This window comes from Ambystoma mexicanum, chromosome 7q (genome assembly GCF_040938575.1).
Source record: "Ambystoma mexicanum isolate Mex_15411 chromosome 7q, UKY_AmexF1_1, whole genome shotgun sequence".
NCBI classification, from domain to species: domain Eukaryota; kingdom Metazoa; phylum Chordata; class Amphibia; order Caudata; family Ambystomatidae; genus Ambystoma; species Ambystoma mexicanum.
This window is the reverse complement of record NC_090941.1, coordinates 793,008,710-793,152,888: the sequence shown is the minus strand read 5'-3', so window position 1 is coordinate 793,152,888 and position 144,179 is coordinate 793,008,710. Positions and strand designations below refer to the sequence as shown.

The 144,179-nt window shown below is 46.3% G+C and overlaps 1 protein-coding gene across 1 annotated transcript; it reads right to left on the bottom strand.

Moving 5' to 3' along the window:
• Positions 1 to 83,071: 83,071 nt before the first annotated feature.
• On the bottom strand, positions 83,072 to 122,787 carry LOC138527749 (matrix metalloproteinase-18-like). The gene is made up of 10 exons (XM_069639035.1): positions 122,589 to 122,787; positions 116,488 to 116,738; positions 116,254 to 116,402; positions 115,550 to 115,675; positions 112,161 to 112,322; positions 100,364 to 100,481; positions 93,753 to 93,886; positions 87,486 to 87,645; positions 86,106 to 86,209; positions 83,072 to 83,390 (listed from the first exon to the last, which is right to left on the bottom strand). The coding sequence occupies exons 1-10, from the start codon at positions 122,694 to 122,696 to the stop codon at positions 83,281 to 83,283; spliced, it is 1,422 nt and encodes a 473-aa protein (XP_069495136.1). The 5' UTR covers positions 122,697 to 122,787; the 3' UTR covers positions 83,072 to 83,280.
• Positions 122,788 to 144,179: the final 21,392 nt, after the last annotated feature.

Below are 144,179 nucleotides of genomic sequence, written 5' to 3'. Positions count from 1 at the left end.
GTATTAGGAGGGATAGAATTATACACATCTAAATGCTGTTGTTCCCACAACCCTAGGGATACTAAAGATACACTAGCTGAGACTCTGATGGGGTCTTCAGCTAGTAGTTGAAAGTTTCCACTGGCCATATGTACTTCCTCGTCTGGAGCGAAGGCTAAGGAAACAGTGTGGACCTCTGAAGGTTTACCCTTACATCTGGGATCCCCTGTCACATGATCAGCAGAGCCACAAACATAACATTTCCCAAATGTCTTTATGAATGGTGGCTTGTACTGACCTCCTTCTGTTCTGGGACTAGTAGGTACACTAGCCTGATTAGGTTTCCCTTGGGGTTTACCCTTAGAATTGTGTTTGGGGGCCTCTTTGGAATTGGAATTATTGGAATTCTCTTTGTTGTCTTTCTTAGGCTACTTTCCCTCGTCCTTTTTCTGAGTCGCCCCTGAATCCTTGTGAGTAGCCCTGTTGGCAACCCACAAGTCAGCAGCCTTAGCTAGGTTCTTGGAATCTAGTTCTTTTGAATCAGCCAAGTGGTGTCTGAGCTCAGGAGAGCAGGCATCATAGATAGACTCCAACATTACAAGATTTCTCATTCCTTCATAAGTGTTAACTCTGTAACCCTTAATCCACCCCTCTAAGTTCTTCAAACACTCATTCACCCAAGTAGCCCAAGGGGTACTAGCATGCTTTTTGAGGTTCCCAAACCTCTTAAGGTACTGGGAAGGAGTCTTCCCAAATCTAGCTATTAAAGCTTGCTTTACACATACATCCATAATCCATTCTATCCACCTCCCCCAACTCCATTACCACATCAGATGCAACAGGGGGAGCATAGAGAATAACTAGGGGATCAACTGATTCCCTGTGATATCCTGGAGCCCATGATTGTATTCAAACATAGCTAACCAATCTAATACATCCAACTTAGGTACATACATACCCACAATCTCTTTAGGCATCCAGGGTCTTTTTGGACTGGAAGATCCAGAGGATGGGGGAAGAGAAGCATTTTCCAAAGACAATTTCTTCATCTCATGCTCATGATTGAGCTCCAATTCTTTGAGCCTTAGTTATTGATGTCTCTGTTCAGTGTGGGCACTAATTCTTTTGAATTCTTGTTCAAGTCTCATTTTCTCTAGAGGGATAAATTCAGGACTTAATGTGGGACCTGACAATGGTCCAGTAGCCACAGGTTGAGGCCTTTGAGCAGGTAGAGGGCCAGAGGGGGTGACACTGTTATCCTCCTCTTCTTCATCTGCTTCAACATTATCATCCTCAATGTTAGCAACATTTGCTGGAGTAGTAGACGCTACAGCACCACTATCCAGACGCTGTTTCTCTAACAGTCTATCAATCATTTCTGATTTCTTGCCTTTGACAGGAAGACCTTTCTGTCTACACAGATCCCTTACATAATCAGCAGTATTAGTAAGGAGGGTCTCCTGGCTGAAACTTTCCATACTTTGACTTTGTTTAAAATACACTTTTTGTGATTGATATCCTTGTGGTTAATTGAACCACGGTACTAGCAGCACACTAAAATGTAAATCCAATACTTTTATCCTCACCGCTGTACACCAGTGTTAAGCAGAATCATGTGCAGTTCCCTTAGGGAGCACTACTGAAGATTAAGACTACAGGTATGAGCAATAAATCCCCTTTGGTATCAGTCCATACCACAAAGATTTAGTTGGTAGCTGTGGCTGAGCAGTCAGACTTATCTCAAGAAGGAGATGAGCAGTATTCAGGGTTTACACAATAGGGCTATAATACTATGGCACAAGGAAACACTGACCAAAGCTTTGTATTAAAAAGAATATTTATATCTATTATACACACTTCTAAGTTAACACATTAATGACAGTTATAAAAGCAAGTTAAAATCAGTCAAGAAAAGTATACACAACTCCCTAGTTAAATTGTAGCAAGTTTGAGCAATAGTGAAAACTGAGCAAAACGGCACAGTGAAAACCAAACACAAATAGCACTCTAGCAATTTCTCACAAGGGAGGGAAAGCACAAGTTATACATGAAAATCGTCTTAAGCACCCTAGCAACACTTCCCATAAGTTTGTGAACAAGTTTAGGCAAGGCAGTATTTTAGCATGTATAATACTTAAATGAAAACCAAGCAAAATGGCACTTCACAAGTTTCAAAAGTGGGAAGGAAAAGGTGGTTGTAAGAATTAGGTGCACCACACAGTTCTAGTTGAGAAGCAATCTAGAGAAGGCAGTTCTAACAAATTCAGCCAGAGTCACTAGGCCTGTGCCAAAGTCAGTGGTACAGGGAAAAGGACCCTGGAGTAAAGATGTTCTTGTAGCTGCAGTCATGCCTTTGTTAAATGATTCGAAAAGGTGGATGCACAAGGTGAAAGACAATGTTAGAAGATAGGGGCGGCCAACCCAATGCGTAGGTAAAGGATTTAAAACACCTTTAGTACTACCAACGAAAAAAGGCGGCCTGGCGTAACAAAGTACCTTAAAATGGAGAAGAGGCTCCTGCAGTGGCGGTTGTTCCTGGTAGTTCCTGCAGTTTGGGAGATCCAGCAGAGGAAGAGAGGCTCTCGTCGTGGAGGAAGGTTCGAGTCACTGCACTACCCAGGGATGAAACCAGCTGCAGTGCTGCCAAACAAAATAAAAGGTACACTCCTTTAAATCGCGTTCCGGGTGGATGAGTGCCTGGCTATCCGGTCTCCGGATGCAGGACACTGACCATTTTGACCAAGGCAGGTCCAGGAAGGTGATTGGCAAACTGGTTGGCCCCACCAGTTCAAGGGAAGGAGGCTCTTGCAGATGAATATCTTCTCTCGTTGTGTGGAGAAAAGTGGTGAGACGCTGCAGCAGGGCTTCACCAGTGGTTCAGTCGTTGCAGATGTCTTTGGCTTCTCTCCTCTTCGGTTTCTTAGTTCCAGGGGCGACGTCTTGCTCTTCCAGTCCTCAGGACCCTGCTTTTATGCAAAAAGATCCCCATTCATACAGCCTAGCTGTCACTCACACAGTGGAGTGGTCATCCTGGCGGGAGACCCTCCAGCCTATCAGGGCAGAGTGCGACAGGGGTTGCTGAGGCATCCCTGTCCAGGGGTCCTACTCCCCCTCCCACACAATGGAACCACCCCAGACTCAGTGGTGCCGAAAGGAGGGCTTTTTGGCAGAAGCCTGCCAAAAGGACAAACAAAGGATCCCCAACCTGGGTTAGGAGTATAGAGAAAGACACGAGAAAGAAGTTATATCAAAGTTCTGGCAAATGAAACCTACCGCAGTAAAGTTAGTATAAAAATAAACCGGCGGTATGTTAGAGGCTGTCAGTAAATGTGATAGCCTCGAACAATGGGAAAATCCCATAGGGAAATATTTGCGGTCGAATATTTTTGGTAGTAACCACTGCCACCAGCCAGAAACTTTTGAGAGAGGGACTGTAGGGTACCCTCTCGAAAATGAACATAAGGGAAAAACTATTAACCCTTCCAGTACCTCCATAGTAAGATGGGTTGTATTGGTTTTTTTCACAGAGATTGACTAGTAAAGTCAATGGGGACCTTACATGCCCTGGGAGACAGTAGTCAGTCCCAGGGTATAGAGTCTATGTTTGGGAGTCGCTATGACACCCACTGCGCGGAGGGTGCTGTTAACACATGTGGATAAAGATGGTTCCTATGGAGGTCAGAAAAACCCCATAGACATTAAACACAAAAAATAGCCTAGAACACACATAGCAAATATGGCTAAGAGTGAGAAAAAAGCAAACCCTTAAAATCCAGCAAAGCTGCTGGGGGACTCTATAGGTAAGGGAAATTAGCCATAGAATAAGAATTCTCCCTAACAGTCAGACAGCTGACTTCTCTCTAAGTGTAAAAAAATGAAAAACATAAGGCTCAACAAAGATTGGGATGCACACAATAGCCACCAAAATGTAACGTATGACAGCATGAACATATTAATCAATAATGTATTGGGTATTTATAATGAGACTATACAGCAAATGGTGTATCAAGGCACATATATTTATGATAGTAATGTGAAATTCAAAATTACAATGTACAATTCCAGCCCTTTAAGATGAGATAGCAATACCCTTGAGATAGATGGGGGATGCAGAATAAAGATTGCCCATGCGACTAGCGCAGGAAGTCTTGATTCTATTAAAGACACGGAGGCGAGCATTATGCTTTATCTTCTTTAATAACTGCTAACCACAGCTTTTTAAATCTTTCTTTGTTTTCATGTATAACACTTTTTTTTTTTTTTTATAACTCGTATAAACAGAGAAAAGAAAAAATGAAAACATCATCGTCTTAACATGACAAAACTACATTTCCCATGAGGCTTCTCTGCCTGGTAGTCCCACAGCCTCTCTTTCACTGTCCAATCCGGGAATCCTTCCTGCTATAAGTCCCCGTTTCCCTGGGTCCCTTCCTCTTCTTTTGCAGCGCACCGATTAACTGAACAAAGTCTAAAATCCAACTGAATTATCGTAACTCCAAACAGAAATTGTCTTTTCTATCCTCGATAGCTTTGCCGTGCTCTAAATTCGCAGGACTGCTGCCTTCCATACACTAATCTCTGTTACTCTTTTGATCCTCTCCTACGCAAAAAGAGAAATGCGCATGTTAGGGAAGGGGAATACAGTTCGTCACATATCATAACCAAGTCTTTATGTACACAACTTTGAAACCATTACAGATCATAACATAACACCCATCGCTGTATTCCATAGGGTGGGATAATGCTCGCCTCCGTGTCTTTAATAGAATCAAGACTTCCTGCACTAGTCGCATGGGAAATCTTTATTCTATGACAAGACCGGAGGCGAGCATTATGCTTGTTCAAAGCTTTCTACCACAGCAGCTGCTATATTGGATACTGGTTTGAAATAAAAAGTCTTAAAGACTGAGTCGCTCGACCAGTCTGCTGCTTTCATGATCTCTTTCAGCGGAACTCCTACTGCAAAAGCCTGTGAAGCCATTGCTCCCCTGGTAGAATGAGCCCCAAATTTAGACGTGTCTATACCTGCCAATTCCATTATTTCCTTCACCCATCTAGCTATAGTAGCTGATGTGACTGCTTTGTATGGTTTTATACGCGCTATAAGCAATTGTTTTACTCCTTGTGGCCTAACCGCTGCTGTCGCTGCTTCATAACACTTTATGCAATTTGCCACACACAATTTCTCATTATTCGGCCAATATGGGTATGAGATCACTTTAGAATTGGTCTTTGTACGCTGCGCTATGGTAAAGGCTATCCCTTCTGGGTAATACATCTTTCTGTCTATCTCGATTGCTTTAACGTCTGAAACTCTTCTACAAGACACTAAGCAAAGGAGTGTAGCTAATTTGCCTGAAAGTTGCTTTCCTGATAGAAAGTTGTTACTAGGCCATTGCTCGAACAGATGTATGATTTTTTGGACATCCCACAGTGATGAGTACTTGGGTCCGGGAGGTTTGCTCATCTTCACCTTTTCAGCAATCGGGACACCGCCGGGTGTTCCCCTATTGGTGCCCCGTCCACTAACTTGTGCCCCGCGGAGATTGCTGACCTATATACCCCTACGGTCCTGAAAGCTCTACCTGCTGAAGGGAGGCTGGCTAGGAAATTCACTACTTGCACTACAGGTGCTGAAATGGGAGATATACTCCTCCTCCTGCACCATAGGTCCCAGGCTTGCCATGCGGAATTATAGCTCCTGATCGTAGATGGGGCCCATGATAGATTGATAAGTCTTGTAGCGTCTTCTGAAAGGCCTGGCAATCGCCATCTATGCCTGAAATTCTGCACGCTATCAGTGACAAGGATTGATTCTCTATCAGAGGATGAGGAACTCCTGCTGGATCGACCAGCAAGTCTGGTCTGTATACAATCTTCTGTGGAAAATCCGTAGAAAGTTCCATCAGAACTGGAAACCAAGCTTGCAACTTCCACTCCGGCCTCACTATCACTATTTGCGCCTTGTCTCTGCGCACTTTTGCTAGTACCCTCGCCAGCATCGCAAAGGGGGGAAAAGCGTAGTGCTTCTGCGACCCCCAATGATGCATGAATGCGTCGGTGCCTTGGGCTTCCAGGTCTAGCCTCCAGCTGAAGTAGTTCGCCCATTGAGTGTTCAGTCTCGAGGCGAACAGGTCTGTGTGCAGGGGACCCCATTTCGCTTCCAATCTCTCGAATATGTCCCTGTGTAGTTTCCAGTCGCTGTAATCCACTAGGTGTCGGGAGTTCCAGTCCGCCACTGAATTCAGGGCCCCTGGGAGATACTCTGCCTTCACTGTGATCTGTCTCTGTAGGCAGTCGTGCCAGAAATAATCTTTCGCTAATTCTGCTAACATCTTGGACCTGGTACCTCCCAGTTTGTTAATATATCTTACTGCAGATATATTGTCCATCCTGAGAAGTATGCTGCAGTGTGCTTTGTCCCTGGTAAATGCTTTCACTGCGAAAGATCCCGCTAGCAACTCTAGACAATTGATATGAAGTTCTAATTCTTCTTTTGACCATCTTCCTCCTGTCTCTATCTCGCCACATCGTGCCCCCCAGCCGGACCTGCTGGCGTCTGACTCTATAACCAACTCTGGTACGTCGCCGAAAATGGCGCGGCCGTTCCAGGCATCCATATTGTGGAGCCACCAGATGAGCTCGGACTTGCTTTCTTCGTCTAAGGGCACTAGTCGATGGTATCTCCAGCCTTTCCTTAGGTATTTGATCTTCAGCCTCTCAAGAGCTCGATAATGTAACGGCCCGGGTAATACTGCTTGTATGGATGCTGCCAAAAGCCCTACTATCCTGGCTAGATAACGAAGAGAGATCAGCGGCTTCTTGAGCGCTGTCCTCAGATCTTTCTTGATAGCCTTCATTTTCTGATTTGGCAACTCCAATGTAGCTTTCTTTGTATCTATGGTGAAGCCTAAGAATTCTAGTCGCCTGGTTGGCGCTAATCTGATTTGTCTCTGTTCACCAGGAATCCCAGATTGGAGATCAGCTCTATGGCCCAGTGGACCTGTTTTTGTAAGCGGTCTTTGTCTTCGGCCATGAAAAGTATGTCGTCTAAGTAGACGATCATCCGACATCCTTGTTCTCGAAGTGCTGTCACAACGGGCCTCATGAGCTTGGTGAACGCCCATGGTGCGGATGCTAGACCGAACGGCAGGCATTTGAATTGCCAGAGCTCGCTTCCCCATCTGAATCTTAGGAAGTGTCGGAAAGGCACTGCTATGGGCACGGTGAGATATGCGTCTTTCAGGTCCAGGCGCGCTAGCCAATCTCCCTTCCTGAGCAAGTCTCCTAGTAGATGGATCCCTTCCATCTTGAAGTGTTTGTACACTAACCAGCTGTTGAGCTCCTTCAGATTGATCACTGGACGAACTTTGTCCTTGCGATGTACTAGGAAAATATTGCTCAGGAAGGAATGGGCGCTCTCGGTCGCTCTCTCTATCGCGTTTTTCTGCGCTAAAGCTTGGATCTCTGCTCCTAATAGCGATTCTTCTGTTTGCGTCATTTGAATTCTGTGAGGAGGCCGATTCTGCACTGGATGATCTATGAACTCTAGCATAAAGCCTTGTACGGTCTGAAGGACCCACGCATCTGACGATAACTCGCGCCAGTTGTGCAAATAGAGCGTTGTCCTGCCCCCCACAGGAAGATAGGTCGCTGCGCATTCTCTCACCTGTATTGTTGTTCTGGTGTCGGTAATATCCGCGTCCCCGACGTCCCCGCGAGCCTCGTCCTCTGTTCGGGAAGAAGGCATCTTGTTGTCGGGTCTCCTCAATATCGACCGGCCCCTGAAAAAACTCTTCCCGGAAACACCTTCCTGATGGAGGCCTGCGCCTTCTCCAGCGCCGTATATGTACCGACGAACCTGTTCATCTCCTTAACGAATGTATCACCGAACAGGAGACCTTGGGCGCTTTCCCCGGCTTCATAGGACGCTAAATCCCCAAGTTTGTTATCGATTTTCAATAGGGCTGATCTGCGTTGTTCCGAAGATATGGCGCAGTTTGCATTGCCTAGCATGCAGACTGCTCTCTGTGCCCAGCTTGCTAGGATGGATGGGTCGACTGGCTCCCCTGTATCTCTGGCCCTTTCGGCCATTATCCATTATCCATTATCTTTGCTATAGGGCCGGCTATGTCTAGCAGCTTGTCTTGGCATGTTTTCCATGCCCTATCCATACCTTTTCTGGTGTCTTTCCCTGCCTTCGTAATGAAGGTTAGCATCTTTGCGTCGAGTTCGGGTGTATCTGCAACTTTCCCAGTCAGCTCTGGCCTCGGACACTGAAGGCAAGCGTCCCCAAACAGCACGATCCTCCCCGCAATGAGAGACAATGAAGGACTCTCCCAAGATGGGAATAAGGCCAAGACAGAGTGCGGGTGAGCGTAAATGGGAGTTTATCAATCAAAATAGGGCATGCAAAGGACTCTGCAAACTCCGAGAGCGCTCTGTCCGACAATAGCAAAGACAGGCGTATATATTTACAAAAAACGTCATAAGAACCTACACACTATAGGGGGCACAAGTTCATGGGGATTGGGTGGCGACGACTAACTATAGGTGCTGCTGGGATGTGGTTGGCTTTGGCTGGAAGACGTCACTGGGCAGCCTCGTGGGTTGGGCTGGGCCTGGCCGGGTGGCGGAGTTCATCCAGGCGGTGTTGTGGGGCCATCGTGGCCAGTGGCAGAGATGAATGTCTCTTCCTGACTTATTAGCCCTATGCCATGCACACCGCAGTCATTCGAGCATTTCTAGCGTTATCTTCTTCAGTAAATCGTACAATAGGTTATACAACAGGTTAATGCAACACAGGAGGAATGCACCTTGTGAGGGGACTGGAGGCAATCCGTCAGGGCATGGTTACCAGTGTCCTGTTGACCGGGGCCATAGGTCGAGGGGCTAAGCTTCAGGGCCTGGCACGGGCGGTACATGTCTTTCTGTCTTGTTAGAAGTTGTTATGGATGTTCCGCTGTGTGTTGTCAAAGTGTTGGGTGTCTTGATTGCACAGGGCCATAAGTCTGAGATGGTCCGGTGGGTTGTGAGGTTTACGAGGGGGCGCGTGTGTTCAGGCAGAGGTTTACTGCTGTGCTGTAAATAATGCAGGTGGCGGGTGGTGGCCTTGGGTGCTACAGAGGGGGTTACAAATCTTTGAAGCGGCTCCAGTTTGGTTGGGGGAGGCAAAGCAGCGCGGCGCGGCCTCTGCTCTCATGCCTTGGCAGCCTTCGCAGGGTGGGAGGGGGAATGGCCTTGCACGTATTTCACAAAGGTATCTCCCTCGTGTGTTGCTGAGTTAGGTAAAAACATCAAACATTTGAACATTCTATAATACTTATTCAAATCATTTTAAAACATGCATTTCAACTTTGCTGGATGTGTCTCGATTATACCCAGTCTGAACACCGTATTCGTACACTATGTTTTAACAACTACAGTATTTAATTATATGCATATACATTTGCAGTAAGTGAGGTAGTAGTCGGGTTGGTGGAATACATAGGAAATGACTCGCCACTGTACGTGACGGTGGTGGCACATAAGAAGCTTAGACATACACATATAACAAGTGCATTTCTTGCGCATCCTTCACATGAGTTCCACAGTCTGGTTACATTCGTTTTCTCGGGTATTCTAGCAGCATTAGTTCAGTTATGGCGCGAGCCCATGGGGTGTAAGTTTCTCAGTAATAGCATCCAACTGCAATGGTGTATGCTCACCATCGCTTAGATCATGGGGGCGTGATCTCTTGTAATTATACATCTTACAGGCTTTTGTAATATAAGGGATTTTATGAGAGGAAAGCATCCTTTGCAAGTAGCCTCAACATTAATATACGAGGATTGTCGGGCCTGTGACGACCATTTTACTTGTTCATTTCATTTGCCTAGGCCTGCTGGCCGGGTCATGCTGGGAGCGATGATACGATACACTGCGGGAGGTGAACTGATACAATGTTAGTGTATTACACTAGCTCATGTCCGTCGTGTTCGTGGGAACGGGCTCGCAGCGGATCTACCACGGTGCTGCGGCAATAAGGATGACTGAAACCCTCCAAGGGTGGGGGCCGCGCTACAGTGCACTGAGCTCACACCATTTTTACCAGACAAAATGGTTTCTAGGCCTAGCTAAATTTTAATACGTGTGGGCAATTAATACGTGTGGGCAATGTCTCCAGTGGGTGAGACCTCCACCACCTGGGCCCGGGTGGCATGAGGGGACGCCCAAGAGAGCCATAGTCCTTACCTGGGGAGAAAGTGCAGGCGAGGGGGGTCGTCTTGGACCAGTCCTCCCCTACATTTCCCCCCTTTCGTTACTAAAGTAACGAATTCTTTAAATCTTCTATCCTCCTACATTCTGCCTCGTCCATCACCGCCTCATCCCAAGCCGGAGTTCCTTTGATGGGCATCCATGCTCTGCACACTGCTCTTAAGCTCTCACCTCTCCGGGCATATTCATCTGGAGTACACGTTAGATATATGCACCCACCATCTGCTTCTAAATCTACCCAAACTTCCTCATACCATTCTAGTATACGGGGCTCTTTGATGGTGGTGTGCCACAACTTATCTACAATATCTTTATCGTGGTATATGGGCACTAGTTGGTACCTGGGCGAATTATCTATCCCTGTTTGTACTTGTGCTTCTTGCGTTGTTTTTATTGTGCTGTGTGAGTTGCCCATTGTCACCATCATCATTGCACCATTCGGTACTGCGTTAGCACAGACTCGAAGACCCACCTGGCACAGGCAAAAAAGTAGAAGGAGGAACACAACAACTGGTATTAAAAATTTTACAGTTGTTCCAAGCCATGAGGGAACCCAGGAGAAGATGTTGTTGAACCAGGTACTCGCTTCTGCTCCACCTTCCATTTTCATTTTTTCTCCTAGGTTGTGGACTGCTTCGATCACATGGGACAGGGAGCCATTCTCTGCGTCTTCAGAAGGTACAAAAGTGCAGCAGGCACTTCCTATTTTTCGGCAAACACCACCGTCCATCGCCGTCAACAGGTCCAGGACATACCTGTTTTGCATCGTCATTAGTCGTAAAGCTCTGAGTTCCACCTTGATTATATTGAATCCTTCTTCAGTGTCGTTTGCCAGCTGAATCAATTCCCAGCGTGTTATCTGGAGCCACTTTGCGTTTGCCCTTGCTTGGACACTTGAGACGAGTGAGGCAAAAAATGTTTCTGCTGAGCTGAATAATCGATATTTGTCTGGGATCTGAGCCAATAGTTCTGATGATGCCTTTGATATGTAATTTGATGCTCGTCTGTTACGGGTCAGCACTTCTCCCTTGCTTCCAGAAGACAGGACATATATTTGTGACTCTGCAGTTGGTTGAGCCACATTCTGCATGCGTTCCTGTGTACCATCGACGTGGCTTTCTGGTATCACCATCAGGGCTGAGTGCAGAGTGGCCATTGAGCAGCTGCCACTCCATGACTGGGGGAGGTGTAGGTATGCCTGTTTGCCGCACACCCAGTACGTGTCCATCAGGGCCGCTGTCCCTTTCTTTAGGTCTGGGATGGTGAGGGTCTTGTTGCAGTTCTTGTTTGTTCCCATGGGGGTTCTCCCTTCTCCTTTAAAGCACAGCTTATAGTCCATTTCGCTCTGTAGTTTGAACGGCTTTTCAATGGCAGTTACCCAAGTTAACTTTGAAATGTGTTCTCTCCATACTGGTGTACATGTTTCCTCTATCCACTGTAATTTGTCCAGCGCCACACCTCTTAGTGCTTCCGCTTTGCACAGTACTTCTTCATCCTTCCGCTTGTTGTCAGAAAAAAGTGTCCCTCCTATCACAAAAAATGGTTCTTTCAAACATACTACTCCTGCCATTTTTGGGTAACATGTTTTCTCGTTCTGCAGCATTTGAAAAGTCACTTCGTGTGCCTGGAAGGTGTTCTTAATCCTGCACAACGTGAGATGAAGGAGACATTGGGCATCCACAATAGGCAACTCTTTGGGTAACAACACTTTGGGTGTACCTGATGCATGGGGGATGAGGGAACAGACATAACAGCTCTCGTTTGTCGTCTGTTTAGCTGTGGCACTCATGTCTGCATACCACTTATTTGTTTGATGGGGATGTCGTGGGTCTTCCATCTTATCTAGACCTAGCCCATAGTACTCATCATACTTCTTCCTCCCTGTTTCTCTCTTTCGTCTGGTGTTCTTGTTACTTATGTACTTCCCAACCCCCTGAGCAGGGGGCCAACTAGACCCCCTGTTCTCATTCCCGCCCCCCTTGGCCCACTCATCATATAATATTTCGTGCATTGCTAGTAGCTTGTCGTTTTCTTTCCTGACGCTATCTGGCAGATTGTTGTTTGGGATGGGGGCAAGCTTGCTGGTAGGGGTGTTATACAACCATGATATGGCAGACGGGTTTCGATCATTGAGACTATGGGCATTGTAATTGGATACCCCTGGTGGAGACACTGTGTTGCTTTGCATTTCACCATGTGGTTTTTCTCCTTGTGCGGTCACAATACTTGATGGTGTGGTATGATACCCCCAGACAAGTTTAGTTCCGTCCCATACCAAAAAATCACCTTCCCTGGTATTGACACCTGCAGTTCCATTGGGCCCGGTGGTACTGTTAATTGGTCCAGTGGTGTTGTTACTCCCTCCCCCCTCGTACATCTCGATAGAGATGAACGCTATAAACCAATATGTGACCAAACCAAACATTATCATAAAAAACAATGTGATGCATACTGATAATCCACACTCATACGAATATCTACATCTCTCATATACTAAATCTCTCATTCTACTAATTCTATCCGTTGCAGGCTGCCCGTTAGATGCCATGGAAGCTCCTGTTTGAGATATAAAAGTGCATTAAGTGCATGCATGTAAACGTTTTGCTGGCACCATCTGTGCCAATACATTTGACTGGGAATGGAAGCGGGTGGGGATGCGGGGGAGGGGTATTCACAGACAAGGGTGTATACAAGTTACAATACTTTAACTTCATTAATTACATACCACTCATCAAAAAGAAAGAAAACACACATATACACATTTTTTTTTTTTTTTTTTTGAGATATCCTTGTCCGTCATTATTTCGTTCAAGTCCAGTGCTGACACACACGCACACACACACAAGTCGATATGTAGACATCCTACTCAGTTGTATCGTTTGCTGTTGTCTGTGCCTCCTCATCTAACTCCTCTTGTACATTGCTGTATGCTTTTCGCACGTCGGTCAAGTGTACCCAGTACCTCAAGCCCTTCACCTTTACTGCCGTGGGCGTGCAAAATATTACTTCGTATGGGCCATGGAATCGTGGTGCATTCCACCGACGCACAAAGCTTCTGACATAAATTGAGTCGCCTGGCATTAGCTGTAGCTGTTGCTCTGGCTCCGTGACAGATCCTGTTACATTTCCCTCTTCTCTAGTGAAGGGTGGGGAGAGTTGCTTCGATATTGCGCGCGCTGCCCTTGTTAATTTTCTTAGGTAATCAGTGAACTCATCTCCCAATATAGCGGCGCTTCTGTGAGCATCTGTGTGTTCACGCAGTGGAGAGTGTGCTGTGTTCATTCGTCTCCCAGTCACAATCTCGTGTGGGGACAAGTGGTGGTCTTTACTTGGTTGATTTCTCAACTCAAATAGTGCCAGGGGTAGACAGTAAATCCAATTTTTCTTTAATGAGAAGCATAATTTTGATAATCTGCCCTTTAACAGGCCGTTCATCTTTTCCACTACGCCATTGCTTTGTGGATGATAAATCGAACACAATTTATGTTTTATACCCAATAACGTGGTAACTTCCTTGAAAAGTTCATTCACAAAGTGAGAGCCGTTGTCTGAGCGTATTACGTCACAAATTCCCCAGCGCGGGAACACTTCCCTTACTAGGAACTTTGCGGCACTTTTGGCATCAGGTCGCGCACATGGTCCCGCTTCTACCCACCTTGAAAATGGGCACACAACTACGATCATGTACCGTGCGCCATTACACCTTTCCCCCATGTCTGCATAATCTATATGCAGTTCTCTGAATGGGCCAATGGGTTTGGGAATTGTTCCCCGGAGCGTGCGTAATGTCATTCCTGAGTTGTATATTTGGCATGTTGTACATTCCATTGCCAATCGAGACACATGCTCCTGGAGACAGGGCACAAACCATTCTTCCTGTATCTCCGCCGCGATGTGCTGCTTAGTGTTGTGTGCGGGGAAGTGTAACTGTTGAAATGCAACTTCTAGTAACTGCAGTGGCATTACCACTTTCCCTGAGTTATTTTGCCGCCATAGTAGGTCTGTTCCTGATTGGCTACATCCCCGTTTTGTCCACGTTAGTTTTTCTTCTGCACTAGCTCCTTCCTGCAATTCTAGTATTTGTGATAAGGACATCATGTTATATCCTTCTGACAGTTCTTCGGTTGTTGTGTGCTTGATCATGAACTCACCTGTGTCGTATTTCTGAAAATAGGAAGCCTCCTTGGCGGCAGCGTCCGCTGCCGCGTTCCCTAAAGACACAACGTCTGAGTTGGAGGTATGGGCCTGGCACTTCACTATTGCTATAGCAGTAGGGTTTTGTAGGGCCTCAATTAATTCTTTTAACAATTCTGCATGCTGCACTGGTGTTCCATCTGCCCTTCTGAATCCCCTACGGCCCCATCTTGCTAGACCTCCATGTACTGTCGTCGTCATGTAAGCTGACTCTTTGTATATTGTAACTGCACAGCCCTTTGCTGCGTGTAGTGCTTCTATGAGCGCATCCAGTTCTGCTGCCTGTGCAGAGTAATGCGACGGGAGGCGGTACTGTACTAGTGTTTCAAACTCACCTTCCTCTAATCTCACTACCGCCATGCCAACGTGTTTTTCTCCCGTGTCCATATCAATTGATGCGGACCCATCCACAAAGTACACTTCCCCCTCGCTGAGAGCGTTTTCACACACCACTGTGCCCTCCCCTCCTTCTCCTGTGTGGGTTGCGCAATCGTGATTTTGCATGTCTTCTACTGTGCACGCTTCTGTAATGAATGTGGCGGGGTTCACTGTTTTACATCTCACTATGTGGATGTTGGCGCTGGACAATATAATCTCGTATGCTGTTGCCCGCTGTGTGGTCAGTGTGCTTTTTGATCTTTCAAGTATTGCAAATAATGAGTGTTCCACAAACAGTGTCACAGGGCATCCCATTACTATTGTGGCACTTTTTTCAATCGCAAATGCGGCTGCTGCGAGCGATTGTTCGCACGCGAAATGACCCTGCATCACGGCATCCAAAGTACCACTATAGTAAGCCAGGGGCTTGTGTCCTAAGGATGTCTTTTGTGTCAGTACCGCTGTCATAAGTGTTCCTTTGCAATGGGAGAATAGGTAAAATTCGTGTCCATAATCAGGGTTTGCTAGTACTGGAGCGCTTGAAATTAGCTCTTTCAGTGATTTGAACGATATGCTCATTTCTTCTGACCATTTTATTTTTACATTCTCCTGTTGTGCTTCTTTGAGTGCTTGTAGGAGGGGCCTGGTGTATGCTGCATAGTCTATTATCCATGCTCGGCAATAATTGCACATCCCCAAAAATTTCTGCATATCTTTCACTGTTGTGGGTTCTCCTACTGATCTTATTGCCTCTACCCTGTCGGGAATTATTCTTTTTCCATCTCTCGATATGAGCTGTCCCAGGTAATGGACCTCAGGCAGGCAATACTGTAGCTTCTCCTTGTCTACCTTGTATCCTTTGTTGGCCAGTAAAGTCAGGAGCGTTGTTGAATCTTTTCTACACGTTGCTTTGTCTTGTGCACACACCAATAAATCGTCCACGTACTGAATAATCGTACTCTCTACTGATAGGTTCCCCAAGTCTTCATGCAATATGCGGTTGAATATGCTCGGGCTCTCACAGTATCCCTGTGGTAGTCTGCAGTGTTCATATCTTTTTCCCCCCAGTGTGAACGCTGTAAGGTATCTACTCTCTTCAGCCAGGGGTATTGAAAAAAATGCGTTTTTCAAGTCCACTACTGTAAAATGTGATGCTGTTTTTGGGATACTGCATAATATTGATGCAGGGTTCGGGACTAGAGGGAACTCTTTCTGTATTACATCATTGAGGGGGCGTAAATCCTGTATCATCCGCCAAGATCCCCCCTTTGCTTTTTTGATTGGATAAATACATGTGTAACATGGGGAGTTTGAAGGCACTATTATTCCTTGTACTAGTAGTGCATTTATCGTTTCTTTTATCCCTTCTTCAGCCTCACGGGACAATGGATACTGTTTAACTCTGGGTAAGATAGCTCCTTGTTTTAGGTTTATTCTCACAGGTTGTACTCCATGCAACAGCCCTACATCATGTGGGCCTGTTGTCCATAAATTGTTTGGTACTAGCCTCATGTCGTCATCAAAAAATGACGGTGGTGTTCCTACCACTGCCATCAATTGGACGGGGATCTCTCTGGCTTGGATCAAAATGTCACAGGGCATCGCTATTTCCATTACTATCTCACCATCTAATTCTGTGTCTGAAAAGAGATCCTCATCTGTTACCTCGCGTAGGGCAAGGTTTGCGTTTGTACACAGTACGGTGCGCCACTCACACCCTTCTCTGTCTATTCCAATCACAGCGATCCGTTTCGTTGATACCTGCACGGCGTGCAAATCCAACGACACCACTGATCCTGGTGCTGCATTTGGACACACTATGGGGCGGAAGAGGAATTCTGCTGGAATCCTCCAATCCATGTTTGTTAGCTCTGGGACTATAAGGGCCAAAGTCTTTAGCCCTGCAATAAACATCTCTTCCTTTTGTGGCAGCCCTCGTATTTCCTGTGTGGTTGTGTAGGCTTGCACTACCAACATTGCACGCAAGGGGCATATCCCGGGTGTAGAACACACTATTCCTCCTTCAGTAAATGATATGGTCATGTTAAGTTTGCTCATAAGGTCCCTCCCCAGCAAATTTATTGGGGACTGTTCATAATACAGTAAGGGTGCTTTTACAGTCTTGCCCCCTACGGTTACATCCAAAACTTCTGTGTAAGGAACTTCAATTACAGCCCCAGAGAACCCCTGCGTCTCTAACTTCCTGTTAGATAACGGGAACCGGCCCTCCCTGACACATGATTTCTCCGCTCCCGAATCAACCATGAATACAAATTGCCTGTCTCCTATCTGTGCCCCTACCAATGGTTCCTCTGCTGCACTGTGGGTGGTAGATAGAACTGGACACGCAAGTGTTCTCTGTGGGCTGTCCTATGCGGGGTGTCTCATCGCCCCCCCTTCATTGAATACGTTACCGGAGACCACTGACATGCCGTTGTAAGGTGCTGGTGCGGGGGCCCCGTTGGCTGCTGTCGCGAAAGGGTTGCCTGGTGTATATTGCATGCTGTCGTTGTTAGGCATGTTTTGTGGGTGGTTCTGTGTTCTATACTGGGGTCCCTGTTGCTGGCCCGTGTTACCCTGGCTTGGGTCTCTCAGTTGCTGTTGTCCCATTGGAAGGCCATATGGGCTTCCCGGGTGGGGATGGCCATACTGTTCCACCTCCTGGAACCCGTTGTTTTGTCTACTTCTGCACTCCCTGGAGTAATGCCCCCATCGTCCACAGTTCCAGCAACTCCCCTGAGGGCCCCTGGGACCCTGCCATCCACTTCCTCCCATTCCCCCGTACCCCTGTGGTCCACCTCCTCTTCGGCCCCTGTACCCACCTCGTCCCCCTCGAGGGGTCCACTCTTGCCACTGCGGACCTCCACCCTGCTCCTGCTCGTTCCACTGCCGCTGTCCTGTTCCCGCCCAATTAGTTGCCATCCTTCCTTGTATTGCTATCAGCCCCTCCTCCTCATCTTCTCCCTCCCTGCTGTGTGGGAGCGCGGCTACTGCTGCTGCAACCTTCACTAACTTTGTCTGCACCAACTTCGCCTCGTCTGCCAATCTTTTCTGCGCCACCTCCTTCTCCCTTTCCTTGATTCGTTTACAATGGTGTACTATTATGCTCTGAATTTCCGGCCATCCCTTTGCTTCTATACCTGCTATTTTGTCAAGTGCCTTCTGCACTTCCTTTGGGAGCCCTCTTTTTATAATGAAGTAAAATAAAGATGTCGATTGATACCAGGGCGTGCCCGTTTCCGCTCTCCACATCTCTTGGACCCGAAAAATGTAATCCATAGCCTCCTCCCCGTCATTCATTGCACACTGCATGACGGACTGTAAGTCAGGTGTGTCTGGAAATGTTTCGCGTAAGGCGTCCCACACCCTAGCCCGTACTGTATTAAAGGAGGCCCCATCATGGCGGTCGCAGTCTAATGTTACTCCCGGGAAACCGGCTTTTACCCATACTCTTTCAGCCTGGTCGCCCACCGCTGATACGAGCAGACTTTTCACATCTCCTACAGCTAGGGGTACCCCAGCTGTATGTTTTTCGAAGGCGTATATCCACTTACTTGCCCCTCCTGATAACGGGGGCAATAGCTTTAATAAATTAGCTTTATCCATCTGTGCCCACGGGATATAGTTAGGCCTCCCTCCTCCCCTATGTATCAACGGGAGCTGTAGCTTTCCTTTCGTGGTTGCATCCGGACCCGTTTTGACTGCTGATGTTCCCAGTGATGCCATTTTCCCCACTCTGTTCCTTAGTCGTCCCGACCACTCATCATCTAGGGTTCTCATAGAACATGCACCTTCCTCCCCCTCGCTTCCCCCTCCTATTGCCATGCTCAACCTGTCGCTTTCGTCTAGCTCTTCTCTAATATCACATAGTAATTCCTCTCTTAGTCCCCCAAGCCTTTCTTCGTTACCACCATCTTCCTCTCGGGTCCCAACTTCTATTATTCGCGTTGGTTCTTCCTCAATCCTAAACAGGATCTCGCCCTTTTTCCACCCCTCTTCGGGCCTTCTGCTTTCATCCGATGCTCTAGACGTACGTCCAGCTCTAGTTGTATCCAGTGCTGTTCGTTCGCATATGTTTTTTATCCTCGAGAGCTCATCTTTTGCTATCGACAATCTTGATTCTAGATCATCTGTGAGTTTCTCTATGTCCACCCTTTGTGTACCCGTCTGGCCTCGCTCCCTTGTACTTTCATATGGTGGGGGTGCAGTGGGCCGGTGGGGTGTAGTAGTTGTCGGGGGAGGTACATACGTTGGATCACTGTATCCTTCCGCGGGTACAGGTTTCTTTAATATCGGGTATAAACTTATTACCTCTACTGGTGGAGCTACACCTGGCAATTCTTTGATATCTCTCTGTAACACCAATGGATTGTCTGTATTAGATGGGAGATCAGGATTTTGTGCTGGCGCTTTAGGCGGTGGTACCTCTTCAAATAACCGCCAAAGATCTAATATTTCCCTTCTATTCTGTAGCTGCTTCCCTCGGTACTTCAAGAAAATGCATGTCATCACCATATCTAGAACGCTTTTGTCAAATGACCCTCCCTCTGGCCATATCTTGGGTAGCCCCTCTCCTTTCAACTCGGTTACCCATTGGTCGTGATATTTCTTAATCCGCTCCGCGTGCCCTGGAAGGCTTTTACAAATATGTGATAATGGTGTTTCAGGCCCCATCTCTGTGTGCCCTCCTAGTGCTTATGTGTCTCTGTATGTCTGCAACTCCAATGTTACTGTAGTATCGATATTATTTTTTCGTATTCTACTTCACATCCAGTGTTATGCTCGGTTGGGCTCTCCCTCCCTTGATTGCCCAATACAAAAACTGTCTGTACACAATTTCTACTTTGTTCTCTTTGGGGGACACATACAAGAGCAATCCATCATTTATTTTGACACTATCAACCCGGAAATCAAAAGGTACCCACTCACGTCACTGTCTCAACGTTGCCTTCAAAAAAGTTTTATCCGGTCACACTTACCATGACCATTTGACAATTATACATTTATAGCCGTTTTATACATTCGCAACATCAAAGTCGTCCCTTGACACATACGAGGTGCACACACCTCTTGGTAACACTCAGTACACCATTCACGCTGCCCTCCCTTTCCTCCCTAGCTGGCTGTCCCTGTCTATTTTACTTAGATGGATGAATGCGCATATGCATATATTTATAGGTTTTAACCTGCTCTCCCCCCCCTCTAGTAGGACCCTTGTTCTCTTACTTTTCTCCCAAGTTCGTGCTAATTCCGTTTTTATTCTCCCCCTACCCCTAAAGAAAAAGAAAAGAAAGAAGTAGTAGCGATCACTAATGTATTCTCAGTGCCCCCTTTTGCTGAGCACTTTTATCTTGTATTTCACTTCGTCATATATTCCCAGTACTAGTCAATATAGCACTATGCGGCGCCGCCTTCCACCCCCTTTCGGAGCTAGGTTCCCGTCACTTCTATCTCTTTATTCACCTCGTAATCCTAATGGCCATATGCAAAGAAAAAGAAAGGAAATTTTAGAATAATCTTTAGTCTATCTTCGTACCCCCTTCTCGTTCCCTGTCGTACGCTTCTCTCCCCGCTCCCTTTACAATCGCTCACACTCAGTACTTACGTGCCCGTCTTGAACCGATAGTCTCCGAAACTGGGTCCGTCCAGGCAGTGTCGCCGTCAGCTCAACAGTCAGCCCCGGCTCCGGCGTGCGGTACTCAAAGGGGATTTTGCAACAGGGATCCCATACCCTTTCTCTATTGAGTGCGCACTTCTTAGTGTACCGGTCGCCGTTGGCGGGCAGCCTCCTGGAGCCGGCTCACCGTGCGTATCCCTTCTCGACCGGAGATTCTCGTGCCAAAAGGGGACGGTTATAATGGGTTTAGGAAGAAATAAAATCACGCTATCGGGGTCACCACTGAAGGCTAGCGTCCCCAAACAGCACGATCCTCCCCGCAATGAGAGACAATGAAGGACTCTCCCAAGATGGGAATAAGGCCAAGACAGAGTGCGGGTGAGCGTAAATGGGAGTTTATCAATCAATATAGGGCATGCAAAGGACTCTGCAAACTCCGAGAGCGCTCTGTCCGACAATAGCAAAGACAGGCGTATATATTTACAAAAAACGTCATAAGAACCTACACACTATAGGGGGCACAAGTTCATGGGGATTGGGTGGCGACGACTAACTATAGGTGCTGCTGGGATGTGGTTGGCTTTGGCTGGAAGACGTCACTGGGCAGCCTCGTGGGTTGGGCTGGGCCTGGCCGGGTGGCGGAGTTCATCCAGGCGGTGTTGTGGGGCCATCGTGGCCAGTGGCAGAGATGAATGTCTCTTCCTGACTTATTAGCCCTATGCCATGCACACCGCAGTCATTCGAGCATTTCTAGCGTTATCTTCTTCAGTAAATCGTACAATAGGTTATACAACAGGTTAATGCAACACAGGAGGAATGCACCTTGTGAGGGGACTGGAGGCAATCCGTCAGGGCATGGTTACCAGTGTCCTGTTGACCGGGGCCATAGGTCGAGGGGCTAAGCTTCAGGGCCTGGCACGGGCGGTACATGTCTTTCTGTCTTGTTAGAAGTTGTTATGGATGTTCCGCTGTGTGTTGTCAAAGTGTTGGGTGTCTTGATTGCACAGGGCCATAAGTCTGAGATGGTCCGGTGGGTTGTGAGGTTTACGAGGGGGCGCGTGTGTTCAGGCAGAGGTTTACTGCTGTGCTGTAAATAATGCAGGTGGCGGGTGGTGGCCTTGGGTGCTACAGAGGGGGTTACAAATCTTTGAAGCGGCTCCAGTTTGGTTGGGGGAGGCAAAGCAGCGCGGCGCGGCCTCTGCTCTCATGCCTTGGCAGCCTTCGCAGGGTGGGAGGGGGAATGGCCTTGCACGTATTTCACAAAGGTATCTCCCTCGTGTGTTGCTGAGTTAGGTAAAAACATCAAACATTTGAACATTCTATAATACTTATTCAAATCATTTTAAAACATGCATTTCAACTTTGCTGGATGTGTCTCGATTATACCCAGTCTGAACACCGTATTCGTACACTATGTTTTAACAACTACAGTATTTAATTATATGCATATACATTTGCAGTAAGTGAGGTAGTAGTCGGGTTGGTGGAATACATAGGAAATGACTCGCCACTGTACGTGACGGTGGTGGCACATAAGAAGCTTAGACATACACATATAACAAGTGCATTTCTTGCGCATCCTTCACATGAGTTCCACAGTCTGGTTACATTCGTTTTCTCGGGTATTCTAGCAGCATTAGTTCAGTTATGGCGCGAGCCCATGGGGTGTAAGTTTCTCAGTAATAGCATCCAACTGCAATGGTGTATGCTCACCATCGCTTAGATCATGGGGGCGGGATCTCTTGTAATTATACATCTTACAGGCTTTTGTAATATAAGGGATTTTATGAGAGGAAAGCATCCTTTGCAAGTAGCCTCAACATTAATATACGAGGATTGTCGGGCCTCTGACGACCATTTTACTTGTTCATTTCATTTGCCTAGGCCTGCTGGCCGGGTCATGCTGGGAGCGATGATACGATACACTGCGGGAGGTGAACTGATACAATGTTAGTGTATTACACTAGCTCATGTCCGTCGTGTTCGTGGGAACGGGCTCGCAGCGGATCTACCACGGTGCTGCGGCAATAAGGATGACTGAAACCCTCCAAGGGTGGGGGCCGCGCTACAGTGCACTGAGCTCACACCATTTTTACCAGACAAAATGGTTTCTAGGCCTAGCTAAATGTTAATACGTGTGGGCAATTAATACGTGTGGGCAATGTCTCCAGTGGGTGAGCCCTCCACCACCTGGGCCCGGGTGGCATGAGGGGACGCCCAAGAGAGCCATAGTCCTTACCTGGGGAGAAAGTGCAGGCGAGGGGGGTCGTCTTGGACCAGTCCTCCCCTACAACACTCAGCTTTGAGTCTGAATCTAATGTCTTTTTCCATAGGCTTCCTCATTTTTTGGGCCATGTAAAGGGCTACTCTTGGAGAAGGCGTCCAGTCTGTCGATCTGGGGTGCCTTCTGGTGTCGGGTCGAACATGTCTGATATGTCCTCTTCATCCAGAAGGGCCTCCACACTGCTGGCTTTAGGCTCGCCTGCACTCTTTTGTGAGACAACGCTTATTTTGCTTATGCTTTGAACATCCTCCTCTGGCTGTTCTTGATCTGAGTGCTCCGAGGATGATGAATAGGCATCCCCTATATTTTTCACCCCTGGGGTAAGGGGTACGAGGTTGGGCAGGGCTGGCTTCGTCAGGAAGGCACTTTTAAGCCTGTTGAATTTATCAGCCACCTCTAGGGATTTATCCTTCCCTGTACTTTCGCCCGGGGCAGTAGAAGAGTGTTTCCTCTTCCGGGCCACTTTCTTCTCCTTCTCACCTTTTTGCAGAGGATTTTGTGTGGAGGTTCCTTCTCCGGGATCATCAAGCGTGCCAGCTTTTCTGCCCAGCATCTCTTCCAGGACTAATAGCCTGTCTTGTAGAGGCTTAACTCCTAGTGCTACGGCTTGAACTAATGTGTCGCCTACCACTCTCTTGAAGCTTTGGGAGAGGTCTATATCTTCCTCCATGCATTCTGCTTCCTGGTCCAGTCCTCCTTCGCTCCCTTCACTCCAAGCCTCATTTCACATGCTGTATGCCATGGTAATTGTATGTGCCGTACAGAGGAAACTAGTGGGTTAAAGACGTAGCTCCTCTACAATGGCCACTGAAATTATTTATTATTATTATTTTTTTGTATATTTTTTAAATCTGGGATACCTCTGCTGTGCTAGGGCGAACCGCTAAGAAAATAGCGAAATTCGTGTTCCTGGGAACGAAATAAGGGCGAAGAACTGGCCGTACGTTTTCTCCGAGTAAGAAAACGTTCCACTGAGGAGATTATGCGCGCTTCACCTTGTTTCTAAGGTCAGTTGGGCTTACTCCGCATAGTAAGCGAGCTCCATCAACTTTAAATGCATTGCTGTGCGGCCGGCTGCCTGAGCCCTAAAGCGAGTGTCAGATCACTCACGGGCTCGGCAGGCGGCCGCTCTGAAATACGCTATGCTACTCGCGAGGTCAGCGCATATAAAGCTTCGCGCGAACGCTCTGCCGCTTGTTAGTTACACGCGCGCACAATTAATAATAAGTAAAGTCCATTCTTGAAACGTTTCAACAGACAAAGATAGTATAATCAAGCACTATCCATAATAAACGTCACTTATCTGTGGCTGCAGCAAAAAAGAAGAGGAAGGGACCCAGGGAAACGGGGACTTATAGCAGAATGGATTGCCGGATTGGACAGTGAAAGAGAGGCTGTGGGACTTCCAGGCAGAGAAGCCTCATGGGAAATGTAGTTTTGTCATGTTAAAACGACGATGTTTTCATTTTTTCTTTTCTCTGTTTATATGAGTTATAAAAAAAATTTTTTAAAAAGTGTTATACATGAAAACAAAGTTTCGGCAAAGTAGATGGAAGCCTTCTTCTGGGGCCAAAGGGAGCCAGGGAACTCACTGTTTGTGCTGTGAGTGGGGGCGGATGAATCAAGAGAGTTTCATCGCAGAGCCGGAATGGTAACAGGAGTCGCTAAAGTGGGCAATTGGTGTGGAGGCTGCCGCAGTGTGGGCGGTGCACTCGTTGGGAGCAGGCAGTGGACTCCTGGTGAAGGAAGCAGGGTCCAGCTTGGTCCAGGGTGAGAATAACCTGGGGGTAATGTGTGAGCTGAGCCCAATGCAGGAGGAGGGCTGGATCACGGAAGGTTAGGAAATGGAGTCATCAAGGTTGGATGGCAAAATGCCGTCGAGTTCGCCCTCCGAGAGTCAGGGCAAGCAAAAGCAGGACAGGCGTCAGGAAATGGCTGTCAATTAGGGCTTTGAACTCGTGCTTGGAAATGTTGCTTGCTATTGAAGAATTCAGGGGATTCAAGGCCCACTCTGGCCTTGTGCGTAGGTGTGACCATCATGCTCTTCTGACTTCTTCTCCCCACGTGACTAAAGACCACGAAATTGAGCTTTCATTGTATTAAAATGCTATTTTCTAATAGACTTCTGACGTCTTCTTGTTTCCTTCCATGCCTTCTGAACAGAAGCTTTGTTCTTTGCGCATGCCGCAATCTATTCACTATAAAGCTAGCCTCAAGGATACTTCATCTGCTTGCGTTTCTTTGCATATTTAGACATGTGAAATTGCTTGGTATCATCATTACTTCTGTAGCATAAGCTTCTTCATCTTGATCCCAAGAGGTTATTCATCTCGATACTCTCTTGATGCGTTATAAATTTGTCTACAGCCTCTGGTTTCTGCATTTCTTCTCTATATATGTCAGCTTTGCATTTGTATGACATCACCATTTCTCTTTGTTTCTTCAATTTGTCCTTCCTTCTTCTGGACTACCACTCGGTCAGTCATCATACTGTCTCATATGATGGTATGGTTGTCTCAAAGGGAACTTTGCTTCCAGGATTCTCCTTGGTATTCACAGTTCAAAGGGCTTTGTACATGTGTCATAATCTGGTGTCCAGCAGATAGGCAACATGGGCAAAGGGATTAAGGTGGGGGTACTTAGCTCATTCTCTACAACAGTAAGCACAATCGTCTGCAGGTTCAGGCCCAGATATCCTGCAGAGAATCATACAATAAATTGTGAGCCCAATCTCACAGTTCTTGGGGTCTGTTTGCCTGAGGTGCTCCAGCATCCTGTTTCCCACAGTTCTGAGGTTGTTTTCTCCTTTGTTCTCTGTCCCAGGTGCTCGTACAATAATTGGAGCCTGTGAGTGCATTCAAGGTTTATGGAATATTGTTATTCCTGTCTCATTAACTAAGTAAACTTCCACAAACCTCCCCAAACTAGAAACTGTTGAGCCACAGCTGCCGAGAGTATAGAGAACGGGATGCCGAGATGCTTACCAACTGCAGAGTGAGGCATTTAAAGGAAGTGTGGCAAGGAAGCCGTGTCTCCAGGTGTCAAGGGTCCTCTCTCTGTTACGCATGGGCAGCACAAACTCATGCATCCCTGTAGGGTTATGGCACCTGCACTATAGTAGTACACAGGCCACTCTAACCCCTCAGAGATAGAGGGTTAGGGTGCATTGGATTGGATAGGCACAGGGAGGTAGGGTAACTGGAAAGAGAGTTAGGTAGAGGGTATGGAAAGCAAGGGGGAAGTAGGGTAAGGAACAAGTTACTTACCTGTAACTGTTCTTCTCCAGCATGCGTCTGGCATGGATTCACATGCTCATGAAGATTACCTGTCGTCGGGCTGGGAATTCTCGGTATAAGAAAAAACAGTTTCACTTTTGTTTATAAACTGTCTTTCTCCTATAAACCAATGACTGCGCTCTGGGTCATACTGCCTCCAGCCAATGACTGCTCTCTCCCTAAGCCCCTCCTCTGTCAGCCATTTCAGATTTAGTAGCACGTAAAGTGACAGTATGACCAAGAAGAGCCGCAGAGGGCCAGAAGGGAGGGTTTGCATGTGAATCCATGCCAGACCCATGTAAGTAAATAGTTCCTTCCCCAGCATGGGCTCTGGCATGTATTCACATGCTCATAAATACAGAATACATACACGACGACAGGAGGTGGCAATGCTCAACAGAAAAAATTACTCTTAGCTCCTCACTTTCAAGCAACCAGGTTGTGTAGCACTGCTTGGCCGACTCCAGAGTCCTCTCTGAAATCCCTGTCAACGCAGTCGAATTTCGTGAAGGTGTGGCTAGACCTCCACGTAGCAGCCCTGCAGATATCCGACAGGGGCACACCAGACAGGAATGCAGTCGTTGCAGCGATCGCTCTGGCGGAGTGGGCTCTCAGACGGACAGCCAGCGGTTGGTTTGCTAACCAGTGACAATAAGTGATGCAGCCGGAGAGCCACCTGGAGATGGAAGCCTTGTACAAGGCCTTCCCATGGTTCATAGGGGCAAAGTTAACAAAAAGCTGAGAAGTCTTCTTGAAACTCTTTGTGCGGGCCACATAAAACTGCAGCCCTCGAGCCACATACAGCGAGTGCAAAGTCTTTTAAGCTGGCGATGATGGCGTCTGAAAAAACACAGGCAACACCAAGGGTTTGTTGAGATGAAATTCGGATGGTAACTTGTTTATGAAGGAGAGGTGCGTCCACAGCACCACCTGCATCTCTTGGAAAGTGAAATAAGGCTGCTTGCAGGACAGGGCCTGGATCTTACCTACTCTCCTGGCAGAGGTGATGGCCACAAGGAAACCTGTCTTCCATAGGCTCAAAAGGGGCCCCTGTGAGCCTAGTCTACACCACGTTGTGTTCCCAAACCGAGGCAGTGTCTTCACCAGTGGGAATGATCGGAACAGTCCCTTGATGATCTCCTTGACTAGACGGTCGAAGACTGTCCTGGAGCCCTGGTGTAGCGGGAGATAGCCTCCAGATGCACCAGGATTGCGGCGTGCGCCAGCCCCGATGTAGCCAATGACAACAAGTTGGAAGGACTTGTGGAGCCGTGTCCCTCAGAGGGTAAATCTTCTGCGATCAGCACAAAGTCATGAAACGCTTCCATCTGGAGTCTGTAAGACTTCAGAGTCTACAACGCCCTGGCCTTGGTGAGGACCACCCTGCATTCTGCAGGCAGCTCCTAACCACCGAACTCGAATGCTGCATGAGCCAGGGCTTCAGGTTCAGCGATCCTGGGCTGTGGTGCAGGATTGCGCCTCCTTCCCTGGTGAGAAGATCTGCGACCACTGGTAGCTTGACTGGAGGGGAGGCTGACATACTGAGAAGGTCCGGGTACCAGATTTGCCTCGACCACACTGGCGCGACGAGGATCATCCTGCACCGGCACCGTCTGAATTGACTGATGACTTGCAGTAGCAGCAGCAACGGAGGGAACACATACAGGAACAGGCTTTCCCAAAGGGAAGGTAAATGCGTTCCCCATGCTCCCTGGCTGGGGGAAGCTGATGGTGACCCTAAGGCACTTGGTGTTCATCGCCGTTGCAAACAGATTGATTGGGGACTGCCCCACCTGAGAAAGAGGTTGTCCACTTCACCCTGCTGATGCTCCCACTCGTGGCAAGAGCACAGCTCCCTGCTAAGAGAGTTGTCAATGTTTTTGACTCCCGCCAAGTGAAAAGGAATGAGAAACATCCCCTTGGCGATGGCACAGTGACAAAATTCCTGCGCCTCTCTGGAGAGTGCCGGGGATCTTGTGTCCTCCTGCTTCCGGAAGTAAAGCATTGTGGTGGTATTGTCTGTGAAGACCCTCACCACTTGCCCTTGAGGGACAGAAGAAATGACTTGAGGACCCAAAACACTGCTCGTATTTCCAGGACGTTGATGTATAGTATCTTCTCCGGTAGCCACAGGCCTCTTGCGTGGAGACGTCAGTTGTGGGCTCCCCAGCCCTCCAGTGAAGCATCCGATGTGAACCTCTCCTGGTCCGACGGCTCTGAAGTCTGTGACCCTGGCAATGTTGGAGCGCACGCCCCTCCACCTTATCGCTCAACAGAACTTCTCATCAAGAACAATCCTGTCCTTGAAGCTTCCGGATACCTGGATCCAACAGGATTCCAGTAATTCCTCGCGTGGTTGCATGGTTACACATGAATTCCCTGTATTTGCAGATGGGCTGCCAGCCAAGCCAGGTGCTTCGTAAAGACTCTGGGCGCCGACTTCAGTCTGAAAGGGATAGCCGAAAAACGGATCCCTGTTAATCTGATGAAGAAACAATGGAGCACAGGGCTCGATTGAACAAAAATAGAGTTTTGAGAGTCAAAAAATGCAGAGGGCTCTAAGAGTGAAACACGAGGACTCCCGACACGTGAATGTGTGGTAAAAATCTGAAGATGGCTGCCAGAGGAGGTGCCTAGGGACAGGGCAGTCATTGGCTGCAGGCAGTATGACCCAGAGCTCAGTGAATGGTTTATAGGAGAAAGACTGTTTATAAATGAAAGTGAAACTGTTTTTTCTTATACCGAGGATTCCCAGCCTGACGACGGGGAATATTCACAAGCCTCCGAATCCATGGCAGACTGTAAGATCAGAAAGGACAAACATTTTTCTATTTTTTGGATTGGTGGAGAGAAGAACCGTGTGGCATGAAGACAGAAAAAGATCATTCTAGGACCATCACCAGGTGTCAACCTGTCAAATGGGAAATTATATCGTGCCTCCTATTGCAACGAATATGTGTATATTGGCCTACGCCAAGCTGCTTATAAGCCACTTGAGAAGAAATCCTTGTTGCAAGGTCCTTACCTTAGAATCAATGTAAGCCACCATTTTAGGTCAATCCGCCATTTTAGGTTCGCTTTGTAAAGTCAACCTGTGAGTTGAGGGCGCTAGCGACCCACCAAGATGGCGGCTCTTCCTTGAGCTCTGTGGCGAGCTCCCATTAATCCTGAAAAACTTGTCATCCTGACGCCTTGAGGAGGAGGCTGGCCACGGGAAAAGCTGTTTGCTATCCTGCAGGTTCCCACGGTGCCTGTGGATCGCGGCGCTGTGAGAGTATTGGCGTGTGGAGCGAGGGGCCGGGACCAGGCCGCTCTGTGAGAGCTCGCAAGCGCTGCGGGTGAGGTGGCGGGAGGTGAGCCCTGACTGTTCGGGATCGCGGAGAGGGCAGCCGCAGAGCTGTGTCATCAAGGAGTGGAAATCCTGTGCACCCGAGGAGGAGGCAGGTTGTTGGGGTGAGGCTGCCCCCAAGATGGGGCGTTCGCGGCACAGTCCGCGGCCACGGGCTGTGAAGATCTCCCCCCCCGGCGTGATAGAGTCAGCATTGCTGGGGAGAGCCGTTGGGTCCAGCTGTAGACCGACGGGCCGTGTGGGTGAGTGGCTCCCGCTAGCGTTGCGCTGGGCTCTCGTTAGAGCAGCGTACTTCCCCTGCTGGAGGGGAGCTTCGGGTCTGCGGGCATTCCCTGGCGTCCACTGGGCCGGGGAGTGAGCGGCATTAGACGCTTACAGTGGAGGGGTGGCCCGCTGCCCCCTCCCCTTGGGACCTTCCTGTGGCCTGTGGCTCGAGACTGAGGAGGCAGTGTGTTAAGGACATAATAAGGGGCTGGGGGGACTCACTGGCCTGTCGTCTTCCTAAGCCCGTGATATCCTCCTGCATTTGCCAGTCAAATGGAGTAGCCTGGACTGTGACTGGAGTGAGGGGTGGCAGGCAATGATACCCGGGGCCCAGTCCGATACGGTCTGCGGGGGGACACCTACCACAGTGTCGGTGGAGCCCTTCCAGGATATTGTACGCCGGCGGGGGTCTGATTGGGGGCCATCCGCCCAAACAAATACCCAATATAATCCCGCCCGGACCACTCCATTGCAGACTGCGCTGTTCCATTCTCCCATAGTCACAGTGAAGCGATCTGCGCTGCCGGTGACCAAGAATGGGTAAGGCTGATAAGGCCCATCGGAAGCTAATGTTTTAACCCAGATCTGGGGTTAGACCCCCTAAACAGATTACACGACAGGAGTCCCCCGTAGAAGAGATGTCTCACGCTGTTGAAGCCACCCAGGCTCCAGCCCCCGATATCAAAGAAATCCTCCTGGAACTCAAGGCGGGCATTGGTGGTCTTGATTGCAAATTAGGCTCTCTCTCATCGAAGATTGACATGTTGCAACACTGTCTTGTTAAGCATCGTGACAGGCTGGATGCGGTGGAGCAGCATGTCTCGGATCTGGATGACAGTAGCGCGTCATTGGGTGTTAGAGTCGCGGCATTGGAGAGACAGATGAAAGTGGTGACCACCAAGAATGAGGAGCTAGAGGGCAGGGCCTGCCGCAGCAATATTAGATTGACCGGGATAAGAGAACGGCAGATCCCTGGTAAAATGGAGGATTTTATTGAGAATCTGTGTAAGGAACTATCTGGCGCTGCCGCACTCTCCCCTCTTTTTGTGGTGGAGCGGGCCCATAGAGTACCGTCCGTTCACCCTGCACCTGGCTCAGCACCGCGCCCAATAATCGCCAAGATTCTTAACTTTAAGGACCGGGATCAAATCCTGGAGTTGGCGAGAGACATAGGAGAATTATAGTTTGATGGTGACACTATTCACATCTACCCTGATTTCTCTCAAGCAGTCCAGACATCGCGAAGATCCTTTTGTTGAATCAGAAAAATACAATATTAAGGCTTTTACACCATGCAAAAGGAAAATACACCAATACGGGCTTGTAAAGATTCCCAGAATCTTTATTACAAAACTGAACAGTTATAAAACAAAGTACACAAATAGCTATTTGGCCATCAATACATCACAGAGACCACCAGCAGGGTTCAATGTGAGCAGCGAGCAGGATTGGCTAGCTGGACATCGGCGTATTTATACATTTTCGTTATAACGATGTCCAGCCTCTTTCAAGTTAATCATGTACTGGGCTAGGGTCACGCCAGGTGCAATCCTAATTTACATATCTCGTGTATGCGGTTTACTTTTTTTATACATTCACTAACAAACATTATTATTCTCTAGTTTAACGTTACACTCTTTATACATTGCTTTAATACAGATCAAACAAATGTTTCACATGTCGTATTTGGATAGCGTTATTGTTCTTGTATACTTGTAGGTTAACATCGCTGATTCAAGTAATCCCCTGATCCCGAGGTCAACAAAGGACAAGGTCTACAAGACCCTAACATGTAGCCTGAAGGCAGGTTGGACATTAACTCTCCTACAGAGGTTGAAGAGGTTAAGGCAAGAACAAGAGCACACGAGACGACCATTTTAGACTACAGGGTGACTTTGTACAATAAACTAAAATGGCGGCTCGAACCTATAATGGAGGCTCGATTCACTTGAGGTTACGATCTTGTAATACGAATTTCCTCACAAAGCGACTGGGCATGGGCCAACATATACAATGAGGACGAAACAATATTATATCAGTTCTAACAAACCCTCCTTTTGGCCTATGTCAAGCGCTAAACTACCTTCAATCGTTTTGCGATTAACTCCACATTTCAATGTCTATACATCCCGAATCATTGTCGGACATATCTATTGCCATTAGATCAGACACTAGAGTTTCTTTCAACACATACTCTTTGGAAGCCTTATCTGGGGCGTATATTTTATGCCCTAATACACTTGTTGCTTGCGCGCAACATCCCCCTAATACTGAACATATACCAGGGAGACACTGGCCCTCATTACGACCCTGGCGGAAATCGAAAAACGATGGCGGAAATGCAAGACCGCCATCGAATAGCGCTCGGTGCGATTATGACCCGTCACCGCAAAGTACGAAGCCATTAGCGACACCGTAGTGAACGCCAACGCTAACTGCACCAAGTACGCGCGCGCGCGCCATGCCAAACCGCAAAAACCACCATGGCGCAAGGGTACGCCAATTCCGACCATAGCGGACATGTACCTAACGCCATCAAGCATGGCGGAATGTACCATACCGCCATGGTGAGAAGTACGGCATCGCGAATCAACCGTAAACAGCCCCACTGAGTGCCTGTACACCGCTCCCTGCCCACAAAGTACAACTCCCCGTAGGTGCAATGAAGTCACAATGCAACCAGTGAAATGCACAAGACACCCATGCATGCCAACGAACAAAAGAAACACAACAGGGGCCAATGGGAGCTGCAGGGCACAGATGGCACGAATACAGAAGCCATCCCAATGGACATGACCACAGTCCCCCACCAAGAAACGCACGCAAACACAGGCACCTGTGACCAGCAACATTCCGAGAATCACATCATTCCACCAGTCCACCTGGCTGACCGGCATCTGTTACACAAAACCCAATCCCCCGCCCCTGAGCATGACAACATTCAAACAGTCACATTGGCAGCCCCCATCCCTGACCTCACGGGCTTCGTAGGCAAACGCGTCCAGTACAGTACCACGCAACTATACTCCGAAGCTGGAACCCAATGCAGATCTCCTCACAATACACCGCTCCCCAAATAGGAATATGCCACATCACTTGCAAAGAAGAACGCTACACGGGCCAAATCAGAATAGAAATTTAATGCACATCAAATTCACCAAGCCCATACAGCCATCAGGCCATGAACTCCAAAACACTCTTCACCATTGTGGGCTGCATCCGCAAGAAATGACCAGCCACTACTTGTGTGACGCCCTGTTCCCTCATGGTACACAGAGCCACATTCACGTACGAAAAGGCAACATGGAAGCGCACAGAACCGCAGGGCCGTCCCAATGGGGAGGCACTAGTCCAGCTGAAAGGCCGAAATGTTGCTCCGAGCCACCAGTACTGCGTAAGGGCATGTGGCCCATTGGCGATCGTCCCATAAGATCGTAATGCTGCTCCACTCATTAACACGAAGCAGCAGGTGTCGGGAGTAAAACCCATCGGCAGGAGTGGCATATAGATGGCAGTGGCAAAAGGGGAGGAGATACCTGTCAACCATAAGAAAAGAAAAAGAACAGAATGGCCATCAGAACTACATTCGAACAACTCACTTCAATGATCACACTAAATCCACAGCCATATGCATGCTAGCCCACTCCAAAGGATCATCACCACCCCAAAACCACTTGCGACTCATAACCATCTATATCGAGGTGCAAACACCATCACAAACGAGTGTACCTGTGCATGCGTCTGTGAAAACACAATCCATCAGATGGGAATGTTAACGTGCATGGACACAAGTGTCTGAGGGCGCGTCGAGACAGGGAGGGCTCAACAAGGCCAGATAGACGATGGTCCCACTATGGCAGCCCTGCATCACATAGCGTAGGGGAGGCGGATAGATCCCAAGAAGCCCTGTACATGGCAAAGTCTGTATCAAATCACCTGCCCATGCATCCATTCATCATTCCCTCATCCCGGTATGAAAACGCCTGAATATTTACTCACATGACATTAGAAATATCCATTGAGTCTGTGCGTCATGCAGCCTGCAAAATCCACTGTGCCCCAGCCCGTAATTCCAGTGTAGTGAAGTAACATGTATTTGGGAACGTCCGGCCTCATCGCCCACTTCGCTATTGCGCATCCCAAACTATTCATGTCAATCATTGCATCCTCGCCATGGCCCCTGTCCCAAGGACATTGAACAATAGAACGTTATATTTGCAGTCAGACCTGTGGGCATCTCCTCGACGCTAGCTGATAACCGAAAGCCCCGGCCTTCGAATTCCTCATTTGCAACATCACGTCGAAGAGGCATCTGTGGCCGCTTGAAATCACAAATCAAACCATCTAGTGCGGCTGTGTGTGAAAATGGCAACTGCCTTCACCCACAAATGGGACGCCCCGCCCGTCGGTGCAACTCGGTACAGTGATGCATGAGGGCCCACCGTTACCCGAGTACCACGTTCCACTGACCCTTCACAAGTCTGTTCGCGACTGCACAGATAGTATGTGAAACAATGGGACCACAGCAGAATGAACATGTCAACCAATGTTACACGGCCATCGGGTACAAATACATGATTGCAATAGCAAGATGCCATTCCCCGAATTGCAGCGTTGTGCGCGGGACGTGCTCGGCCAAAGGGGAGAGCAGTCTGCACAGGTGGAATGAATCACCACAGGTGGAGGCCATACAGCCTGAAAACACATATATTGCACAGCCAGTCTCCTCCCACAACCACACCGAAATGCTACCGGCAGGACTCGCGATGTTGGCCCTGGGGGACCTGATAGCACTGCAAGTACTCCAACTCCAAGAAGAAGACGAACACCAACTACAACCGGCCGCACGGAGGAGACGCAGGAGGAGGAGGAGGCCAAGGCAGGGCCAGCAAGGGCCGCCAGCACAGCCACTACCACCACGCAGGCAGCCCGCAATCCCACGCCTCCGAGCACATCCGTTCAACCTCACTGATGAGCAGATCCACACCCTCTACCGTCTGGACCGGGACACCATAGCCGCCATTGTGGCCATGACACAGGCTGACCTTGTCAGCATGATAGATAGTCCAACCGCCATCCCACCCCTACTGAAGGTGGTGTCTGTACTCCACTTCCTGGCCACAGGCACCTACCAGCACACAGTCGGACAGTTGCATGGCATTTCTCAGCCACTGTTCTCACGGACACTATTGCAAGTGCTCGATGCCCTCCTGCAGCACGCAGACGACTACATCTCCCTACCACGCTCGGAGCAGGAAATTACCAACACAAAAGTGGGATTCCATGCACTTGCCGGCATACCGGGTTGCATTGGTGCCATCGACTGCACCCATGTGGAATTGGTCGTCCCACATGCCATGGAGGCCCAGTACCGCAACCGAAAACAATTTCATTCTCTGAATGTACAAATGGTGTGTGACTCCAACAGGATCATTACACATTGTTGTGCCCGATTCCCTGGATCAACCCATGATTCTATGGTCCTGAGGAACTCTAGAATACCACGCTACATGGAGCGACACGCAGGGAACAGATCCTGGCTACTCGGTGAGTCTCATTTCATGCATGATGATGTGGGGTATGTGATTCGGCAATGACCTGGCAGGAAGGGCGGGGGGGGTGTGTGCTTACGTAGCAATGGCATTCCACATCATACGTTTCTCGTCCACATACAGGTGATGCTGGATATCCACTGAAGAGATGGCTCCTCACACCAGTCCGGAACCCACGGGACCAGCATGAGGAGGACTACAACCATGCCCACTCACGTACCCGTGTAGTCATAGAACAGGCATTCGGCCTACTGAAGGCTCGTTTCCGCTGCCTCAGCAGGTCTGGCGGGGCACTCCTGTACCGCCATGAGAAGGTTGCAAAGATGGTGATGGCATGTGTCATGCTCCACAACATGTGCGTACGTAGAAATGTGCCCATGCCCCCTGACGCAGAACTGCATGCACCTGAAGATGGTCAGGATGAGGGTGGGGATGTGGCAGCACCTCAAGGAGTCGGCGAGGCACAGGAGGCCCGTGAAATTCGTCAGCATCTCATTGATGTATGCTTCTAGCACTCACGCCTGGTGGCTGATACATGGACACGGGACTCGTGGCACTGTGTGTGTCTGGGACATGCACAATATGGACTGTACGCCTATGATGGCCTAGTACACAAAGATCAATGTCCACACATCTCATTGGTTGATCGTGCATAGTTTATGGCATATGTGATATCATGTTAAACACCCTATCGACCCGCCACCTAAGTGAGCCCAACACACCCCCTCCACCCTCCTACCTCCCCCCCGAACACCAGTGTCCAAAGATGCTCATTGTCAGTGGGCAGTCCCTATTGCAAGCCCCCTCTGCGGGTATCAGGGGCACCCCTGCCTGTGGAGCGCAGGTTCCTCCCAGATCTATGTTGGGGGCTGCCCTGGACGGAACTTGCAACGGATGATGTCTCTGCCTGCTCACGTCCATGCATGTCCCTAAGGGTTTGTGAGAGCTCAGTGAGCACACGGCGCACTGCGGCAAGTTCGGCAAATACGTCTTTGGACGTCGCATGCAGTTCCCCCCTCAGGCTCTCGGTGCTTCTCTCCATTTGGACTCTCAGGCTCTCGGTGCTACTCTCCATTTGTGCCCTTAGTGTCTCTGTACTTCTCTCCATTTCTGCCCTAAGTGTCTCAGTTGATGTTTCTATGTCTGCCTTAGTGCCCCCACATTCATCGGCATGGTCCTTGAGGAGCGTGGCCAGTTGCTGCTGTTGCACGATTAACTGGTCGAGGGACTGTTGCCTCTGCTGGGCCATGGCCATTTGCGGGGGTGTCACAGAGGGGCTGTTGTCCTCATGTTGCCTTGCCACAGGGCTTGTGGGGGATGGCCGGTCGTCGTCTTGTGGGTGCCCCTGCGTGGTATCCTCATGTTGTACGGGATGGGACAGACAGGGGGATTGGGACAGGTCATGGATGGATCTGACTTCGACATCCCCGTCTTCTGTGTCGGAGCATGCTGCCATCAATGGGGTGTCACCTATGGTGCTGCTGCCACCGGAGCCAGTGCCTTCTGTGGCATCTGTTGGGGGGACCTGTGGTGGTGGTGGTGTGGGCATGCTGGCTGCTGGGGTGCCTGTTGATGTTCCCTCCTCTGTGCTGCCACCCGATTTGTGCTGCTGCCGTGTCTTGATGCGTGCAGCTGAGGTGGAGGGTCTTTGGCCGTTGGTCTTGGCCCTCTTTGCAGGTGTGCTGGTAGGGGTGTCCTGGAGCTCGTCGTTTAGATCGGACCCTGTGGTGGAGTAAAGGAGGGCGAGGGTTATTGATGGGTCTGTGGGAATTGGAATGGCACTGGCATTGGGGTGGTACCTGAGGGTGATTTGGGTCGGGGCCTTGGAGGTGCTTTCATTTGTGTGTGGAGTGAGGGTGCAGTTGTGTGGCAGCCTGCAGTTAGGGTGTGCCTGCTGCACGTGTAGTGCGTGTTTTAGGGGTTTTTAATTATTTATGTATTTATTGTGGGTTTTAACGTGCGCTATCAGGCCGATATGTGTGGACGTTCTCCTGGACATGTGTTTCTGTTGCACTATGTCGACGCATGGTACTTCACATGATTGGACATTGTGGATTTGGCATTGTTTTGTTTGGGCCACCTACCTGAATCTTCGGATGTCTGCACTCCTTTCTCCATCCCTCCGACTCCCTCTATGCTCTCCATTCCGATGGTGGAGGCACAGATTTCTTCCCAGGGGGTCAACTTGATGGGTGATTCAGGACCGCCCCCGGTGGCTGTGGCAATGTTGCGGTTGGCAGAGAGTATGCTGCGGACGCGTATCCGCAGGTCGTCCCATCGCTTACGGCATTGCTGTGAGGTGCGGGGTGCGGTCCCCACCGCACTTACCCGCTGTGCCACCAGAGCCCATATGGCCTTCTTGTTCGCAAGTGCCGTCCTGGTCATTTGCGTGGAGAAGACGGCGGCGGCATTCTCCTGGAGGGTCTCTGTTAGCACGGTGAGTTCCTCACGGGAGAAGTGGACCTGCCGCTTGCGGTCGCACGCTTTCTTCGCTACTTTTCCCATTTTTCTTGGTTTCGCTAGGGTGGATGACGGGTTGGGGTGTGTCTCAGGGTAGTGTTTATAGTGGTTGTGTGGATTTCGTGGTTTTATGGGTGTACGGCGGGATGTTTCCCGTTCCGGGCCCATGTTTTTACTTCCGTTTCCGTATATTTCCGGTCACCGTACTTTCCGGTAGGCGCACACTGCGGTGTCCGCTGTGATGGGTGGCGGTATTGCTCCTAGGGCGCCGTACGGCGGCGGTGTGGGCCGTTTTGGGGTCATTTCCGCCATCGCGGACTTTGCACTTCCGCCATGCCGTGGTGCTCGTGCCCGATGGGTCGGAATGGGCCGCACTTTGCTCCTTCGTGCAATGGCGGAAACGCTAGTTACGCTGTGGCGGTCCGGTCAGTCACTTTCCGCCAGGGTCGTAATGAGGGCCACTGTATACAACAACAAAGGAATAGAAAACTTCCCAAGATAATCAGCAGGGCCGAAAACAACTTCCATCCCCACGACCGTAGGAGGTCCCAAAACCATGCACTAAGTTCCGAGTTTCCCTCAGGAACATGCACTTCTGAACTAAGAACATGTAGATTTTGGATAGTCCTAACGATCGTTTGAGAGGAGTCTGGTACATAAACGCAGCAAGCGGACCCCACTAATTTACATACTCCTCCACACTCTGCCAGAATGACATCTAATGCCATCCGGTTCTGAAGAGCCACTAATCTTATCGCTTTCTGTTCCAACGTCATATTATAGAGTATGTCAGTGGTCTGGTTGATGGTTCTCTCCAATACTCTCGCTAGTCCCCTGATATCTTCTGGATTCGTAATTTGCCCAAAAAATGGCACAAAGGATTTCATGATGTCCCCTAGAGTTTGCGCTGGAGTATCCCCTTTCACACCTCGTCGTGGACGAGTCTTCGAAATTTCTGCAGTACTGGCAATAAATACCCCAGGTAATAGAATCCCTAAATAACAGGTTCCTTGCCAATCCCTCGGCAACCATGAAAATGCCACATTACCGCAAACAAAATAGACAGGTTCACCTACGTACAGAGGTCGATTCTCACTAGTCAAATTTGCAACGTTGGCGCACTTTCTAAAATCACCCATTGACCGTGTTCCAATCCTCTGTATGCAGAAGGATACTGAATCGGGGCTATGATTAACAGAATAAGATGGAGGCGTGGCATCCTTATTGCCTATAGGAGCCATTTTGAAAGAAATCAAAGACTGAAAAGGACGAGACAATCTATCAGAGGGTTTGACAGAAGCAACGTTCGGGTTTACTCCTATTTGCAAACAGCGAGCATCCCAAGGGCACCAAAACACGTTTTTCAAAACTATTCAAATTTGTACCATCAAAGTTCCCTGAGATGCTGTCATTCCATTGGCCAAAGAATAGTGCTCTAAGAGAAGCGTAACATGCAGTTGTAAAAGGTAAAGGATGAATATACCAACCTAGACCCTTATCCCCATGTTGCGGTAGATGTGAACAGATCCACCAATTGGTTCTTTTTAAAATTGCATGAGTGGCATTCATGATTAACAAAAGGGTATTATTCTGATAGTTCCGTCTATGCGAAGAATCTCTAGGTGATAAAGTATGCAATTGCACGGAAGGAGTGGGGATAACAGATACATTTTCAATAGGTAAAAAGTCCTCTAACGGATATGCTTCCTCCAGATACCATAACCCAAAACCAACAGTTACTAAAAATCCAGTTATTATCACAAAAAGTCAACAATACACTTTGGGGGTCCCATTGCATATTTGATCATTGTCTCTGCTAGTCACATATTGATCCAAAAGTTTGGTACGAGCGGTAGCGGGTGCCAGCATTGTAGTCTTCAATTGAAAAAACACCAATTGTTTGTTTGCTGGCGACTCCAGTCGCGCGTCTTCTTAATGTCTTTCCCACAACCCTTAGCCAACAGAATCCTCCCGTACAGTCAGGCCAAAAGACAAGCCCTCAAATGATTTTCTCAATCGCACAGTCAGACAGTGCTGTACGTTTATTTCCTTGGACGTAAGTTATATTTCATAGTTTCTGGTGAAAACAAAGTATCGTCACTTCCTTCTGGAGGTGGCGAGTGAACGGAAATGGGATCAGAAAAGGATTGATCCGGAAGTTCCACTGTTGGAGAGTGCGGAGACAAGATGGCCGTTTTGTCTGGCCTTGCGACTTCTGGAACGGTCTTCAATACTCTCTTGTCGGTTGTTGCTGTTTCAGGCACGTTAGTTACAGCAGTGGGAAGGGATTCTGTGTCTTCTGTATCGTATGGCACGGGCTGCGGGATCCGTTTGGTGTGCGTCGCATGGATCCAGTTCTTTCGACCCGCTACCCGCACAGCAGTCTGAGTGACTAGCAGGACTTGGTAGGGACCCTTCCGCCGAGGTGCAAGGCAAGACGACCTCTCAAAAACCTTCATGAGGATCCAGTCCCCCGGTCGTAGACTGTGACCAGGACCCTCGTAACATACAGGTAATGCCTCTCGCACCTGGTGATAAATTGAGAACAGATTTTAGTCAACTGGTTACAGTAATCTGAAAGAAGCACATTTTCTATATCCCGCAACAAACTGCTTTATGGCAAAACCCAAATATTAGCAGGTCTCCCCATTACCACCTCAAAGGGAGAGCCCATCATCATCCAGTCTCCCTGCACCCTCGATCCATCTCTTAGTTTCCTCTATGGTAGCATCTGCTTGAATGTCTTTTGCAGAATCGATACTTTCACCCAAAGTGCAAATATTTACAGTTTCTCTTACAGTATACATTTCTGAACTAAAATCAGTGGCAGTTTGTTTAGCTATCTGATCAGCGAAAGCATTCCCTTTTCCTACATCATCTGTAACCTTTTGATGTGCAGCACATTTTATAATAGCTAGCTGAACAGGGAGTGCGAGTGCCGAAAGTAATCGTACTATTAAAGTGCCATGCTGAATTTTCGTGCCATGCGAGGTCAAGAACCCTCGTTCTTTCCAAAGTCTACCGAAGTTGTGGATCACCCCAAAAGCATACTGACTATTGGTATATATATTTACTGTAAGCCCTTCAGAAAGTTCACAAGCTCGGGTTAACGCTATAATTTCTGCGTCCTGCGTGGAATTATGCATAATTATTTTGGTTTCCACAATCGTGCTTAACGTGGTAACGGCATAAGCAGCCGTGGATGTACCATTCGGAAGTTTAAAACAAGAGCCATTACAAAATAGCTCTCCTTGTGGGCTATTCAAAGGCGTGTCTTTCAGATCGATTCTACCTTTAGTCTCTTGTTCTGTCGCATAAAGGCAATCGTGTGACGTTTCGTCACTTTCAACAGTGTCTTGCGGGACAGGTAAAAGTTCAGCCGGATTTAATACACAACACCTCTGAATTTGAATGTGGGGGCAAACAAGATTAGTTCATATCTTGTCAATCGTGCGGAAGTGAGGTGTTGCGTTTGAGTTCTATTCAATAAAATATCTACAGAGTGAGGTACCATTAGGGTTAACGCATGACCCAGGACCATTCCCTCACTCTGTTTTACAGATGCAGCAGCAGCAGCAACAGCTCTCAAACATCTCGGCAAAGCGCATGCAACAGGATCAAGGGCGGATGAAAAATAGCCGCATGGCCTATTCTTCCCTTCATGTTCCTGCGTTAACACAGCCAAAGCACATCCATCACGTTCATGCACATACAACACAAAGGCCTTGTCCTAATTCGGAGTTCCTAAAACCGGCGCTGAACACAGCGCGGATTTGAGCAAATCAAATGCTGTCTGGTGTTCCGAAGTCCATGGCAATGGCAAAGAAATGCCCTTCTTTGTCAAAGCCAGCATTGGTTTAATCGTTAACGAAAAGTTAGGGATCCACGATCTACAGTAAGAAGCCATACCTATCAGGGCTCTAACTTCCTTCTGCGTATTTGGGACAGGCATGCCAGAAATAGTCTTTATTCGTTCAGGTGTCAACCGTCTTCCCTCCTTTGACAGGAGATAGCCTAAATAGGCGACCTCCTGACAACAATATTGGATTTTTTGAGTGAAGCTTTGTGGCCATGTTTCGCTAGATGACAAAGCAACAACATGGTGCCTTCTTTACAGGCGCTCTCAGAATCAGCAGCCAAGAGGAGATCATCTACATACTGTAGTAACGTGCAAGTAGTAGGCAACTCGAGAGTATCGAGCTGCTCTTTCAATGCCCTACTATAAATACTTGGACTCTCAGTGTACTCTCTCAGACCTCTCTGCATTCCCACGGGTGTCCTCTTTTGGGAAATGCATGGGGTTCCCTGGTTTCCTTGCTGGCTTCGACACCCTAGGCCCAAATCTGTACGTTGCCCATATGAACAAAATGTGATGTGGCGAAAGGCTTGGGGTTACCAGGGAGTTACCCTTTTCCTTTTGCGCCCCCGGTAGGTGCTCCCACACATGTGAGGTACCGTTTTTGTCAGGACACCTGTGGGAATGCGAGAAGGTATGACATCTGTTGCTCGCAACGTTTTACGGTGAGTGGACACAGGAAAAAGTCTCTGATATTGGCTGGAAATTAAGACAATTCTCAGACATTTCGCTCGTGCGTGCAGTGAAGGGGGACCTACACCTCACATAGCCCCGGGGGTTGGATTACAGTTTTGTGCGATCCCTGCTTTGCAACAGAGTGCCAAAATGGACGAGGTATCTCTTCCTTGGCAAAAGGGAGGGAATCCCAAGGACGAGATACCTCGCCCTTGGCACTAATAAGGTTAAAAAGTTCAAAGTCCCACAGTTTAGCAAAAGAGCTGGAGGGCTCTAAGGTAGAGGGAATTAGCATATGTATGAGGATTCTCCCTAGCACTCGTCCCCCCCCAGACTAAGGGACATGAGGATCTAATCCCCACCAGGATGGATCTCCTGTTGCAAGTCGGTTAAATGGCCTGCTGAGTTCACCAGCAACCTTTGTAAATCTTTTGTAAACCTTGCTATGACACCTTTTATTAGGTGTTTTCATTTGCAAGCTATATGACCTACAAACCTTGTTTGGTACATCTTTCTTATTTAAGGTATAGGGGATCTGGTCTAACAGTCCCTCAGGAGTTGTAACAACCTCTGAACCTAAAATAAGCCTTTTCATGGGGTCCTTAGAAAGGAATCCCTTAGACCTAGTGGGGCCCCCAAGGTGCCTCACCACCTGTCTCAGAAGACCAGGTTGGGTCTCAGGTGTCTTGGTTGGAGGGGCTGTGGTTAGGCAAGGTACATGATTCCACCTCCTCTGAGATCTGGTTTTACCTGGCTTAGAAGTTTCCCTCCTAACACTAGGATTTACACTGGAGTCTTCAGTAGAAGATTCAATAGTCTTAAGGTGTTTGGCCTTAGACATATCTTTCCTGGTTTTCCAGCAGCTTTGAGAATTACCAGTTTTCACAGGCCTAGAGAGGGGTCCAATGTGTCTATCCACCTCTTCCTCAGAAGCAGGGGGTGTCAAAGACTTTACAATTGGATTGGCAATGATGGAGCTTGTTTGGGGCTCCCATTTCCCTACTATTCTAGCCTCAGATTTGCCTTGGTTAGAGGTCAATTTTCTTACACAAGGGCTTACAATGGGGGTCTCTGTAGAGGTTCCCACAGGCTCAGAGTGGTCTCTTAAGGTTGCCTCTCTAGCCAATTTGGTTTTGTTCTGTTTCCTCTCACTGGGAGGCCTGGGGCACTGGACACTACTCCTAAAGTGTTTAAGTAATTCCCCAACAGGACTCTCCCAGGCACCTCACTCTGAATACTGACAGGAATGTTCACTGTCATATTGTTACACTGAATGAGAGCTGGTAGAATTGGAACCAATTGTACAGGACCTCCAGCAAATCTAGTGGGACCTTTGGGTGCCTTAGCAACATCCTCAGGCTTGAAAAAGCTTTCATCCACAACTGTTCTGCTGGCCCCAGTGTCTCTCCTGGCAGGAGTATCCTGACCATTGACAAGAACACTGTCCATATAATACCCTCTAGAGTTCTCTGGAATGGAGTTGTACACATCCATATTCTGTTTCTTATCCAGACCCAGGGGCTCTAAGGATACATTGCCTTGAACACCCAAGGGTTCTTCAGCCAATAGGTGAAAGTGAACACTAGCCATTTGTACTTTTTCCTAAGGGATGAAGGCTAAGGAGGCAGTGCTGCCCCCTGCAAGTTTACCCTGGCATCTGGGAACTCCTTTCAGATGATCTACAGACCCACAGACATAGCATTTACCAAATGCTCACTGGAATGGGGGTTTCTGCTGACCTCCCTCAGGTTGGACACCAGAGGATTCACTAGACCTACCAGGTTTCCCATGGGATCTACCCTTATGTGGTTTGGGGGCCTCTTCTGGTTGGTTGGAATTAGAATTATCTATATTCTCATTTGTGTGCTGCTTCCCCTCATCTTTTTTGTAAGTGGCCCCAGAATCCTTGTGAGGTGCCCTGTTGGCTACCCATGAGTCAGCTGCTCTTGCCAACTTATTGGGATCACGTTCATTAGAGTCAGCCACGTGCTGTCTCAGCTCAGGAGAGCAGGCATCAAAAATAGTTTCCAATAAAACATATTTCTCATTCCTTCAAAAATGTTAACTCTGTAACCCTTTACCCAACCATCTACGTTTTTCAAACATTCAAACACCCAGGTAGCCCAAGGGGTGCCATCATGCTTTTTGAGGGTCCAAAACCTCTTAAGGTACTGGGAAGGAGTTTTCCCAAATCAAGCTATCAAAGCTAGCTTCACATTTTCATACTCCAATCTTTCAAGTTCCCCCACCTCCATTACAGCATGAGTTGCAACCTGGGGGAGCCTAGACACAAGCCAAGGAATCAACTGATTCCCTGTGAAACCCTGAATCCCCTAGTTATATTCAAAAGCAGCCAACCAATCTAAAATATCAAGTCTCACCTCATACATACTCACAGCTTCTTCAGGCGTGTGAGGTCTCTTAGGACTGGAAGACCTAGAAGACTCTGGGAGAGAACCATTTTCAAGAGACAATTTCTTCATTTCAAGTTCATAATTCAATTCCATTTCTCTGAGCCTGAGTTCTTGATGTTTGCTATCAGTTTGCATGTGAATTATTTTGAACTCTAACTCAAATCTCATTCTTTCAAGAGAGATACATTCTGGACTCAGTACTGGACCTGGTAGGGTACCTTTGGTTATAGCTTGAGCACCTAAAGCTGGTAAAGGTGCAGTGGGGCTCACATCCTGAGACTCCTCTGACTCCTCTAACTCATCAATAACATTAGAGCTTGACTCTGAATCATTATCACCCTCATCAACATTATCCACATTTGATGAGGGGGTAGGAGTTATAGTTCTACCTCCCAGTCTTTGATGATTCAACAATTTCTCAATCAATTCATTATTCTTTCCTTTAACAGAGAGAGAGCTGACTTTACACATATCCCTCAGTTGATCTACTGTAAGAATGATCATGGCTTCCTGTTTGAGGTTATCCATATCTGGCATTATAAAACCATTGCTTCACTAGTGGTGCTTATCCTTGTGAAGGTTATTTGAACAAAGGTAAGAGCAGCACTTTCAATGTAACAACTATACTTTATCCTCACCGCTGTACACCTGTGTTAGGCAGAATTGCATGCAGTACCCCCTGGGACCACTACACACAATTAGGACTACAGGTATTAGCCAAACTAACCTTTGGTATATAGGTCTGTACCACACAGTTTTTGGTAGCGAGCTGAGCTGCCAGGCTTATCTCAAGAATGAATGTGAGGCGTACAAGTAGTTACACAGAGGACTTTCAATCACAGTGGTTCAAGTAAACACTTATACTCAAGGTTTCTTAGTAAAACACTTATTAATTTATTACACCATAATTTAGAAAACATTTCACTAGCAGAAGACAACTTAATATTATATACCAATACACTTCAATACAAAACACTCAGATTTTGAGACAGTTTGAGGTCCCCTGAAATAGGAGCCAAATGGCAGTTCAGTTACTTAGAAGTGAGCAAAAAGGGCAAAGTAAGTAGAATAGATCACATATACTTGTTAGACAGTGCAAATAATTTCAGTTCACTAGAGGAGTTCAATTCAAGTCAATAGGCCAGGCCAAAGTCAATGGGCTAGTGCGCTAGATAGGAAAGAGCAGCTCTGGTATCAAACGGTAAAGTCTTTGCAAAAGTTCTCAGAAGTAGTTGAGGCAAAAAAGAATCATATGTCGGGTCACAAGCTGAGTAGGCCTGTAAATTTGGAAAGTTTCACAAACTTTCACCGTGAGCGTTGCGTCCTCTCAATCGGGTTGGCAAACTACATTAATATGAAGAACAAAATGCAGCTGAAGACGTTGGTTCCTGGAAGGTCCTGCAGATTTCACTGTTCCTGAGCCTCAGTCGTGGGGACAAGAGGGAAGATGCCGGGGGACTCCTACACTGCATGGCATCATCGAAAAACCAAACAAGATGGAGTCACTTCAGTTCCAGTAGCTGTAGCTTCAAGCACGCAAGCTGGTATCCCTCTCCCTGGTTAATCCTAACCTGCCTTGAGAATGGTATCCAGGTGGCTTACGAGTTGGTTGGTCCTGCCAACTCAAAGGAAGAAGTCATCCTTGAAGGGGCCTCTCTGTCGAGATGGACTTGGCAATTCGGACCTGCAGCAGGGCTTCACCGGGCAAACCAACGGTCGAGGAGTTGCAGCAGCCATCATCTTCCAGCTCTTCTTCGGTTCTTTCATTCCAGTAGTCGCCTCTGCTTTCCAGTCCAAGAGACTCATCTTTTAAACAATTTTTTCCCTTTCATTCCAGCCTAGCTGTTGCTCACCCAGCAGGGTGGCTGTCCTTGCCGACAGTCAGCCAGCCAATCACGCCAGAGTGCATTTGGGTCTCCTAGGAAACTAAGCACAGGGAGTTTCAGGCACCTCCCTCACTCCCTGCCCACCCCAGACACTCAGACACCAGAGCCCACCCCAGACACTCAGTCCTGAAGCCCGTCAAAGGCACACAAAGGCAAACACTAGGGACCAAACCTGGTTTGGCGCGCAGAGACAAACACTAGAAGGACCTTTCCAAAAAGAAACGGCGAAAAAAGAAGATCGGGACCTGTTTAAACAAAGGGGCTTAAGGCGCCATCTTGAAAAACATGGCCCCTGTGATTTTTAGCTACCGGTGTTCGCGGTCGGGAAAAATCATGGTAGTTCGTTGTAAAGCCACTGCCATCAGCCTTTTCAATAGGAAAGTGTAGCATTTGACAGCTACATGAGTATTTAGAGATGGGATACTCTGTAACCCCTCCAGCACTATTAATTAAAAGTTAAAATCCCCAAAGTTTAGCAAAAGAGCTGGAGGGCTCTAAGGTAGAGGGAAATAGCACATTTATGAAAATTCTCCCTAACAACGCCAGTTAACATTTTGGGAAGAGATTTCGATGACAAAACTTTATATGACGTTTTCTTTTACTGACAGGGGGATCGTGGGTTCCACTCCCGGAATATACTACATAAACCTGGGTGAATTTATATTGCCGTTCACAGGACAAGTGGCTCTGCAAGGCATACCAATGGAACCAGAGGTTTTTCATTGGGGGGCGAGCATTCTATTCACATGGCTACATGGCTTAGTGGGAAGAATTATGAGGATACCTGACTAATTCTTGTTTAGACAACAGATACCCATGGACGAAGAGGGGGGACAGACTATCACTCTAGAATTAGATGCAGCCATTGTACGAGGGGAAATGGTAATGCATGAAGGAACGCATGATGAGGGTAGACAATGGAGAACAGTGATAACTATTGAAGAAGGGTGCAGGTTGACTGACATTTCTGATGATGACATGTTTAGAGATGACCCAGGAGATGATGAAGTAGTGTTCTCTATGAGTATTACATACTGGATTAGAATACAGAAAAGGGTGATCCCACATCGAATGGCAATAATGCAGCAGCGTCCAGCATTTTTTGACAAAGGCTTGGAGAAGGTGCAACGTCTCTCATGGACTACAGGCCCTTATGACTTAGGCCTATTTAAGGGAATAGGGGAATTAAAAATAAAGCTGAGGCAAGGGGCAATTTTACCTCAAGCAAAACAGTACCCCATGTCTCGAGAGGCTGATGAGGGTATTTTTAAGACTATTTCAGCACTGATGGAACACGGTATTCTGGTACCTTCAGAATCATCGTGCAACACGACGGTGTAGGCTGTGAATAAAATCAAAGATTAGTGTCATGGAGATTCATACAAGACATGAGACTGATTAACCAGTTGTAGAAGCAGAGTTTCCTTTAGTTCCTAACCCGGTGACAATATTATGCACTATATTTCACAGTGATCAATTTGAAAAATGCAATTTTTCTCAATGCTGTTGCATAAAGACTCACAAGACATGACTTCATTTACGTTCCGCCAGACTCGTCTGAAACATACTAAGCTGCCCCAAGGGTACTGTGAGTCCCCATCGATCTTCAACAGAGTCCTACAAATGGACTCAGGCAATATTGATGTGAAAAGTGCTGTGATACAGTAAGTAGATGACATTTTAATTTGTAGCACTACAAAAGATGAGTGGAGACAGGACTCGATTCAGTTGATGACTATTTTAGCAGACAAAGGATATAAGCTAGACAAAGAGAAGTTACAGTATTGTGAAGAAGAGGTGTTATACATAGCACAGTTGATTTCACATGAGAGAAAGAAGGTAACACCTGAGAGAGCTGAGGCGAACATGAAAACTACAAAGCTGCACACGGTAAAACAGATGCAACCGTTTGTGGAACTATGTAATTATGTTAGAGCCTGGGTGTTTGACTACAGTTCCTACACAAGACTCCTTTTACAGGCTTTAAAGAAAGCATGGGTAGACAAGGAGAAAATAGAATGGACTGAGGAGATGGAGAAGCTCCTGTTTTAGGAATTCCCAATTATGCTGGAGAGTTTTTCTTATTTTCACACACAAATGCGGCAGTTATGACTGCAGTGCTTACAGAGAGGACTTACCTTAGGGTACAAACCTCTGCCACATTATAGTGGGATGTTAGACCCAGTTAGGAAGGGACACTTTCTGTGAAAACAGTCATTGGCTGCCGCCGCGTTTGCAATAGAGGAATCTACAAGTATTGTTATGGGCTGCTTTATGACTCTTTTTGTAGAACATGCTTTATTTGGCATTTTAGAGAAACCCAAAGGTACATTGATGTCCCAGAGAGCGTCTGCTTATAAAGTGAAGATTTTGAACCCTGCGATCAAAATTGTCAGATGTAAAATAGTGAATCCTGCCACATTTGTAGCTGAGCCAGTAACTGAGGGCAAGCATGTGCATGATTGTGCAAACTATGTAGAATTTTATGACGATACACCCTGCATTAAAGAAAATGCCCTGGCAGGAGGGGAAACTCTCTTTATTGATGGTTCTTTGAAATTAATCAAATTAGTGAAGAAAGGCATTCAGGCACTGCAGTAGGGAAGCATAGAGCAAATGGCAAGTTTGAAATTGTAGCAAGTGCAAAACTACCGTCTCACATTTCAGGGCAAGTGGCGGAATAAGTAGCACTTATTGTCACGCTCGAGAATCATGAAGGGCAAGAAGTGACGGTGTACAGTGACTCTGCCTACATGACGTCAACCGTACATGCAGGGCTAGCATGTTGGAAAAGGAGGGGCTACCTCTGAGTGGACAACACTCCAGTGCAACACGCATCTTTATTGGACAGACTTATTAAGGCACTACATCTCCCAGTAGCCATAGCGGTCTATGGACGTATGGACTTTATTTCTTGCGGGAACTAAGCTGCAGACCCAGAAGCCAAAAGGATTGCGTATTCACCAGATATCTTAAATTTTGATACTCCAGGTGTAAAGAGAAAGCGGTTATGCTAACGATAGTAAAGGAAGGATATAATCATTTACCAAGAGCTTAATTAATGGAGATTCAAAGAAGTGCACCGTAGGAAGAGTAGGAATTATGGAAACAGAGGGGGTATTCTCTATCCCCAACTGAAGCATTATGGCAACAGGGCAGCACTGAAAAACTGGTGATGCCAGTATCATTGTTAAAGGTAGCGCCTGAACAGCTGCACTACCCCACGCATGTAACTAGGGAAAGTCTTGCTGCAACTCTTGCGGAAGACTGGTATGTTCCAAATTTATTAGAACACGTTGCATTGTATGCAGTAAACTTCATCGTATGTCAAAAGTTTACCCCTGGGCATACACTGCAAATGATTAGAGGAGTAATTCCTCCACCGAATGGTCCTTTTCAGCATTTACGTTTTGACTATGTTGATATGCTGCATTTGTGTAATGGAATGAGGTATTTGATAGTGGTGGTGTGTCCCTTCTCCAGGTGGATCAAAGCAGGTCTGTGTACACACCGCGACACCACTAGCGCAGCCAAATATTTAGTATGTGAAGTCTTTCCAAGATGGGGAGTGTGTGAAGTGCTGAGATCCCATAATGGAGCACATTTTGTCAATTAAGTGTTCAAACAGATAGGACTATTGCTGAGTATTAAGCACAAGTTTTCTTCTGCTTATCACCCACAAGCGAACGGAATATGTGAGAGACTCAACGGCCTCCTTATAGAAAGGATTGCCAAACTTAAACTGATGTTGAAAATGGGATGGCTACATTGCCTGCCCTTAGCTTTATATGAGAACGCCTTTGACTTCTCCTTCAAGGAGCAGAAGTGATTCCCAGGGTACAGCAAAAATGTTAAGAAATTAGTTATGTGAATATTGATATGTATGACCTCTAGCATCTCTCTCATTTCAGATCAGCTCAATCGCCAGAGGGGTCGGTCTCAGAACATAGATGAAAATAATTCAGCAATCAGATCAAATTAACTACTATCAGCACCCAGATTATTTCTTGGCGACACTGTACTGATTAGAAACTACACTAGTAAGTGGCTTGAGCCAAGGTTTGACAGTCCATACATTGTTGAAAATGTTACTCCTTCAGCAGTAAAGGTCCAAGCTAGACCAGCATGGATCCACCTGAATTACGTTAAGCTATAGTCCAGTGACAGCATTGCATCCCCTACTGTCAATCCAGAAGCTAGACAAGAAGAATTTCAGCATGTGCAGACTTGATCGATGACAAAGAAGGACGACAAAGCTATCAGTTGATTAAAAATCCAAAGTGCAATTGGACAATGACTCACCTGGACACTGCTTATAGATACTATAGCAGGCGTGCAGCCCATGCCAAGAGTCATAGCAATCTTTTGAATTTGGACTTTAAAAAGCATTGATGTATTGGAAAAATGCCTAACTTAGATTTCGAGTTCGATAACTGGAAACGTAAGCAGTTCCCAGGCTCGCTTCTCACCGAGTTCTTCTTTGGGTAAAATCTCAGAATGCATGGGGTTGTCAGATGGAGATGCACACAGACTCCTACTTGCTGTGTTTGTTTTTATTCTGTAAGCTTATCCTGCTGTTGACAGAAGACACACTGTTGTACGCACTTGTTTGCAGGATCCTAAAAATGGCCCAGTGATTAGAAGGCTACTTATAGCAATAGTAGAAGAAATATTATTGTTACCAGACTCATTGTAGTTACATGACTGATTGTGTTTTTCTTCCTTAAACAATTGTAGTAAAAATGAGAAATATTGAAAGTGGCATGATTTCAGAGAATGAGCAAGCCTAACCAATTCCAGAGTGGCCTAAGTGGTGGGGACTAATATGTTGGTTTGTGATATACATATGTACAGTTATGCTTTGTGCTTTTTTGTTTCTTCTGATTTATTACTTCATTAATCCAAAGAGGGTAGATATCCCTCTTATCCTCCCCACTCTAGTAACTCTTGTAGATTTGTCTGTTACCAATGAGCCAAAGCCTCTTGTATTGTCTCCACAGAGTAGAGCTGCTTTAGAGTTGTTTCTATGGGCTGCAACCATTGTGTTGGGAAGACACAACAGAAATGTAGAGGAACATAATAACAGGATAAACATATAGCTCGATAGTACAGCACACTTGGGTAATAATATGTGGTACCAGCACATGAAAAAGGTGGGAGAGAGGACGTCTAAGGAGACCTGCTATGTCTGTGCTCTTATACCCTATGCCATGAGTGCTGGTTGAGCTTTCATTTCTAAAGAAATTCCTAAACACGATGCCAGATGTCTCGTTCATCTTCAGCATTTATGGCCAGAGGACAGTTTCAGGGAAGTTGGGCCACTCTGCAAAAGAGATCAAAATGGTTATTTCTGTTTCAGGATGATTATATTAAAACTATGCAGATGGAAAAGGTGCCTGCTTGGAAGAGCAAGTTGCACATGTATACCATGGGAGGACAGGATTAAGTGGTCATAAAAGAAATTAAGAGAATGGACTGTCCTGATAGAATAGAAACAGCTTGGCCACCTGGATACTTCGATCGATCTCAGCTGCTAGTTTTTGGATGAGTGAAAACCAAGAAGCAATGGGAAGAAGGATTGTGGTCCTGTACAGCTCATCTATTGAAGTCAGATTATGCGCGAAAAGTACACAAAGTGAATGATTAATGTTTAAAGTCATGGGCCGAACATGCCAAGTTGCTGACATGGGTAGAATATGAATTAAGCCCAATTATGGTGATTCCATTGGTGAATGCAACATTGTGCTTTCGAAGAGAGGGAAGAATTTGTGTGGGAAATAACAGAGGTTGCAAGACTATAGTTGATGTCTCAAAAATGGGAGCAGGAACAGCCTTCCTGTTGGATCGATATTGGGCTTGTGGGTCCAGAGCCTACATGAGCTGCCCAAGGATTGGGGAGGGATGTGCTTATCCAAGTTCCAGCATTAGTGATTCCTAAGAGTGACCTATATATTGGAGTGTTTCCAAAATCTGATGCCCATTTGAGGAGAAGATCACTCAAACTCCTCAATCGAACAAAAAAGGAGGATTACTTTCAGCTAAATCGATAGAAGCCAGGTTGTTCATCCAGACTTCAGCAATATTTACGACTATCTTTATGCCAGGGATCCAGACGATGGTGAATGCAAAGTGGTTGGAAATCACTGGGAGCTCCTGCAGACGATCAACATTACCATAAAAGGATATAATGCTATCAAGGAAGAATTAAGAGCCATGAGGCTGATCACTCTCCAGAACAGATATCTCCTTGATATAATCTAAGCAATGGATGGAAGAGTTTGCAACAAAATCAGGCCATCATGTTGCACGTTCACACCTTCTCATGATGACGATAATGGGACCTTCACAGAGGCCATAACGTTGCTGACAAAACTGCACAGAAGGCTGTAGGAATGAAGATCATGATTGATGTTGAATCAGGGTTTGGACCCTAGGAGTTGACAGATGAAGAAATCAGGAAATATATAGACTAGTATGTTAGCACCTGAGGGAACAAAATTCCTGCATCCAAGGAACTTTCATGTGCGAAGTAAACATTGCACATGTGAAAAACACTGCAGAAGATGAAAGCCGTTTTATAACTGTACAGATGCAGCAATGCAAGTAAACTAAGTAATCATAAAGGCTGGCTATATGGAGTGATCAGACTGCAGGCAGTGCCACCACTATTTAGAATTTGAACATTCAATGTCACAATTTTAGTAAGCTCAGACCGACAGAAAGAAGCATCGGAAGCTGTGCCGTAGAAAGAAAGCAGCTGAAGATCATGGAAAGACCAAGAAGGCTGTCTGGCTTGGTGTCAAAGGCTGGGGCGGCCAACAATTGGTTATCTATCTTTGAAGAGCAGTGAAGGTGAGAATCTGAGAAATCCTTTGTTAAGGTGTGAGGAAGAGACACCATGAGTGGCAAGTTGTATTCCTTTAATACAATTAAATGCAAGAAAAGGAGCCCAAGCACGGTTTCCTGTCACATGGGTTAGATGGAAATAGAAACTGGGCATGCAGCACTAGACTTGAGATAAGAACGTGCTCACACTCCTGTATATTCTCAGGAGCACGGATACTTTGCAAGGCCAAGTACAAAGACAAGCGGCATGACAGAAGGCATGAATGATGATGGATGTGGGCTAATTAGGTAGGGAGATATGGTCAAGTCCACCCACTGACACCTGGGATACCAGCTTAGGCGCTGCTAGTGTGTCGAATGTTCTAGAAGGGCACGAGCATGCCAGCCAATTATAGAGGGCCATATAACAAAGGGCCTTATAGTTTGAGGACCAATAAGATACCATGTATCTAATAAGTGTCAAAGATGACTTGCACTAGGGGTGGGCATAAGTTGTCCACCTGATCGTAGAGATCCAATCACAACCCATCCCAGTATAGAAAGTATACTTAGATGTTCCCCTTTAGAGTGTCACAACCCCCGTAGGTTTTTCTAGTTTGCCACATAGTATGACGTCACATATGATGAATTTCTACTATAAAAGTGTTGTTTTTTATAAAAATGCTTTGAGCGCAAGCTTGTGCAACGTCCGTTGATGTCCGTTGTAACTTCCTGTTTTAGACAATTGATAATAAAACAGTTGGAATGAGACTTTTGCCAACTTCCTAAGTTGGTCTTCTCATTTAGGGTAATAGTTATGTGCACTCCCATCCATGCATGACGCGTTACTGAATTTAAGGACCTGAGAGGGTTCACGTACCTCAGGATAGCTTCAGTGATCAGGATTTGACCATGGGCTGGACCTCGGTTCTTCACTCTGTCAGTATCCTCGGGTCGTCTTTGTTGGCTTTGGGTGGCGGGAAACCAACCAGCAGATTTCCTTCGGTAGCCAGTGACCTCAAATTTGTCCATCGGTACAAATTGGTTGACGGTGATGGCAGGAGATCCCTCGTTCAAATGTTCTTAGGCAAAGGTGGAACTTTCATGGCTCCGGTTGCCAAGCAGCATGGCATCAAGGTGTCCCCATTTCTGGGTGACATGCTTCGACTGGCTTCCAGCCGTTACGTAAATCTTCCAAACCCCGGTCAACGGCAATGGACCTCAATGGCCTCGATGTCCCGGAGCTTCTCTTCAGGATTCTCGGCTGACCCCTTCTCTGGTCGATAGCCTTTCAGGACTGGCTTCCAGGGTGCCTCGATGAAGAGCAGCAGATTTTGCATGAACGTCTCTCGTAGCTCGGGGAGAGGTCTCCTAGCCAGGTCCTCTCTCTGATCAGTCCTCGACAGTCTCATCAGCTTTTAGATTTCATCAAAGGAAATGCAGCAGCAATTCTTATTCTTCCAGCTGGGCTTCAAGGATGAGCTTCAAGTTTCAACTTCAGCTTCTGAACACATTGGTAAGTGAGAGGTCCCCAGATATACACATCTGTGCCTCGTTCACTCTGGCTGAGCCAGGTTCAGTCAGCCAATCACACAAAAGGGCATTCATGCGGGCAGGGAGCCAATCAGGCTCACAGGCATTCAGGCCATTCACCAATCAGGCTCACAGGCATTCAGGCCATTCACTTCCACCCAGACACCCATAACAAGGAATGTGGATTACGGCAAGCACCCAGCCTTTCAGCCTTTCAGCACACCACACTGCATTCCTGTCAGTTTCAGGCAGGGTTGTCTCATTGATTGGGTCACACACACAGAAACCAACCCCCACAATAGAGAATGTGAGATGACTCTCAACTCCATTCACACCCACCCCTAGGGTGTACCCACAACACACAACACCTGGGAAGGCTACAGTCAGTCTGACAGGAAGTGGCCACAGAGCTATATTTGCTATTTCCACCCAACAGCCAGTCAGGGGGAGGGGAACCAGAGAGACATGTATGGTGTTTCCACCCCACAGCCATTCAAGAAGAAGGGAGGGAGTCAGGGCTTCCCAGGACTTTGGGAAACAAGGTAAAAGACAATAGAAACCAAGAGACCACGGCAGCCATCTTTCCTTCTATCATTAATCCATGGATTCCTCTGGCAGGGACAAGGTGTCACAGAAATGGACTACCCTCAAAGCCACTGCCAAGTCACCATCTAACTGGACCTCAGTGGCAGAAAACACAGCGAAAAACACACTCAGAGAAGTGGTAGGACGAGGACAGGAAGCCCTGTCCCTCCATAAGCATTTCCAGCATCACAGTCCTCCACATCATGCTTGAGTGAAATTGTGAAGAAACAAACATGTGCATTTAGTAGCGTTTTTGGTTCATGTACCCAGTGCTGTGAATCTACTGCTTTATTGTCTCATTTCATGTTCTTCTGCTGCTACCAAAACGAAAGTCGTATAATGTAACAAAGCAACAGTACTGAACAGACCATAGATCAGTGATACTGTACACATTGTACGCAATGCTTTAAATGGGATCAGACATTAGGGGGAACTTAACGAGTCATGAACAATTTTTGATTTGGGGGTCAGACCTAAAGAAAGCCATGAATGGCCTAAGAAGTATAACAATACAATGTTATAATGTTTTATTTCTTCAGTTTTTACCAGGGAGCGGGCCATGGTTCACTAGAGGTGCTGGTAAATTAGTGGGAGGGTGGGACTATGGGTGGAATGAGTGTGGTTTGCTGGTGTTGGAGGTGCAAAACTGACACTGTGGGTACTAATGATAGAGAACCAGGTGTGGGTGAGGCAATAGGTGCCAAGGCATGGAGGACTGAGATGGTGTTAAATAATCATGTTAGGGTTTAAGTGGACAAGCCATGGGTGCAGTGAATGTGGGAACCACTGAGACTGAAGCGGGGGACAACTGAGGCAGGGGATTTGGGCAGAGAAGAGGAAAGGAATGTCACCATTTCATAAACATAACCCTGCTGATTGTATTCATAAACAACTGTGAATTATCACCTATGAATCTTGTGTGTACAAAAGAAAGGATAGTCACTCTGAGAGAAACTGGCATGCCATACTTGTTATCAGGCCCATCAAAGTTGACCCACTTGTTCTACTGCTGATACCGCTCAAAGGTCACCAGATTCTTGAACAGAATCAGTGCCATATTGCCTGGGCAGTGGTTGTACTTAAGCAAAGGCCCTGAGCAGCAGGGGCATTACCACTTCAGGTAATGCCACAGGGCCCATAGTTTTGCTTTGGCCTTAATGAAGGTCCGGGCATTACCTGAAGTGGTAATGCCCCACATACGAGGGGTATATTGCTATTAGTTACCCGGCCCATAAGACTGCGGTACTAAAACCTTTTTTTTCTGTTACGAAACGCTCTGGCTAAGGTATCAGTGCTGCCCCCCCCCAAATTAAAAGTCCACCATCACTTACGTGGTGACCTATTACCACTACTTTTCCAAGATGAAGGCCTTAGCAGTGGGAGGAAAACGAATTGGGAAGGTACGCAAAGCTTTCATTCATGTGGCATACAATTGACATGGCATTGCTAATTTTCTACCTTGAATCTTTTGTAGAGGCCAATCACATTACATACATGTCGGTGAAGACATTTGCCGAAGGTATCACCCCTAGATAGAATCCAAGAGTTATTCCAATATCACTGGAAATGCAATGCCAGGTACTGGTTATTGCACACATGCCCGTTTATGTGAAGCAGTGAGGTGCATGAAGTACTGTACTGGATTGTCGTGAATAAGGATGTTTCTTCACAGCGTTTGAACTGTACTGATTAAGCCACTTTTATTTTGGCACAACGGTTAGTCCTTGTTTTTTTTTACTGCTATTGAGAAATCTGGCTTGATGCTTGCATTATTGCACATTAGGGCATCAATATTGCACATCAGTATTTTTAGATTGCTTTTATGTTTCATCTTATGTGGGGTGGAGGGGTTTCCACAGCCCTTTGGTGAGTGGTGTGAAACAGTCTATCCTGAGTGTAAGACAGAGTTCCAGTGACATGTTAGACCAAAATCACACTAACAGGTATCAATGGCAGATTAGTCTTGGCTTCACTCGGGGAAAGCAGAAAGATGGTGGATAGGTACAGTTAATCCCAATAAATAACCCAATAATTACACTACATAGATTTGCTGAGTTGCAGAATTACACATCAAGCAACTAAAAGTTAAAATAAGTACTACTCAGTAGGGCACCAGATGATCAAAACAATTTAAATGTAAACACAGTTAAAGGGCCTTAGTTAGAACCTTCCAACTAAATATAAGACCAATACCTAGTGGCAAACTCTATACATTACAATGCTAAATGGTAGGGGAACGGGATCCCTAGACTTCAATAATATACATTGCATAGTGGTGTTCCGAATCCCCAATACATGAACTGACACAGTAACCCTCAATCTCTACTAAACAGCAAGATATATAACCCCCAGGTACGTACTATGCATAGGTTTAGTACCTGGAGAGAGTGAAGGGGTTAAAAATATTAAAAATGCCCAGAGGGCTCCAAATGTCGGATACAAATTAGTCCAAACAGTACTGGGCCTGAACATGACCTCCAATTCACCTCTAAAATCAAATAGACACACTGTAACCACAAGTGGTTACTGTTGTGCCATTACTAGCCTATACTGCACTGAGATAGAACTGTGAATATTAGCCTATGCCACACAGAGACAGAACTGTGAATATTAGCTTGCGTCGCACTCGGAAAGAACTGTGAATATTAGCCTATACCGCACTGAGATAGAACTGTGAATACTAGCCTATGTCACATTGAGATAGAACTGTTGACTGCAGAACATTGAAATAGAACTGTGAACATTAGCCTGCGCCACATTGGAGAGAACTGTGAATATTAGCCTATGCCACACTGAGATAGAACTGTGAATACAAGCCTGCATCGCACTCGGAGAGAACTGTGAATATTAGCCTATGCCACACTGAGATAGAACTGCGAATACTAGCCTATGCCACACTGTGATGCTCCGTGCACTTGCTTGATCCATACACACCCGCCGAAGATTGCATGTCTGTCTCCCTTGTCTTCACCCCTTAATTGCACTGTCTAAAACTGCAGAATCGTCTATATGCCTATTTGCTGTCCCGCATTCTCTTAAATGTACTTTTTATACACCTATTCTGCCTGGGCATACTATTATCGTCTCAGAATTTCTAGGGCTCTGAGCAACTGTTTTTTTCCCATGCTCCCACCCTCGTTGAGCGCTTTGAAACACTTGCCTGTGTATAGGAGCTATACTATATAAATAAACAATACCATACCACAATACCTCTCCTACCATACAGGGTTCTCAAATCTAGGTGTGTCTAGCTTACCAGCTTTCATAATGTGTAACCTACTGTATTGTGAAACCTAGGCCTCTCTCCCACTATACAGGACTCCCAAATCTAGGTGTGTCTCTTATACCGGCATTGTACTGTGTAACATAGGCCTCTCGCGTACTATACAGGGTTCTCAAAACTAGGTGTATCCACCTACTCTGCCTTTGTTATTGGATAACCTATTGTATTGTGAAATCTAGGCCTCTCTCCCACTATACAGGACTCTCAATTCTAGGTGTTTTACCCCTGTACCCAAATTGCATTGTGAAACCTAGGCCTCTCTCCTACTATACAGGGTTCTCAAATCTAGGTGTACCCACCTTATCTGCCTATTATTCTGGGTAACCGACTGTATTGTGAAACCTAGGCCATATCTGCCCTCACTCATATCTGGCCATATCACTCACCCTCACCGCTCAGACTCTCGCACCAGGGTGACCACGAATAATGAGACTATGCCGTCCGCACTGGACAAACATCGCTGCAGCTGAACAACATCGAAGCCTACGGTACGTATACCTCACACCACGTCTGTGGAGACGGCGCAGGCACGGCCAAGCATCCGTGCACCGTAGAATGCAGCTATGGCTATGCTCATCCAGTCTAGCAGCGCATATAGCAGTCCACACTGAAACACCTGACATACCTCAACAGCTTTGCCACTAACATAAAGCAACTACAAACAAAAAGAAATGTTGGTATAGCTGGCTACACATCGACACTTTTTCAACAATAGTACTCTATCGCAAACCACCAACAGCGCCCACCCACGTGCCTGACCTATTTGGGCTGCTTAGTAAAGCCTAGCCAGCCACCTAAATCCAAGACCGGCGAAAATGCACATAAGTACGTCCTGATCTAAAACTCTTAGAACCTCCAGCACATTGACTACGGTCAATGAGGGCGTTCCAAGCACAAAGCGCATTGAGGCTATATAAATGGGGAAAGAGTGCTATATAAATAACCAAACACAATACAATACATAAGCCCTTTTACCTTCTCAAAAACAGTGGTATGGTGGGTTCCACAGAGCAACGCCAGTGATTTAGTTGTATTCAAAACCTTACAGCCATCACTCTTCTGTATTACACTAGCACAAGGTATTGCACTTATGAATATGCCCTCTGGTGCATTGGAAGAGTGCTTGGTCAATTCCTAGCCATGTGGTTCCATGGGGCTGCCACTCGCCTTGATCTAAAATGTGAAGCACAGTCCACCTGGTGCATTAACTGCTCCCCTGTCTGTTGCTGTGGAGGCAGATCGCTTGTTGAATCGACTTTTCATGCTTGTGTGCTGCACCGCCAGGTCTTTGTCACACATATGGTCTTTAATAATGATGTGTTATTTATATAGTGCCTTAATCCAAAGCGCTTTACAGAGCACATATTTACATACAATATCACCCAACTGAAATTGGTACTCATTTATCGACCTCGGAAGGATGGAAGGCTGAATTATCCTTGCCGAGATTCGAACCTGCGACCTGCAGACCACGCTCAGATCGCAGCAGCGAGCACTCAACCTGCTGAGCTATCTTACCGGCTCTTTGTGTACCTAGCATAAGACACTACTTTAGCAGATTACTCTCTTACAGTTTTGAGTGCATGAGAGGTCACTCAGAAAGCCCTTTAACATTCCCATGCAGTCTAATAAAGGTCTATTGAGATGTGGAGCCAGCAGAGGTTAGATGTGGCAGGGCTGTATCTATAGTGGAACTCACAGTATGTCACTGAACTTCATAAGAGGGTGCACAGGTCAATATCCGTGTTTTTGTGTGTAAATGATGCTGAGTGTTGATATCCCAGAGGTATGCAGGCACATTAGAAATGAGAAATGTCTCATTTAGGGAGTTCCTCTTCCCAACTGCAGCTTTGGCATCACTCCAAGTAATATTTAAAAAAAATGGGCTAACAAGAAAAGCAATAGATAAATAGTGTGTCTGTACATATCTTCCGCGAGCAGAAGTAGCTTCAGCTGCATAGCATAGGGCTCCCACATCTTCATGGGGCCACCAGACATCAGATTACAAAGACCTCACTGTTTAGCAAAGAGTGAAGGTTGCCACACCGTCAGCAGTCATGCAAAGCATTCAATGTTCCCTCTGACCTTGACAAATGGTGCAGTACTCTGCCGGTGCCCCAAGGAGAAGCAAGGCTGGGGGATGAAGATGAATGGTGATGATGTCATCAACAGCTGCAACTGCTTTGGTTTTCTTCCCCTGGCAGCAGGGTGACTCAATATATTTCTGCTTCAACTGCTCACAACTAGCTCAATTGCTTCATGAAGGGTGCTGGTATAGAGTGAGAGTGGATGTGCTTTTCAGGAGTGGTGGATTCAAGGCAGTTGCCCCCTTCCACAGCAGTCTTTTACCTCATTGTGAATGTTAGGGTACACTTGTGCACACAGAAGTCATACTGGAGCTAGGGCTCCAGCTTTAGTCTTCTCCCATAATGATTAGGTAATCAGGTCACATGTAGTGAGTGATAAGGTCTCTGCATCTATCGGTCATTCATCCGTCCTCTCACTCCCTCTGATTGTCATTTCTGAACTCTCAGAGAGGTCTCAGATCCAAGGCTCCATGGATCCCTCCATTTCATATCAAGGTCTCATGACTTACACACTTCACACATTCAAGTTAAAACAGTTGACTATTGAGATCTTGCTGAATTCATTTGTCAGAAACCACATTTTTCATGTATTCATTATGTCCACCACCCCTGGAAAGTTTTGTCAATTCTACATTTCATGCAATGCTGTACCAGAGTCATTTGAGGAGGTAATTTTTCACAAGGACGGGGACTAGATCAGTTGGATGACCAAAGAGTCAACTTCCCAATGGAAATGTGGACTGTTGACAGAGCATTGATGATGCAGCTTGATGGTCCACTGGATGAGCCTCCCTTCTCTAGCCTGCCAAGGGAAGTTTGGAACTCTAAGTAATCCTAGTGTGCAGCAAGAAGATCCAGTCCAGCATCGGGTCAATTTGAGTATGCAAGGATATGAAGGCAGAGATCACAAGTGAGGGGACTGCCAACTGGAAGAAAGGGAGGTGAAGGTGACACATTGGGTAAGACCGTGACACCTACACCTGGGCTTTTTTTGCTGCTGACAATAGGTCAGATAGCCTTCCTTCGCGAGAAATATCTGAGATCCTGCATGCACCCCTTATAGTGACACATTTCATGAGAAATAACCAGCCGGCAAAGAACTTGATTGCCAGGTCCCAGCAGATCAGATCACTCATTGCCTAGTCCTACGGTTTATGACATGTGTTGCACTAATTGCAGAAGTGCCACAAATTCACAAAGCACCATCTAAAGTCCATATTTACCACCTACTGCATGGCAGGAATTAGACCGGCTATGTGAATAATCACTGATCATTTCAACAATCATGGTTACCCTTTAGATTGCACAGCAAAAACAAAGAGGTGATGGCTGGAAGGTTTAGAATTAATCTTAACCACTGGCGTTGCTCTGGGCAACCCTCCAGACCACCGTTCTTCACCTGCCAAGCCATTACAGAAGGGGAAAGACCATATGCAAATCAGGCTTGGCCCCACCCCAAAAGAGGCAGTCCAGCCCGAACTGCTAGGTCACATCCCTTCTGCACGAGACCACAAGCATCCCCAAACATGTTTCGCCCTTGTTGGGGCTCATCAGTGAGGAGTAGCTTGGGTCTCTAGGCCCAGCAGGCACGGGACCCACGTCTGGGCATACCCGTCCCACTCGGGGTGACAAAGCAAAAACAAAGAGGTGATGGCTGGAAGGTTTAGAATTAATCTTAACCACTGGCGTTGCTCTGGGCAACCCTCCAGACCACCGTTCTTCACCTGCCAAGCCATTACAGAAGGGGAAAGACCATATGCAAATCAGGCTTGGCCCCACCCCAAAAGAGGCAGTCCAGCCCGAACTGCTAGGTCACATCCCTTCTGCACGAGACCACAAGCATCCCCAAACATGTTTCGCCCTTGTTGGGGCTCATCAGTGAGGAGTAGCTTGGGTCTCTAGGCCCAGCAGGCACGGGACCCACGTCTGGGCATACCCGTCCCACTCGGGGTGACAAAGCAAAAACAAAGAGGTGATGGCTGGAAGGTTTAGAATTAATCTTAACCACTGGCGTTGCTCTGGGCAACCCTCCAGACCACCGTTCTTCACCTGCCAAGCCATTACAGAAGGGGAAAGACCATATGCAAATCAGACTTGGCCCCACCCCAAAAGAGGCAGTCCAGCCCGAACTGCTAGGTCACATCCCTTCTGCACGAGACCACAAGCATCCCCAAACATGTTTCGCCCTTGTTGGGGCTCATCAGTGAGGAGTAGCTTGGGTCTCTAGGCCAAGCAGGCACGGGACCCACGTCTGGGCATACCCGTCCCACTCGGTTTCAGCTTCCGATTCTACCACTGGTGTAATACCCTTCTTTCTCTCTTCTACCTCCTCACCTGTGGAGTCGAAATCCTCTTCAGCTGGACTGAGTGCTCGATGCGCCGTATAATCCTTTTCCTTTTTTCTAGGTTGAGAGTGTCTCCCACAAGAGGAAGCCACAGTGAGAGCGTGTAACTGTGCCCTGACCGTGTCCCCCTCCCGGGAGGGACAGGAAGGGGGAAAAAAGCCAGAGCAGGCAAAAAACCCCTTGGACCGGTAAGTATCCTGATGGCTGCTGGACGTGATGCAGATGAATGATGGGAGAAGGCAGCAACCGGAACCAGGTGGAAATATGATGCAGCGTAAAATGCCAAAAGGTAATGAAAACAAGGAAAAGGCAGAGAGTTTGGAACTAAGGAAACGGAGGTAGAGAGGAAACGAAAAACTGGGACCGGAGTAGGACCGGTAATAAGGACGGAAAGAGTAAGAGAAATAATGCTCGAGGAGCAACAGGTGAAAACAGCGTGTAGCAAGACCGCGGCAGCGAGGAAAAGCAGCTGACCGTGGAAGGTTGCAACGCGCTGTGCTCAGGGAGAGGAGTGGTTAAATAGCGCTACGGCGGCAAAGACTAGACCGCATAGAGAGAACGTAGCGTCAGCGTGACGGAAATCAGGAAGTGCCTAAGCGGCAGCGGGGCCAAAGACGCCAGGTGCGGAGGCGGCGCATGACAGTATGCCCCCTGCCAAGGCCCAGGCCACCCGGTTTGCCGGGATGCAAACGGTGAAACTTCCGGAGAAGGACAGGAGCATGGATGTGTGTCATCGGCTCCCAAGAGTCCTCAGCATGTGAATAACCTTTCCAATGCACCAGGTATTCCAGGTGCCCTTTGCGGTATCTGGAGTCCGTCAACCCGGACACTTCATAATCAGGAGCATCAGGTGAGTAAGAAAGAGTGGGGAAAGGACGAGCCCTTAATGACTGTTCGGCACTCTTCAAAAGAGATGCGTGGAACACTGGGTGAATCCGCCTAAGAGAATGAGGCAGCTTAAGACGGAAGGCCACTGGATTGATCTTGGCAGTAATGGGATAGGGACCGATAAACCTGGGGGACAGTTTAGATGGGCGAGACCATCTAGGAAGGTATTTAGTAGATAACCATACCTTAGAACCAACCTCCCAATCAGGTACAACCTGCCGGTGCCGGTCAGCTTGCCTTTTGTAAGCCTGGAGGCTATCTCTGAGATTCGACTTGGCTTTGTCTTGGATATCCTTTATTCGGGTAAGTGACTCTTCTACCGCCGGAAGTGCAGGTTTGCATACAAATTGTGGAATGATGGCTCGGGGATGAAAGCCATATGAACAATAGAATGGAGACGTTTTGCTTGCGGAATGACTGGCGTTATTATATGCGAACTCCGCTGTCGGCAGCATATCCACCCAGTTGTCTTGTTCCATATTGGTGTAGCTGCGCAAATATTGTTCCAATGTGGCGTTTAACCGCTCTGTCTGCCCATTGGTATGGGGATGATATCCTGATGACAAAGCGCGCTGAATATTAAGAGCGGCGCATAAGGACTTCCAGAATCTGGAGACGTATTGGCTTCCTCGATCTGATACAATCTTGTCGGGGAGACCATGGAGTCGAAACACGTCTTTGATGAATACTGATGCCATACCATCGGCAGTCGGTATACCAGGGAGTGGAGAAAAATGAGCCATCTTGGTGAGAGAGTCGATGGACACCATTATGCATGTACATCCGTGGGACAAAGGTAAGTCTACAATAAAATCTGTAGATATATGACTCCACGGACGTTCCGGGATAGCATCTTGTTGTAGTAGACCTATGGGTTTCTTTGTGTTGTTTTTACTCTGACAGCAGACTCTGCAGGACTTGACATATTGTTTAACATCTTTAGACATATTAGGCCAATAAAAAGCTCTACTAATCAAGTCCAAGGTGCTGGTTTGTCCCCTATGGCCTGCTGTCTTGTGATCATGGCACCAGGACAATATGTCCTTTTTAAGAGGTTTGGATGGTATCCAGATCCTCTGTTTCTTCAGGAACAAACCGTCCTTTTGGATCATGCCGCGAGGTACTGGATGTAAGGAGACAGCTTCTTTTATCCGTTGAAACAGGGAAGAGATAGAGGCAACAATGCGGTTCCTGGGAAACAACTTTTCCGGGCAGGATGAGGCAACATGGGAGGAGAAAGCCTTTCTGGAAAGAGCATCTGCCAAAGTGTTTTGGCTTCCATGAATATATGTGATGGTAAAGTCATATTGTGAGAAGAAATGCGCCCACCGGGCTTGTCTGGAATTGATGCAATCCATTGACTGTAAAACTTGTAAGTTCTTATGGTCGGTCCGGATTACAAAAGGGTGGTTGCACCCCTGTAAGAGGTGTCTCCAGACTTCACAGGCTTTTTTCATGGCTAGTAGTTCACGTTCTATTACTGAATAATTCCGTTGACTCGGAGTGAGTGTTTTTGATAGATATGCTATTGGGTGTTCCGCGTTGTCATGCTCTTGTAGTAGAACTGCACCTATTGCTGCGGCAGAGGCATCTGTCTCAACAATAAAAGGTTTGCTTTGGTCTGGCTGGCACAGGATGGGAGCGCTGCAGAAGCTCTTCTTCAAGAGTTGAAAGCTTTCTTCAGCCTGTGGGCTCCAAATGAAAGGCACAGATGTCTTCTTTAACAAATTGGTAATTGGTAGGACAGTGTTGGAAAAACCTGGTACGAAACGCCTATAAAAGTTAGCCAGGCCCAGGAATCTCTGAACTTCTTTGACTGAGGAAGGAGCCTGCCAATGGAGAATGGCCTCAACCTTCTTTTGATCCATTTGTACTCCTTGTGGTGAGAGGATAAACCCTAAGTACGGGATCGAGGATACCCCAAAAACACACTTCTCACGTTTGGCCAATAAATGATGTTTTTTAAGGCGCTCCAGGACCTCAGTGAGATGTAGCAGATGTTCTGACATAGAGTGTGAAAAAACAAGTATGTCGTCAAGGTAAACCACAACTGAAATAAATAATAAGTCAGAGAATATTCGGTCTATGAACCTTTGAAATATAGCAGGAGCGTTGACCAGTCCGAAAGGCATAACGTAGTATTCGTATAGGCCGAATGGTGTCCTGAAGGCCGTCTTCCATTCATCTCCTGGACTCACTCTGAGTAAATGATATGCATTGCGCAGATCCAATTTAGAGAAGACTGTTGCTCCCTGTACAGATTCCAAAATATCAGGAATGAGGGGCATGGGATATCTATCCTTACGAGTGACTTTATTGAGTCCCCTGTAATCGATGCATGGTCTGAGGTCCTTAGAATCCCTCTTTGGAATAAAAAACAAGGGAGCACCCGCCGGGGATTTAGAGGGTCTGATGAGACCGTTGCACAAGTTTTCATCCAGATATTTCCGTAAAGCGTCCTTTTCAGTCTTGGATAAAGTAAACATTCGTCCAAATGGGACCAGGGCATTAGGTATTAGCTCGATAGAGCAGTCCTCCGGTCTGTGAGGTGGTAATGCCATAGGAGCGGATTCAGCAAACACCATATGGTATTCTTCCAATACCGAGTCAATGGAAAGCACCCCTATGCTCGTGGGGAGAACAGTGGGAGATATCTTTGCCTCTAGGTAATGTGCTTCTTTAAGGCAGTGTGTCTGGCAATAGCTGGAATTAAACTGCAAAGTGTTAGACTTCCAGTCGACCTGGGGATTATGTTGTCGCAACCAGGTAATCCCCAAGATAAGAGGAAAATGGGCTGCTCGAATGATGTCAAAAGTAATGACTTCTGAATGTTTGAACATAGACAGAGGAAGGGGTTCGGTTGTCTGGACAATGAGTCCTGAGCTCAAAGGTGTGCCGTCTACTCCTTCTACTTTCTGACCGTGGCTGCGGTCTATCCGTGAAGCACCCACTTTGTCTACCCAAAGGGTGTCAGCAAAGTTTCCTGCGGCACCACAATCCAAGAGAGCCAGCGTCTCTACGGGGCTGCCATTGATAGTGACCTGGACCGTTATAACCATCAGGCGGGAATCTTCAGAAGGGTTCGAGGAATCAATAGACATAGTAACATAGGGACTGGAAGATTGCCCTCGATAACCCGTCCCCACTAGGTTCGAGGGTTTGCGTTTTCCGCCGGTTTCTTGGTTAGTTCAGTGCAATTATGTACCGTGTGGCGATCAGAGGCACAGTAGGCACATAGGCCCTGTTCCCTTCTCCTCCTTCTTTCCTCAGGTGTTAAAGAACGGCGAGTAGTGCCGATTTGCATGGGCTCATCTTGAGGTTTGGGCACTGCCGAAGGAGGTGAGGAGGTCCTTGAAAAGGGGGTACGGGCTTTTCTTCTTTCTTGACGCCTTTCTTGCATCCTGAACTCCATCTGAAGGGCGGCCGTCATAAGATCCTGCAGGGAAGTAGGCCGAGGAAAGTGAGCCATTTCATCTTTTAATTCTTCTCGAAGTCCTCTGCGGAACAAAATAAATTGGGACTGTTCAGACCAACCCGTCTCCATGGCCAATCTCTTAAATAAGGATATATAAGACAGCACATCGACTTGTCCTTGACGAATGTCCATCAATTCTTCACCAGCTGCCATTGAGACTTCAGGTCTCTCAAAGGCTTGTTTAACGAAAGCAATGAATGCATCGTAATTCTGAAGTACAGGGTCATTACCGGTGACTAGAGGGGTGGCCCAAGCTAGAGCGTTCCCTGTCATATTAGACACCAGGAATCCAACCTTGGCATGATCTGAGGCGTAGGTGCGGGTTCTGAAGGAAAAATATACCCGGCAAGCGTCAAGAAATTCTTTTAGGGCCTTGGGGGAACCGTCATACTTCCCTGAAGATAAAGGCATAGGGGGCAGGTCTGTGCTGGGGGGCTCCCTTACTGCCACCATTTGTTTTAACAGGTTATTTTCAGTCTTTATATTCTGCATTTCTAGAGAAAGGTTTTGTACCGCAGCGATTAGTTCCTGCACTTGCTCCGGAGTCGCCATGATTGGTGTTTGTGGGCGTTGCAAACTGTCAGCTTCCGATTCTACCACTGGTGTAATACCCTTCTTTCTCTCTTCTACCTCCTCACCTGTGGAGTCGAAATCCTCTTCAGCTGGACTGAGTGCTCGATGCGCCGTATAATCCTTTTCCTTTTTTCTAGGTTGAGAGTGTCACCCACAAGAGGAAGCCACAGTGAGAGCGTGTAACTGTGCCCTGACCGTGTCCCCCTCCCGGGAGGGACAGGAAGGGGGAAAAAAGCCAGAGCAGGCAAAAAACCCCTTGGACCGGTAAGTATCCTGATGGCTGCTGGACGTGATGCAGATGAATGATGGGAGAAGGCAGCAACCGGAACCAGGTGGAAATATGATGCAGCGTAAAATGCCAAAAGGTAATGAAAACAAGGAAAAGGCAGAGAGTTTGGAACTAAGGAAACGGAGGTAGAGAGGAAACGAAAAACTGGGACTGGAGTAGGACCGGTAATAAGGACGGAAAGAGTAAGAGAAATAATGCTCGAGGAGCAACAGGTGAAAACAGCGTGTAGCAAGACCGCGGCAGCGAGGAAAAGCAGCTGACCGTGGAAGGTTGCAACGCGCTGTGCTCAGGGAGAGGAGTGGTTAAATAGCGCTACGGCGGCGAAGACTAGACCGCATAGAGAGAACGTAGCGTCAGCGTGACGGAAATCAGGAAGTGCCTAAGCGGCAGCGGGGCCAAAGACGCCAGGTGCGGAGGCGGCGCATGACACTCGGGGGTGACAAAGCAAAAACAAAGAGGTGATGGCTGGAAGGTTTAGAATTAATCTTAACCACTGGCGTTGCTCTGGGCAACCCTCCAGACCACCGTTCTTCACCTGCCAAGCCATTACAGAAGGGGAAAGACCATATGCAAATCAGGCTTGGCCCCACCCCAAAAGAGGCAGTCCAGCCCGAACTGCTAGGTCACATCCCTTCTGCACGAGACCACAAGCATCCCCAAACATGTTTCGCCCTTGTTGGGGCTCATCAGTGAGGAGTAGCTTGGGTCTCTAGGCCCAGCAGGCACGGGACCCACGTCTGGGCATACCCGTCCCACTCGGGGTGACAAAGCAAAAACAAAGAGGTGATGGCTGGAAGGTTTAGAATTAATCTTAACCACTGGCGTTGCTCTGGGCAACCCTCCAGACCACCGTTCTTCACCTGCCAAGCCATTACAGAAGGGGAAAGACCATATGCAAATCAGGCTTGGCCCCACCCCAAAAGAGGCAGTCCAGCCCGAACTGCTAGGTCACATCCCTTCTGCACGAGACCACAAGCATCCCCAAACATGTTTCGCCCTTGTTGGGGCTCATCAGTGAGGAGTAGCTTGGGTCTCTAGGCCCAGCAGGCACGGGACCCACGTCTGGGCATACCCGTCCCACTCGGGGTGACAAAGCAAAAACAAAGAGGTGATGGCTGGAAGGTTTAGAATTAATCTTAACCACTGGCGTTGCTCTGGGCAACCCTCCAGACCACCGTTCTTCACCTGCCAAGCCATTACAGAAGGGGAAAGACCATATGCAAATCAGGCTTGGCCCCACCCCAAAAGAGGCAGTCCAGCCCGAACTGCTAGGTCACATCCCTTCTGCACGAGACCACAAGCATCCCCAAACATGTTTCGCCCTTGTTGGGGCTCATCAGTGAGGAGTAGCTTGGGTCTCTAGGCCCAGCAGGCACGGGACCCACGTCTGGGCATACCCGTCCCACTCGGGGTGACAAAGCAAAAACAAAGAGGTGATGGCTGGAAGGTTTAGAATTAATCTTAACCACTGGCGTTGCTCTGGGCAACCCTCCAGACCACCGTTCTTCACCTGCCAAGCCATTACAGAAGGGGAAAGACCATATGCAAATCAGGCTTGGCCCCACCCCAAAAGAGGCAGTCCAGCCCGAACTGCTAGGTCACATCCCTTCTGCACGAGACCACAAGCATCCCCAAACATGTTTCGCCCTTGTTGGGGCTCATCAGTGAGGAGTAGCTTGGGTCTCTAGGCCCAGCAGGCACGGGACCCACGTCTGGGCATACCCGTCCCACTCGGGGTGACAAAGCAAAAACAAAGAGGTGATGGCTGGAAGGTTTAGAATTAATCTTAACCACTGGCGTTGCTCTGGGCAACCCTCCAGACCACCGTTCTTCACCTGCCAAGCCATTACAGAAGGGGAAAGACCATATGCAAATCAGGCTTGGCCCCACCCCAAAAGAGGCAGTCCAGCCCGAACTGCTAGGTCACATCCCTTCTGCACGAGACCACAAGCATCCCCAAACATGTTTCGCCCTTGTTGGGGCTCATCAGTGAGGAGTAGCTTGGGTCTCTAGGCCCAGCAGGCACGGGACCCACGTCTGGGCATACCCGTCCCACTCGGGGTGACAAAGCAAAAACCAAGAGGTGATGGCTGGAAGGTTTAGAATTAATCTTAACCACTGGCGTTGCTCTGGGCAACCCTCCAGACCACCGTTCTTCACCTGCCAAGCCATTACAGAAGGGGAAAGACCATATGCAAATCAGGCTTGGCCCCACCCCAAAAGAGGCAGTCCAGCCCGAACTGCTAGGTCACATCCCTTCTGCACGAGACCACAAGCATCCCCAAACATGTTTCGCCCTTGTTGGGGCTCATCAGTGAGGAGTAGCTTGGGTCTCTAGGCCCAGCAGGCACGGGACCCACGTCTGGGCATACCCGTCCCACTCGGGGTGACAAAGCAAAAACAAAGAGGTGATGGCTGGAAGGTTTAGAATTAATCTTAACCACTGGCGTTGCTCTGGGCAACCCTCCAGACCACCGTTCTTCACCTGCCAAGCCATTACAGAAGGGGAAAGACCATATGCAAATCAGGCTTGGCCCCACCCCAAAAGAGGCAGTCCAGCCCGAACTGCTAGGTCACATCCCTTCTGCACGAGACCACAAGCATCCCCAAACATGTTTCGCCCTTGTTGGGGCTCATCAGTGAGGAGTAGCTTGGGTCTCTAGGCCCAGCAGGCACGGGACCCACGTCTGGGCATACCCGTCCCACTCGGGGTGACAAAGCAAAAACAAAGAGGTGATGGCTGGAAGGTTTAGAATTAATCTTAACCACTGGCGTTGCTCTGGGCAACCCTCCAGACCACCGTTCTTCACCTGCCAAGCCATTACAGAAGGGGAAAGACCATATGCAAATCAGGCTTGGCCCCACCCCAAAAGAGGCAGTCCAGCCCGAACTGCTAGGTCACATCCCTTCTGCACGAGACCACAAGCATCCCCAAACATGTTTCGCCCTTGTTGGGGCTCATCAGTGAGGAGTAGCTTGGGTCTCTAGGCCCAGCAGGCACGGGACTCACGTCTGGGCATACCCGTCCCACTCGGGGTGACAAAGCAAAAACAAAGAGGTGATGGCTGGAAGGTTTAGAATTAATCTTAACCACTGGCGTTGCTCTGGGCAACCCTCCAGACCACCGTTCTTCACCTGCCAAGCCATTACAGAAGGGGAAAGACCATATGCAAATCAGGCTTGGCCCCACCCCAAAAGAGGCAGTCCAGCCCGAACTGCTAGGTCACATCCCTTCTGCACGAGACCACAAGCATCCCCAAACATGTTTCGCCCTTGTTGGGGCTCATCAGTGAGGAGTAGCTTGGGTCTCTAGGCCCAGCAGGCACGGGACCCACGTCTGGGCATACCCGTCCCACTCGGGGTGACAAATCAAAAACAAAGAGGTGATGGCTGGAAGGTTTAGAATTAATCTTAACCACTGGCGTTGCTCTGGGCAACCCTCCAGACCACCGTTCTTCACCTGCCAAGCCATTACAGAAGGGGAAAGACCATATGCAAATCAGGCTTGGCCCCACCCCAAAAGAGGCAGTCCAGCCCGAACTGCTAGGTCACATCCCTTCTGCACGAGACCACAAGCATCCCCAAACATGTTTCGCCCTTGTTGGGGCTCATCAGTGAGGAGTAGCTTGGGTCTCTAGGCCCAGCAGGCACGGGACCCACGTCTGGGCATACCCGTCCCACTCGGGGTGACAAAGCAAAAACAAAGAGGTGATGGCTGGAAGGTTTAGAATTAATCTTAACCACTGGCGTTGCTCTGGGCAACCCTCCAGACCACCGTTCTTCACCTGCCAAGCCATTACAGAAGGGGAAAGACCATATGCAAATCAGGCTTGGCCCCACCCCAAAAGAGGCAGTCCAGCCCGAACTGCTAGGTCACATCCCTTCTGCACGAGACCACAAGCATCCCCAAACATGTTTCGCCCTTGTTGGGGCTCATCAGTGAGGAGTAGCTTGGGTCTCTAGGCCCAGCAGGCACGGGACCCACGTCTGGGCATACCCGTCCCCAGAAGGGATGTGGCCTAGCAGTTCGGGCTGGACTGCCCCTTTTGGGGTGGGGCCAAGCCTGATTTGCATATGGTCTTTCCCTTCTGTAATGGCTTGGCAGGCGAAGAACGGTGGTCTGGAGGGTTGCCCAGAGCATTGCCAGTGGTTAAGATTAATTCTAAACCTTCCAGCCATCACCTCTTTGTTTTTGCTATGTCACCCCGAGTGGGACGGGTATGCCCAGACGTGGGTCCCGTGCCTGCTGGGCCTAGAGACCCAAGCTACTCCTCACTGATGAGCCCCAACAAGGGCGAAACATGTTTGGGGATGCTTGTGGTCTCGTGCAGAAGGGATGTGGCCTAGCAGTTCGGGCTGGACTGCCCCTTTTGGGGTGGGGCCAAGCCTGATTTGCATATGGTCTTTCCCTTCTGTAATGGCTTGGCAGGCGAAGAACGGTGGTCTGGAGGGTTGCCCAGAGCATTGCCAGTGGTTAAGATTAATTCTAAACCTTCCAGCCATCACCTCTTTGTTTTTGCTACCCTTTAGATTGGACATTCAAAAACAGTTGCACAAGACAAAATATGGTTGTCTTATGTCTGTTGTGTGTTCTGTCCTTCTTTTGATGAGGCAAATAGTCATGTTAGTCTGCCCAGTGCATCACTCAATTAGGTACTGCTACTGGTGTACCTGCTAGAACTCCACCTAACCTACATGATAGGGGCTAACCATTGGGTTGGTGGATACAGGGAAGCTAGTAAGAGACACACTCTGAATATTGTGTGCAAATACACACATAGCCTCAATGAAAGATAAGACTGAATACCTCCTGGCCTCCTATCCTGCTCCACATTTCAAGATGCAAGTGGCTGTTTTTCAGATGCATGAGAAATCTGAAAATGCAACAGCCCTAGACACAGTTCAGAAGTGCAAAGTTGTATCAATGCACTGGGTGGGAATACAAGTGTGTGAATAACAGAGTAAGAAAGAAAATGCAATGACCCCTGTGTTCAACAATCCACCACTAGAAATAGCAAGAACATTGCTCTTGTTGCCTACACCACCTGACCCATCTTCTGTGAACACTACTGGCAGAGATTGGCTGGAGATGGAGTGCATGTGAAATGCATTCTTCATTCAATTGTGGGTCTTCAAAGTGGATGGATCTAAATGAATATAAAGCAGACCTTCAGCAGCTCAGATGGCAGACATATATCTACTAGATGCATCTCACGTAAACAGGAATGATGTTCCACTACAATACAAGTTCAGCAATTGATCCATTTGGCCCACACCAATTGTGGGAGTTACCAGGGAATCCCTAGGCTGCCACCAGAAGTGTACTCTGTGTGTGAGTATTTAGTGGTGGTGGGATGGTTAAATCTGACCACAGGAGGAGCCCCGCAGGGCCCCATGCTGAATAAATATAAATATATTTATAAATATAAATATAAATCAAATTAACCAGCACTACATTGATGAAGACTATGGTAATACTAGCCAAATCCAATACACCATTTCTGATGATGAGGACTGAAAAGGGGAGCAAGTTGGTTAGTGGGGCTTTAGGATATGACATTGATAGGTCTAGTGATCTACTAATCTAGTGAAATATCTAGTGATTGACTGATTGGAGTAAGTTAGCTGTGACTCTCATATCATGATCAGATGCCATAAGCTTTTCACAACTATCTTGTAGTCTAAAATCCTGCTTTTATGTCTGACTCCTTCTGTTTGGTTTTAAACATCAGAAGTTGTGTTGATATCTATCTTTCAAAAGTGTTGAAAGTCAGTAACATAAGACTTGTTTGGTTTCTTTCCTGTGATGAAGTTCCCTGCCTGGTCCCAGGGGTAGAGAATGAGGTGACCACGAGGGCTGGGTACTATCACTCGCTAAGTGCACGACCGAAGGATCCCCTGTCCACCTCACCATTCATCCCCAGGAGCATTGCAGTCATTTGTCACTGAGCATCGAAAACATGCGTTTCCCCTTTACCAGATGTGGGAGGTCTTGGGCTTTCTGGAGATCAAAGAAATGCAACCTAGGAAAAGAATAACCCACAGGAAGACAATATACACTCACACACTCGCCTGATTGAAGTTTGCAAGCCTCACAAGCATGAACATCTATTTGCATGCATTGGGAGTGGAAGGAGTTGGCAGAGAGGTGTGAAAATCTAGAGAAAGCAGAAGTGGAGAGACAGGGTGCTCTGTAGGGTGGTTTGGAGATGGATGAGGGTAAGGAGAAGAGATGGGAGGAGAAGAATGAGAAGAGAGGAACAGTGAGGAAAAGAGAGAAGAGGAGAAAAAATTAGAGCAGAGGATGGGAGCGGAGGGAAGGGGACGAGAGGAGAAGAGAGGGAAGGAGAGGAGGGGAGACGAGAGGCCAGGAGAGAAGAGGAGAGGGGAGGAAAGGGAGGTAGGAAACAGCTGGATGGGAATGAGCAGGAGATAAAAGGGAGAGAGGTGGTAAGAGAACAAGAGGAGGGGTGATGAAATGGGAGGAGGCCATGAGACATTCAGATGAGGAGTTTGTTAGTTAAAAAGATATAGATCCAACATCAGGAGAAAGAGGTGAATCACCAGAAAGAGAGGGCAGCTGGGCAACTGGAGAATATGGTGAGACACCCAAAATACTGTTGATAAGGAAAAATGATGGAGCCAAACTGACCATCTCAGCTAGGAGCTAGGGGCAAGTAGTTGCTTATGAAGTGGGTCACCACAAGGTGGAGGACATGAGTAAAGCAGGGCACATGCATGGTTTAATCTGTCCTCAGGGAAGCCACAAAATTATACACATTGGGTGCTGCCACAAAGCCTCCTTCTAAACCATGGGGAGTGACCCATTGTGCGGCTACCTCCTTTCATTTCACCCAGAGATCAACTGCCCTGTTGGACTTGCTGTCAGACCCTTACATAAATAATGTGGCCAGCTGGTGAATTGTGTTCAGTGGCTGCTTCCCTAGGCTTTGCTGCCAGGAGTTGTGGAGGAAGATGATCCGGTGTGTGGTGATGGCCATGAAATCTGTGTATTGAGCAGAGGTCCACGTGTCCTTCGTCAGGTTCACCTGTTTACCCTCAGAGTGGTCCAGTCTCCTTCCTACTGCTTGTGAAGGTGTGGGATTGCAATGCATGAACATTAGTGCTTACTCGTATTGTGGAGTTTGGGGAAAGTGCTGCCGTCTGTATTCTTTTCAATTTTGTGTTGTACTGTATTTTTAGTTGGCTGAATCTGTGCTGTTCGCGAAATGTCAATAAAAAAGATGTTTTAAAGAAAGTAGTGCTTACTCAGAATTTTCAAGCAGGGCTCAAAGAGTGTAAGAAGTGTGTCTGAATCCACAGTTTTCCACAAAGTAGGGATGCAAACCTATTACCAAAATGTTAACATCGTCGCTATTGAAGAGGCAAAGATTTTCATGTTTAGTGTGATATTTTGTAAAATTCACAAAGCCTCAGGAACCATGTGCTGGAACATTGAGGTGGAAAATAGGTTGCCTGCATGTTAAAGGACCAGTTGGCAAATATGGTGTTCTCAAAGAACTGTCTATTTTCATGGTTCTTGTGTAAGTGTTCGGATGGTGATGTTAAAGTGTCTTTTGCTTGTAGCAGGGCAGTAAGAGGTTGGCCTCTCGCCTTTTCACGTGAATTCTGCCGGCTAATGTGGGACCACCACAGGAAAGAGATGCGCAAATTGATTGTCAGTATCCTGTACACAATGTTTTTTATGTGCTTGTTGCTTTTCAGCTCCATACACCAGACTTTTCTAAAAGAGCTGAAATGGGCTCTCACCTCATCTCCTTCATATGATCTGCTTAGTGATGTGTGCTGTGTATGCTGAATAGGTTCTGTTGTGATGGTGGTGTTGATTTGACTGTCTGCAAAGATGAAAAACAACTGTCATGTCTATTTTATGACCGTCTTTGAAAAAGACCCAACATGGGGAGGTTCTGAAGCTTGCTTCCTGTGAACAGTGATTGAACTTCATAATTCTATGGCTTCATCAAAGCCTGAGCCCTCTTGTACTGTCTCGCTATCTGTGGAATCATTGAAAAAGATGTGTCAGAGTCTCAATCTAGACTCAGGGGACGGTGCTCAAGTTTTCAAGTTCTGCATTGTTATCTGATTCCAATTAAATTAGAGATGGAGAATATACACGTATTCCTGGCACTTAGAAACCTCTGGCTATTAAATGTATTATAAATAATCAATTACAATTTCAACCTGACGTTGGTGTTCCCCAAAGAGCAACCTCTGAGCATTTGCATCTAACCGACTCACCTGCGCATCTTGGTACCAGCCCAAATGCTACAGCTTTACCACACCTACTGTACTTGTTACTTACTGCATTACTGGACTGTATTATGTATATGTGAGCTACTGCACCACGCCATCAATTTAACTGCAAGTGGTAGCATGTTATCTATGTATGCCTGTACTCACTGTGCCTTCTGTAACTAAGCTTTAAGTATACGTGTCCTGTTTGCACCCAGCTACCTAAGGGTTTGGTGCGCAATACCAAATAAATAAATAAACAAAATAAAAATTAAAAAAAAACAAATCCCAAACCGCTGAACCGAATCTGGTAACTGGCTGATCCACACAACTAGAGTAGACACTTTGAGACCACAGCTCCTCTTCCATTTGACATCGACTGGATGCCAGCTACAGCTGGAACATCGCAACTGCCGCATTCGTGACCTGAATAGACATTGTGATCAATGCAGAGAAACCTAGTGTTATGCAGTTGAACCACCAAAACCTTTGCAGAGGTATTATTGACTAGTCGTGCCCCCCTCCCTCATCGTCCATCTTTGGGCCTTGGAGACTGCATCATTTTAATTTCTATTGTTACCTCATGAACATATGCTCCAAACATTGTGGTCAGCCGATCTTAAGGTGAAGGAGTTACATCTCTTAACTGTGCCTGTTTTTTTTTAATGATTGTGTTGGCGCTTGGTTTGCAGAAGTGTGAGGGTTGAGTGGTCCTTTTAGCCTCTACTCACCCTTGTACTCCTGCAGGGAAGAAGTACATTTATCTCATTGGTGTCAGAGTGGGATTTGGAAAAGACTGTGATTACAGCCTAGTCAGGCAAAATAAGCATGTGCATTTAATGTTAGTTTCACTCCCCAGGCATATTCATTTTTAAGTGCACAATGGAACATTATATGAGCGTGGCAGCCAGCTTGTCACTAAGTGAACTACTAGTGCTTTGTCAATCCAGGGGTCTCCCCTGTGGCAGTAAGGTGAAAAAGACAGAATTGCTGAATAGTCACCAAGCTTTTGAGGAATCTAGGGGGCTGGAAGATTCCCCAGAGGCCAGAAGCAGTACTGAGTCTCAAGCTTAAGATCCCATTTCCCTGAAGAGTGTAGAAGTGGATGCGGAGAGCGAAAGTGATGACGCCTCCCACCATTCCTCCCAGAGAGCAGTTAGCATAGTCTCCCAAATGTCCCACAGGTCTCAGGCCTCTGCTAGGTTCCCAATGTCTGGATGATCAAGGGTTTCTGCTACGTCCAGGATTAGCCAAGCTGGAGCAGGTTTAACCGATTGAGAACTCTTCCTTGAGGAAATGATGTGGGCCGTAGAGGTATGGCAGCAGAGGTACGCTGCTGCTCTGGAGAGACAGAAACAGAGGACTAATGCTGCTCTAGAGGAGCCGAAGCATGTAGTTGTGGTCGCTCTAGAAAAGCAGAAACAGCAGGAGGTTGTGCTCCTGTACAAGATGGAGGTAAAGCAGGACAGGGAAGAAAGGAAGTCTTCCATTGGGGAAGGGAGTATCTCCAGTGCTGGCACCCAAGGGAAGCGAAGGTGCCTCATTCCAAAGGACTTAATCCCTTCTTACGAGATGGGGAAGGACATAATTGATTGTTTTTTAGGGACTGGAACTCGCTTTCCACTTGCATGATGTCGAACACGTGTTTTGGGGTGCAGCCCTGAGTTGTCTACTGACGGCTGGTACTGATGTAATAAATCATTTGGATCCTGAGGAGAGACCCATTTATAAGAAATTGAAGGCTGCTGTCCTCTGGAAGTTCTGCAAGACTCCCAAACAGTACCACAGGAGCTTTAGGGAGCTCACCAGGAAAGGAGGAGGACAAACATTTGAGGTGTTTGCAAGTCAATCTTTGAAATATCTGCATGGTTGGGTTAATGGTAACAAAGCTGACACATTTGAGGACAGGTTCAATCTGATCACATCTGAGAACATACTTAAGAATTTTGAAATAGAGTTACACCACTATCTAGTCGACAAGAGTATCACAGACCCAAGGAAACTTGTGAAGGCTGGTGACAGGTATGTAAACACTCGAGTCCAGAAGAAGTCTCAGGCAATTACATCTAAACCAGATAAAAAGAAACTTGATACAATTAAGCAAAATATGGGTACATGCACATGATCTCACCCTCCTGCCAAGAAAGGGTCCCAAAAGCACAAAGGGAAATTCCTGACACATCGTTCGTCAGCACCAGCATAAAGAAGGAGTGAAGGCACCACTAGCATGGGGGTACTCACCAGCACAGCATCAAGAGGTTGCTTTCTATTTGGTAACATGACACATTGGAGAGGGGATCCAGCTTGCAAGGCTGGACCTAAGCAGGCTGTAGTTAGTGCAATCCTCTGGGGCAAGAGGCAATAGTCAATGTGGACATAATTTATAATGAATTCCCTTTAGGCCTGGGTTTGGCTGAAAGCACCCTAATATCACTATGTGGGAATGGTATTGGGTTTCCCACTGAGGCCCTGGTTCCCACCAACATTGCAATATTTTCTGACCATGTGTTCATAAACAGGAGCAAAGCCCTAGCACTTTGTGATACTGATGCGAGTATCACCGCTGTCTGACAACAGTGGGTGTGCAAGGAGAAAATTCTTCCTGTTCCTCCCAAGTAAGTCAGAGGATTTGATGGCCTCACCAGATGCCAACTGGCTATAGTAGAGTTTGTCTGGAGGTGGGGGATCTCTGAGCCTCATGTAACAGTCAAAGACGCAATTGCAGTGGACTGTCTGTTAGGTAATGAGAAGCCTGATGCCGAAATAATGTCTGTGATCAAAAGATCTAGGGCCAAAGAAGCAGTGTGGTTAGCAACCCTCAAAGCCATGGGTCCAGTGGCACTACCCACTGAAGATGTTAAAAGACAAGAGCTACAAGTGCTACCTACTCAAGATCTAGAGTTCACAGGGAGACCTGATCCTACCAGAGAGGACCTAGTAGCCTCTAAGGTGCCTACTGAGGTGGTACCAGATTCAGTGACCCCAGTGTTGACACAGGGCTAGAACCACAATTTGGGATGATGGACACAGTAGTCTCAGACCTGAATGGCCTGCCCGAGTTAAGCAACTTGTCCTTAATTGGAGGTCAAAGCCAGGATGAATTTTGCCAGGTGCAACACAGCTGCTGGACTCTGGCAGATATGCATGAGCAAGCAGAGAAACAAGGTCAGGGGGAAGCTCCTGGGGTGTTAAAGGTGTACTTGGAGAATGGTCACCTGGACTCAGAGCTAAACAATCCTGAGCAGGGGCCAACCATAGGTTGGTGGTGTCCCAATGTCACAGGAGGCTCCTCCTGGACTTGGCTCATGACATCCCTTTGACAGTCTACTTAGGAGTTTTCAAGACAGGTGACAGGTTGTCCATCCATTTTTACTGGCCCCAGATGGGTGTAGAAATAAAGGAGCTTGTAAGGTCTTGTTCGACCCACCAAGCATCTGATAAGTCTGGCGGGGCAAACAATGACCCCTTGATTCCAATACCAGTGGTTAGGCGGCCGTTCGAGAGAATTGGCATGGACAATGTGGGTCCTTTGGATACCCAGACCTCGTCTGGTCATGGTAGACCATTGTTGGGATACACGTACATCGTCCCAGCTAGGCTAAACTATTTTCTTTGAGAAAGACCTATTAGAATTAACTATCGTGGGAGAAGATTGCAGCGAAATCACACGTTGTAGTTAGGTTTGACACATATTAGATACTCACATACAGCAACACCAAAATAGCAACAAAATGTATCATTGTTTCAGTTGCACATGTCGTAGATAGAGCAGTATTATAGGCTTAGTGTTTAGTTATTATTATTATTATTAGTTAATGTAATGCAGTGATATAGGAACGCGTGATGTGCAGGAAGGCTTGAAATAAGCAGAAGAAGAAATCAGCAAGGTAGTGTGGTAGAAGCGTGTGTTACCTTGGCAAGTATTTGGTGCTGCTAGAGCTATTGTCTCAGCCCACAGGAGATACCTCAATTAGACATAAATGAAAGACCTTAAATAAAAATGAACAAGCATCTTGTCGCTGTAGACTACAGGGCATGGAAACACCAGGCTCATCACTTGGAAGACCACACAACAGATTCTTCAGGTGATGACGATCTTCTTGCCAGCCAATTACAGCCATGCAGAGGGGGTTTGGGTAGGTGGGGAAGAGATCGGGGGGGGGGGCAAGGGAAAAGGTGGCGCATACTCCACCTCTTGAAGTGGCAGGTGAGTCTATTGCAAAAGGGAACTTTTTTTCCCTTCATCTTTTTGCTCAATGTGTGTGGAAGTATCAACCAGCAGACCCACTCTCTAAATCCTACTACCACACTTAAAAACTGGAGAGTCTTCCTTAATATATTTGGTGGTAGTAACCAGCACGCCCACTCTCTAAATCCTAGTACCACACTAAAACACAGCAGGGTCTGCCTCAATTTATTTAGCGACCAACCAGCTGAGCCAAAGTCTCAACTGGTTGGTAGTCATAGTCATAGTACTCTGCTTAGAGACTAAAGGTTCTGTTACAATATGTGCCGCTACCAATCACCCGAGACACTCTAACTCCTAGTGCCCTGCTTACAAACTGGAGCTCTGCTTCAATTTATTTGGCTCAGCCAACCTCTGAGGTCACTCTTGATTTTGGTTGTTCTCTCCCAGTTGTCCATGCATCCCGTTTCTACACTCTACAAGTCACCTATAGAGGGTAGGGGACTGATTGAGTATGTGCTTTACCGTTGAGTCCAGCTCCCCATGACAGATGCCAGGCAATCCAGGCAGCATTTGCCCCCATTCCTCATAACTCTATCACTCATCTCCTCCCCAAATGGTACCACACCTTACACTTTACCACAGCTAAAACGATTCTGTAGTGCTTGTGGTGGTAAGCAGCTTAAGTAGTGGATGGTACCGATGGGTCAGGCTATGCTCAGCTATACACCATGGATGTAAATGATCATGTCACTTGCGATGGTTTGACCAATGGTGAATAGGTGCATTGTCCAACACTCCTTAATTCTCTTCATTACTGGAGTGTGCTACAGTAGTGCTCTCTATTACAGCTGATTTGTGCTCCCTTTACACATAATTATGCCACTGTTTACAGTGCTTGTGCATCAATGTGATTCCCAAGTCACTTTTATTTGGGTTACCCTGCTCCAGAAAGCCGAAATAGTCATAGACTGATGATAAAATGAGAACTGTCATGAGTGGGGATTATCCTGACCCTTCATTGTCCTGTCTGCATGGGCACGCACTGGTGCAGTGGGCTGAATCTCCTCCTCCTGCATCATCTGTTGGGGTATCTCTGGCTCCTTCACCTAGTGTGCTTCAGTCTCCCACTCCCACCACCTCCTGATCTTCCCTCTCACTGCTCTCCTGCATCTCTGTGGATACCTCTAACTCCCTGCTGCCAGGGTATCACCCCCCCCCCCCGACAAATACAAGGTGGATATGAGGGTCTATATTCTGTAGAAACTAGTGTAGTCTGCCAGAAATCTCCTTAATATCCTTGGGGTTGCTAGCCACGCCTTCCTCATAAACCACCTTGCAATCACCTTTAACTAGTGAATCTGTCCCAATTTCTCCCCACCCAACAGGACCCCTTCCAAAGGACCAGCATCTTCCAAATCCTCAAGCTGTATCTACCTCTCTTCTGTGCTGCCAGCTCCTTCTCATTCTCTCTCTGCCTCTCCTCAAGCCCCATCTCACCCTCCTCAAGCACCATCTCACCCTCCTCAAGCCCCATCTCACCCTCCTCAAGCCCCATCTCACCCTCCTTAAGCTCCATCTGCTCTTATTGAATATATTGCCTTGACCTCTGCTACGGGGGCTGAAGCATAATTCAACTTCTCCAGATAATGCAAAACACAAAAATGCAAGTGACAAAGTGACAAAGACAAGCAAATGGATTCACCCAAGACTCACACAATGGATACGGGTTCTTGGAAAGCACACAGTCAGTAGGAAAAGTGACTGACCTATACAGAGCCTAGGAATACTTCTTGGGTTCACAGAAATGTTTCTACAAAGACAGCTGGTGTCAAAATGGAAGGTGTTAGAATAGCAGCAATTTCAAAATTCTACAAACTTGCCTAAGAACCCATAGTTTCAGCATTTTGCTGCCACCGTCCATGTGCCCTTCTATTGATATTGGATGGATGGCGTGTAACCTTTGTACTGATACTATTGGGCGCAGAATCCTGGATCTTTATTTTTGTGTTTTCCAATGATTCTAAATGTATGCACTTTTTTATCATGAATATTAATGAGGGATATTCTGAAAACCCGACAGGATTCCGGCCCTCGAGGCCTGGAGTTGGGCAGGTGTAATGGTAGAGTTGTCTTGTGATAAAAAGACAGATAATAATATTCATTCTGAGGGTCCCTGGACATTGTGCAATGTAAGTCTAATGTCTTAAGTGCCCTGTACCAGATCCTACCATTGTGGTATGTTAACGTAAATTAATGCTTAAACACAATCCATATTTTCCAAATGTATGCACAGATAAATAAACCAGTTCCTGGGACGTCATATTTTACTTTTAAGATCAACGCAAATGTAATACTTCTGCAAGCTCATTGCTACAGTGTGGACGCACAATGATAAAAGGACTGCCAGCTGAGCACTCGGAAGAAGAGGACTGTAAATAAGAATCGTTCGGTTGTGCTTCTTCTTTAAGCACAAACAGCACATGTTTGTGTGGAATGTATCCCACTGCATTGCATCTTATTTTTCGTCACAGCTCAACCAGCTGTTGCTCTGTAATACTCTGGTTATTCTCTTGGACTTCATGCTGAACTCTTGCTGCACTGATCCGCTGAAGAAATAGAAGAACCCTAGAAATATAATGAAAAGGTGTTAATATGTATACAGCATGGGCAAAGGCTGGCTCTCTCCTATACAACCTGTGCTGCACCCTCATTTCAGAAACTTTGCCCGAGTACAAGTGCAACTGTGCCCGGGACTAGCATGCAGGCCAAATTGCACTGCTGTGCAAAACATATTCTTTCAATGCATTTTAACACCAGGAAAATGTTTGCTATAGTACTAATAGAGGGTTATAACTTGAAAGCAGTCAACCCCCAGAGCAGCAGCAGAATGCAAAGCTGGAACCGGGATGTGCAAACATGGCAAATTCGTATTACTGACATACATTCCCTCCACAGGATGTTACTGCACGAACACCCACAAACACACTTCATCAGAGGTCGAATGCAGGCATCGAATTGGTAACCCATCTCCTGGATCACTCTCCTACATGACAGATCAACACTTTCTGCAGTAATGACTAGGGAAGCATCTATTCAGATCACTCCCTTTCACATCCCTACAGGGTTTAGGTGTCTACAAGGAGATTTACTTACCGAATAAATACAGGATTTGTTTGTTTTTTTATTTGGGAGGGCTCACGCAACCCTCCCAAACCCCCCTGTTTCCCCATGTTTAACCCCCCTGACCTTATCCCCACCTGGTTTAACCCCTTACCCCGCCATATACATATTTAAAAAACAAATCTGTATTTTTTCATAAAAAATGTTTCAGTAAAAAAATACCTTGAATATAAAATCCTCAGTAACATCGATGGATACACTTTTCCCAATTGTCCTTTGAATTACACGTGTCTGCATATGATTTACTCTGCATGTAAAATGCGTGTTAATTATAGCAAAGCCATTTTAGAACGTTGCTCTAAGTTTCTAAACCTTTGAAGCTGAACCACCGTTGAGCAAATGTATTGTTGTCAGCTCTCCAAAAAGCCAGAACTGCATACATTTTCCATTAAACATAGTTGCTGTCTTCTCATTTGAAAGAGCTTCGTTGCCCACCTGGACTTCCTCTGCCCCCCCCCCCTCTGCCAACCCCTGAGGGTGGCCGGTTCCACAGTGTGATTATCACTGCATTTTATCTCCACTACCTTTCCTCCTATAGCACTGTGCCCTTAGCATATGGCTGAGTCCAGCAAGCAATTCAGTGCAGCTGTCACATAGACTCTACCATATGCATGTACACTTCATGTGAAGTATAGGAGAGCCCTCACCTGTAGACTGTTGCCATAGGGGTCAATACACTTCTGTTTCCCGCTACCTATCCTCCCTTATCATGGTGCCCCATAGCATACATCTGAGCCCTATGAACAAACCTGCCCACCTCTCACATAGTCTCTACCATTTCAGTGCAACCTGTAATCTACACTAGACATCTCTGATTTTCCTTAAGAGTTTCGAACAGTTCCTTAAACTACAATTACTGCTGCATGCACTGCTATTCTCCTTTCTCTCATTGTCTCAGTCTAGAGTCTTTGGAAGGGCCATCCTACCTACAGCAATTCACACTACACTAAATGACAGGAGGCGCTATACAAATACAAAATAACATAACATGTCAGATCAACATTGCATTTCATATGTTTAATTTCCCTTTTTATAATAGTCATATTTCCCTCCTATGTTCATTCCCTAGCGTTGTAGGCTGAGCTGTTGATTGCGAAGTTAAACTTTGACTCCAACCATTTCTCCTACTCAGACTTTAGCCCAAAGGACCTGTATCTCCAATCATAATGTTAAAGAATCATCAACAACTGGACCAATAAAGATGCTTAGCAGAATACCCTTCAATGGTTCACAGATCATCCACATTGTGCTGAGTACTTGGGATGTTCTTGAGAGTACTAATGGAAATAGGAGGGGGCAGGAAAGAGTCATATATGTGGATGTTACTTGTTAGCTCCATAGACCTCTCTGATACACAATCATTAGCCACTTTGGCAAAAAAGGAGAAAAATACATAATTTTTCTCTCAGCATTCTCTGGTTTCCACATAATCCACTTGATTCATTGTCCCTACAACAATGGAAGAGGCTGCAAATGAAGATGATAAAACCCTCAACACCTTCACATTCTTGGATGCAGGGGAAGGGGTCAAATAATAATGTATAGTGCCTTACAAACTTGATTAGTACTGTTCCAGCAAATCACAAGCACATTATTAAGCTTTATAAACTGGGGGAGAGCTCATGATCACAAGATAATGGCCCACAAAAGAACTGTCCCAGGCAAAGCCAAGGACTGTGTGTTGGGGAGAGTCATTATCTCGAGCAATCATGACCCCCTCACGAGGTTCATAAGGCTATTAGCACATTGTATTGCCAGGTCAAGTCAGAATGTATGGAATTCGGTACATGCCTGTGATTATGGACCCCATGTCAATCATTCTAATTGACTGGGAAGAGGTATATGATGAAATCAATCAGTTTGAGTGAATTCAGTCCTAAGAAGATATACGTCTGCCCTTCCCCAAGGAGATGAGGTTCCACAATCGTTCATTCACAAAAGAAGTAGCTCAGAGAAACTAGTCCTTCTGACTCTTACAAATTAGCACACATCCATGGAAGAGGTGGAAATGAAATTGTATTTATTCTACATCGGATGCGACTACTCCATGTCATGGATCCCTTCGCACAGCCCACTGGCACTGCATCCCAGGCAACTGCAGACCTATCATACCCATTGCATTCAGGCATTTCAAATAAACTGGTTTGAAAATATACTTACCATCTTTTTGGAATACAGCATTTATGTTCTGGCTAATTCCTGGGAAATCGTCACCGGTCAGTCTTGGGAAGCCTTTGTCCATCTTCTGTGTCCTTTCATCATAACTAAAGACAGGTGAGAATGCCAAGAATTGTTTGTTATAAGCTTCACCACACCTGAAACGGGGTGCCCGATGTGTTTAAACTGTTACATAATACACATGAGCAGTCTGGGTTTCTTAATGTTCTTTTTACATTTTTGGAAAGTTAGTATCTGTCTTTTAACAGTGGGCCATGATGACACAGAGCCCGTTTCATAATCAATCGACTTGAGCAGAAATCATACAGAGCATTTAACACATAAAGTGTGCTGTAACCTTAACTGCTGTGCCCAAAAAGAGGACAGTCTTTACTTCTGCGCCCCACGACTGAAACTGTGCACCCTGTAACATTTTATGTCCCTCTCATATTACAGAGGCACCACTCCTTGATCCCTCAGTCAGTAGATAATGTCCTTGTTAAGTCTGTGCGCCCTTTTTCTATTGGCACCTCCTCACCCATTTTGTGCCCTAAAGCACACTCTGAGACTCCTCTCCCATTATGTGCCCCATTATTTTCCCCCTCGCTCAATGTGTTGCCTTTTCCGCTCTCTGCCCCTCACTCAATCTCTGTCCCCCACAACAGAATGCCCACGTAGCCATTCTCTGGCTTTCCACAAAATCAGTCCCCCTCTCAGCCATGATATATGTGCCCTTGCCCACTCTGCTGTCATACATTCTGTGACCCATTCCTACTGTGTGCCCTTCACCAGCTCTGTGCCTCCATCACCCATGCTGTAACCCCTTCACAACCCAGTACTCACTCACCCACTCTCTCTCTCTCTCGCCTACTCTATATCCGCTCTTATGCTCAGAGTAATCTCCCATCATTAGCCCCCTCACAGTGCCCTTGACACCTCACCCACGCTCTTTTCTCAGACAGACACACTTTTGCTGAGCTCTTTGTAGACCACCCCTCGAATTTTTGATATTGAAACCTTCACAGTGAATGCATTTAGGGCTGCGGTAAAGAGTTAAATATTTTTGGGACATGGTCGGGTGGGTTTTTAGCGGTTGGCAACGGGGGTTTGGTGCCCCCCCAAAAAGTGCATTCACTCTAAAAGATTTCAATATACAATATTCGAGATATGTGCATTCAATATAAAATATTTCGATATAAAGACATGTAACTGTTCTTTACAGATTTCATGCTCCATTTCCGTGCCGCTGAATCACTGCAGATGCCGTGCTTCTTGATTAAACAGATGAACAAATACTTTTCCTTGATCACAGACCGGGACGACCATGCTCAAAAGAAATGAAATGCATGAAGCTTGCATCAGCGTCTGAGTCCTGCTACTTACCTCCAGTATTGATCTCCAACAAAGAAATACGTTTTCCTCGTGTCTTCATTATAAGTAGCAGCATCAATTTGCTTCACCGTTTGTGGGAATCCCAGCTTGCGGATGTTCTTTGGGTAGCCTGGCAGTATTTCATATGCACTGAGGGCCCAGTATTTGGATCCTGCAATCAATAATGAGTCCATGTTAATGTTCTAATGCAATCCACCATTCCACCCTGCAAATGAAAAGGACGTGAGTACCCACAGTATGAGTGATCAGTTGCACAACTCTTTCAAACACGTTTTTTTTTTTGTTGGGTTAGCTATACAATTAAGACCATTGACAGGTCACAATAAAAGGCAAAGCCTATGCCTGCACTGCCGGTCTCCTTCTCTGTCGTTCGACCGATGAAACAAGTGTCAGTTGCTGATTTTGCCATCACTTTCATTCCCCCTCCCATTCCGGCCAATGAAGGAAAGCCTTGCCCCTGTCATGAGGATCTGCATAAAGCCTGCTTCCAAGTGCAATACCTAGTGTGATTCTGACCTAGCCTCTCTGAAACATTGGTGCAGAACTACTGAGCGGAAGTGGCAGGCATCAAACACATCCTCTGACAAACTGGTGTGTCACCTGCTCCAAAGGCAGTACAGACTCTTCATCTGCTCAAAGAAGGAGGCATGTATCCAAGCCCACGTCTCTGTGCCCACTAACAACACCTCTGAACTGTTAAACAACTGCTAGGACCTTTCCTATCCTAATTTAATTTCAAATTCTCCTCTGACATCCCTGACCCTCTGCACTGCACTGGACTCCCATTTCGTAACTATAACTCAGGACATCCTGTCCTCACTCTCCTCTACACCTCTCCCTTCTCCCACAACTGCTCTCAGGCCTCCCTTGGCCGCCTCTCCCCTCCTACTCTCTTTCTCGCCATTATCAACGGATGAGGTCTCTAGACAAGTCCTCTCTATGAAAATCTCCTCCAATCAGGTGGTCCCCTGCTCCTCGAGAACGATCAAGGATAACATTGCTTCCCTTGCTCCAGCCTAAACTGATTTCTGCAAAAACTACTTTGTCACGGGCTCCTTCCCTCCACTCCTCAAGTGCTCCCTTGTGCACCCTCTCCTTCCCGGGTAACTACCGCCCTATCTCCATTACCCCCTTCCTGGGTAAACTCTTGAAAAGGCTGGTCATTTCCCAGCTGCTCCACCACACTGAATCTGTTGGTTGCCTCCACGACCACCAGTCTGGCTTCAGAGCAGCCAGATGCACAGAAACTGCACTCCAGAGCACCCGTGAAGACTTGATCTCAAATCTCGATTCCAACTCTCCCTCTGTTTTCATCATTCTTGACCTTTCCTCTGCCTTTGATATAGTCAATCATGCCACCCTTATAAACCGGCTTGGTGATGACCTTGGCATCACAGACCTGGCATTGCAATGGTTGACCTCCTTCCTCTCGGACTGACCATCCCAGGTTCAACTGGGCCCTTTTCTCTCCTCCATCACACTCTCCACCTGCGACATCCCTCAGGGCTCTATTTCCTCTCACTAGGGCTCTTCAACATCTACCTTGCTCCACTAGTCCATTTGATGTCTGCCTTCTCTCCTCACTTCCAGTGTTATGCAGAGGACACGCAGCTCTCCTTCAAGCTCCCCTCCACTGCCTCCTCTTCTTCCTCTCTCAGTCCTGTCTGACCTCTATTCAGGCAAGGTGTGCTGCTAACAATCTCTGCCTTAATACTCCTGAGCTGAGATCCTTCTCATTGGGACCCCAGCTCCCTCCTTCCCTCCTACTCTCTGGCCCCCTCCCCTCACCTTCTTGTGAGGAAAATAAATCCTTGGTGTCCTCTTCGACTCCTCTCTTTCCTTGTCTCTTCACATCAAAGACCTTGCCAAGAAGGTTCACTTCCAGCTGCACCTCCTCAGATGCATTCTCCCTTTCATCATCTTCACCCAAGAAATTCAATGTCTCCATAGCTCTGGTCCTCTCTAGGCTGGACTACTGCAACAGCCTGTTACTCAATATGCCTAAATCCTCCCTTCACATGGGGCAGAATCTTTATTAGAGAATACTGCAGCTTTTTATCTCTGGCACAATATAATTTGCCTAAACCTGAAAGCACTCTGCTAGGATACTGTAATATATTTTAATAGCTGATTGTGTGACCTACGTTATTGTTTATCATTCTTTTGTATCTTATTTCTATAGGTACTATTTGGCATTTTTTATGTGCTGATTAGATATTAATAATTCTTTACTATGATATTTTAGACTTTTTTACTGAATATATTTGATGGCACTATTTCACATTTATTGTAATCACTGTGCTTAAGGTTTGTATTAACCAAATGCACAGAACACAAAACAAAAACAAACAAAAAAACCTTTACGGAGAAGGAAGATAGTTCAAATAACATGTTGTATGGCAGGAATCTGCAACCTTTGGATTTCCAGATGTTTTGGATGTAGGGTGTCCTGACCCACGTTTAAGCTACCCTGCTACAACATTTGGTGCTGTGGGCTTAGGAAATTCAAGATGGCGGAAAACCCACATGTGCGCCGAAATCCAGGAAAGCTGCGCAGTTGTGCGCACACCAAAATGGTTACCTAACTTGCCACCCACCAGGGTAAAGAAAGGTCTTTGTTAACAAAATCCACTTTTACTGATGTCAAAAAGTTGCTGAAATCGTGACTCATTGGACCACTTTAAAGATTCAACCCTTTTTGTGGGGTTCCACATAACCATCTTACTGTAAGGAGCCCCATCAAAACAATGTTAAGCAAGGATTTACTACCATGTAAGAACCATTCCTGTTTAGAATGCATTAATCCAAGAAAATCCCAAAAATGGGTGCAGTACCAGTACTCACCACTATCCAAAAGCCGGCGTTTTAAAACCACTCTGTTTCCCTGAAGGCAAGTCAAAATGCCTATTTTCAAACATTGCAATATGTGCAAAATATTTACTGAACACCAGCAGACATTTGGCAGAATGGAGTTTTGTGTGCCTACAAAATCTGGGAAATGAAGAGCCCAAAAACAATGCTTATAACAAAAATGCTATGGAGTCAGCAGCTTAAGCCTAACTGCAACTGGATTTAAAACCACCAAAATCGAAAATGTTAAATTAAATGAGTGACCTATGTTTGGTGTCACATGCCTTTGTAACTGTTGAAATGTCATAGTTTTGCACTTAGAATCAGCATTCTAGCTGCATGTGTAAAATTACAAGTTATTTTAAAAGCAACAAAAAGTTAGCTGAAGGTCTGGCTTAAGGAACTTGATTTTGCCTAGCAACGGATCCCATCAGGAGTGAAACTTGAGTCACAACTATGTTCCGAGGCCAATGTTCCTTTTGCTGCCCACACTAAGGATATGCCATCTATCTGATAATTGAATTTCCTGTGCTCTGCCAGAGAGTGAACAAAGCCCTCTCCACTCAGGCAAAGGTTTTTATTACAGACGTCGTAAAAAGTGGCTTCCTCCTGGAGAAGCTGGGAGGGGCACTGCCTGTGAGAAGCAAGCTGGCTTGGCAGAAACTGGAAAGACTGGTTTCTGTACCATGTGACCTGAAAAGACACACCCCTGCAGCAAGGATATGGTTTTATAAAAAGGGGGATAATTCATAGTGCGGACATGTGAAAATTTTATAAATGATACCATAATTCTTGTGATTTTTCTGCCCACAGTTTAAGACGTGGTAGGAACCGGTGGTATGTTCAGGGGGGTTTTAGCGGAAAAGTGGATATTACTCTAAATGTGTGCATGTTAAAAATCTGAAACTTCATCAGTTAATGTCCCTACCCCCTGCACACATGTATGTAAAGTTGGGTCCATGTCGGAAATTGAAAAAGCAGTTAAAAAGTCAATTATGTACACTCTTTGAATGCAAGCTCCGAGAATGAGCAGATTTGGACATAGACATGGCTAAATTCAGCCACACCATGTATATGTAATTTCAAACAACTGTGTAACTCTGAAGTATGGATTTTGATCATATATATATTTGGGTGCACAGATGATAAGGGAGGTTGTTTCAAGAGATCATAAAATGACATCAATCTGACTCACAGTTCAGTTTGCCAATCAAGCGGAGGAATGGAAGCCTGACCAATGACGAATGAGAGGGGCAAGTCTAGTGATGCAACACACACACCCATTCTCAAGAAACAGATAAAAGCAGAGAGTCAGGACACATAGAGAGATTCAATTTCATCTGCCGCTGGAAGCCCTGCCGGAAAAATCCATACTTACCTCCATCAAACTCCAGAAAGCCAAACTAGAGACTTCAATCTATCCAGAGCAGAGACCAGACCAGAGAGAAAGCAGTGCTGTGCCTAGCAGAGACCAGACCAGAGAGAAAGCAGTGCTGTGCCTAGCAGAGACCAGACCAGAGAGAAAGCAGTGCTGTGCCTAGCCGAGACCAGACCAGGCGCTGTGAGCAGAATCCGGAAAGACCTGACCAGACTGAAGATCGTGACCAAGTCGCTTTCCTGTTCAAAATCTCTTGTGAGTACTTAGCAAAACTCAGAACACATCTCTTAGTTTAAATTCATCTAATTCAATCTATTTAACCTAAGTAGAACTGCCTCCTATCTGTCACCTGTCATTTCTAGTAAAATTTGTCATTTTGAAAAAGTGTGCGTTTAAAATTTACAAAACCAAAAACGACCTTTACTAAATTACTCATATCTCCGCAACCGTTTGGGCTAGAGACTTGCAATAACTTTCATTTGGAAGCTGAGATCCCAGGCTTTCCTAGGACCCCAAAACGGTAGAGATAGTCCTTGCGGTTCCTTTGTAATAGCGCTCGGCGCATCCGCGAATTTTGCCGCGATTTGCAATTTCTTCACATGTAAAAAAACTGCTGCTGCCTGATTTCATTTGCCAGAAATTCGTTTAACCTGCTAACTATCCCTGCATCATTGCTAGTGTGAGCCTGGACTAATATTAACTAGATACCACTCATCCTGAACCTCTAAAAGGGAATTAAGAGCGTTTCCAGCATATTTCTCATTCATTGCTAGCACCTATCAAAGCATTTGCCTGTGTTTTCAAACTTCTGTTTAAACTTGCTGGATTGAACTGAATTACAGTTGATTGCATTTCTGAGAACTGTGTGTTTTCCTTCCATTTCCTTGCCTTGCATCAAGGGGGGGAGGGGAGTAGCCAGAGAAAAGTGATTACATTGTTTGGTTGAAATCATATTGCGTATTTTCTGTACTGCATTCATTGAATATTGCATCCACCTGAGCCTACATAAAGCATCCTCTACCACATTATACTTTTGTTCCTATTTACCAGTGTGCTACCTTATCCATTTCATGTCAACTCATTAGTGATTAAAGAAGTGTGCTAGTGCCAGATTCTCCGTTGTTAATATTTACCATATCAGATTAAGTGTGATATTCAATTATTAATTTATTAAAAAGTGTGATATATATTTTAATTTATCAAATAAACCTTTTAAACTTGCAAAACAGAATTACTTCTTGGCTCAGTGGGGTCAGGGGGATTCCAAGAGAGGGGTGTTATACAAGGGTAGTCATCCAGAACGCATGAACTGGACCTAAAGATATATCAATAAGGGTTTTCATTCAGTATTCTAGACTAGGCGTTAACTTGGCTGTAGTGCTGAATTGAATCCTCTTACATGGACTACAACTCCCAGCAGCCTCAACTAGCATAGTCAACAGTGAGGTATCATTGGAGTTGTGGTCAACACATCTAGAGAGCCAAAGTTTGCAGACCCGAGTTCTATGGGATTGTTGCCACTCAGGAGGGTCAACGACCACATTTGAGCTTGCTGTACCATCCACAGAGGAGAAATAACCATTTTCATATCAGTCTCCTGCTATCCTTAGCAGTCCAGTCCTGAAATGCTAGATAATTCTCCTCTGAGCAAGAGTACAACCAGCAAACCCCAGGCCCATGTTTCAGCATTATTGGGCCTCTTCAGTGTGGTAAAGCTGAGATTCTGTAAGGCATAGTAAGGAAGGGGTCCTCCTCTGGTTCACACTTTAATAGGAGGAGTGGAATTTCCTTGCAGACCTATAAATAGATGATAAATATTAAGACTTTGCTTCCAATGGATCCTGTAGATCTTACTCCTCCAATCCTCAACATGTTTTCTACAAAACCGTGTCAAAACTTGAGCCCAAAATATAGCTGTAACAGTTCCACACATGTTCATAGAAGAGCCGCTCTGGGTCTGCTTTGTTATGGTGTTGTGGTGCCACTGGTTTGGAGCATTCACATACAGTAGGTTGGAAGATATGCCTCACCTTTAAACAAGCGAACTTGGTCCATATCCGTGTTTTCATAGGCGGCCTCAATCTCCGATGGTAAAGAAGGCCAAAATGATTTAATCACTCGCAATTCAGTCTGCGTTGACTGCTCGAGCTTGCGCCAACAGAACCTGCGCACATAAAAAGCAATCAGCCCGCATCATGAAGCATGCATAGGCGCACAGCTGTTCAATCACATGTATACCTCATTAGAACACTGAAATGCCCTGCCAACCATGATTTGTAAAGAGTAGCACAGGGGAAAATAAAACTGGTATAGTCGATATATTAGGTCTAATTTACCAAACCGTTTTTCAATAGGAAAACCCCATTCAAAAACGCATTGTAAATCGAAGGATGGAACTTTTAATATAAGCATTACAAGCCTCCTGACCACGAATATGTCTTTCTTCAGCGGTGAATTGAACTGTGCTCCTTTTGTGCTCAAGGATTTTTTCACAAGCATACTCCGAAATTTCCACGTGGGTCCATTGGCAAGGCTGGGCGCCCATTATTTATTTGTGGTGCACTTTCCATCACAAGTTCCCAGTGGGGCTGTTGAATTCTCGTGTTGCCAAAACCTCTTCATCATGGCCGACGCCATCTAACATGCATAGGAGTGTCTCGCCAGCCCACTCTGCATTAGCGTGATTGGCCAGCCCTGGTTGACTTAAGGCCAATCATGGAGCCGGCAGGCTGAGCCGGCTCCGCGTCGCAGGCCCACCACTAAAGCCCCTGCCTGGCCTGTGTGGCCGCGGGCCCCCACCGCTTCATGCCATGAGATTTTTCTACTCTCCCACCCTCTTCCCCTGTCACTAGGGTAAGATAGCTGCCTGGGGCATTCCTGATGCCCTGCTTCATCGCGCTCCATTTTCTCGCTTCCGGCGTCATCCTAAAGCCTTCTCCTGCCTCTGGCATCCTCTGCAGCACCCCTCATGCCCACAAAGCGGGCATGCACTATGACCCAGGTTGCTGTGGGCCACTTTCTGCTCAGCCCCATGCCTGCTGCCTCTATCTCGCTGCCTCCTACTGCCTGATTCTTGAACTCAATGACTCACTGCAGGCTGGCGGCAGCCTACTCTCCAGACCGGCACAATCTTCACCATTCCAGGGCCCTCCACCCACGGCACCATTACTTTCCTCTTAATTTTTGGACTCATTAAGCCTTTTCTTTACTTTTGTAGTTTCTGCACTGCCTGTAAATTGCACCTTACTGTGTTCTAAACCAGCACATTGATTGTTCCTAGCTGAATTTTACTGTTTTGCTGAAAAGTCGAATTTAGATGTGCCTCTAAACCTGCACACTGATTATTTTTGCTTCCTTTTAGTGTTTTGCTGAACAGTCATATTTACATGTGCCTCTAAACCTATGCATTGATTGTTTTGCTGCATTTTAGTGTTTTGCTGAAAAGTCGAATTTAGATGTGCCTCTAAACCTGCACACTAATTGTTTTTACTGCATTTTAGTATTTTTCTGATTTTTTTTTTTTAGATGTGCCTCTAAACCTGCGCACTGATGGTTTTTGATGAATTTTTGTGTTTTGCCAAAAAGTCGAATTTAGATGTGCCTCTAAACCTGCACACTGATTGTTTTTGCTGCATTTCAGTGTTTTGCTGAGAAGTCCAATTTAGATGAGACTCTTAACCTGTGCATTGATTATTTTCTGCTGCATTTTAGTGTCCACCCAGTCTGGGTTCTTAAAATTCTTCTACTCTGTGCATATCTTGTTTAAAGGACCACCTTCATCTGTGCCTGTCTGCCTGCTAGGCCGCCTGGTGAGCTTATTTGTGCACAGTGCAGCCCCCTGTCTGTTTCTCTCCCCCCTCACCACTATCATGGCACTCTCCATCCCCCCTATCTATTCTAACTGCTACTCTTATCACCTATCCTATCCCTCTCAAGAAGTCCGGAAGAAAAAAGCTGAAAAAAGATTCTGCTGGTCTCTAATCCAGGCATACCTATTGCTGGCACCTACGTCAATGCTACTTCCAGGCAAACTCTTACTGAGATCCTCTTTTCTGTCCCCTCCCCGGACCTATGGATTCCCCACCTGGTCTCTACTCTCTCCCCTTTCACCTCTTCACAAATTAATGGTGGCACTAGATGGAGAAGTACTCTTGGCATACTTCTCATCCTCTAGGTGCATTATTAATGATGTCTATCACAATGGCACTATCATGGGCCCAAGGTTCTCAACCTACTCTCTTCCTCCTTGACTGGCACCTGCCCTCTCGCATTAACTTCCTCCCTTATACTGCTACTCTTCCTTCCTCCTCTCCTCAGCCCTCTCCACCAACACCAATGGGAATACCATGCCCCTGAACTCCCCCTCAGAAAACTTTCAAAGGGGTACCCAACTTCACTTAGCTACCCTGAATACTCGCTCTGCTGTCAAACACTCCTCTGACATCTGTCTCCTTCTTGAAGACTTTGACTGTGATGTTCTAGCCATCACTGAGCCTTGGTTCAATGCCAGCTCTGTCACTGCTCTTGATACTCTCCTTCCTGATGGCTATAAAATCCTCTCCAAACCCAGACCCAACCAACCTGAAGGTGGAGTGGCCCTGATTTTCCCTGAGTGGATCCCCGCTTCTATTATTCCTACTCAATACTACCCCTCTTTTAAATTCCTAATCTGTAGGCTCAGGGACTCTCCTACCTCCTCACTCGCCCTCGCTACCATCTACAGGTCCCTCGGCCCTATATCTCTCTACCTCTCTGAATGGGCTGACCTCATCTCCTCCCTCTTGACCTCTTCTTCCAAACTCTTCCTCTTCAGTGACTTCAACATCCACCTCGACTCTCCTGATTCAGCCACCTCATAGTTCTGAGACCTGTGTAACTAACTCTCTCTCACTATTCTTCCTTCCGGTCTGACCCCTAAGGATGCCTTCATCTATGCAGAAATCCTTCTCTCTTACACAGTCACTACCCACTTCTCCTGGTTTGACCACTCTCTCCTTTCCTCCTCCCACTAGGGGCAACTTGGTCCCCTGTCTGAGCTGCCCCCTGCACTGCAAGTCTCCTTTGCCATCATTTGACCAATGAAGCGAGTGTCAGTCACTGCATTTGCTTCCACTTTCATCCTCCTCCCACCCTTGCTTCTGACTCTCTCTCTGGCTCTGTCCTCGATAACCTGCACCTTTCTTTCTCTAACACCCTCAACATCCTTGCCCACGTCATAAGGATCTGCCTGAAACCTGCCTTCAAGTGCAACAGCTGGCATGACTCTGACCTAGCATTCCTGAAACCTAAGTGTAGAGTTGCTGAACAGAAGTGGCAGACCTCGGGTTCATCCTCTGACAAACTGGCCTATCACCTGCTCCAAAGGCAATATTGATTTTCTATTCACTCCAAGAAGAGGGCCCACATCCAAGCCTGCATCTCTGGAACCACTAACAACACGGCTGAACCTTTCAAAATCTGCAGGGAACTCAACAATACAACTGCAGTCTTCACCTCGTTCCTTCCTTCCCAGGCTGTCTGCATTGCTTTGGCCTCTCACTTAAAATCTAAAACTCAGGACATCCTGCACTCATTCTCCATCACCCCCACCTCCACTCCTGCTCTCCTGCCTCCCTTGGCTCTCCCACTTAACCCCGCCGACACTCTTCCCTCCTTCCCATAGTACCCGATGAGGTCTCTAAAGTTGCCTGCTCTATAAAGTTCTCATCCAAGCAGGTGCTCCCCTGCTTTCCTAGAACCATTAAGGACAACATCTCCTCTGTCGCCCTGGCTCCTGTCGATTTCTGTAACCACTCCTTCACCACTGGCTCTTTCCCTCTATCCCTCAAGCACTCTCTTGTTCACCCTCTCCAGAAAAAGCTGTCTTCTAACTCGTCCTGACCGGCTAATTATTATTATTATTATTACTTCGTGGGTAAACTCCTGGAGAAGTTGGTCCCCCTCCAACTGATCCTTCATACTGAACTCATTGGTTACCTCCTTGACCATCCATCTGGATACTGGGCATCCAGAGGCACATACACTGCTCACCTGAACACCTGTGAAGAAATGCTTGCAAATCTTGACTCTAACTCTACTGCTGTCCTCATTCTCCTAAATCTCTCCTCTGCCTTTGACACAGTCAACTATTCTAGCCTCATAAAACGGCTCTGTGATACCTTCAGCATTACGGACCGGGCACTGGATTGAATGACCTCCTTCCTCACTAACCATCCCTCCCAATTGCATCTGGGCCCTTTCTCCTCCACCTTTTCACTCTCCACCTGTGGCGTCCCCCAAGGCTTTTGCCATGGCTCCTCAATATCTATCTTGCCCTCTTACTCACCTCATAGTCTCCTTCTCTCTTCATTTCCAGTGTTATGCTGACGATACACAGCTCTCCTTCTAACTTCCCTCTACTACCTCCGCTACCTCCTCTTCCTCCTCATCATCCCTGATTGTCTGACCACTATGGTGTGCAGCTAATGACCTCTGCCTTAATGCCAGTAAGACAAAGATCCTTTTTATTGAGACACCTGCTCCCTGTTTCCCTCCTAACCTCTGGTCACCTTCCTTGGCCATCTACCTTTACTATCACGTGAGGCAAAAAACCATAGGGTCATCTTCGACTCCACTCTCTGCTTTACCACTCACATCTTGGACCTTGCCAAGAAGGCCCACTTCCAGCTTCACCTCCTCCGAGGCATTCTCCCTGACCTCTACCTTTCCCCAGAATCTCAATGTTTCCAGAGCTCTGGTCCTTTCTAGCCTGGACTAAAGCAAGAGCCTCTTCCTTAAACTCCCCATTCTTATCTCTCTTCGCCCCGTTAGCGAATCCAGAATAGGGCTGCAAGACTTATCCTTGACTTCAAACTCAGGGACCGTATCTCTCCAGCCCTAAGATCTCTCCACTGGCTCCCGGTGGCATCGAGGATCAAATTCAAGACCCTCTGCATCATCCACAAGGCTTTCTGAGGCCTGGGGCCATGCTATCTCCACCTTTCTCACCCTAAATACTTCCCTACTAGAGCCCTCTGCTCCTAAAACTCCAACTCTCTGCTTGTCAAACACTTCTCCAAGCAGATAGTGGGGGGCAGGTCTCTCTCTTTGGCTGGTGCCTCTCTTTGCAACAGCCTCCCTGGCCCTCTCAGATTTGAGCCGGACCTCCTTAAGTTCCAGAAACTTCTCAAAACTCTGCTTTTCTATAACTCTTTCCCTCTTTCCCTTCCCTGCTAATCGCCCCACTGCCACTGAGACTGACGGCCTGGACCTTCATGCTACCATGAAGGCTACCAGGCCCCTGCCAAGTCAACACCAGTGCCCTCCCCCCAGCACTGCACATATGGGCCTCCATCTAGGTGGCTATGCACCCCACCCTGGGATTCCTCCACCCTTGCACTTGCAAGCAGCCTCCTCCCCTGGCACCCCTCGGCACTTCCCTCCCAGGCTCTCACTAGCACTTGCCCATACCTTGTTCCCTTCCCTCCCTGCCCTATCTCCTGCACTTCACTTTACTGCACTTGCACGTCCGAATGCTACAAGGACCACAATTGTATATTTACTGTCTTTTGTCATTATTATTTACTCCCCTTGTTCCCTCCTCACTTTGTCTTGTGGCGCCTGGAAACTCTATGTTGTTGTATAGTCGCCTAGCAAATGCTAAATAAATAAGTGAATAAGATATCATTGCAGCCCTTCTGCTCAGGGCTATACCAGTCATGACATAGAACCTTCCAATATAGACCATCTCATCAAGTCTTGGATCCTGTAACCTGCTGTAGGCAAGATATTCCACAGTCTGGCCAATCAGGGGCCACGTTACATCTGCCAGTGTACAGTAAGAATCTATCAGCTTTTTCGACACGGTACAGTACGAGGCATGTTTGTGCCAGATCTGTAAGCGTATAGCACTCCATGACCACTCTCAGATTTGAATCAGGGAGTCTGAACTTTGGAAATGTATTCACAATGCCCTGAAGCTCTCCAGTTCGCTTATGTTGAATTCTAATATTGCCTTACTGTAACCACTAATCTTCGTACTTAAGGATATGTATTTTATTATGTGTATGCAGTGCCAAAGATGTTGCCTTGAGCCTTTATCTTGATAACAAATTGGGATGCAGAAACCCAAAATGGCAGTACAGAGTGATGGCCCGATCAGACAAGTAGGCGTCTTCTGCAGTGCTGTGTATTCAGGAGGCAAGCCTACTAAAGTCCATTGGGCATTGAATGCTTGTGTAAACCTGTTTGTTTTCAGGTGTTTTCTGCTAGAGCAAGTGGTTGGGTTCCACTGTGGGTGAGGCCCCACGTGCATTCCAGCTTTGTGGGGTCTGCACCAATGGTGGGGGGTCCTGCCTGCAGCATTTATATAAGAATCCTTCTGCAGACTACATCACTTTCACTTTTCATTCCCTGTGGTAAATGGCAAGTGCTAGCTCTGAGGACATCTGGACACATCTGGACACAACTTTCAGATAGATTAAACATATCTGTTACAGCCCACCATTCACAAGGAATTGGCGGTAAGGGTGTACTGTTATCAATTCACTGTGACCACCATCCCTAAGACTCATCAGAAGGACAGATGGAAAGTGTTAGCATGGCACGATTTCGTCTATACATTATTATAATAGCGGCAATGTCATGCAAACTGTAGGCTTACCTGTCTTTAAAAAACAACACTTCTCCTCTGAGGGTGGTGATGGCATCAAACACTAAATTAGCATCACAGCCTGATGGAGTGGTGGGCCCTGTAGGTTGAACAGGCTTCACTGATAACCCTAGGGAGGAAAGGAAAGCAAAGTCTGGAATGTACTTATTGCATATGTTATATTAGAATATTAAAGGCATTTCCATTTCACCAAGCACCGGGTATCCATGAGTTTGTATGACATATCACATCACTTGTCGATAACATGTACCTGCACTTTAGGAAGGCATTTACACTGCCACAGGTAATATTAATTTGAAAATATCAACGAAATCAGGGTTTGACGTCGAAGCATCTTAAAAATAAAGACAACTAGAAAAAAAAGAATATGGAATAGACAAACAAGTGTGAGGTTCTGGTGCATCGATGGAGGAGGCCCCTTCTTAATACATAAGTACATCCTCAGTTTGGGCCCATTAAATTCAGAAGTCATCTCAAAGACGGACTGCATGTGCAAAGCTCCTACCCTGGGAAAGTGCTCTCCAACATTTGGCTCGCCAGATGTTTTTGACTACAACTCCCATCAGACATAGACAGCCTAGTCAATGGTGGGTGATTGCGGGAGTTGTATTCCAAAACATCTGGAGAGCCTTAGGTTTCAGACCCCTGCCCTAGGGTAGAGCATTAAAGTAGCTGTTAAATGCCCAGAACGATCCTAGAAAGCTGCTATAGTCAGATCAGCTGGGGAAATACATTTGATAGAGGAGCTAGTAACTAGCCATAAGTGACGAGGAACCGTGCTACATACTTGTGAACACTATGCAAGCTAACTGTGACATTACAATTCATGATGCTGTCTGAAAAGGATAGTGCCTGTTAAAATATGTGAACTTTTTAGAAAGCAGAGTATTTAACGTTTGCACCAGTGCTAAAAATTAAGCAAATGCACTCAGCATGTGTTTGCCTGATTGTAAAATGTGGACTGGCCATAACAGGAAATTATTTCAGTGACTCGGAGGCGGCCTCAATCGTTGTGACGTTACGATTTTACGAGGTGCGGCTTGAGTCGGCTTGAATCGACGCGGACGCGGACGTTCTTTCTTTCTGGGTCCTTTCCTCAGTATCCTGAGACTGAGCCTGCCTGAGCCCGCCCTCGCTTGCCAGCGTACGACGACGTACGAATCTGCTCGCGGTGCCTGTCCGCTCCTGTGGGCGTTCATCGCACAGCCGCGGCCGCGGCAGGATACCTCCACCTGCGGGAAGCCTGGTGGGAAGCCAGCTGGAGCACACGGGAGCCGCCGGAGTGTCAGCGTGCGCTGGTCACGGCGTTCGAGGCGGCTCGCAGAGCCTGCCTGCTCTGAGCATTTCACCGGCCGCGGGACGCCCGTGGGAGAGTGACTCCTCTCGGTGTGGGAGCGGATAGAGGTTGCGGTGGGTAATCAGCACATGGGGAAAAAGTGCAGGGGGGAGCTATACTGACTTGCAGTGATTACACTGCCTAGCAAGCAGTGTTACTCACTTAAATTGAGCCCCTTTCCCCCCCTTCCCCTAGATACCTGTCCCCCCCACCTTTATACCCAGTCTCCCTCCCTTGGTTTGATTTAATGGTACAGCCACCATATGGTGAGGAGTCCATCTGGGAGTGTGTGCTGAACCTGCATAGTGCCTGCCTGAGGGCCTGCCTGAGGGGCGCTACGATTTGGTGACAGCTGGCTTTGCGCCTCTTCAGCTTAATAAGGACAGTGCAGGTTACGTGTTGAAATCTGGCTCGGATCTGGGTGCAGCAAAATCTAGAAAACTGGCTAGAGAGAAGGCACCTTGATCTTTGTAATAAACCTAATGGCGCCAGGGAAGAAAATGACACAAAATAAGTACAATCTGCGTAAGACAAAGAAACAATTGGAAGTGGCAACCCTGACGAACGATGAGATGAGAAAATCTAAAATAAATAATAAGGGAAAATCCAGCATATCCATCCCCTCGGGACAGGGAGCCATAACTGGTTTCTTTGCCCCCCTTCCCTTAACAGAAACTAACTCTACGATCATTGAGGACCCCGTCTCATCGGATGATAGGGGTGGTGACCCAATGAGTTCCACTAACTTTGACGACATAGATAACAACTCGCTGTTAGACCTGTGTTTGAGTATCCAGCGGGGGATGACTCCCCAGATCCTCAGGCCGTTGGAAGACACAGGTCTGCGACAGTAGAATAATTCTATGTCATCTTCTGATAACATCATAGGCCACGAGATACCTCTGGGCCGACTGTCAGCCTCCCCTAATTTAGTAATGGTTTCTATGGAAGATGGTCCGGAGTCAGAGGAAGGAAATCTCTCCACCCTGTTCCCTGGGGCAAAGGAACTGGCAGAGATTCATTCCTCAGTGGCCTCCCTTCAATTTGCACTCAAAATTTTGCTCCAAATGACGGGTCGGATACTTACAAATACTAACCCATTGCCTAATACACAAATAGAAGAAAAGAATAAGGAGGAAGAGGCGGAAATCAATCTATCGGAGGCCATAGGTATCGCTGAGGAAATAAATAAGATACCTGACAAAGATTCCTCGGTAAATGAGGACTTGAATGAGTCAGTCTTCTATTCCCGTAAACAACGCAAACTGGCTAAGAAAGCGCAAAAGAATAAGGAAAATACGATGCAAGGAACTAAAGAAGATAAGACGGCGCACATTGGGGGGCGCTCAAAAAAAGCAAAAAAAAGGGCAGCCAGAGCTAGAAAAAGATGGGCTCTGGAGAAGGTCGCCTCTGCAGTTGGCTTATCACTCATCAAGATACGAATCTAGTCTCGCCGTCCAAATATGATCAACCAGTGACGGTGGATCCGACTGATGATGTGGAAAGATTGCCGACCGTGGATGAAACAGAGGACCAGGCAGACGAATGGGAACGATTTGAGGCCGACCTTCAAGAGGAGGAGGAAACACGGATCAGGGGCCCTGACCTGGTACTTCAATCTGAACCAGCCCCGACTAGTACCATCATCTCTCCCGGTAGATCAGTTATGGACGGACCCGATCTCTCAGGGAACAGAATCTGCCTGATCAAAAACCTGTATAAAACCTGCGAACGTAGATGGCTGCCACGATCAGAGTTCCTAATACGTCTGCATTCGGTCCCTGAACTACGCGTCTTAAAATCAGATGATTTCCTGTTTGTGGAACCATTAAAAGGCCCTAACCCCTGTGTGTCTGCAATTCACTGTAAATTTATATCCACCGCACAGATGCTTAGGAAATACCGTGAAGAGCTGAGGGCTGTGGATGTTGAGGTTGATGCAGACTTGGACGAAGTGGACTCCAGTGCCGAACTTGTGGAAATAAGTGGGCCAGGCATACCAGTGGAGTACCCCTTGATACCTAAAGGAAAGAAAGTTGAAATTGCTGATGTTCAGTTGGTCCTAAAATGGCTCGCGGAATCTCTTCCTGAGGTTTTACCTAAACATTGAAATTTGACATTGTTATCGTGGAACACAAGAGGATTTGCTCATCTGTTGTCGTCGGAGGGGTCGGTTAATTTTATTGTGAAACATAGCCTGACATGCCTACAGGAGACATGGGCAATGGACATTTTATTACTTGATGGATACATGAATTATCAATCCTATGCTAAGAAGGGCGATAAAGGGAGACCGTTTGGAGGGCTCTTGATAGGTGTGATCAGCTCTCTGCCCTCAAGGCAGATACCTTGTAATGTTTGTGATAATATGCTGGCAGTAGAGGTTGAATATGGATCACAGGATGATAAGGGGAAGTTCCTGTTGATAAATATATATAATCCCCCGCACGCGGGAACTAGTGAACCTATTCAAGAAGCCCTTCATGAATTACTGGCCTCCTGGTCTGTACTACCTGGTAACCGAGCAGTGATTGTTGTGGGTGATTTTAATTGTCGTATTCCTGCTGTGACAGGGAAATATCCTCAAAACCCCAAGTTAAGAGAGAAACATCTATTAACACATATCAAAACCGACATCGAGGGACCTCGTTGGCGTCGGTTGCTTGACGAATGGGATCTGGAAATGCTGAATGGCTACACGAATAGTGACTACCCGGGGAAACACACTTGGTCCAATGGGCTATATAGTAGTACCCTGGATTACATCTTCATGTGCCCTAAAATGCTGCTCTTAGTAGAAGATATGTTTATATCACCAAACAAATGGAGCGATCATTCAGCTCTCCATTGTATACTAAACATACAACAGAGAGCTCTCGACAAGTGCAATATGGGCACAGTCTACGCGAATAAATCAGGCTCCAACATTAGATGGTCGGCTAAGAACATTAATCAGGCTGCACTGGCACTCGAGATGGATAAATGGCCAAATTTACCCAATTTCCATTCCATGTCTATTGAATCCATAGAAAATTGGATAAAAGCCTTCTCTCATATACATGCTTTGGTTCCGACCACTAGCATGTATAGACCGGAGGGTGGGCCCTGCTCTTATAATAATAAGATTAGAGATGCCAAAAGGGACTTGAGACGGGAACTGCGTATGAGCAAGAAAAAGTTAGGACCGTCTGATGTATTACGAGTGGTTGCGAGGAAAATCAAAAATAAATATAGATGTATTATTAAAAATATTAAATCTGTCGCTAATACCTGGGCTCACCAGAGATTAGTGCAAACGATTTGTTCTAAAAACACTCGTAGTATTTGGGCACTTCTGGGGGAAACTAGGGAGTCATCGAAGGGCCAAATGGTTAATCCAATTAAAGCTGAGATATGGGTTGAGTTTTTACTTGCCTGTAACACAAAACTACCGAGTGACAAATTGGGCCCTCAGATAACCTTGGCTCCCCATCTGGCCTTTGATATCTCATATACGGCCATAATCTCCAAGATAAAGACGCTCAAACCGTCCAGAGCTCCAGGTCCGAACGGCCTAGCCAATATAGTTATGAGAAAACAGCCCGAGTTCTGGGCGAGTTTATTAGCAACACTGTTCAAAAAGATAATGTTACAGGGGCAAATACCGAGCTCATGGCAAACAGCAGTACTGATACCTGTTTTTAAAAAGGGCAATCGCCTAGATCCCTCTAATTATCGGCTCCTCTCCATGCTGGACACAACGGGTAAATTGTTTGCTTCTTTACTGCTTGAGGAATTACAATCGTGGGTAGAAAGGGCTAACATTTTGTCCATCTTCCAGTGTGGATTTAGGAAAGGCTATTCAACGAGTCACAATCTAATGGTCATGAACCTGCTGAGAACTAAAGCACGCAGCAAAGGGGCACCACCTTTATATGCTTTATATATTGATTTTAAAGCAGCTTTCGACACCATCCCTAGGGAACGTTTGTGGGCTAAACTTAACGGGCTGGGGTGCCCAGCAGGCATCCTGTATTACCTTAAATTGCTGCACTACAATACGTCAGTCAGACTGAAATTAGACCAAGAAGGACACCTGACTGACAAAGTGCTGCAGAACAGGGGGGTGAAACAGGGCTGTGTGACGGCCCCCTTGGTATATAACCTGTATGTTTATGACATACCAGTGGCCATAACGGCCGTCTTAAACTGTCCACCTAAGATTGGGGAGCTGGTATGCACTGTCCTGGCTTACGCAGATGACTTGGTCATTTTTGATCACACAATCAGTGGCCTACGCAGATCGGCCACTGCATTGTGGGATTATGCGAATCATAATGGCCTCACTATCAATCTGGACAAGACTAAGGTATTGCGATTTACTAATAAAAGAGTGTCACGTGTAAATCTTATGGTGGGTAAGAACATAATCCCTTACGCCCCACATTATCGGTATATGGGTATCGATTTCGAACCGAGTGGTGACTATACCATGTGCAAACATTCTCGGATGACGCGAGCAGCACAGGTCACATCGCTGGTTGCGAACTTTACCAACAAGCAAGGAGGTTTCACGTTATGGGGCACTCGCCAACTATATGTGCAGGTTTTTACTCCCATGATAACCTATGGTCTAGAGGCCTTGTTCGACCTAGATCTTAGCTGGCTACAAGTTATAGAAGGGAAATTCTGGCGGCGGGTCTTGGGGCTGCCCCCAGGAATTCCAATGGCCATTTTACGCCTAGAATTGGGCATACCATCATTGAAAGCTACAGTGATGAAAAAGAGACTAGGGTTTTTTATCAAAATGCGTAGTGGTACAACAAATTCAATATTGACTGCTGTGGATAAGGAAATATGTAAAAAACAAAATATCCTTTCACCCGCTGCTATAATGTTAAAATATCTCGCTGATATAGGATGGACGTATCGTGAAGGGGACTATACCCGGCAAGTTCAGAGAGCCCTAGATAAGCGAATAGATATGTGGGATTGGTTGGAAAATTTTGCCCACCTCAGTGCATTGAAAAGTTATGAATTTGTGAAATTTAGGTTGTATACATATATGAGACCGCAAGATTACCTTAACTTATGCCCTTGCAGAAGATTGCGACGTTTTGTACTCCTATTAAGACTGGGCCAACTCCCTACCCTTTGGGTCACGGGCCGGAGAGATCGACTGCTGTCGACACTAAGGATCTGCAGACTGTGTAAAATCAATAATGTTCTTGAGACAGCAAGACATGTCCTGACTCAATGCAGTAGTATGACAAACATAATATATCAACATATGGGAAAGTATACGCATGACTCTGTAATATCCTCTAAGGCATTATTTTGGCATCACTGCTTAAATTCCGAAAATATCCACATTTTTACTGCTTTATATAACATCTGGTTGGTCATTGAGGGAAAATTGGGCATTAGGATCTGAATAGGCAGCATTATCTACACCCAGGTGCAGAGATGGGATACACCTTTACTAGAACCATTCCTGGGCCATGCGTGACTCTGTAATTGTGAATCCTGTAATTAAGAATTCCAACTGCTAAACGCTCTTCTAAATATTGTCAGTATTTCGTATCCTGGTGAGTTCTGATGTGATTCCCGCAGGGTTTGATTTAGGGCGATCTAGGTTGTTTTAGGTTTTAGAATGCACGATTGTGTCTGGGCTAGATTTATTTATCTATTTATTGTGAATCCTGTAACTATGAATTCCAACTGCTAACCGTTCTCCCAAATATTGTCAGTATTTCGTATCCTGGTGAGTTCTGATGTGATTCCCACAGGGTTTGATTTAGGACGATCTAGGTTGTTTTAGGTCTTAGAATGCATGATTGTGTCTAGGCTAGATTTATTTATTTATTGTTATTGTTATTAGCATTGTTAATTTTTACTTAGTTGTGTAATCTTAATCTTATTATTGTATTTTGTTGTCATTCATGTGTAAAGTTTATTAGCTAAACTGTAACACATTAAATAAAATAAATAAATAAATAACAGGATTTGCCCAAAGCCATAGTCTCGGGCGGATAGCTCAGGGGCAACGTGCTCGCCTTGGAAGCAAGACAACACGGACTTAGAAACCTCTGGGTATTAAGTGCGCTATAAATAGCATATGATATCATAAAGAGTTTGCCCATTTGTTCTGCCCGTGTGACGGGGCTTGCATCATATTACTAAGTGACATGCTGAACGAAGGCAATATAATTGTGCACACACACTTATTTTTCATTTTGTTTGCGAAACACGGAGCTAAAGGTAAGTTACTTCACTATTCCAATGTGAAAGGTGAAAATTAGAGGCAAGATTTGTTCCTTTTCATGTCACACAGCAAATTTACTATGCAACTCTAATTGAAAACAGTGCAACAATCAGCACGTAATATGAATGAGGAGAACATGTGTCCTTCATTCCATAGTGACCCATTGCCACATTTGAGAGTGAGGAGCTAAGGGCTCCACCATGAATGAGGAGAAGGTGTGTCCTTCTTTCCATAGTGACCCATTGACACATTTGAGAGTGAGGAGCTAAGGGCTCCACCATGAATGAGGAGAAGGTGTGTCCTTCATTCCATAGTGACCCATTGACACATTTGAAAGTTAGGAGCTAAGGGCTCCACCATGAATAAGGAGAAGGTGTGTCCTTCATTCCATAGTGACCCATTGACACATTTGAAAGTGAGGAGCTAAGGTCTCCACCATGAATGAGGAGAACGTGTGTCCTTCATTCCATAGTGACCCATTGCCACATTAGAGAGTGAGGAGCTAAGGGCTCCACCATGAATGAGGAGAACGTGTGTCCTTCTTTCCATAGTGACCCATTGCCACATTTGAGAGTGATGAGCTAAGGGCTCCACCATGAATGAGGAGAACGTGTGTCCTTCATTCCATAGTGACCCATTGCCACATTTGAGAGTGAGGAGTTAAGGGCTCCACCATGAATGAGGAGAACGTGTGTCCTTCTTTCCATAGTGACCCATTGCCACATTTGAGAGTGAGGAGCTAAGGGCTCCACCATGAATGAGGAGAACGTACATTTGAGAGTGAGGAGCTAAGGGCTCCACCATGAATGAGGAGAACGTGTGTCATCTTTCCATAGTGACCCATTGCCACATTTGAGAGTGAGGAGCTAAGGGCTCCAACATGAATGAGGAGAACATGTGTCCTTCATTCCATAGTGACCCATTGCCACATTTGAGAGTGAGGAGCTAAGGGCTCCACCATGAATGAGGAGAAGATGTGTCCTTCTTTCCATAGTGACCCATTGCCACATTTGAGAGTGAGGAGCTAAGGGCTCCACCATGAATGAGGAGAACATGTGTCCTTCTTTCCATAGTGACCCATTGCCACATTTGAGAGTGAGGAGCTAAGGGGTCCACCATGAATGAGGAGAACATGTGTTCTTCTTTCCATAGTGACCCATTGACACATTTGAGAGTGAGGAGCTAAGGGCTCCACCATGAATGAGGAGAAGATGTGTCCTTCATTCCATAGTGACCCATTGACACATTTGAGAGTGAGGAGCTAAGGGCTCCACCAGGAATGAGGAGAACATGTGTCCTTCATTCCATAGTGACCCTTTGCCACATTTGAGAGTGAGGAGCTAAGGGCTCCACCAGGAATGAGGAGAACATGTGTCCTTCATTCCATAGTGACCCATTGCCACATTTGAGAGTGAGGAGCTAAGGGCTCCTCCATGAATGAGGAGAACATGTGTCCTTCATTCCATAGTGACCCATTGCCACATTTGAGAGTGAGGAGCTAAGGGCTCCACCATGAATGAGGAGACCATGTGTCCTTCATTCAATAGTGACCCATTGCCACATTTGAGAGTGAGGAGCTAAGGGCTCCTCCGGTCAGGAGCATTTGCCTACAGTGGCACTGCTATTACCCATTTAAGAGGTGAGAGCTTTTATTGCTTCGGGGATACCACATGCAGAGCCCCCTCTCCCTGATGAAGGGGGAGCCCAAAATTACTTCAGACATAGGGAGCACTCTCATAGGTGATTAAGTAACCAGAAATGCCCTAAACATTCACATTCATCTGCGAGCCCAAGGTGACTGAATTGCAAATCTGTGGATTAGTACATGTTTCTATTTCGAGACTGTTGCCATTTCTATCGTGCAGCCACGCTTAACGTTCATTTCTATACTTCCTCTGCTTCGGGTACCCATAGATGGCGATGAAGAGTCAGCCCAATCATAAGACATAGTCCAGGGTGAGAGTCTGCCACCTGTCAGCCTCCAGGTGTGATTATGATGATGTTAGACTACCACCTCCATGTCCCCTCACCATAGACTGGGATCGGGCTAATGGGAGTTGTAATCCAAAACATCTGGAGAGCCAAAGGTTGCAAACCCAAGCTCTACAGGGAGGAGACATGTGGCATCAGCAATGAGCAGCTGTACACCACGTTCATTGTCTACGGGCCAGAAATATTAACTTCGCTCTAACATCTGCTTAATGTTCGTCGCAAAGTCTTGCAACCGAGCAGGAGTCTCCAAACCTGTTTCGACAGAACGCACTGCTATCATCTGCTAACTGTTATATTCTCTTGAAAGGTGCAGTAACTAAAGCATTGGAAGGCAATTTTCTTCATTGCCTGCCTACATTTACATACAACAGAAGGATGTGTGTGTTCTGAACGGAAACCACCCTGTGTAATTGTTAGAGCACACTTGCTGTGAACAATTACACCGTGATGTTTCATGCACTCTTAGAGAAAGGTCACTTAGTCCCCATAAAGTTGAATGAATCAGTGATGCTGATCCGCTGAACGTTCCATCTGACTGTAAACAGCACTTTGAAAAAAGGTACTAAAAAGAATGGAGTTATATGAGCAACTCCTAACCATCCATGCACCCCTCTCCACTGATGATCTTGAGAAACACATCACAATAATTATGTGGCAGTATCTTTGACACAATGGCGACGAAGAGCTGCAAGACGGTAAGGAAAAACTTTGGGCCTCATTATGAATGCGACGGAAAGGCAACAACGGCACCGGTAGTGCTACCGGCACTGTTGTTACCTCTCCGCCACATTACGAGTCCTGCTTGCCGGTGCCAGACTGCACGCGTGGTCTGACCACGCGTGCAGGCCGGCACCCGCGAGCAGAACTCATGATTGCACCAGCACCGTTATTAACGGTGCCGGTGCAACCATGATCCCGACCCCCATTCTGCCCCATGGAGCAGAATGGGGATCGGGAGGCCGGCCATACCAGCACCCGTGAATGGGCAATTACCGGCCCATTCATCTCGTAATGGGCCGGTAATGGCCCATCCGCGGATGCCGGGGCCGGTAGCGAGTTTGGCAGTAGCCGTGCCCTTAATAAGGACACAGCTACCGCCAAACCCATAATGAGGCCCTTTGACTGCCTCAGACTATATACAGAGTACTTGTTACCGGAACAAATCTGCTTTCTGCATATACGGTGGTCAATGAGAACATTGAATGAACTGTTCCCATTAAATAATAAAAGTGATTTTAAGGGAGTATTTTGGTATTAGTATTATTGTTCAGTTTTATTTGACCGAATGTTACATTTGACAGAATTTGGCCAGTAACATTTGATCGAATAAAACCAAACAATTAGGCTAATAAATACTGAACATGTGGAGCGGGTGTTGCGGGGGTGTCCCCCGCTCCACATGCTCATTATGGATTAGCCTTGGGGGGTTGCAGCGGTGTCCCCCGCTTCCTCAATTTTGGAGGTGGGGGACCGGAAAAAAAAAAGAAAAAAAGAAAAAGGGACCCAGCGGCGTCGGATCCGACCTGCGTTAGAGGGACGGATCTGACGCAGCAGGGCTGAAGTGGAACAGGCGGGCAGCTAAAAAGTAAGTGGGGGATGGGGGGTGGAACAACAAATAATATGTGTTGTTGCGGAAAGCCATGCCGAACATCTTGCGATCAGATGTTTAATGCAGTCACTTTTTTTTCCGGTCGGATTCCCATGATCATTTTATTTTCGGTCTAACATACCCAAACCAGTATTTTTAAGTCATAATTATTAATGAAATCAATGAAAGTCTTATGTGAATGAACAAAGCACCATTTGCAGAGTTTCATAACTACCCAAAAGGCTTCCTATCTTATGAAACATACTAAAAGCCTGCTAGATAGGTAGTCTAGAATCAGATTTACTAATTACAACAGACATGTATGAATACATGTTACGTTACACTAATTAGTAGGACTTCTAACTTACCAAAGACCTAGGGCCTAATTTACAAAAATGTTTTAACATGGGAAAGTCCCATTGAAATTTGTTTTGTGAATCAGGCCCCCACAGTTTAGCAAAGCAATCCATCCTCATGGCCCAACACACATCTAGACTCTCTTTACTTCTTTACTGTGCTGCCATTTAAGGTAGACATTGGAAGAATGTATTTTCCTTCAAAGACCTTGCCTTTGTCAGAATAATGTAGACCCTTGTCCTAGTGGACACGTTGTTTTGAGAAGGCTTACCATAAAGGGATTGAATTCCATTGATATCATCTTGAGACAGCTGGAATTCATTGGTGTTAATGTTGACAACAAATGGGAACATCAGAGCTCCGGGGTCCTTGGAGTGAGCGAGGCCCAGAGCATGGCCAATCTCGTGAGCCGCAATCAGGAACAAGTTTGTTTCTAGAGAAAAATCAAGATGAGACTTGTTTTAGACTAGACATTGCAACATATAGACTCACATGTTTTAAGACAGTCTAGTAGCAACCTTTGATGAATGCCAACAAGTTAGAGACACTTAAGGTATCTCCAGATTTACTCGAAAATAAAATGCTGTGGAAATGGCAAAATCAAACTGGTGCAAATCTGAGATGCCATGGGACTGTTTTCGTTTGCCCCAGCGTAAATCTTTCTCAACCCACCCCACCCTTACTTCTAGATGGGCTCCTATTCAAACCACTAACATCCCACCAAGTTGCATATTAGCCAACGTAAAATTCTAAACCCCATCTGCTGCATGCCGTGCACTCTAGTGAATGAGACGTCAACCAGTGCAGTCTCGCCATTGTAACATAGGTGTGGTAGCCATGGCAGCACCCAACTCTCTTCAGCAAAAGTAATATGATATGGTTCCCTACATGAACAATAGGCAACCAAGGCATGCGATATTTATTAGTACCTGGGGTGCGGGGGGAGGAACCACTCAGCTTCCCAGGATTGTGGGCTGAATCTACCAATCCAAACCCACGCTCCATGGATTCTGATGGCTGCTTCCCACACCCCGCTCTGCCCTCTTCGCCCTACCCTCCCTTTCCTTTCAAATGTCCTGTCCCTTCCACCCCCATCCCCACGTACCTAATTTCTTCTTCAGCGCCGGTAGCGCCCACCATCGCTGCGCTACTGCTGCTGCTCTGTGGCCGCCATAGAAAGGGAAGAGGGGCCCACTTTCCTGATCCATGGCACCCATCTTACGAAAGTATTTTATTGTTCATTGAATCAAAATACAAAACTGAAAAACTGAAAACCCCGGGTGCTAATAGCAATAACCGGATGGTAACCGTAGACCCTCGTTAAAGGCCCTCGCATGTGGTTGTTAGTTAATACTTTATCTGACTGTCCAAAATTGTAAACTCTCCAACTCTTTGCTACTGAATGATTTGAAAGAAGCGTTTAACTTTCACCTATGTAAATAATTTAATGAGCATAATAAACTGAAAACAAGCATTGACAACCCCCTTTTTTTGCGTTTTGTGTAGGCATTTTCCCAGCATGCACCATATGCCAGCTCCTGCCGCCATATGCCCAGATACTGCTGACATGATGTTCCTGTTAGTGCAATGACATGCTTTGGCACTCGCATCATGTGCTGAATATTGCTGACATACATGAACTATTATCATCAAAATGCCAACTACTCGCACTATGACTCTGGATCAAGATCAAATGGACTGGAACTTACACCATTGTCAGGGGATACTACGAACTGCACAGGTGCTAACATAATTCTCCGGGTAATGCCATCAATTGCCCAGGTACTGTCACCATTGCCAAAATGAGAGCAAGGGCAGTCCCCTCTTCTCCGACCGGTTTCAGCAGTTAAGTGTCCAAGTGGCTTGCGGGTTTAGCCATCCGTCTGCATGAAGAAGCATGACCTCTCCAGCAGTCCATGCTGTGGGACACCTTCTGCAGTACACGGTTTCGGGTGCACAAGAGTACACGCACAACATTAATTTATGGATTACTTGCGCCGAAAAAAAACGGGATTTGTGCGCCATTCTGCCCACAAATCCCTGTTTAACAAATGGGCGCACCAATCCCGGTTTTTTCGGCACAAATAATCCATGAATTATCTGTTTGGAATGCGGTACTTCGTCCAGTTAATGACCTCCCCCTTTTACCCTGTACATGACAGCACATTGGAAATGATGACTGTGCTACCAATCACCAAAAACTAATAAAGACCATTTTATGAATGTCCTTTTTGACTTCTGTTTTTTGCTGTTCATTTTATGCAGTAGCCACCTCTCCTGACTTTAAGACTTTAATTCTTTAAATCAGCTCTTCTAGTTTTCGAAAAGTAATACAACTGGAAGCTGCGTGCTACGTTTCTGTCCAAAGGTAGCCCAAACAGATTTGTAAAAAAACAACTAATATAATTGAAAGATTAAGGGCCTGATTCATGGAATTTTTTGCACGGTTCAAAGTGACTTTGCACTGCTGAAAAGTGACTTTGCACTGCCAACACAAACCCTGATTAATGGAACTGTGCATGCCCAGAGCATAGTCTTTTTTGCAGTACAAGGTGACTTTGCACTGACTTGGCACTGCAAAAATCCACGTTGCACAGTTCTATGAATCAGGATTTGTGTCGGCAGTGCAAAGTCACTTTTCAGCAGTGCAAAGTCACTTTTTGTGTTTGTTCACAACAGTTCACAGATGCACCTAAAAACTGATCAGTGTTCAAGTTCTTTCATTGGCATCTTCAAAATAACTCCATAGAGGGATGCATCCGGTAGCTTTGGGGAGTTGGGGTCCGGCTGGGTTCCCCATAGAGACCAGGCCATTACCTTTTTTTTTGTTGGCTGCACTTCCCAGTGCCGCTGAGTCTCTTCCTTCCCTTGGGCCGACTTCAACCATCATTTGCAATCTAGGCCTGGCATCCAGTGCTGTCACTAAACGTAGAAATCTTAAGCCCAGATTCCCGAGACACTGGAGTTCCTTGAAAGCCATCTGACAGTCAACAGCTTTGCACTGCTGAGTCTGTATTGTTGCAATAGTGGTGGAAAGGTGTGGGGAGTGAAACTCGGTGAAAGGTCGGCACTGGCAATGTGAAGAACAGAAGCAATATATACGCCCAGCGCAACACCTCTGACGCGCCCCAGAGTCAGAATAAGAAGGTACCAAAGGGGGAGGGTCTTAGGCTAGAGAAGGAAAACTTCAAAGAGAAGTCAGGGAGGGATTGCAAGAGAAGATGTTCATTCTAATATATAAAACAAAAGCGTGTGATAGATCATGGTGGACTAATTCCCTTACATTCTACAGGATTGCCAGACTCCCGAAAATGAGACTAAGTTGTCCCAACACTCCTGTTCAAGAGCCTAATACCGGAGTGGGTGAAGAAGGGGCATTCTCAAAGATGAATAGACTCTTTTTTTGCCTTGGTTTCCTTTGCCAAGAGAACCCTCTCTGTGCCTGTTCATGATGGAGACGAACATGAGCCCATACCCGCATCAGCCGTGAGTCCACCATTAAGTCTTAAATTAATATTATTGCGTGTACCCTTAAAAAATGGATATCGTTCAAGTTGGCATACGACTTGAACGGCATCATGAACTTCTGACATCAGATCTTTTGGTTTACCTCAGTATACTAAAGTCACACAAATGATAATGATGAGCCATTGTACATACCCTCTGACCCCTTCGACCAAGTTTCATCTTCATCAAAGTGGACGTCTCCACCAACACCATATCCAGGATCAAAAGCATGGGCTAAAAATTCCCCGGGTCCATCAAATGGGGAATTGTCTCCGTGATCTGTGCCAAATAGACAATCAAGCATCATTATTTGTTACCTACTACACATAGCAGCAGAGAAGTGTTCTTTCAATGTGAAGGGCTTGCTAAGGTCATGGTTTCAGTGATGGGAACTCTGCAGTTCCAGATGATCTGGGCATCTCTTGATTTGCAGAACTGCATAAAAGTCACCTTTTAAGTGGGTTTGTGCATGGATTCTATCAGTGCATCTACCGTTACCTGATCAGAAATTCTCATGTTTACAGGTGCAGAAGTGTGGCTACTTTACCCTTAAAGCGCTGAGGACCTTATGCTCTTATAAGTCATTGGTATCTCTTAGCGAATGAAAAAATCTGATCTCCCAAAGACACTAGAGGTCTTGTGTTCCATGCCTTTACCATACATATCATTAGGAAGTACGTTTTTAAGTATGTCTAAAGAACTTTGTGAAGCGCTTCAAGATCCTCTGGATAGGGCCGAAACAATATAAAAGTTTCAACAAATAAATAAATAAATGTCAGCCCTTCCTACAAGGTGGCAATCGTCTGTATCACCACGCTGACTGTAGTCATGGCAATTGAATTCACATTATGAATTACCTCCAGCTACAAAGGAGATCTCAATGTCTGATGTGCCATCATGTAGCCGGGTGAACTTCAAGGGGCTCACGTTGCTCCAGACTTGAAAGGCTTTCTGGATCACCTTCTCCACGTCAGCCTGCGGCAGGTCTGGTGTAAAGTTTAGGATTCTGAAACGGATAGTCAGCAAATGAGTTACCCATGCAGTGCAGAACTGAATCACCAGGACCTCATCCCCCAAAGCCCGGCTTTTACCTGTATGTCAGCTGGGTTGTTTCCCACTTAGAGCGGCTTTCCGAGATCTCATAGTTGGACACATCAGGGTTTCCACACCGTGGTTTCCCAATTATGTCCATTGTGGGTGCGTCCAACTTCCCGGTTACCTCCAACCCAAAGAAGTCTTGCATTTGCTGGAGTTTTTGAGAGAAAGGACTTGCGCTCTTCACTCTGAATTGAGCATCATCGTTCTCCCCGGTGTCGAGGTGGTACAAGCGTTTCAGATATTCCTTGAAAAGTAAAAATCGTGTCTGTTATCATTCTGAAACCAAAGGCACAATTTAGCAAGCTATTGTGAGAATTCAACAATTGATTTCGCTCACTATTAGTTCAATTCGGCCCTAGATCTGCTCATACTGCAATGAGATTTTTCCCAGTGGACCACAAGCATAAGCATCAATGAGGTCAATTTAAATATGATCCTTCTCTATCTTCCCTTTCTGTATTCTGATGTATGTGGCAACCCATTGTTCTGAGCTATCACCAATACTATTCAATACCAGCATAGTGCCGCCGACGTGGATTATCTGTTATCACGGTTCAGCATATAAGCGCTTTGATCATTATTGGCAGCATGGATTTTCATATCACTGCTCAGAACTTTAATCAAGTTCCCATATGTGTGGGAGATAGGAAACCTAAATGGCATCCTGTTACCTTGAGCCAAATAGCGTCCATCTGAAAACCTTGATGTTGGGGCCTAGGAGGGAGCACTGAGCTATCTAAGTGTGCCTGACATGACTGTTTTTTGGAGCGGTGATAGTTAAAAAAAACCTCTGCGGAAGCATTTTAATGAACTGGAAGCCAGATTCAATTTGGTGCTGCAAAATGACAATACCAAAACCAATTAGGCAATCTTAAAGCAATACGAGTTACCTTTGGTTGCCTGGATTGGCTCTGGAGACATCCCCACTACGTGGCTTTCCCAATTCTTTAACATCAGTCGCTGATCATGCAGAATACAGGGGGGTCTTTCTGTGCACCAGTACCACCCCCTCCAGAAGGAAGTAGAGGAAGCAGACTGGTGCCACGTGTACACATCATCCTGGTAGAGGGTAGTGACATGTGGTCTCTGGTTTGATACCATATTATATATGCTTATTTATTTGGCTTCGTTATAAATGTCGTGGTAACAGCAAAAACGCGTGGCATTTTAAATAGCTATGATTGGTGTCCCATCGGATGTGTATAGTTTTGAGCACACAGATAGTGCTACATGGGATAAATAACCCAGCATTACCAATTGCAGTACTTTCTAGGAACTCTATAAAGTAAATATTGCTTGAGTTCCCAGTTCATAGCAAGGGGGTATTTTAAAAGCAAGCGGTATTTACAATACAACTATCACCACTTCATTTCACCAGCAGTTTCTAAGTTTAGAGGTAAAGTCAGGAAAAACCTTCAGCATTGACCTGAAGGTTTTTCCTCAAATTCACCACAGAAAAACCGAAAAAGTTAACAGTGGTGAAATGACTGCTAGCTGTAATTCCGTCAAACCCACAGTGGGTGAATCTGGACACCGCCAGAATTCTTCCAAATGAAGTGTCTATTTACCGCTGTTAAATCCGCCCAACTCGTAATGAGCGCCTTTGCTTTCATAGGACCCCTTGTCATGCTGCATTAAGGGCCCTGAACATGCTTTTGAGAGCAACCTATAATGCCTAGTGTTGCTCTCGCCGAAATGCTCCCCAATATTTTACTTACGCAATTAACGGTTGACAATATTTGAATCCTACATGATTTAATATATATATATATATATATATATATATATATATGGGATCGCGTCCCCCAACTGTACTTTATAAAGTCAAGCCGACCCAACACACAGTCCACGGCCAAACACCTTTTCTGGGTTTTTCTCTTTAATCTTGTTTTTTCTCCTTTTCTGGACCAGTCTTTCTATCTCTTTCCCTATCACCCAGGTAATATGTTCTATCATCTCTTGCCAGAACCGTTGTCCTTATCTTTCCCTTTTTCCTGTATTGCCCCTTCCTTTTTCATTTTATTCTTTCTGATTTTCTCTTCTTATGTGATTCTTTTTTAATGTTGCTGTTGTCTGCGTTGTCTCTCTTTTCATACCCTTTCCCTCGCTTTTTGTCCATTGCATTATGGTGTTTCTCTGTTCTGCTTGTGTTGTTCCACTACCACTTTCTTTAATTTTTAGGCCTGCCATCTCATTCTGTTTTTTTAACCAACCCCCCTCTTCTGCTTCAAAGAATTCTTCCTCTTGGGTAAGTAAGCATATCTGGTACCCTAGCCCCACATCTTACAATTAGTGAGTAACAGTGACAGGAGCCGGAGTTGCCAAGGAGGATTGCGATGTCATTAGTCAGCTGCACCAATTTCTTGATGTCATCTAGTCGAGTGATTTTCGTTTTACACATCTGAATTGATAGCACAACTCTCGTATAGAAGGACATTGAGCTGTCTTTGCTTATATGGAGTTACAATCTCCCAAATATTCTATACAGAATAATGTGCTCCCAGTCATGCATCATAATGACGTCCTACATCACTCAGCAATCCAGTGGCATAAAATAGAAACAACCTGAATGCCTTGTATAGACACATGTATGTCTGTGGGTGTTAATGTGGGCGAGTTATAAAGCACAGACCGAGCTAGCCATCAACTGAAGTGCAGTTCAAGCAGAGGATGGGGTACACAGTAGATGTCAACAGAGGTGGGGTATGGGTGGTAGAATAGTTGTCAGTATATCCTGTCATCATCAGCAAATCATTTGAAATGGGCTTTATTCTTTAAAAATACTTCATGTGGGTACTATATTTGATATAATGCAACATGATAATGGTTTCTCTCTAACTGAAATGGTTAGTAGGTGCCCTCAAGTTAGGAGAATATTGCAGTGTTTAGAAATCCCACCTTATGTTTTCGTAGTGTGCAGGTGTGAACTAATGCAGCTGTGTTTGTCTATTTAAGGTGCAGGGTGAGACATCAGAAGCTGCAGGCATCTACCATAATCTTGGTTTGTGTCATCTGACATCACAACTAAAGAACAGCTGTGCAATTAACCATGATAACTGAATGGATACTATAGACTCGGCCACCTCTGCTGTCACAACCAGAGGATCATAGGTTTATGTCTATTTTATTATCTTCATCTATATTATATCTCAGTTGGAATTATGAATGGGTTTCTGCCAAGAAAGTATTAAACTCTACATTGTCACTGTTAGTGGTTCATGGTATTGTCTTGGCAATTTAGCTCTAGGTAGGAGGAACTTTGTCGCATCATCTTAAAGCGTCCAATCCCCACCAGACGTGAATGGTAGGCCGATGGGGCCATGCATCCACTTGCAAACGCCCTGCATGGGGACACTCAGCTGGTTTATCGGGAACCTTGTCGTAGTTGTACAGGACATAGAGGAGGGGAAGCCAAAGCCATCTTGAACCTGGTTAGAGCCAAATACCTGGCTCTGTCTTGGCTGCCTTTGCAAACGAAGAGCTCAAGTAGAGCCGAGCCCAGCATTGCATCAGCCTCAGTTTCATTCACAGAGTAAATTAAAGTGACACTGTCACCCAGTGACAGTTAAACACACAGCATGCAAACTTCCATTTGCATAGGGCCTCATTACGAGGTGGGCGCAAAGGGATATCGGGCAAAGTTAAGGACATTGGTGCCTGCAATCCCTTTGCCCTATTCCGAGGTCCCTTAGCAGGTCCCTTCCTTAACGCTTGGTTTTACCAGGCGTTATGGACAGGGCCCGTTAAGGGACTTCAGAGCTAATAACGGTACCGCAATTTGCGGTCCCGTTGTTAGCGCCTTCCCCCTTCCCATTGAGCCCTATGGGGGCTGAAATGGGAATGGGGAATGGCTTTTTCAATGGGGACTTACTGGTCCTGCAAAGGTCGTAATAGACCGCTAAGTCCCCATTGAACGAGGGCAGACTCGGTACCGGTATTGGAGGTAGTCATGGCGCTAATAGCACCATGACTACCTCCAACCTCGGAATGAGGCCCATAGAGTACTTAGTTTATTGCCAATTAGTGCATTCATGGGCAAATCGCTAGTTTAAAGGATATTTTCCTTTGGCTGCCACAATTGGGATCACTTAAAAGTGATTCTGTTGGATGTGCTCTACACAGACAGACACACTTATGTATGGTGTATTAAACTACAGTGTTTGCTCCAAGGTTAAGGAAAATGTTGGTCATTTACAATGTGCACACCACAGGCTTAAGCAGCCCTTAACTTTCTTATTGCTCTTTCACTCATGAGCCATGTTTCTCTCCGAAAAGAAAAGTGTAATAGATGGTGTACTACACTGTTTGGAGGGCAATAAGGGCAATAGGGGTTTGCCGTGGACATTTTCCCTACTATATAAGAGGCTTCTTTTACTACCCACTTAGGTCATGGGGCAATTTCCATGTGGTCTTCACGTATTAGCCAGTTTGTGAATGAGACATTGAGAGGTCACACTGGTTAGGGCATGGGGGATAGTTGCCTAGTCCTGAGGCTTTCTACCTGCCACAGAGCCCTTTAACCTTTGTCTTCAATCTCCCACCTTCCAGGACATGTGGATGCTGCATGTTGCTCCCACATGTGCCTGCTGAAAGATTGAGGATAGCTCGCGTAGGGTATAAATGCACAAGAAGCTGTGCACAGTAACCAGCTCCAAGGTTGTGTGTAACTATGACGACAAGCAGCTGACCTTTTCACACAGTTTTGTTTTTGTGTTTCTAACTCTTGAAAGTACAGTTGCAAAATACAGGGGATTGTTTAGACCAACATTACTTTGCATTCTGTTAGGTGTATAGTTCCATTCAGGCTGGTGAAAATAAAGCTGCAACCCCCCCTTTGTTTAACCTTAACATAAGGTTTTATGTACGTCAGGTTGGCTTATATTAGGATATGTGCACTTTTACGTCATTTTTATGAAACAGAGAATTATTTGAATTCTTTCAAACTGTATATTAACTGACTTTTTATAAGTGGGATCTGAGAGGATATGTAGTAATTTATCTAGAGTGCAGCCTGCGATCATATACCCTGTTACAGAAAGTGTGTGGTCCTGGACATATCATTTGGTTTCACTGAGATGTATTTTCTAAATTTGGGGTGCCTGGTTCAGGTTTCCTGTTAAGGGGTCAGTGAGACACAGCATTAGGTATGGGGTTGTTTGTGGGAGGCATAGTTGAGGATGCCAGGTATTGGGTTTTTATAGTTTTTATCGGGTTGCAGAAGCAGGATGACAGGTATGGGTTTTGTGTTTGAGGTTGAGGAGGTAGACATATTTTGCCGGCTCAGCTCACTTTTGTCACTTAGAGTAAAACCAGGCCCCAAGGCTTGGCTCCATCTCGGCTCTGCCCGTGAATTCTGTTGCTCCGCCACCTCTGACAGGGCATGGTCTAGTTTTGTTTTTATCTCCTTTAGATAGGCTTCCCCTGGATATTTCTAACTTTTGAATGTTCATTTTTGCAGCTTGAAATTCTGGTTGATGGTTGATCCAGTGGAGGACCTAACTCATAAAGGTTTCCTGGACCTGGCTGGGCATGAATGCGATTCTCAGGCGGCAGGTCTGGCACCACGCAAAAACCCACCAATACTATTATTATTATTATCCTTGTAAGAGGAGGGTTGTGGTAATTAATATATTAATTAATAAAAAGTGTTGACGGTGAAAACAATTAAACACAGCACGTTATTATTTTTTCTTTTTAACATGACTCCGTGCCCATACGCATATCGCCAGACATGACTAAACAGTGATTTTGTGAATGGAGCTGGCGCACGTTCTTTTTGGCCTTATTCCATGGGTGACTCATGTGTTTAATGATTGCTATCTCCATCGTTTAGGAAGGCAGTAAAGAACGAGTCACAGCTGACTATTGCTTCTACCGCTATAGCAATGAGAGTGGATCGATCGTAGATCGGAAGGAAAACGCACCAATGGTAATCAGTGTAACTGATCAGGGCACTTCAACCCCGCCTTCTCCAGCAGTAAACCGGCCCATTCACAGCTAGAGGCTGTACTAAAGTGAGGGGTCTTTGGATCCTGTGAGTGGGCGTGAGCTCCAAGGCTGCGACATTAGTATGTACCTGGAAGCGTATACTTACCTCTGCCAGCTGCCTTTTCTTCGCTTCGTTCCCCAAGTCTGGGCCTGCTGCAGGGAAGGCCGACGCGCAGGATACGCAGAGCACCAGGAATGCGTGAAGCCTGGCCATTCTTCCCTGAGCTCCTGCCGGCGACTGGGAGGCTACACTCCTGTTCTGAGACCCAGCCTCGCAGTCCCACCTCTCTAGAACCCCTCTCTGCTTAAATAGGGAGTCCAGGCATCATCACGCCGGGCTCTATTGCTCAACTCTTGCAACTTCCTGCGGCTCGGCTCAAACAAAGCAAAAACAAGGTTTCTGATGAAAAGGTGACACACACTGGGCATTTGCCAATCCCTCTCTTCTCGTCACCCTCCCAGCCCTCTCCCGCACGCATGTGCACATCTTGAAGCACATCGAGTGCGCCATGTATTGCTCCCCATATACGCGAGACCAAAAAAACAATACCAATATGTTTTAACCTCTGTAATTTACATAAACATTCAGAATTCCGAAACGTTTGAGATTTCACATAAAAGTATTATTTGTGTATAATCATTAACCTTTCCTTTTGCTGTTTAAGTGGTATCATTTTAGAATATGCAGTTTCATGGAATGTTGCTTTATTGGTATTTTAAAGTATGCATTGCGCATTTTTTCTATGGTGTGTTCTGATTAAATATAGAGAATTTGGACATGAAATCGTCAGCAAGTGGGACTCATTTAGATTCCAATGGAAACAATTTCCTAAAACAAGGCCCTAATATTTGACAGTCGCCTGCCTGATCCCCTCTGGCAAGGCGTTTTACATAACTCTGCAGCAGAAGTCAGGGTACCAGGCGCAGTGTGGGAAGGCGGTCAGCAAATCTTCAGAGCTTTCGGTATCCTGTTTAGTCTCCGTCTTCAGCACTCTGAGCGACCACGTGCACATAGAGGCACCAATGCAAACATTGCTCCTGCCAAGGGGATGTTGGCGTTACCCCTCACCCAGTGAAATAGCAAAGGAAAGGATATCAAGGATCGGTTCTGCAGGCATTGCCCAATCTTCACTGCCCACATTTATAACCTGGGAAAGGCTGTCCGTCAGGCCCTTATTGAAGTCTCCTGAATATATTGGAAGCCAGTTTTCCTTAACAGTTTCTTAAGCCATTGTTCTCCTATCCATATGTGGTGCTGGCACAGGCGTACGATGGTGGCGCGGATTCCCTGGTATTCTTATGGCCACCTGGGCACAGGCACTCATGTGTTTCCCTCCCCTGTCATTTACCAATGTCCATCTTAAATGAGGCACCACCAATCGGAAACCTCATTAAAAGGGAGCGCATATCGCCATCAGACATTTTTCCAGATATTGTCCAACCACGCAAACCGCGTGTAGACCAAAGCGAGATCGATCTTTTTAAAGCCATCCCATGCATTTGTTTCACCCTGGGTAGGTCTGAGCGCACAGCTTGGGAGCTTGCAGGTCCCATTCATCAGCAGTTTACTGGACCAGACGTTAAAGGAATGTTCCGGGCAGAGAATATTATTGTCCCTATGGTTCGGCCATGTGGTTTTAACCATAATTCGATAGATCGTACAAACATTTCCTATGCACCTTGCCCAAGTTTTCGTCTCTTCAACACAAGCAAAATCAGGCAGCAGGGCGCAGCCATTTTGTGATAATCTTATCACTTTCCGCATTGCCCTGGGTGACCTGCGTTTGCAGCACTAAATCATATACCCCGCCCCTGATCCTGACATCACTAGACGTGTACCGCCCATTTCACAACGCCAAAGCACGTCTCGAGTCAACATTCTCTGTGCCTCAGCTACTGATGTGTGGCCATGGAAATGGCAGGAAGCCTCTTTCCCCGACAAGTATAAACAGAGCGTTTCACAACACACAACAGCAGATTTTCTATTCCATTCCTCTCACTGTATTTCTTTGAGTATTCTGTGACTCGTTTCTGTGCTCTGGTCAGCTACCTTCGTTGCTTGTAGCCCGTGTGAACAGATACCAGTACCATCGCTATAATTTATTTTCGTTTCTTTACCACACAATGGCAACAATAATGCCCTACCTGTATGAGCCCGAGTATTCCGAGGAGGAATTACTGGAAAGAGCAAGCTCTGTAGACGATGGGGATTTGGACAACAGTTGGGCGGACGTTTCAACAGGTGAAGAGCCTGGGCCTAGTCGCATGGACGGTGTTTCCACATGGTGTACCTGCAATCGGTGCGCGCTAATGCCAACCAAGGTGGAGAACTGCTGCTGCCGAGAAAACTCTGGATGCTTGTCCTACATATGGCAAGGCGATCCACAGCCGCAGTGCGTTACCGAGCTGCCAGACTACACGGCAGTCTATCTCACATGGTCCGTGTTGAGGATTTTGATGGTGCTTATGCACGAACTTCGCGCAACAGTTCGCCCTCGTAATCCAAGCAACGAGTAAGTGTAGTCTGGTTGGGATGTCAGTTAGGCCACTACCATTTGAAGGTTGTCCCCTATATTCTCGTAACTTCAAGATATCATTGTCATATCTGTTTAGTCTTGCAATTCTCTAGTAATAGTCTCATGAAAGTCGTTCAATATTGTGCAGTGTCTAGTTAGCATTTGTCCTAGCAAAAATGCCATTGTATACAAGAATTGTCATTGAAACTCAGGTTTAATACACTTATCTTGGTCATTTAAAAACAAATTGTATCTTTTTCTTTCATGGGTGGTAGCAGCTGGTGGCCTATCGTTCGTACACATGGTGGCTTCATGGGAGGCTTGGACACCGCGTTCGACGAGCAGTGGTCGAAGTGAGCGGGAGCGGTGCTCCTCTACTTTTTTAAATGATCTTTTACAGCTCCTATACTTTTATTTTAAAAAGAAACTGTTCCGGAATGGTTTTGTTTTAAAATAAAAGTGTAGGAAGAAGTTGAAACTTGCCCTTTCAGTGCACTGCACTGAACATTCCCTTGCAAGTGTTTGGTGATGTGTATTGTGTGTGGGAGGGGACGTGATGATGGGGTTTGTGGGGAGTGGGTGCAGGCCAGCAGGGAACATAGTTCCACTACTTCTTTTCGTACACTTCGACCACTGTCGACGAGTAATACCTGCCTGTGTCGTTGGCGCCATTAGACAAACTTTCCCCAGCAACAGAGGGGATTTTCTCTCGCCGAGCTGCAACCAGACCTTTACAATGTGTAGTATTTTTGTGCCATCAAAATAAGAAACCAAATAAAACACAACATATTTTTTATCTGTGGTTGTTTCAGTTTTTAAGTGAATCAAGTTTGTCTCAATTCAGCAGTGTTCCAGTGCCTTGTCTGCACGCCTCCCGGCCCATCCATCCACCCCTGACTTTCAAAGGCAGTTCGCGCCTGTGGATGTGCGCTGACATGGGGGGCTGTAAGGGGCACGAATGGCCAAGGTGCCAAACAACATTTAGTTTAACAAAGGTAGCGGGCGCCCCTCTCTCGCAAGAACAGACATGATAACCTGTTCAGTGGTTATTAACCACTTGAGAGTTCGCAGCCACTGCTTTTACTCACTGTGCCTTTCACAGATGGGAAATATCCATTTGCATATCAGTCTTTGTCCTGCCCAGGGGCAGTCCAGCACCGAAATACAATGGCAATTCCAATCTGAACGAGAGTACCACCAGCAACCCCATACACGTGTTTCACCCTTGTTGGGGATCATCAGTGAGGTGAAGCTGATGCCTCTCTAAGCACAGTGAGAGGGAGACCACGTCTGGTTGCCCCCAGGAGACCTAGGGTTACCAATCCCAGGTTCCTTAACAAATAGTTTAACAAAGGTAGCGGGCGCCCCTCTCTCGCAAGAACAGACATGATAACCTGTTCAGTGGTTATTAACCACTTGAGAGTTCGCAGCCACTGCTTTTACTCACTGTGCCTTTCACAGATGGGAAATATCCATTTGCATATCAGTCTTTGTCCTGCCCAGGGGCAGTCCAGCACCGAAATACAATGGCAATTCCAATCTGAACGAGAGTACCACCAGCAACCCCATACACGTGTTTCACCCTTGTTGGGGATCATCAGTGAGGTGAAGCTGATGCCTCTCTAAGCACAGTGAGAGGGAGACCACGTCTGGTTGCCCCCAGGAGACCTAGGGTTACCAATCCCAGGTTCCTTAACAAATAGTTTAACAAAGGTAGCGGGCGCCCCTCTCTCGCAAGAACAGACATGATAACCTGTTCAGTGGTTATTAACCACTTGAGAGTTCGCAGCCACTGCTTTTACTCACTGTGCCTTTCACAGATGGGAAATATCCATTTGCATATCAGTCTTTGTCCTGCCCAGGGGCAGTCCAGCACCGAAATACAATGGCAATTCCAATCTGAACGAGAGTACCACCAGCAACCCCATACACGTGTTTCACCCTTGTTGGGGATCATCAGTGAGGTGAAGCTGATGCCTCTCTAAGCACAGTGAGAGGGAGACCACGTCTGGTTGCCCCCAGGAGACCTAGGGTTACCAATCCCAGGTTCCTTAACAAATAGTTTAACAAAGGTAGCGGGCGCCCCTCTCTCGCAAGAACAGACATGATAACCTGTTCAGTGGTTATTAACCACTTGAGAGTTCGCAGCCACTGCTTTTACTCACTGTGCCTTTCACAGATGGGAAATATCCATTTGCATATCAGTCTTTGTCCTGCCCAGGGGCAGTCCAGCACCGAAATACAATGGCAATTCCAATCTGAACGAGAGTACCACCAGCAACCCCATACACGTGTTTCACCCTTGTTGGGGATCATCAGTGAGGTGAAGCTGATGCCTCTCTAAGCACAGTGAGAGGGAGACCACGTCTGGTTGCCCCCAGGAGACCTAGGGTTACCAATCCCAGGTTCCTTAACAAATAGTTTAACAAAGGTAGCGGGCGCCCCTCTCTCGCAAGAACAGACATGATAACCTGTTCAGTGGTTATTAACCACTTGAGAGTTCGCAGCCACTGCTTTTACTCACTGTGCCTTTCACAGATGGGAAATATCCATTTGCATATCAGTCTTTGTCCTGCCCAGGGGCAGTCCAGCACCGAAATACAATGGCAATTCCAATCTGAACGAGAGTACCACCAGCAACCCCATACACGTGTTTCACCCTTGTTGGGGATCATCAGTGAGGTGAAGCTGATGCCTCTCTAAGCACAGTGAGAGGGAGACCACGTCTGGTTGCCCCCAGGAGACCTAGGGTTACCAATCCCAGGTTCCTTAACAAATAGTTTAACAAAGGTAGCGGGCGCCCCTCTCTCGCAAGAACAGACATGATAACCTGTTCAGTGGTTATTAACCACTTGAGAGTTCGCAGCCACTGCTTTTACTCACTGTGCCTTTCACAGATGGGAAATATCCATTTGCATATCAGTCTTTGTCCTGCCCAGGGGCAGTCCAGCACCGAAATACAATGGCAATTCCAATCTGAACGAGAGTACCACCAGCAACCCCATACACGTGTTTCACCCTTGTTGGGGATCATCAGTGAGGTGAAGCTGATGCCTCTCTAAGCACAGTGAGAGGGAGACCACGTCTGGTTGCCCCCAGGAGACCTAGGGTTACCAATCCCAGGTTCCTTAACAAATAGTTTAACAAAGGTAGCGGGCGCCCCTCTCTCGCAAGAACAGACATGATAACCTGTTCAGTGGTTATTAACCACTTGAGAGTTCGCAGCCACTGCTTTTACTCACTGTGCCTTTCACAGATGGGAAATATCCATTTGCATATCAGTCTTTGTCCTGCCCAGGGGCAGTCCAGCACCGAAATACAATGGCAATTCCAATCTGAACGAGAGTACCACCAGCAACCCCATACACGTGTTTCACCCTTGTTGGGGATCATCAGTGAGGTGAAGCTGATGCCTCTCTAAGCACAGTGAGAGGGAGACCACGTCTGGTTGCCCCCAGGAGACCTAGGGTTACCAATCCCAGGTTCCTTAACAAATAGTTTAACAAAGGTAGCGGGCGCCCCTCTCTCGCAAGAACAGACATGATAACCTGTTCAGTGGTTATTAACCACTTGAGAGTTCGCAGCCACTGCTTTTACTCACTGTGCCTTTCACAGATGGGAAATATCCATTTGCATATCAGTCTTTGTCCTGCCCAGGGGCAGTCCAGCACCGAAATACAATGGCAATTCCAATCTGAACGAGAGTACCACCAGCAACCCCATACACGTGTTTCACCCTTGTTGGGGATCATCAGTGAGGTGAAGCTGATGCCTCTCTAAGCACAGTGAGAGGGAGACCACGTCTGGTTGCCCCCAGGAGACCTAGGGTTACCAATCCCAGGTTCCTTAACAAATAGTTTAACAAAGGTAGCGGGCGCCCCTCTCTCGCAAGAACAGACATGATAACCTGTTCAGTGGTTATTAACCACTTGAGAGTTCGCAGCCACTGCTTTTACTCACTGTGCCTTTCACAGATGGGAAATATCCATTTGCATATCAGTCTTTGTCCTGCCCAGGGGCAGTCCAGCACCGAAATACAATGGCAATTCCAATCTGAACGAGAGTACCACCAGCAACCCCATACACGTGTTTCACCCTTGTTGGGGATCATCAGTGAGGTGAAGCTGATGCCTCTCTAAGCACAGTGAGAGGGAGACCACGTCTGGTTGCCCCCAGGAGACCTAGGGTTACCAATCCCAGGTTCCTTAACAAATAGTTTAACAAAGGTAGCGGGCGCCCCTCTCTCGCAAGAACAGACATGATAACCTGTTCAGTGGTTATTAACCACTTGAGAGTTCGCAGCCACTGCTTTTACTCACTGTGCCTTTCACAGATGGGAAATATCCATTTGCATATCAGTCTTTGTCCTGCCCAGGGGCAGTCCAGCACCGAAATACAATGGCAATTCCAATCTGAACGAGAGTACCACCAGCAACCCCATACACGTGTTTCACCCTTGTTGGGGATCATCAGTGAGGTGAAGCTGATGCCTCTCTAAGCACAGTGAGAGGGAGACCACGTCTGGTTGCCCCCAGGAGACCTAGGGTTACCAATCCCAGGTTCCTTAACAAATAGTTTAACAAAGGTAGCGGGCGCCCCTCTCTCGCAAGAACAGACATGATAACCTGTTCAGTGGTTATTAACCACTTGAGAGTTCGCAGCCACTGCTTTTACTCACTGTGCCTTTCACAGATGGGAAATATCCATTTGCATATCAGTCTTTGTCCTGCCCAGGGGCAGTCCAGCACCGAAATACAATGGCAATTCCAATCTGAACGAGAGTACCACCAGCAACCCCATACACGTGTTTCACCCTTGTTGGGGATCATCAGTGAGGTGAAGCTGATGCCTCTCTAAGCACAGTGAGAGGGAGACCACGTCTGGTTGCCCCCAGGAGACCTAGGGTTACCAATCCCAGGTTCCTTAACAAATAGTTTAACAAAGGTAGCGGGCGCCCCTCTCTCGCAAGAAACAACATTTACACTTCAAAAGGTATCCTACGCCCAGGGGCCATTGTTCACATGGCCTCCTCAGACCCTGTATCTCCAGGCAGGCTCCCCTGAAGCAGACCGTGCCCCTGCAATCCACATAAGTGTGTCTCCATTCAGCAGTGTTCCGGTGCCTTGTCTGCATGCCTCCCGGCCCATCCATCCCACCCCCACTATCAAAGGCAGTTCACACCTGTGGATGTGCGCTTCCATGGGGGGCTGTCAGGGGCACTAAGAGCCAAGGTGCCAAACAACATGTATACTTCAAAAGGTATCCTACGCCCAGGGGCCATTGTTCACATGGCCTCCTCAGACCCCGTGCCTCCAGGCAGGCTCCCCTGAAGCAGACCGAGCCCCTGCAATCCACATAAGTGTGTCTCCATTCAGCAGTGTTCCGGTGCCTTGTTTGCACGCCTCCCGGCCCATCCATCCCACCCCCCACTATCAAAGGCAGTTCACGCCTGTGGATGTGTGCTGCCATGGGGGGCTGTCAGGGGCACGAAGGGCCAAGGTGCCAAACAACATGTACACTTCAAAAGGTATCCCACGCCCAGGGTCCATTGCTCACATGTCCTCCTCAGACCCCGTGTCTCCAGGCAGGCCTCCCCTGAAGCAGGCCGTGCCCCTGCAATGTAAATAATGCCACGACACGTCATTCATTCACAAATACACCCCTTTTTGTTATTCTTTATAAACCACTGGATATTTACCATGAGAACATCCTTGAGCACTGCAAGTCAACTCGTGAACGTGCTACTCTGTGACAGCTTCGAGTGAACTCGTCAGTGTGCTACCTGTGAACATCTCCCTGTTCTCCTGCCACTAATTACTTTGCTTGCTGAATTCAACTGTTTGTTGGTCCAGGTAAGGACATGTATCCTAATCATATCTCCTTCATTTGTAAATTTATATCTATGCCGAAGTATCTAACTCTGTAGTGCTACGTTAATTTGTATCATTGCTATTGACTTGAGTTTCTTTTGTTATGTTATCGGTATATCAATTTTTATCATTGTCAATTGGAATCGTATTGCATCCTTCGCGGACCGTGCCTATAGTATAAGCATGTTTCATTTTCGTACATGATAGAACATTCAAGGGACGAGTAACATGTTCTGATTTTCAACACATCAATGAATCGTTTGTGAAATTTATCCTATTATGCAGCTGCACACGCTGCACTGGTTTTGCTGTGGTGCCCAAAAGAAAGCGTGCATCGAACAATGTATGGTCTAATTCATTCTTTCTCACATGCTTATGCAAAATAATTTTCTATAATGTTGACCTTTATTTTGCAGAATTTACAACAATGCATGCATGTTCTATTTTCGGTTGCCCTTCGAAGACCCATGACAAATCCGAAGGCATTACAATGCATGTATTCCCTAAAACTGTTGATCGAATAAGAGAATGGGTCAGATGTTGCAAATATCCACTGGAAGACCTTGAAAGTAGAGTCAACCAAGTCTTGGAGGACAAGAGGGGTCATCGATACCACATCTGCAGCCTGCACTTCTCACCAGATATGTACGACACATCCTTGTACACAAAGAGGAATCAACCGAGAGCAACTCGGAAATTGCTCCCAAACGCTATTCCGACTTTACTCGTGAAAATGCCGCCACAGGTGAGTCACGCTGCAGGATTTAGCTTTACGTCTGTATTTTCGGTGTAAATGCCACTTATAGTAATTTCCATATTTATGTGATTGAATAGCTGCTGAAATAATGACTTTTTTGATAAACATCAGTCCTCGTTTTGTAGAACCCACATAGAAAAATGATTTATGGGGACGGATAACTATGCTATATTATGCGTTTCAATAAGTGTAATTTTCTAGTATTCAGTCTCCTTACATGCCATTTTGTAATGTTTGAATTTCTAAATCGAATAATACTTTCCATTTACCACTCCATTACTATCCACCCAATATGAAGGAACAAGATTCAACATCCACGTGTTGCATGGAGTCATCAACTACTTCGAGCGCGTATCAGGTAATCTCACCTAGCTATTCTGTTCCAGACTGGTTTTATGTACGGAATTCTAGATAATGTGATCATATTTTTGCAACATATCATTGCATTACACAATGTTTCTTTACCACTTTACTGTTAAGTAACTTTGTCGTCTTTCCAAATTGTGTGTACCGTTTCCAATCTTTTCGACCTCACTAATGAAAGTACTGTGTTTCAGGGAGATGCTGAAGCGTCCACTACAATCCGAACACCCCTCGTAGTAGATCCGGTGTCAGAGGTATGGGTCTTCATAGCTCAATAGGACGAGATAATCTGATCATAGTTTCGCAACGTATCATTGCATTGCACAATGTTTCTTTACCACTTTACTGTTAAGTAACTTTGTCGTCTTTCCAAATTGTGTGTACCGTTTCCAATCTTTTCGACCTCACTAATGAAAGTACTGTGTTTCAGGGAGATGCTGAAGCGTCCACTACAATCCGAACACCCCTCGTAGTAGATCCGGTGTCAGAGGTATGGGTCTTCATAGCTCAATAGGACGAGATAATCTGATCATATTTTCGCAACGTATCATTGCATTGCACAATGTTTCTTTACCACTTTACTGTTGATAAGTACCTTTGTCGTCTTTCCAAATTGTATGTACCGTTTCCAATCTTTTCGACCTCACTAATGAAAGTATTGTGTTTCAGGGGGATACTGCAGCGTCCACTATAATCCGAACACCCCTCGTAGTAGATCTGGTGTCAGGGGTATTGGTCATCATAGCTCAATAGGACGAGATAATCGGATCATATTTTCGTAACCTATCATTGCATTGCACAATGTTTCTTTGCAACTTTACTGTTGATATGTACCTCTGTCGTCTTTGTCCCGTTTCCAATCTTTTCGACCTTACTAATGCAAGTACTGTGTTTCTGGGAGATGCTGCCGCGTCCACTATAATCCGAACACCCCTCGTAGTAGATCCGGTGTCAGGGGTATTGGTCATCATAGCTCAATAGGACGAGATAATCGGATCATATTTTCGCAACATATCATTGCATTGCACAATGTTTCTTTACCACTTTGCTGGTGATAGGTACCTTTGTCGTCTTTGTCCCATTTCTAATCTTTTCGACCTTACTAATGCAAGTACTGTGTTTCAGGGAGATGCTGCAATGTCCGAAACAATTACATTATTCATTGTGGTTGTTCCGGAAACAGACCATACTGTTGCTCCAGAGCCAGAGGTATGCGCATTGACAGTACCATCGAATAAAAGAAAGTCGGTCTAATTAGATGTGTAATGCCAATGACTTATTTTAAATGGATACTATTTTTTGTAGGGATGTAGGGCCTCATTACACGGTAGTCCGGTTAGGCGGTATGGGGACTTACCTGCTCATTCCGACCCTGGAGGACCCGGTAAGTCCCCATGCCAAATACCATTCCCCATACCCATTTGAGCCCCCATAGGGCTTAATGGGAATGGGGAAAGAGCTAATAACGGTACCGCAATAGTCCCGGATTTTGCACCTACCATCTTCAGGACATGGAAAGTAAGAAAATTGTGAGTTTGGTGGTCGTGCAGGTGTCCCAATGTAAATCCTCGGTGGCCATGGAGAAACTTGGTTTTATAAAGTCACTGGAAGATCTACAATCGAGGGGAATGCAAATCGACCTCATAGCCACAGACAGACGCGTTCAATCGCCAAGACAATGAGAGAGCAGTATCCAAATATTAAACATCAATTTGATGTATGGCATGTTTCCAAATCAATTAATAAAAAAATCTCGGCTGCAGGGAAAAAAAAAGGTTTTGAAAGTATTTCGCAATGGTCCCAGTCTTTCAGCAACCATCTTTGGTGGAGCTCCAAAACATGTGATGTGTCTGTGGAAATTGTACTTGAAAAATGGCGCTCACTGATGCACCACTGTTCCAACGTTCACCACTGGACAGAAAACCAACATTTCCACCAATGTGAACATGGCCCTTTGTCCCCAGAGCAGGCACGGAAGAAGAAGTGGTTGATACCATCTTCACCTACACATAAAGCCCTTGAGAAGATTGTGTTTGATAAAACTCTATCAAGCGATCTGAAGGGACTCACAGAATTCTGTCACACAGGAGATTTGGAGGTGTTCCACAATATGTGCCTAAAGTACAGGCCAAAGAGATTGCATTTTGGCATCCAGGGGATGAAATGTAGGACTTAAATAGTTGTATTAGTGTATTAGTGCATAACGTGAATGTGGGCCGGGAACAATCTAGGACTGCAGGAAACTTAGGGATGTGTTGCTACAATATGGCCTTTACAAAAAGAAGCAATAAATGGGTGGTCAGGCCAGTATATGATCAAATGGAATTCGATTTTGTGAAAGATCTCATTGTAAATGTGTTGAGATGCATACTCATGGAATCGCGCACAAATCTGTTCAGAGCACACATACATTGCCACAAAACATTGCCAGTGTACCATGTCCACCCAAAGCAGAGCTTGTTAAATCGTTCAAATCCCAGTTGAAATGATTACCGTCTGTTTTTATTTTTGCAAAATTCTTTTCTATAATCTGTATAAATAAAGTATGCATTTTGTCTTTTGAAATCTATCCTCTCAGTCCTTTATCTTGAAAATATATTAAAATTATTACGATTGCTTTCACATTTCACAGTTTAGTTGAGATACTGTGGGACCTTCATTTTTCGTGTTAATGAACAATGGGTAACAGTGTGTAAGAATATTTGGGTTTTGGCAGTTGACTTGCAATAAAGTTCCGCAAAAAGCTGAATAACTGCTGGACCTACAAAAGGGATTAGACATAGGCCACAAAACATTCTAGGCAGGCGAGAAGTACCGACTGTGAAAACATGCCATGGGGTAGGAGGCCATGAAATAAGCAGTGGTGGCCCTATTGGCAAATTTGACCTACAGCTGAGCAGCACCACAAACAACGAGCGACCCCCTATTTCCTGAGCCTGTGTTTCAAAATTCATGTTATCATGGATGCGTTGACACGGGATGTTGCAAAGTAAGAATGTACGTTCATTTTGAGTGAAGGTCACCAGCTTTGAATTTTGGCTTGGGAGCTGTGAGGCCCCACGCGTCCCTCGCACAGTATAAGGTTCTATTGTTTTTTGACCTTGAGATGCAGGGACCATTCTGAAAGGGATTGAATTGAAGGGGGGTGTAATAGCGTATGATATGATTAGGTTGCCCATTCCGAATCTGCACCTAGTTACATGTAAATTCAGTTTATGAGAAAACGTTGACACGAACGGAGGATTCTGCATCTCGGTCTGCATTACGCCTAGAGAATGGAAATTGCGAATATAATGTACGTTTCTCTTTAGATGAGTTTATACCAGATCTAATCGAAATAAGAATAGCTGACCGTTACTGATGGGTGACATTGTACTTGTTTGTTCTGTTTGGCATATTGCAATGAAGTGCTAGTACTTCTATCTACCGGGCAACAGGGGCAGGCCAACATCGAGACGCATGTAGACCACCACTCGTTTCTCCCCGGCTCAATGCTAATAAATCATTACATTGTTTTTGCACCTCAAATTATTTCCCAGTTTACGCATTACGTTTAGAGCTCAACATTCTCATTTGCACTATCCGCAGAAGCAAATAGCAGAGTACTTTGATATTCCACGTTGTATTCTCTCGGTTCACATTGTGTCACCTCTGTGCTAATAAAGGAAATGAATAATTGTAATAAAGATCGGCTACTGAGACACTTTTCAATTGTTATCTTTTGCAAACAGTTACATCGTGCCGTTCTGCGATTGTCATCTATTCCAGACCCCGACCGATGGTTTCGTCAACCGCCAGCTGCAGCTACATGTCAATCGCTAGATCTACTTGACCGTATTTTGGGACAACAGACAAGGTCCAATCTGTCAGTACGCGGTACCGACAATTAGAAGCAACATAACAACCTTTACGGTGGTCTAGTGCCAAGTTGAAGCACCAGCCTTGCAACTCAATGTGCGACTAAAGTGCTTCGATTACCCAAAACAAACACCCTCTGTACCCAAAAGGAACAGCGCGTGACTCACGATAAACATTTGCTGATTTATTAGCCAAAACGAACATCCAGTGTACCCAAAAGGAACAAGGCGTGACTCACAATAAACATTTGCGGATTTATTACCCAAAACGAACACCCTGTGTACCCAAAAGGAACAGGGTGTGACTCACGATAAACATTTGCAGATTTATTAAACAACAGACAAGGGTCAATCTGTCCGTACGCGGTACTGGCAAAGAAAGAAAGTTCTATTTTAATTGATTCGGTCACACACCGATTGTTATCGAAACATTTAATGTGAAATAAATGTACTTTACCAATTGTACAGTCTTGTTTCCACTTAAAGTACAGCTTCATATTCCTAATTGTGATGCGCCGCGCTGTGAGATGATGTGTGTTGTTTTCCAGGTTCCGCGTCTAGTCGCGTAGGTGACGACTGTGGCGCGTTTGGCCCAGCAACGTCACGGAGAGAGGCGGAGAATATAAATGATTTGGTGATGTCAGGCTCAGGGGCGGGGGATATGATTTTGTGCCGCAAACGCAGGTCACCCAGGTCGATGCAGCAAGTGATAAGATTATCACAAGATGGCCGCGCCCTGCTGCCTGATTTTGCTTGTGTTCATGAGACGAAAACTCGGGTAAGGTGCATATGAAATGTTTGTACGATCGATCGAATTAAGATTAAAAGCACATGGCCGAACCAATGGGAACACAATATTTCTGACCGAACCATTCCTTTAATGTGAGAACACCAATGAAATCCTGACTCATTTGCCTATGTACTCACCTCAGCCGAGTGGGTCCTAAGCATGCAAGTCCCTGTTATAGTCCACATTCTAAACATCTTAGAGAATTGTCCTGTGGGTAGCATCTCTCTCTCACTATGGTGAATACCCGAATACCTCTATCCTCATGAACTAACATGGATGAGGTGTCTAGTGGATGTTGGAGACGAGACCTTCAAATACATTTCTGTTGTTGCATGGTCCGGTCCAAGTTAGAAAACCACCAATGTTGGTATGGTATGGTATTATTTATTTATAGAGCGCCTATACACAGGCAAGTGTTTCAAAGCGCTCAAGGAGGGTGGGAACATGGGGGAAAAACAAGTAGTCGTTCAGAGCCCTTGAAATTCTGAGGCGATAATAGCCTGCACAGGCAGATTAAGTGTGTATAATACATTTAACAGTTGGAACACAGCAAATAGGCCTAACAGCGATTCTGCCTTTTTACCAGTGCAATTAGGGGTGAACATAAGGGAGCACAGACAGACGATCTTCAGGCACGGTACATTTGGAGCGTGCAAGTGAACAGACGGTGACAGGGAGGGGGAGGTCTAAGTGCACCCGGTTGGTGGAGACTGGGGTGAGTGCAGAGAGAGCCACTCTCTTGGGATATTTCTCAGTGCAGTGAGGGTGGGTTGGGTGCAGGGCCCTAAGGCAAGTGAAAGAGAGGACTGACGGGGGTGCTCGGGACCTGTGAGACCAGACGGCCAGTCAGCAAGCTGTTGGGGAGAAGAGGGAGGGAAAGAGTAGAGAGCTAGGTTAGGAGGGCAGAGGGAGAGAGAAGGAAGAGGAGAAGAGGAAGGTCCTGAGGAGTTTCCGTAACTTAAGAAGATCAGGCTCAAGACGGAGGGTGGCAGGGAGGCTATTGCAAAGAGAGGCACCTGCTGAGGATAAGGATCTCCCTCCAAATCTCTGCTTGGAGAACCTGCTCACTCACAGAAGGTTGGAGGTAGATGAGCGGAGGGCTTGTGAGGGATAGTTTTGAGTAAGCAGCATTGCAGGTAGGTAGGTCCCAGGCCCCAGAAAGCCTTGTGGACGATTCAGAAGGTTTTGAAAATTGATCCTTGCAGCCATGGGGAGCCAGTGAAGGGATTTCAGCGCCAGAGAGATGCGGTCCTTAGATTTGAGGCCAAGGATAAGTCTTGTGGTTCTGTTCTGGATGAGTTGCAGAGGGCGCAGGGCAGAATAGGGGAGGTTGAGGAAGAGGCTGTTGCAATAGTCCAGCCTAGAGAGAACGAGGGCTCTGGAGACAGCAAGCCCCTGGGGGAACGTGAGAAAAGGTAGAGTTGAGGAGGTGTAGCTGATAGTTAGACTTTTTAGAGATGTCAGAATTCTGAGAGGAGATGGAGATAGTGGAGTTGAAGATGACGGTTTTTAGCCTTGCAGGTGGGTGCGGGTGGAGGGCCAAGGGAGTCCGGCCACAGTGAACATGGGAAAGCGGGAGCAGGGGTCCCAATTCAAACGATCTCAGATGAAGTAATTTGCAACACTCCATGACTGAATTGCTGACAGTCGGATATGAGCAAGGAGGAGGTGGCTGAGGGTAGCCTGAAAGATTGTTGCATGTCTGTTGTATAACATTGGAAGTTAGAGGTGAAAGTGGCAATCACACATGCCAGTGCAGCCATATAGATGTTGAAGAACAAGGGGGATAGGTTAGATCCCCTGGGGAATGCCACAAGTTGAGAGAGCTATAGTAAAGAGAAAGGCTCAGAGTTCCATCTGGGATGGGCGATCGGAGAGAAAGGAGGTTAACCACACCAGAGCCTGACCTGTGATTCCTAGGGGGAATGTTATGTTATGTTCACTTTCATAAATCCATCCAACCGCTGCCTTTTCACAAAATGTCCTGAGTAGGACTTGCAATGAGTAGCATCCCAACCAGTTGATAAAAGGGATGACAGCACCCGCAGCTTCCTCAAAAAATAGCAAAGTGCCTCCATCACCTACTATTAGGCGGATGTCCCAGACCGGGAAGAACTGCAAACCTAAGTAGTTAAATAAAGGAACCAACTGTATGGGAAGGCCTTGGTGCTCCACATATCTTAGACTTCAACCCCTAAGGGTCCTAGCCAGCATAGTCAATGGTGATGGACCCTGAAGCCATGGGCTTCATATATGCCCATGATGATAATTGTGTACTTTCTACTTTTATCCAGTGTGCATTAAAGTATGAGTAGTTTTCAAGGCCCTCTTGCAAATGATGATGATGTTTTTGGTACACCATGCCTTGTATTGTATTGTGTTGTGCTTGTCATTTGTGTAGCGCCAATTTTACCATTGTTAAAGTTTCAATGCGCTGTTAGTGGGAATGCCCTTGGAGGACAGAAGTCCAGAGTGTTTGGGGTCCTGGGGCACGATTATGATGCATGTGTGCATTTGTTAGAAAAAGGCTTAACAGGGCTGGCCAAGCTCCGGTAGAAAAGCAGCCCATGTAGTCAGGCAAGTTGATGGTGCCCGGAGAAGAATGGTGGTGGTGTCAGTGCTAGTTACTCGCTATGCCCATACTGCTGTCAAGAGGTGTTGAGACGTAGTCGGGTGTAGGTAGGTGGAGAATGTATGTGGACAGAATGACCACATTCTTTGTGGTAATCATTGCTGTATACTGATGTGTGTGGTTAGCCGTACCTGCGGCCAGTGGAGTGGGTGCCATTACCTCCAAATGAATGCACTTTGATGCAAATAAATGCACTTTGATGTTAGGGTGCCCACTCAGGTATTTGGCTTCTTCTGTTGGTTCTTGCAGCTGTGAAAGAAATGGTTGGCAGCAAACAACAGTCTATGTTCCAACTAATCGCAATATGAGGTCAGATTCTTCTATGTGGGTTAGGTGTTCAAATGCAGTGGAGGAGGCATTGATTCTATCTCAACCGCAGTGCTTCTAGTACTATTGTGATTAGCCAATTTTTATGTCAATTTTCCAAGTGCAATTGTTCCTGAGTTGTGTGACATTACATGTGAGAATGTTGTGAATCAGCTTGTGGCACTTTGAAGGAAGACATGGTCGTGGTAGGTGTATGAGAGTGTTTGTCATCTGGGCCGCCATGAACACAGTCGGCACGTCAGGTGTTTAGAGCGAAAAAGGTAAGCGATGTCACAAACACAGCCGGCCCTGCTGAGGGAGACAGTTCATATACTTCGGGTAATGGGGTTTTCAGGATAGAGCGGTAAAGAGTCAGGTTTTAGGGCTTTTTTGAACTAGGGGTAGTTTTCCGTGTGGCGGATGTGTAGAGGAAGAGTGTTCCAGATGGTGGGTGCTAGAATAGAGAAAGCCGAGCCACTAACTTTAGTGGAGTTGTGCGGTGGGATAGCCAGGAGCAGAGCTGAGGTTTCTGGGGGGGCTGACATTGGGTATTTTTTTCTGAATTAACTCAGGTCCCGTGTGATGAAGAGCACAGTGTGTGGTGCACATGGCTTTGAAGGTTGCTCTTAGGCTAACTGGGAGCCAGTACAGGATTCGGATTGTGGGGGTGGTGTGTTGTCTGGGTGAGAGGGTGAGGAGCAGTATGCAGTCTGGCTGATGCATTTTGGATTTGTGGAAGTTTCCTTAGCTGGCAAGCAAGGACCCCCAGATAGAGGGAGTTTGCATAGTGCAGACGGGAGATGACAATGGCCAGTATAGCAAAAACGTTTCGTGGGTAAGTGAGGTACGGAAAGATTCATTTTAGGATACGTAGGTGGAAGTGGCAGGTTCTGGACACAGAGTTGATATGCTTGGAGAAGGAAATGTCTGTGTCCTTGGTGCCTGTGTTAAGGATTTTAAAGATGCGCCACACTCCAGACCAGGACTCTTTCTACTGGCAAGGGATGTGGCGCACAATAAAATGATTTTAAGTTTATTACATTCAGATTCCGTTTTTGAGAAGGCAGCCAACCCGTCTCACACCCCCTCTAACGTACACCCTGTGTCGCAATGGACCATGAACAGGGCCGGTGTGTAATCAATGAAATATTTATTTATTTTTATTTTGAATAAAAATCAAACAGATTCAATATAGGGCAGCAATCACCAGTGTCGTGATAATTACACAGCAAAATGATAGGATACACTTAGATTAACCTTCTGACATCAGATACACAATGCACAAATGAATAAAAGCCAGATTACTTTTCGGGTAGTATTTTCAAATAGCACCACAGTTAGGCATTCCCCCTGCAACACTCCCTCAAACCTGTGTTAACCAAGTTTTGTGTGGGTGGAGAGGAGTAGCAAGGAGTCAGGTATACTAGGCAAAATCGAATTGAGCTCCCTAGAAAAATGAGCAAAATGACACTCTGAATTATTGAATGGTGATTTTACATGTGCGGTTGAACGGATAAGGCAAGCATGTGTGTGGCTGTATCAAAGAAGCAAGAAAACCCATTCAAGGCAAGGTACTAAACAATGGGCAAACAGTTTAGAAAATCGACTTTGGGAGGAAAAACTGTGCAGCAAGAATCACACTCAGCTCAGAAAGCTCAGATTGATACACTTAGGGACAAAGGACAAGTTGCCCTGCTCCTCCTCCTTGACCTATCTGCAGCTTTCAACTTGGTCGACCATTCTGTCCTATGCTCACACCTCCACACAGCAGCACACTTCTCTCCCGAGGCCATTACATGGATCACCTCATTCCTTAATGGAAGAACTATCAGGGTCTTCTCTCCCACTGCTGCAGCAGACCCTATACCCAACACCTGTGGTGTCCCACAGGGCTCCTGCGTCTCCCCCACACTGGACAACATATTTACCAAGCCCCTTTTCGATGATTTGGATCATCTCGGTATCACCTACACTAACTACGCAGACGATACCCAGATCCTCCTTCCGCTTTCTGGAGATTATGGAAAGGATTTGGCCTTGCTAAATAGGGTGTACATCATCATTCAGGCATGGATGGCCACTCATGGACTATGCCTTAATGATGAGAAAACGGAGCTTATCATCCTGGGTACTACGTCCATTTTAAAGAAACTCAGCCCGGCCTACAACTCCTTCAAGATAGATGGGAACAATACCAAAGTTGGACAGAAGGTCAAAACATTAGGATTCTACTTGGATTCTAACTTTTCCTTCAAAAGACAACTAAGTTCCCTGGCATCATCATCTGCATACATGTGCAAATTAATCCGCTCAGCCAAACCATTTCTGTCAGACACTAGCTGCCTCACACTCGCTACAGCCCTTATACTATCCCGCCTTGGCTACTGTAACCCCTTTACCTGGGAACCTCCAAGGCTACCCTAGGCATCCCCAGAAGAGAGCACATCTCAGGACTCAGCCAGCAGAACAACTGGTTCTCTACTAGAGACAAAATTCTCCTAAAAACGGCATCACTTACCTACAAATCTCTTAAAAATGCCGCCCCGATCTACTTGATTAACAGATTCCATAGACAAGCCTCCTCGAGACCCCTCAGAACTGCATACAAAGACTGCCTCTCTGTCCCAAACTTCAAACTTGCCACTATCGGAGGTAACAGCTTCCCTGTAAAAGCAGCCAAACTATGGAACTCCTTGCCTCCCAACCTGAGAGTAGACATGCCCTACCTGAATTTCCGTTCCAAGGTAGTTTCATACCTGAAATTGAAGGACCACCAAGATATATTTTACAAGTGCCAAGGCTACCCCTTCATGCTATCCGCACACTGTGTAACCACGTGTGCCCACTTTTGTACTCTGGCATATACTGTATATATTGCCTGTTTTCCTTATTATGCTTTTGTATATACTCCCTTTGCCAATATGTACATTTTATATTTTGTAACTAAGCTTTGCATATTCTTGTAAATGCTGCACCCTGATACCCCCGGGTATATCTGCGCATTATAAATAATAAAACCAACAAACAAACAAACACTTGGCAAAATTGCAATAGCTTAGTTTTCATGGGTTTAAAAATAGCAAACAACTTAGGAATTGGGCTAAACAATCCAAATCGGAAGTCGGTTTTAATGCTAAGGTACAAAGGCACATAACAGGTATGATACTAAAGTGGAAGGAGAAATCTGGATGGGTGACAGTATGGAATTCTTTAAGGAAAGGAAAAATCTGATTTTTGCACGGTAAACTCTTTTACAGGCAACTCGGTTTTGTTAAGATGGATTATTCTACTGCTACTATATTTTAGTGGCTAGGTATTTAAAGAAAGACAGGGTATGCAAGGAGGTTACTTGCAAGGTTAACCTATCCACGGCGCGTTAATCTCTATGGGAAATTAATTAATTAATTTAAAATAGTACTAAGGACTTACACAAGGACTGAAATGACTAGAAAGAATTGCGCTAACACATGAAGACTAACTCTGATTTTTTCTAAGGACAGGATACACAGAGGATTCTATCAAATTAAGAATTTACAAGGATACTTATAGGATTTCCTGTAGGGTTTCCTATAGGTTTTGACAAATGGCAAGGTAACAGAGCAAAGGATGCATCTTTTTGATATTGGGGAGGGGTTATATTTACAAGAAGCACTGGAATTGGGTAGTTTGGGCAGCTAACCGGGTCTCTGGACAGCGGGACAAGGGTCTGGTCGCTGCACAGCGGCGGCTCTCCTCTAGGGACAGAGCTAGGCAACCGGGACTGGACTCAATGGGCAGCGGGGTGCATCAGCTGGGCAAGGACAGATCGGGTCATGGATTTTCCCTCTGGGTCAGCAGCCATTCCGCCTTTCGCTGAATTATTGGGATTTTGATAGGGTTTAGTTCTGGATGGTGGTTCTGCCTGGATAGGACGTACTGCATGTATCTGGATAAACCCCTGGCCTGGCACTGGAGTCTGGAATCTTGCAGGGTGAATATGGAATGTCTGGATCTCTCGATGTTGATTTGTGAAGGAATGTTTAACCACAGTTACTTTTGCCAAAAACAGTTATGAAACAAAACCCTTATATTTACAATAGTTAGCCTCCGAAAAATCAGTTGGGCATACCCCATATTTTACAAGGAATATGCCATTCCAACTCCCAAGATTGTGCGATGCTGTTTTGTCCTTCTCCCAATCCTTCACCATTTCTATGGACAACATTTCACCTAAAATTCTTTAAATGGATACACATGAACCTAATAATGTTGGGCATATTCCCATCAAGTTCCATAACTGTACCATGTACGCTTTCTTCCGAAATGCCTCTTTCATGCCATTCATGCCCACCACATGTCAGGAAGACCCGAATCATCTTATCTTGCTGCCAAAATCACATTTAACCCATCATAATTTCACATAACTGCTTATTCATATTACTGAAATAAATGTTTTAATGCAAAAAGTCTTTTGATTCACATGAGCCGGCTTTGTTCCCAAAAGTGGGCAGTCTTTCCACCCCCCCAGCCAAATGTTTTGCCTAGAGGTTGCTATGATGCCCCTTTGATCCTAGGCAGTTTAAGCTGAGGAGAGGTGTCAAAGGAATTCACACTTCAGTGTCCCATG

What these genes read in the sequence shown, in the direction of transcription:
- LOC138527749 (XM_069639035.1), bottom strand. Translation starts at nt 122,696, where the DNA reads ATGGCCAGGCTTCACGCATTCCTGGTGCTCTGCGTATCCTGCGCGTCG. An exon ending in GATCTCCTTTGTAGCTGGAG is followed by an intron (nt 115,676 to 116,253) that starts GTAATTCATAAT and finishes TATTTGGCACAG; the next exon opens with ATCACGGAGACAATTCCCCA. An exon ending in TTGGTCGAAGGGGTCAGAGG is followed by an intron (nt 112,323 to 115,549) that starts GTATGTACAATG and finishes ATTTTTCTCTAG; the next exon opens with AAACAAACTTGTTCCTGATT.